This window comes from Ranitomeya variabilis, chromosome 5 (assembly GCF_051348905.1).
Source record: "Ranitomeya variabilis isolate aRanVar5 chromosome 5, aRanVar5.hap1, whole genome shotgun sequence".
Lineage (NCBI taxonomy): Eukaryota > Metazoa > Chordata > Amphibia > Anura > Dendrobatidae > Ranitomeya > Ranitomeya variabilis.
In genome coordinates, this window is record NC_135236.1 from 101,502,583 (window position 1) to 101,646,761 (window position 144,179).

Genomic DNA, 144,179 nt, shown 5'->3' on the forward strand with positions numbered 1-144,179 from the left:
TCAGGATTGAACTGTATTTCACTCCATCCGTCTTCCCATCAACTCTGACAAGCTTCCATGTCCCTGCTGAAGAAAAGGATCATCAAAGCATGATGTTTCCTCCACCATGCTTGACATTGGGAATGGTGTTTTCAGGGTGATGTGCAGTGTTAGTTCTCCGCCACAAATAGCTCTTTGCATTTACTTTGGTCGCATCTGGAAACCGAAAAAGCTGTAGCCCAAAGCCAAAATTAGTTCATCCCAATGCACATGTATAGCAATGATAAACCTAGAGAAAAAAAGTGCAGAAAACAGGGAAACTCAATACAACATACATTTTATTTAGGTCTCATTTATTTATTCATTATCTCTCATTTATTTAGGACCCTTGATTAAGCATTTATGAAGCACATCAGATGTATGGTGGGTGAACCAATGTACTGCTCTTCTACTCTTTCAAGCATTTGTGGAATCTGCTATTCATCAGGGTGATTTTACTTAGTCCACAGTGACCACTACAAGTTATTCTCTTTCCTTCCTCTGCGATTCACCTTTTTTTTTGTTGATAAAAAAAATGTATACATTCTATTTGTGGTTTCCCAGCTTTACATTGCATTATATAAACTTTAGTATTTGATATTTATATCTATACATCTATTTTTTGGCTCACTCACCATGTTCTTCATGTATCTGTGTATTCTGGCATTTTTTACTTCTTGTATGTTTTTTTTCATATATATATTCCTTTTAATGAGACTTACATAACATGTATATGTTTTATTGAGTTTCCCTGTATTCTGCACTTTTTTCTTTTGGTTTATCTTTGGTCTCATTTGACAAGAGCATTTTCTTCCACATGCCATGTAAGGGACACAGCCCGCCTGTGGAAGAAAGTTCTTTGCTCAGATGAGACTAAAGTAGAACTTTTTTTAGCTAAATGCAAAACACTATGTGGTGAAAAACAGTTCACATCATCATGAAAACACCATTCCCACTGTCAAACATGGTGGTAGATAGTATTAATAAAAGGACAGTTATATTTGGACACTTGTTCTCTTCTTCCTTGAATATGCCAGGACTATTTCCTGGATGAATTTCTATAGTACTAATCCTATCATTTATTCCTGTTAAGGCACTAGCATAGCCATCATCAATTGTGGTTCAAATACTATAGTAAAACACCTCCCTCTCCATCAATCAGTCAATAGGCCATACAGAATTCAACAGGAATAAAAATAGCAGCTTGCATCTGTATGAAATTGTAACTTTTTTTTAAAGGGCAGCCTTGCTTTTAGGTAATTATTCAGAATGATGTGTCCTGTTTGTGTACTTGAGGGATAGCACCATATCTGGCTATTGTGTGACTTGTATTCTGTGTTTTCACCTGTTTTTTCCTCTCCATGCTCTATCTGTAACTTGCAATTCCTATTTACTTGGGGAAGAAATGAGCTGCAGTGATCTCTCCCATAGAGAGCACAGCACCGAGAGGGGATTTCTGCTCTTCATTAATGTTTAGCTCACAGACAGACACTACAGCAACATGGAGGACATTATACAGCAGAGCTGAGCTGTGTTGATCTCTGATGAGAGGTAAAACACTTGTTACAAAGCTCTGCATGATGATTTTCTGTCTGTTCCACTCCCGGCTACTCACTCCTCCTCTCACAGTTACAGTATAGGGTACAGTTATGTGTGTTTTGCATGTGTTTTATACACGCTATCAGAAGTCTGCCTCATAAAGTAACTGCAGACTTTTATCAGATGACCAACAACCACTTTCAATTTCTTTTTGGTAAGGAAAGAGAAAGCAGAAGCTGTATATATTTGCATATACCTACGAGGCTAATGTACTTTATATAAAAGGTGATAAGTTATTCTGACTTCAGACCTCACAAAGAACAGATGATTATTGCATGTGAGCAGTACTACACCGAAAAGTTATGGAAAATGGTATTATTTTAGGATTTGGTAATAGCTGTACATTTCGATATTTTTAAAGTACTGCAGCATTTTTTATTTATTTCACTGCCGGAATGCATTTTCCCTGCCTCTAGTAATATACTTGCCACCCGCCATCTTTTTCTGTTCTTGGTGCTGCTCCGGTCACTCGTTTGTTACCTGCCAGAACGCGCCAGTGTTTGTTGGATGAGCCGGAAGTCAGAACTCAATGTAAGTCTATGAGAGGCAGAACGAGGCCAGAGCGAGGCTTTCATAGACTTACACTGAGGGCTTGTGACCATTAATGCAGACTTCCAAGCAGTCAGGAGCTGCTGCTACAAGATGGCAGATCGGGACAGAAGAGGTACTGGGAAGAGCAGAAGACTGAGGCTGGTGAGTATAATACAAGGGGCAGGGAGCGTACATTAGTGATGCCACTCCAGTGGTGAAATTAAAAAATACACACGTTGGAGTCGTGCTTTAAGAAAAGTTTAGACATCTTATTTGAAAAACGCAATATACTGAATTTCTGGTAGTTATGAAGCATAATAATTCATGGATCTGTATGAATATAACAGATCAGGAAGGAATCTTTTACTTACAGAGGTTGTCCTGTTCAAATCGATAAGTCTGCAGTTATTTTGTGTGACTGCAGATTCATGACTCCCCCCAGCGCACAGGGCCTGAGGGAATTCGCCAGTTTCTGACCAAAGACCAGAGGATTTGTATGAGTTATACAACATACTCCCGGGCAGTGGGCGTGGCCTCGCTTCCAAACACTTGTATTCAGCGAGGAAGCGCCACGTCTAAAGATGCTGCCACACAGGGGAGCGTGGCCAACTAGAGGGCGCAGCCTCGCTCCATACAAGTGTATTGGCCGGGAGTATTTATACCTCATACATACCCTCCAGTCCCAGTGTAACAGGCCAGATTAACACCCCTGCCCGTTCGCTGTCTCTGCCCCCCATGTGCTGCCTGGGGCCATGTGTGCTGCCTGGAGCCCCTGTGTTTTGCCTGGGGCCCTGTGCGCTGCCTGGGGCCCCATGTGCTGTCTGTGGCTCGGTTATTGAGTATATCACTCAATGATTCTCAAAAGCCTGAAAAATCTGATCTACAGCAGCTGGGGTATATTCTGACCCAGAGGAGTATAATCTGGCCTACGCCAATTTATACCCCGGGGTATAGTTTGGCCTAGGCCATAATATATCTGGGATGTATTCTGGCGCAGAGGGGTATAAACTGGCCTAGGCCAATTTATACCCTGGGGTATAGTTTGGCCTAGGCTAGAATATACCCGGGATATAGCCTAGGCAACTTTAACCCCGGGTATATTCTGGGCCGGTGAATCAGTGCATGCGCTGGGGCGATTCATAAGTCTGCAGTTTCACAGAGTAATTGCAGAAATATCAATATGGACGGGACATCCCCTTTAATAAACTTGTGAGACACCCGCCAGGGCAGTGGGGATACCGGGTCCGGTCGCAATTAAAGGGGTGGTCACGGTGGCAGTGACCCGGTCCGTGGCAAAGGGGTGGTCACGGTGGCAGTGACCCGGTCCGTGGCCCTGGGTGCCCAAGTAAAAGGGATAGTTCTTAAAGGGAGTTGTAAGATGGTAAGAGTTTGTGACGCCACCTGTGGTTCTCGGTCAGAGATGACCGACGCTGCTTAAAGGGGTCCTCTGGGGGCAATGGTGTTGCAGCACAGGTGAAGCGGGGTCCCCAGGGCTCCCAATGTGTATGGCAAAGGTGGTGAATGCTGGGAAATAAATGGAGGACACAGGGTTGCAGTCTTTACCTGGTTTACTGGTGTTAGATAGCCTAAGTCCAGGGTAACGGCAACAGGTGTTGATGGAGTCCAGGCAGTCTGAAGACAAGTGGAAATCCCTTTGCCAGGTCAGTTTGGGAGCCTTCCACTATGCGCTGGTCTCTAGTCCCTTGCTGCCTGTGGTTGTCTAACAAGGTCCTCGGTTACACTCTGTCCTGGGAGAGTCCCTGCATGGTAGGCAACTTGAGCCATCTCTTGGTGTCTCTGTACACGGTGACTCCGGACTCTAATTGTTGCTGTACCTCAGGTAATATGTGGGCAAGTCACTTTTAGCTTCCTGCCCTCCAGTTCTGCCGTGGGACCTGTAGTTCCTCACGACCTCGGGCTTCCGGTGCCCGGTTCCTGTCCTCTAGCTTAGAGGGGCCCAATCGCAGCTCTCTCAAGTTCCTCTGTGCTCCTTCACTGTCTGCTACCAACTGTCTAACTCCTCCTCCAGACCAGGATGTATATAGGGAAGTTCCCCTAAAAATGGGTTCAGAGCTCCCCCCTCTGGCCTGGAGTCAGAAAGTGTTGCATATAAGATTACCTGCCAAAGGGATTCCTCCTGTCTCCAGGCATGGCATTACCCTCCCAGAGAGGAAGGCAGCACCACTTTGGTACCCGAACCCCTGTGTTGCCACACTTGCAATATACATTTTAAGGCTGCAATCACACTCTCAGTATTTGGTCAGTATTTCACATCAGTATTTGTAAGCCAAAACCAGGAGTGGGTGAAAAATGCAAAAAGTGGTGAGATGTTTCTATTTTATCTTTTCTCTAATTGCTCCTCATCTGGTTTTGGCTTACAAATACTGATGTGAAATACTGACCAAATACTGAGAGTGTGATCGTAGCCTAAAGCTTGAATTTCACACACCTCAGCCTATTTTCAACTCAATTATATAATTGGGTACAGGAAAGTCACCTACAGGTGGTGCTTAAAGGGCAGGTTTTTTAACCCCTTCACGTCGGAGCCCATTTTCATTTTTGCATTTCTGTTTTATGTTCCCCTTCTTCCCAGAGCCATAACTTTTTTATTTTTCCATCAATATGGCCGTGTAAGGACTTGTTTTTTGCAGAATGAGTTGTACTTTCAAATTACACCATTGGTTTTACCATATACTGTAGTGTACAGGAAAACGGGAAAAAAAAATCCAAGTGTTGATTTGAATGAATTATTTTGGTTCAAGTGCTACATTGTCTCAATGTACAATGCCCAAGGGACACCATAAAGCTTCGAAGCTTATGTCATACGGTCAATATATCAGTCCAGTGAAGAAATTCAAGGGAAAATAAAGCGGTCACTGGGGAGCGCTGTGAGGGTCACAGTTAATATTGAAAGCAAACTTCCACCTGATGACGACGGTTTAACCGTTGAAATGCGTTGTGGTTCAACACTAAAATCCTTGTTTTGGTCTCATTTCCAGCACTCCTAGGACCGTTATTACTATTCTTTACTGCAGTCCAGTGAAGAAGGAACGGAGCTGCCTTCTAATGACAGCATAATCCCTACAGCCATGTCAGCCATTGTGACACCAATTGTTATGACCCCAGTGGACAGGGTCTCAGAGGAACGTGTAAGTCTGCAAGATACAAAAATCCAGCTCATAGGGCTGTGATAACTGGGTTGACCAAATAGCTACTCCTAACGCCAACACTAGAAGTAGCCGGGAATCATGCCTACGGTGATCGCTAGATGACTCGCGCCAGCCGGAGAATCTAACTACCCCTAGGAGAAGAAAACAAAGACCTCTCTTGCCTCCAGAGAAAGGGACCCCAAAGCAAGATACAAGCCCCCCACAAATAATAACGGTGAGGTAAGAGGAAATGACAAACACAGAAATGAACCAGGTTCAGCAAAGAGAGGCCAGCTTACTAATAGCAGAATATAGCAAGATAACTTATCTGGTCAACAAAAACCCTATAAAAATCCACGCTGGAGATTCAAGAACCCCCGAACCGTCTAACGGTCCGGGGGGAGAACACCAGCCCCCTAGAGCTTCCAGCAAAGGTCAGGATACAGATAGGAACAAGCTGGACAAAAATACCAAACAAAACAAAAGCAAAAAGCAAAGAAGCAGACTTAGCTTGAAATACAGGAACCAGGATCATAGGACAAGAGCACAACAGATTAGCTCTGATTTCAACGATGCCAGGCATTGAACTGAAGGTCCAGGGAGCTTATATAGCAACGCCCCTGAACTAACGGCCCAGGTGAGGATATAGGAAAAGACAGACGCTCCAGAGTCAAATCACTAATGACCACTAGAGGGAGCAAAAAGCAAAATCACAACAGTACCCCCCCCTTAGTGAGGGGTCACCGAACCCTCACCACGACCACCAGGGCGATCAGGATGAGCGGCGTGAAAGGCACAAACTAAATCGGCCGCATGAACATCAGAGGCGACCACCCAGGAATTATCTTCCTGACCATAGCCCTTCCACTTGACCAGGTACTGAAGCCTCCGCCTGGAGAGACGAGAATCCAAGATCTTCTCCACCACGTACTCCAACTCGCCCTCAACCAACACCGGAGCAGGAGGCTCAGCAGAAGGAACCACAGGCACAACGTACCGCCGCAACAAGGACCTATGAAACACGTTGTGGATAGCAAACGACACAGGAAGATCCAGGCGAAAGGATACAGGATTAAGAATTTCCAATATCTTGTAAGGACCAATAAAACGAGGTTTAAATTTGGGAGAGGAAACCTTCATAGGAACAAAGCGGGAAGAAAGCCACACCAAATCCCCAACACGTAGTCGGGGACCCACACCGCGGCGGCGGTTGGCAAAGCGCTGAGCCCTCTCCTGTGACAACTTCAAGTTGTCCACCACAAGATTCCAGATCCGCTGCAACCTATCCACCACAGAATCCACCCCAGGGCAGTCAGAAGGTTCCACATGACCCGAAGAAAAACGAGGGTGGAAACCAGAGTTGCAGAAAAACGGCGAAACCAAGGTGGCGGAACTAGCCCGATTATTAAGGGCAAACTCAGCTAACGGCAAGAAGGTCACCCAATCGTCCTGATCAGCAGAGACAAAACACCTCAAATAAGCCTCCAAAGTCTGATTAGTTCGCTCCGTCTGTCCATTAGTCTGAGGATGGAAAGCAGACGAAAACGACAAGTCAATGCCCATCCTACTACAAAAGGATCGCCAGAATCTGGAAAAGAACTGGGATCCTCTGTCTGACACAATATTCTCAGGGATGCCGTGCAAACGAACCACGTTCTGGAAAAACACAGGAACCAGATCGGAAGAGGAAGGCAGTTTAGGCAAAGGAACCAAATGGACCATCTTGGAGAAGCGATCACATATCACCCAGATAACAGACATGCCCTGAGACACCGGAAGATCAGAAATGAAATCCATGGAGATATGTGTCCAAGGTCTCTTAGGGACAGGCAAGGGCAAGAGCAACCCGCTGGCACGAGAACAGCAAGGCTTAGCTCGAGCATAAGTCCCACAGGACTGTACAAATGACCGCACATCCCTAGACAAGGAAGGCCACCAAAAGGATCTGGCCACCAGATCTCTGGTGCCAAAAATTCCTGGGTGACCTGCCAACACCGAGGAATGAACCTCGGAAATGACTCTGCTGGTCCACTTATCAGGCACAAACAGTCTGTCAGGTGGACAAGAATCAGGCCTATCAGCCTGAAATCTCTGCAACACACGTCGCAGATCAGGAGAAATAGCTGACAAGATAATACCATCCTTAAGAATACCAACAGGTTCAGCGACTCCAGGAGCATCAGGCACAAAGCTCCTGGAAAGAGCATCGGCCTTCACATTCTTTGAACCTGGTAAATACGAGACAACAAAGTCAAAACGGGAGAAAAACAATGACCAGCGGGCCTGTCTAGGATTCAGGCGTTTAGCAGACTCGAGATACATCAGATTTTTGTGATCAGTCAAGACCACCACACGATGCTTAGCACCCTCGAGCCAATGACGCCACTCCTCAAATGCCCATTTCATGGCCAACAACTCCCGATTGCCCACATCATAATTTCGCTCCGCAGGCGAAAACTTCCTAGAGAAAAAGGCGCAAGGTCTCATAACAGAGCAACCAGGGCCTCTCTGCGACAAAACGGCCCCTGCTCCAATCTCTGAAGCATCCACCTCAACTTGAAAGGGAAGCGAGACATCAGGCTGGCACAAAACAGGCGCCGAAGTAAACCGACGTTTCAACTCCTGGAAAGCCTCCACGGCAGCAGGAGCCCAATTAACCACATCGGAGCCCTTCTTGGTCATATCCGTCAAAGGTTTCACAATGCTAGAAAAGTTAGCGATAAAACGACGGTAGAAGTTAGCGAAACCCAAGAACTTCTGAAGACTCTTAACTGACGAGGGCTGAGTCCAATCAAGAATAGCTCAGACCTTGACTGGGTCCATCTCCACAGCAGAAGGGGAAAAAATGAACCCCAAAAAGGGAACCTTCTGTACACCAAAAAGACACTTTGAGCCCTTGACAAACAAAGAATTTTCACGCAAAATTTTAAAGACCATCCTGACCTGCTCCACATGCGAGTCCCAATTATCAGAAAAAACCAGAATATCATCCAGATAAACGATCAGAAATTTATCCAGATAGTTCCGGAAAATATCATGCATAAAGGACTGAAAAACTGAAGGGGCATTAGAGAGCCCAAAAGGCATCACCAAGTACTCAAAATGACCTTCGGGCGTATTGAATGCGGTTTTCCATTCATCCCCTTGCTTAATGCGCACAAGGTTGTACGCACCACGAAGGTCTATCTTGGTAAACCACCTGGCACCTTTAATCCGGGCAAACAAGTCAGACAACAGCGGCAAAGGATACTGAAATTTGACAGTGATCTTATTTAAAAGCCGATAGTCAATACAAGGCCTCAAAGATCCGTCCTTTTTAGCCACAAAAAAGAATCCCGCACCAAGAGGGGAAGAAGACGGACGAATGTGTCCTTTCTCCAGAGACTCCTTGATATATGAACGCATAGCGGTATGTTCAGGTATCGACAGATTAAACAGTCTTCCCTTAGGAAATTTACTGCCTGGAATCAAATCTATTGCACAGTCACATTCCCTATGAGGAGGCAATGCACTGGACCTGGACTCGCTAAAGACATCCTGATAATCAGACAAGTACTCCGGAACTTCCGAAGACGTAGAAGAAGCAATAGACACAGGCAGGGAATCCTCATGAATACCACGACAGCCCCAACTAGACACTGACATAGCCTTCCAGTCAAGGACTGGATTATGGGTCTGTAACCATGGCAGCCCCAAAACAACCAAATCATGCATTTTATGTAGAACGAGAAAACGTATCACCTCGCGGTGTTCAGGAGTCATGCACATGGTAACCTGTGTCCAATACTGCGGTTTATTTTCTGCTAATGGCGTAGCATCAATACTCCTAAGAGGGATAGGATTTTCTAATGGTTCAAGAATAAAACCACAGCGCTTAGCAAATGAGAGATCCATAAGACTCAGGGCAGCACCTGAATCTACAAACGCCATGACAGGATAAGATGACAGTGAGCAAATCAAAGTTACAGACAGAATAAACTTAGGATGCAAATTACCAACGGTGACAGGACTAACAACCTTAGATATACGTTTAGAGCATGCTGAGATAACATGTGTAGAATCACCACAGTAGTAGCACAAGCCATTCCGGCGTCTATGAATTTTCCTCTCATTTCTAGTCAGGATTCTATCACATTGCATCAAATCAGGTGTCCGTTCAGACAACACCATGAGGGAATTTGCGGTTTTTCTATCACATTGCATCACATCAGGTGTCTGTTCAGACAACAACATGAGGGAATTTGCGGTTTTGCGCTCCCGCAACCGCCGGTCAATTTGAATAGCTAGGGACATGGTATCATTCAGACCTGTGGGAATGGGAAAACCCACCATAACATTCTTAATGGCCTCAGAAAGGCCATTTCTAAAATTAGCGGCCAGTGCACACTCGTTCCAATGTGTCAGCACGGACCATTTCCGAAATTTTTGGCAATACACCTCAGCCTCGTCCTGGCCCTGAGACATAGCCAGCAAGGCTTTCTCTGCCTGAATCTCAAGATTGGGTTCCTCATAAAGTAAACCGAGCGCCAGAAAAAACGCATCAATATCAGCCAATGCCGGATCTCCTGGCGCCAACGAAAAAGCCCAATCCTGAGGGTCACCCCGTAAGAATGAAATAACAATTTTTACTTGTTGAGCAGAGTCTCCAGACGAACAAGGTTTCAGGGACAAAAATAATTTACAATTATTCCTGAAATTCCTAAACTTAAATCGGTCTCCTGAAAACAGTTCGGGAATCGGAATCTTGGGTTCAGACCTAGGATTTCTGGTAACATAATCTTGTATACCCTGCACACGAGCGGCAAGCTGGTCCACACTTGTAATCAAGGTCTGGACATTCATGTCTGCAGCAAGCTTAAGCCACTCTGAGGTAAAGGGGAAAAGGAAAAAAAAAATGAGAGAGGGAAAAAAAAAACTCAAAATTTTCTTTCTTATAATCCCACTTCTGCAATGCATTAAACATTTAATACTGGCCTGGCATACTGTTATGACCCCAGTGGACAGGGTCTCAGAGGAACGTGTAAGTCTGCAAGATACAAAAATCCAGCTCATAGGGCTGTGGTAACTGGGTTGACCAAATAGCTACTCCTAACGCCAACACTAGAAGTAGCCGGGAATCATGTCTACGGTGATCGCTAGATGACTCGCGCCAGCCGGAGAATCTAACTACCCCTAGGAGAAGAAAACAAAGACCTCTCTTGCCTCCAGAGAAAGGGACCCCAAAGCAAGATACAAGCCCCCCACAAATAATAACGGTGAGGTAAGAGGAAATGACAAACACAGAAATGAACCAGGTTCAGCAAAGAGAGGCCAGCTTACTAATAGCAGAATATAGCAAGATAACTTATCTGGTCAACAAAAACCCTATAAAAATCCACGCTGGAGATTCAAGAACCCCCGAACCGTCTAACGGTCCGGGGGGAGAACACCAGCCCCCTAGAGCTTCCAGCAAAGGTCAGGATACAGATAGGAACAAGCTGGACAAAAATACCAAACAAAACAAAAGCAAAAAGCAAAGAAGCAGACTTAGCTTGAAATACAGGAACCAGGATCATAGGACAAGAGCACAACAGATTAGCTCTGATTTCAACGATGCCAGGCATTGAACTGAAGGTCCAGGGAGCTTATATAGCAACGCCCCTGAACTAACGGCCCAGGTGAGGATATAGGAAAAGACAGACGCTCCAGAGTCAAATCACTAATGACCACTAGAGGGAGCAAAAAGCAAAATCACAACAACCAATGTCACAGCAATTCACAACAAGATTGTGGGCCACTAATGGCCCTTCAGCGCATATTTTGTGCACTATTGCCACACGACTGCAGTTTTGTACCTTAAGGCCACACAACCCCTTTAATGCCTATTGCCTTTTTCTGAATCTCAATCAAAGGATTAAGGGTCCTGGTTGGCTCCATTCACATATTGTTCAGCAAACGGTCCTATCTTAGTGATCCAGCTTATTTACATCTCTTTTACTCCAAAGTCTCTCCGCTGAAAAAAATTCTGCAGTGAATTCCACTTTCTCTTGTGCGGACCCCTATAAATGAGATGGTACCCATACTTTCGCCACTTTTCCTTCCTTGATAGATTTAGCGACAGCGTATGCAGAATCTCCTCAATCTTTCCAATATGCAATACGGTGACAGATGAGATATTAAGCTACAAAATGACATTGTTGCCTGAAGTTATCCTTCACCCGATTCCAACATCTGAAATTGATCCTTATTGCAGAACAAATAAACATGCTCTAAATACTGTACGATAATTAATGTGTAAGCGGAAGCAGATGTGGCCCATAACTGAACTCGGTGCAGAAGCGATAAGACTGGTATAACATAGGATGAAGACTAATGTGTAAGATTAGCGGTACAGCTATAGGTCCAGTGTCCCTGTGTAGGATCCATACCTTTGCTTATCACCAATGACATCACATATCCTATCACATACACTTCTTTAATTTAATTTAATTTTTTCATTTTTTTAAGCTCGTTTGACGTAAGTAACGTCATAGAAGAAGGTGTGCAATCTCCTCGGGTCACAGTCCATTCTTAGACCTTTGTGAGATTATACAGATGTGCCGCTCTACACACCCAATGTTAAATGTCACCTAGAAGCAGCTGCCTGTCAATAGGTCCTGCCTCAACGTCACTGCACATAGGAACCTGCAGGCGTCTGACATGATTTGCTGACAATTAACTGGAAATAATTTATTTTCAGCACAAGGTGAACAATCTGGTGTTTGCTGACTCACATGCGAAATCACATTTAATGGTTTAAAGGTTCAGTCAGTTTAATAAAAGTATACATATACATTGAAGGGGTTGTTCCATGACCAAAGTACGTTTTAATCAATAGAATAATAATACATTTTACAATTGGATGTGTTAAAATAATGTTCCTGTGCCAAGATAATCTTATAAATGTGCCCCTGCTATATACTTGTATTTGCTGTGTCTGACCGTGCAGAGCTGCTCCAGTTCATGGTCAGCATATGCAGCGCCCCAGAGTCCTGGTCTTTGCAGTATTGTCGCTCTTCCACCAGGGGGAGTGATGGTACGTCTGATGGTACTAAAGGAGTTCACCTGACCAGGTATCACAGTCACACACTACACTTCACACTCCAGCCACCAGGGGGAGCAAAAGGTTCTATCTATTAGGCCACTCCTCACACTCGGGTAAAACTGGGGGTTGGATAGGAAGTTAGTCAGAAAGCTACCTGGGTTCGACCCAGAGAAGACCTGTCAGGCAGACAGGGGGAGAAGGAGGAACATCTGAGCTGTAGACAGAGGTCCCTGTCAGGGGTGGGATCCTGACAGAGACATAGCAAGAGATAGAACGTTACGGCGCTGCACCTGCACCTCATTGCGGCAGCATCCTAAGAAAGGACAAGAAGCGAAGTATATTGTGGAGAAGTGAGAAACGAGATCAAAGCACAAGGAGATAATACCAGGAGGAGTCCTGCCTTAAGATCGGCAACATCCTTCTGAGGCGCGTAGCCGGTGGCCGGAACACCGAGGGAGTAATTGGCTCTAAGCATTACTTCAAACAATAGCAGGACAGTTAATTCCAAGTTGGCTGCCCAACCTTTAACCTAATGAAGACAACGGAGGCAAATTGTGGGAGAGGGGCGTCACTAGGGTCCCTGTAAAATAGCTCCAGGCCTACCCCGTCATATGGGTTGTCCTATCCATACCATCTGGGGGACGGAGAGAAAGAACATCAGAAATATACACGACAGTTGTGAGGACTATCCCACGGTGCTCAGCAGGGAGGTACTACAACACACAGGCGCTAGTAGGAAGGCTACTGATTTCCACCTGCAAAGGGAACTCTGGATGTGCCTTCGGACCGACCGGACTCAGCCAGCCCTGTGAACGGTACTCTGGACTGTGGACGCTGAAGTCTTCAGTAAAAGGTAAAGAGACTGCAACCTTTGTGTCCTCGTTATTCATCGCACCTTACAACACCCACCATTACCACCTACTCATCAAGGGAAGCCCTGGGGACAAACCTCACCTGTGGGAAGGTATACCATCTAGCTGCCATTCCATCACCCCAGCGGACCCCTAGCAGCGTCGGTCACCCTGACCGAATACCACAGGTGGCGTCACGAACACTTGACAAACTAACACCTTTAATTGGGCGCCCCTTAGCAGGGCCACGGACCGGGTTGGGCCACCATGACATCCCCAGAACCGAGACAGAGGGACCCGGTACCGAGTACCCCACTGCCCTGCGCCTGGGGGCGATCCAACTTTGGCGTCACGAACAGGATCTACTTAAGCCTGAAGAATCAGGTCATGTGTGCCTAAGAACTGTGTCAGAACTGTATTGGAACTGTGATTTATTGCAAAGACTGTGTATTGCTATTTGCCGCCAAAAATTCCTGCCAAAATCGCCGCCATTACAGCGCCACGAGGAGTGCAGGAGAAGAAGAAGGGCGTGCCATGGGAAGAGACTACCAAAGCGGCGCCAAAAGTAATGACCGCCCCCTCCGACTACTGCTGCAAGATGACGACGTGCCCCGAAGCAGAGGAGAACCGCCCCCTGATTTGCAACGGCGGGAACGAGGGGAAGAAGGAGCTCCACCCCGAGAAAATGGAGGAGCAGCGTGTATGTACGGTCGCCGACCTCTCGGTGGTGAGGGTGACCAGCGGGTACCTGAACGACGACGAAGTGACCCAGGACTGCCTCAGCCGACCGGGGGTGGACCCGAACCTGCCACAGCTGGAGAGTCCGGACTCCTTGGATCCCCCGCTGGAGGAGCCGAGCCGACCAATCCCAGACACGAAGCCGACAGCAGCGAGGAAATGGAAGTCGGAACTATGCCAGAAGACCGCATGGGGAGAACCGCGGTCCGAGCCGCAGCCGATTCCAGCGTCCTCATCAATGGAACAGATCGGCATCGGTGGAACCACATCAGACGCAGGTATGGAAAGCGCCCCTGCTCTACCGACCAATCCTGCTCCCGTGACCGCTCCCCGGCCCGACAGTAATCGATTCCCCACTGCTGAGCTCGTCGTGGTACCTCCTGATGCCCTGGAGAAGATAGTGCCTCCGTTACCAACAACCATAGGAGAACAAGTAGACGTGAGCCCCGAGGGGGTGATCTTCCAATGGGACGCACCAAAGATTAGACCAGACGGGTCCTGAGAAGAAGGAACCTATATTACTGCGCTCACCTGAGACCAGTACAAACAATGCCTAATTTCGCACTGGAAAAACAGAAAAGAGACAGAACAAAATTACCCACCAAGAGTGCAAAAGCCAAAGGCCGAATGTGGTAATAAGAACCCGGTGAAACAAGGAACCGTACTAGCCTTTCACCCGAAGAGGGGTTGGGGCTTAATACAGGAGCCGGGACTACCGTCTGAAGTCTTTGTTGCCAGCTATGACGTAGAAGTTCAATTCCGCAACGGATATTGGAACTGAATCTTGCGCAGAGGGGACCAGGTGACCTACACTCGCCAACGGAGTGCACAAGGTTGGTGCGCATGGAACGTTAAGCGATGTGAACCTACTGTAGCGCCACCTGCCGTCCTGACTGCGACTAAATCTGAACTGACAAATCCTAACACTACCACCACTGTGTGCATTATATCCGCCACTGAACTGGCTACCAAAACTGACATTCGAATCCAGACTCCTAGTGACCTGGCCGCACCTGAGAGACGAACCAATGACACTGACACCGCATCAGACGAGAGCACGGAACCGAAGCTTCCCCGGTCAGGAAGTGTTCCCTACCAACTGATGCCTTGCAACCTACTATGAGGATGAACCTCGGAAACCTGAGTATGTATATAGTTATTTTAAAACTTTTCCTGTTGTTTTGCTGCTACACCCGTTAAGGGTTACTTTTTAAAGGGATCCCTTTGTTGACCCGGGATTCCTATTGTTTTATGTTTTTGCACAAGTTTTCTACGTTTATCAAAGACTGCCAAATCATGGACGGTGAATGGTTCACAAACTGTTGCTGTACATAGTTCGCACCTTCTTAAAGGTGCTCCCTACTGGTTTTACAAAAAAAAAGAGCTTTTTGAAGAGACTGTTCCTGATTACAGCGTGAAAGTTTTTACTTTGAACTGACTTGCAAATTGATGGTTTGCACTACCTCAGAAGAGACTTGGATTCCTCTTAAAGGGAATGTTCATTTGTTGCACTTAGCCTAAAACGTGATAATGTTGCCTTAAGAAAGTTAAATGGTGATAATGTTTTACATAGTAGTAGTATGTAGTTAGCCTGCTAGTAATAAGAAATTTTCAATGACATACTTTAGAAATTGAGGACAAGAGAAAGTTGAAAGCCGAATTTCAATAAAGTGAACCCGTAGGGGTTAGTGAGTCCTCCAGAGAGCCATAGATAGATGGTTGATAGACTTTGCACTTAGAGAAATGAAGAAAATGTTGATTTATACTTTAGAGTTTTGTAGCAAACCTTTAGTGGGTACACGCCCTTAAAGGAAAAGTACTGTTTTGTATTTGCGCTTAGTAGATAGTATACCCGTATGGGTAATAACGGTTATTTATAGTTAGTTAATTAATAAGTGTTATTTAAAATCTTAAGCACAATGTAAATATGTTTTTGTTTGCAACGTTCAAGTGTTCTCACCTCCCATAAAGGGAAGCATTGTTATACTTACTTGTTTACAGCATTCTAAAAATGTTGTATGTCTTTTGCTAACATGTATTGTTGTTCTTCTTTTCCCAGTCCGGGAGTACTGGATTTAACGGGGGGGAGTGCAGCGCCCCAGAGTCCTGGTCGTTGCAGTATTGTCGCTCTTCCACCAGGGGGAGTGATGGTACGTCTTATGGTACTAAAGGAGTTCACCTGACCAGGTATCACAGTCACACACTACACTTCACACTCCGGCCACCAGGGGGAGCAAAAGGTTCTATCTATTAGGCCACTCCTCACACTCGGGTAAAACTGGGGGTTGGATAGGAAGTTAGTCAGAAAGCTACCTGGGTTTGACCCAGAGAAGACCTGTCAGGCAGACAGGGGGAGAAGGAGGAACATCTGAGCTGTAGACAGAGGTCCCTGTCAGGGGTGGGATCCTGACAGAGACATAGCAAGAGATAGAACGTTACGGCGCTGCGCCTGCACCTCATTGCGGCAGCATCCTAAGAAAGGACAAGAAGTGAAGTATATTGTGGAGAAGTGAGAAACGAGATCAAAGCACAAGGAAATAATACCAGGAGGAGTCCTGCCTTAAGATCGGCAACATCCTTCTGAGGCGCGTAGCCGGTGGACGGAACACCGAGGGAGTAATAGGCTCTACGCATTACTTCAAACAACGGCAGGACAGTTAATTCCAAGTTGGCTGCCCAACCTTTAACCTAATGAAGACAACGGAGGCAAATTGTGGGAGAGGGGCGTCACTAGGGTCCCTATAAAATAGCTCCAGGCCTACCCCGTCATACGGGTCGTCCTATCCATACCATCTGGGGGACGGAGAGAAAGAACATCAGAAATATACACGACAGTTGTGAGGACTATCCCACGGTGCTCAGCAGGGAGGTACTACAACACACAGGCGCTAGTAGGAAGGCTACTGATTTCCACCTGCAAAGGGAACTCTAGATGTGTCTTTGGACCGACCGGACTCAGCCAGCCCTGTGAACGGTACTCTGGACTGTGGACGCTGAAGTCTTCAGTAAAAGGTAGAGAGACTGCAACCTTTGTGTCCTCGTTATTCATCGCACCTTACAACACCCATTACCACCTACTCATCAAGGGAAGCCCTGGGGACATGCCTCACCTGTGGGAAGGTATACCATCTAGCTGCCATTCCATCACCCCAGCGGACCCCTAGCAGCGTCGGTCACCCTGACCGAATACCACAGGTGGCGTCACGAACACTTGACAAACTAACACCTTTAATTGGGCGCCCCTTAGCAGGGCCACGGACCGGGTCGGGCCACCGTGACATCCCCAGAACCGAGACAGAGGGATCCGGTACCGAGTACCCCACTGCCCTGCGCCTGGGGGCGATCCACATATATTACAGCTCTGTCACGATTAGGGTTGAGCGACTTTTGCTTTTTTAGGATCGAGTCGGGTTTCGTGAAACCCGACTGTCTCGAAAGTCGGATCGTGTGAAATCGGCCGATTATTGTGAAAAGTTGGGGGGCCGACCAAAACACGAAACCCAATGCAAGTCAATGGGGATTGTTTTTTGTTTTTTTAATCTCTCTCTCTCTCTCCGTCCCTGCAAAATTTGTGTTTCACTGTGGGAATCGCTATATCCCAAACGTTAAGATGGCGGTTTTACCCCTTGTGACGCCGCACAAAGCGAGCCGGAACCCATGACATCACGCTGCACACACTCCTTCATTGGCTGAAAAAAATGGCGGGGAAAGCGTCATACGAAACGCGACTTTGGCGCGAAAATCGCCGACCGTGTGGCCGATCCCACGCTGGGGTCGGGTCGGGTTTCACGAAACCCGACTTTGCCAAAAGTCGGCGACTTTTCAAAATGACCGATCCGTTTCGCTCAACCCTAGTCACGATCCATTTTTGGAATTGTTGCCAGCTGTGCTTCCACCGTTTTAAAAGTAGCTTTTTTCCTTTCAGGACCAGCGAGGATTAATGTCAGTTTTTCCCTGCTGGCAATCCGCTGTAACTGCAGAGTTGCTGGGTCAGCTGATGTGGGTGGTGACCACTCCCACCATCCTTTAAATGGTCACCTGATGCATCAGCTGACTGCTGGTGATAGAGTTTCTCTATGGAGACAAACCGTGTAGTTGCAGCTCTCTGGTGTCAGCTACTTCTGGTGTTTGTTTCTGTGTCATCTGCGTTGTGGAGCTTGGCAGCGGTGTCTGGATGCTAAGTGTTGTTTGTTCCTTGTCCCTTTTGTGTTTGTCACTGTCTCCTGTGTGATACTATCTGCAGTGGAGAGGCTAGCACCCCTTGCAGGCCAGTGCACTAGCCAGGGCAGTGCTAGGTAATAGCGAGGCAAAAAGTTCCTGAAGGCGGTGGGGGGAAGGACCAACTTAGGGTGTTGCGCCGTCCGCTGACCGACTCCCCTTTGGGTCGTGTCACATCATGACAAGTTCTTGACCAGGAGGAAAGCATAAGTAACTTATGATTGAGTATGCAGACAAAACAGCAGAGAGATTCTGGCTTGTGTCTCTCTCTTCAACTTCAACACACATCCAGTCTGCTCAGCCTCCTCAGCAGACTGGCTTAGATGAACATCCAGCCTGGTTATGAACAGAGCTTAGCAAGGTGTACCTAATCAGACTCTGTAGAGCTAGGATTTAACGTTAGTCTACCTGGCATTGCTATGTAGACCCCGCACCTCCCAGAACCTGGGGCTGGACACCACCTGCCAAAACACAGAGCCCACACATGCATGTGTCGTGCCTGTCACACAGCCGCGACACATGCAGCTGCGGAGCTGAACAGCCGATCAGCCAGAGCGATCCAGGAAGCCGGGTTCCCTTTGCAGCTTATTCGGTAAGCGCTATAGCTTGCCGAATAAGCCCTGACCTGATCAAATTCGTTCATCTCTAATGCCCAACAACTAAATTGCTGATTGTTAGAGCAGGTGCAGATGATCGTATTTTTAGTCCGAGTGTGATTTGACAAAACATTGTATCGCACCTAGACCAACATTAGTCCATGGGGCCGTGCATAAGTCAGATTTTGTCCTTGCTGCATGACAGAGTTTGATCTAATATTCGTATCGCACTGTGTCATGCAAGTCATTGAGTCCTTGGAAAGCATTGGACTGCACTCGGATGACATCTGAGTACAGTTAGATTTCCACGGACTGACACAATGGAGAAGATGGGGACTATTTTTTTTCCACCTTCTCATCAGAGAAAACTGGATCACACTATGATCCAACTCTGATCAGTTTTATTTGCATAATCAACCAGATTCTCTTGGATGAGTGAAAATACGGTTGTCTGCAATCACCTTACCCTAATTCTACTCATAGCCTCATGGGTTTAATCTTCTGCAATACATTTTATGACTACATCCAGAAATCCAGCACACTGGTCTTATATCCTGGCTCAATGGCACAAGTTATGTTACCGGACACACACATCATTCTTGTTAGCTATTGATTCCTTCATCCTGGGTAGAACAATGCTTGCTTTTACACCGAGAAGGTCCCCAGGGGCCATCTGATCATATGACTTGTAACCACGAGTATGTAGGTATCCAATGATGAGAAATCTGGACAGCTACCAGAACCAAGCACTTTTCCTCCAAGCCGAGGACTTACACATCTAATATTCTCATGGCACATAAATCAGACTGGTGCGCAGAATTTATGAGCAGGGTAGGGGTCTGCAGACCAGGCAAGGTCTTCCGTAGAGAAAGCCTGCCAAATCCTACAGCTTGGAAGGTAATATCAGGACATTAAGGTAGAAGCTATTTTATACAAGCAGGAAAAGGTATTTATTACAGACTGTCTGCTCCGAGATTCAGGTCAGATCTGGGGGGAGGGAAGAACTTGTACAGGCCCTGTCATCATCAAATAAAAGCCATCTGAGCGTTACCATTTATTACACAGCACCTCCTCTCCCCTCGAGTCAGAAACAGGACACGGAAAAAAGAACAAAAAAAATTCTGAGAATCGGCCTTTGTTACACGGGGCAAAATCTGGAGAGCCACAATTCCAAAAATTGGCAATTTTGGAATTTCAATGTCTTATTTTTCATTTGTTAGAAGGCTTATCGTACAGGTTAATTAATTTTGTATTTTGATACGTCGGATATCTATGCAGGTGGCAGTATCAAATATTTATTTTTGTATTTTGCATTTAGCAAGTATGGTGATTGAAACTGATTTTTACATAGGTTAGGGGTTCCTACTTTAGTAGATAAAGTTGCAGTCTTCATTTATTTTCAGCTAGATCAAAGTCTCAGATTTTACTTTTGTGGGAGTGTCCCCTCAGTAATATAGGCTGGATGTGTCGTCTGTGTGTATATCCTAGGATGCTGAGGTCTACACCAGCTAATATATCAGCACAGCTTTACAAATCACCGCTCTAGGACAGCTGTGTAAAATAATTTTAAACTAGGCAAACTGCAGTGGCTTACAAAAGTATTCACCCCCATTTTCGTATTTTGCTACCTCACAACCTGGAATTCCACTCTTTCGGTTTTTTTAAGGTTCACATAGGTTCATGTAAAGAACACGTCTAAACTGTGAACATTTGGTTTTCTTCTTATTGTGAAGCAAACAACAAATAAGACAAAATTACTGAAAACTTCAGTGTGCATAACTATTAACCCCCCTAAAGTCAGTACTTTGTAGAGCCTCCTTTTTTGGCAATTACAGCTGCAAGTCGCTTTGGATAAGTCTCTATGAGCTTACCACTGGAATTTGTGCCCATTCATTAAGGTAAAACTGCTCCAGCTCCTTCAAGTTAGATGTTTCCTCTGGTGAACAGCAATCTTCACGTCTGACCACAGATTCTCCATTGGATTATGGCAGGGGTGGGGAACCTCAGGGCCATTTACAGCCCTTGATGGCCTTTTATCAGCCCCTCGAGAAGATTCTCAGAGACCGCATTATTGGGCAGGGAGGTGTATTTTGATTGCCACCAGCTCAATAATTTCTTGTTGCTCTGTTAGCGCACACACACACACACACACACACACACACACACACACACACACACACACACACACACACACACACTACTGAACACTGAGGGGCATGCAATGAAAGATTACGTCCTGACACCAGTGCCAGAGTCAGGTTGCCCTTTGTGGGTGGAGTATGTACGGCCCCCGAAGGATGGTATAAATATCCAAATGGCCCTTGGCAGAAAAAAGGATTCCCCACCCCTGGATTAAGGTATGGGCTTTGACTAGGTTGATATTGACTTGTAGGAACGCTACTTCCAATAGGTGGCACAAGAGTTCAAGTTCTCTTCCTCTCTGAAGAGACACTTTGCATATTTAATTTCCGAGAGGAGCATGCAAGGTGTTAAAAGTCTTCTCATACTGGCATGCCCGACTTGGCATGTCATTCACCAAAAGACGAAAACTTACCCCTTAGGCCATGCTAAAACATTTACACGTTTGCCCTTAACCCCTTTCCGACCCATGACGCCACGTAGGCGTCATGAAAACCTGTGCCAATCCGACCCATGACGCCTAGGTGGCGTCATGGAATGATCGCGTCCCTGCAGATCGGGTGAAGGGGTTAACTCCCATTTTACCCGATCTGCAGAGACAGGGGGAGTGGTACTTCAGCCCAGGGGGGGTGGCTTCACCCCCCCGTGGCTACGATCGCTCTGATTGGCTGTTGAAAGTGAAACTGCCAATCAGAGCGATTTGTAATATTTCACCTAAAAAACTGGTGAAATATTACAATCCAGCCATGGCCGATGCTGCAATATCATCGGCCATGGCTGGAAATACTGAAGTGACCCCCCCCCACACCCACCGATCGCCCCCCCAGTCCTCCGTTATGGGGTCCGGTCCCCTCCGTCCGCCTGCCGGCTCCCCCGTCCTCCTGTCCGCTCCCTCCTTGTTTAGATTCACCCCCCCTGTGGTCCGATTACCCCCCCTGTGCTCCGATCCACCCCCCCACCACCCCTTCATACTTACCGACCCTCCCGGTGTCCGTACGTCTCCTCGCTGGGCGCCGCCATCTTCCAAAATGGCGGGCGCATGCTCAGTGCGCCCGCCGAATCTGCCAGCCGGCAGATTCCTTACAAGTACATTTTGATCGCTGTGGTAGGTTCTATCACAGCGATCAAAATAAAAAAAATAATAAATAAACCCCCCCCTTTATCACCCCCATAGGTAGGGACAATAATAAAATAAAGAAAATATTTTTTTTTTTTTTTTCGTTTTCCACTAGGGTTAGGGTTAGAACTAGGGGTAGGGTTAGGGGTAGGGTTAGGGTTAGGGTTATGGCATGTGCACACAGTGCGGATTTGGCTGCGGATCCGCAGCGGATTGGCCGCGGATCCGCAGCGGATTGGCCGCTGCGAATTCGTAGCAGTTTTCCATCAGGTTTACAGTACCATGTACACCTATGGAAAACCAAATCCACTGTGCCCATGGTGCGGAAAATTCCGTGCAGAAACGCTGCGTTGTATTTTCCGCAGCATGTCAATTCTTTGTGCGGATTCCGCAGCGTTTTACACCTGTTGCTCAATAGGAATCCGCAGGTGAAATCCGCACAAAAAAACACTGGAAATCTGCTGTAAATCTGCAGGTAAAACGCAGTGCCTTTTACCTGCAGATTTTTCAAAAATCGTGCGGAAAAATCTCACACGAATCCGCAACGTGGGCACATAGCCTTAGGGTTAGGGTTGGAATTAGAGTTAGGGTTGGAAATAGGGCTAGGGTTGGAAATAGGGTTAAGATTAGGCTTGTGGTTAGGGTTACGGATAGGGTTAGGGGTGTATTGGGGTTACAGTTGTGGTTAGGGTTGGGATTAGGGTTAGGGTTGGGATTAGGGTTAGGATTAGGGTTGGAATTAGGGTTATGGGTGTGTTGCGGTTAGGGTTGTGGTTAGGGGTGTGTTGGGGTTAGGGTTGTGATTAGGGTTATGGCTACAGTTGGGATTAGGATTAGGGGTGTGTTGGGGTTAGTGTTGAAGTTAGAATTGAGGGGTTTCCACTGTTTAGGCACATCAGGGGTCTCCAAACGCAACATGGCGCCACCATTGATTCCAGCCAATCTTGCGTTCAAAAAGTCAAATGGTGCTCCCTCCCTTCCAAGCCCCAACGTGCGCCCAAACAGTGGTTTACCCCCACATTTGGGGTACCAGCGTACTCAGGACAAACTGGGCAACAACTGTTGGGGTCCAATTTCTCCTGTTACCCTTGCAAAAATAAAAAATTAGTCTGCATTTCAAATGCCACTACTTCCCTTCCGAGCCCCGGCATATGCCCAAACAGTGGTCTACCCCCACATATGGGGTATCAGCGTACTCACAACAAACTGGGCAACAAATATTGGGGTCCAATTTCTCCTGCTACCCTTGTGAAAATAAAAAATTGCTTGCTAAAACATCTTTTATGAGGAAAGAAAAATGATTTATTTTCACGGCTCTGCGTTGTAAACTTCTGTGAAGCACTTGGGGGTTCAAAGTGCTCACCACACATCTAGATAAGTTCCCTTGGGGGTCTAGTTTCCAAAGTGGAGTCACTTGTGGGGAGTTCCTACTGTTTAGGCACATCAGGGGCTCTGCAAACGCAACCTGACGCCCGCAGAGCATTCCATCAAAGTCTGCATTTCAAAACGTCACTACTTCCCTTCCGAACCCCGACGTGTGCCAAAACAGTGGTTTACCCCCACATATGGAGTATCAGCATACTCAGGAGAAACTGGACAACAACTTTTGGGGTCCAATTTCTCCTGTTACCCTTGGGAAAATAAAAAATTGTGGGCTAAAAAATCATTTTTGAGAAAAGAAAAATTATTTTTTATTTTCATGGCTCTGCGTTATAAACTTCTGTGAAGCACTTGGGGGTTCAAAGTGCTCACCACACATCTAGATTAGTTCCTTGGGAGGTCTAGTTTCCAAAATGGGGTCACTTGTGCGGGAGCTCCAATGTTTAGGCACACAGGGGCTCTCCAAACGCAACATGGTGTCCGCTAATGATTGGAGCTAATTTTCCATTCAAAAAGCCAAATGGCGTGCCTTCCCTTCCGAGCCCTGCCGTGCGCCCAAACAGTGGTTTACCCCCACATATGGGGTATCATCGTACTCAGGACAAACTGGACAACAACATTTGGGGTCCAATTTCTCCTATTACCCTTGGGAAACTAAAAAATTCTGGGCTAAAAGTCATTTTTGAGGAAAGAAAAATTATTTTTTATTTTCATGGCTCTGCGTTATAAACTTCTGTGAAGCACCTGGGGGTTATAAGTGCTCACTATGCATCTAGATAAGTTCCTTGGGGGGTCTAGTTTCCAAAATGGGGTCACTTGTAGGGGAGCTCCAATGTTTAGGCACACAGGGACTCTCCAAACGCGACATGGTGTCCGCTAACGATTGGAGCTAATTTTCCATTCAAAAAGTCAAATGGCAAGCCTCCCCTTCTGAGCCTTGCCATGCACCCAAACAGTGGTTTACCCCCACATATGAGGTATCGGCGTACTCAGGAGAAATTGCCCAACAAATTTTAGGATCCATTTTATCCTGTTGCCCATGTGAAAATGAAAGAATTGAGGCTAAAAGAAATTTTGTGTGAAAAAAAAGTACTTTTTCATTTTTGCGGATCAATTTGTGAAGTACCTGGGGGTTTAAAGTGCTCACTATGCCTCTAGATAAGTTCCTTGGGGGGTCTAGTTTCCAAAATGGGGTCACTTGTGGAGGAGCTCCAATGTTTAGGCACACGGGGGCTCTCCAAACGCGACATGGTGTCCGCTAACGATGGAGATAATTTTTCATTCAAAAAGTCAAATGGCGCTCCTTCCCTTCCGAGTCTTACCATGTGCCCAAACAGTGGTTTACCCCCACATGTGAGGTATTGGTGTACTCAGGAGAAATTGTCCAACAAATTTTAGGATCCATTTTATCCTGTTGCCCATGTGAAAATGAAAAAAATTGAGGCTAAAATAATTTTTTTGTGAAAAAAAAAAGTACTTTTTCATTTTTACGGAACAATTTGTGAAGCACCTGGGGGTTTAAAGTGCTCACTATCCTTCTAGATAAGTTCCTTTGGGGGTCTAGTTTCCAAAATGGGGTCACTTGTGGGGAGCTCCAATGTTTAGGCACACGGGGGCTCTCCAAACGCGACATGGTGTCCGCTAAAGATTGGAGCCAATTTTTCATTGAAAAAGTCAAATGGCGCTCCTTCCCTTCCGAGCCCTGCCGTGCGCCCAAACAGTGGTTTACCCCCACATATGAGGTATCAGCGTGCTCAGGACAAATTGGACAACAACGTCCATGGTCCAGTTTCTCCTTTTACCCTTGGGAAAATAAAAAAATTGTTGAATGTGGTTTTGAGCACCTTGAGGGGTGCAGTTTTTAGAATGGTGTCACTTTTGGGTATTTTCAGCCATATAGAACCCTCAAACTGACTTCAAATGTGAGGTGGTCCCTAAAAAAAATGGTTTTGTAAATTTTGTTGCAAAAATGAGAAATCACTGGTCAAATTTTAACCCTTATAACTTCCTAGCAAAAAAAAAAATTTGTTTCCAAAATTGTGATGTAAAGTAGACATGTGGAAATGTTATTTATTAACTATTTTGTGTCACATAACTCTCTGGTTTAACAGAACAAAAATTCAAAATGTGAAAATTGCGAAATTTTCAAAATTTTCACCAAATTTCCGTTTTTTTCACAAATAAACTCAGAAATTATCGACCTAAATTTACCACTAACATGAAGCCCAATATGTCACGAAAAAAAAAATCTCAGAATCGCTAGGATCCGTTGAAGCGTTCCGGAGTTATTACCTCATAAAGGGACACTGGTCAGAATTGCAAAAAACGGCAAGGTCATTAAGGCCAAAATAGGCTGGGTCATGAAGGGGTTAAACCATTCGAGTGTTGCTTTAGCAGTATGCTTTGGATCATTGTCTTGTTGGAAAGTGAACCTGTCTCAGATCACTGACAGACCAAAACAGGTTTTGTTCAAGAATACCCCTCTCTTTCGCGCCATCCATTTTCCCTGCCCCTTCTGCCGAAAACATCCCCACAGCATGTTGCTGCCACGTTTCATGGTGGGGGATTGTTTGGCACCAGACATAGCGTTACCTTGGTGGCCAAAAAGTTCAATTTTGGTCTCATCCGCTCACAGCACCTTCCTCCACACATCTGGAGAGTCTCCCACGTTTTTTTAGCCAACTCAAAACAAGTCTTACAATTTTTGCAAGTAAAGGCTTTTTTTTTCTGCTCACTCTTCCATAAAGGCCACCTCTTTGGAGTGTACAACTTAGGGCTCATGCTCACATGCGAGAAACTCAGATGAGTCTCGCACATCAATACCTGGCACTCGGATCGGAGCGTGCTGCCGCACAGGAATACATGCAATTGCACGCTCCGCTCCTGAGTGCCAGGTATTGACGTGCGAGACTCATCTGTGTTTCTTGCATGTGAGCATGAGCCCTTATTGCGGTAGTAGACAGATTCTCCAGTTCCTCCTGGGAACTCTGCAGCTCCTTCAGGGTTGCCTTTGGTCTCGGTGCTGCCTCTCTGCTCCCGGAGGGCCTGAGAATTTGTGGTACCATGATCTTTTGATGGTGCTCCAGGGGATCATCAGAGATTGGGATATTTTTTTCCCTAACCTAACCCTGGCTTGTACTTCTCAACAACTTTGTCCCTGACTTGTTTGGAGATCTCCTTGATCTTCATGGTGTTTGGTTAGTGGGGCCTTTTGCTTAATGGTGTTGAAGCTAGTGATAAGGGAACGTGTTCGGATAACGTGTTATTCCGAGCATGCTCGGGTGCTAACAGAGCGATCTTGGCATGCTCCAAAAAGATCTTCAAGCCCCAGCGGCTGCATGTCTCGTGACTGTTCGACAGCTGCAACACATGCAGAGATTGCCTAACAGGCAGCTTCTGTAGCCTTTCAGAAAAGGTGTGTATATATGGACAGACCATGTGACGCTAAGGCTGCGGTCACACCTTCAGTATTTGGTCAGTATTTTACCTCAGTATTTGTAAGCTAAAACCAGGAGAGGAACAATCAGAGGAAAAGTACAATAGAAATACGTCACCACTTCTGTATTTATCACCTACTCCTGGTTTTGGCTTACAGATACTGAGGTAAAATACTGACCAGATACTGATATAGTGTGACGGCAGCCTTAGATTGCAAACAGGGAAGGCTCCCTTCACTATGGCCACGTTCACACGTTTAGTATTTCACATCAGTATTCGTAATCCAAAAATCAGTAGTGGAACATTATAATAGAAACATGTCACCACTTCTGCATTATTCCCCCACTCCAGTTTTTTACATTAGTATTTGTAAGCCAAAACTGGAACGCGTGAATGTAGGCCAAGCATGTGGCCTATGAAAATAATTAATTAATTGCAACAGAAATTTTTCAGGGCTTCATAGCAAAAGGCGTGAATACATATGCACATGACAATTTTTAGTTTTTTGATCCCATAAATTGAATGCCTATATTTTTCTCATTTCACCAACTTAGACTATTAGGGCTGATGCGTCACACACAAATATTTAAACACAGGTTGTAATGTAACAAAATAGGAAAAAAGCCAAGAGGGAAGAATACTTTTGCTAGCCACTGTGGGGCTTGTTCACATTTTGTGTTTTTCACATTTTTAAACAGAAAGTCTGCAGTGTTTTTTTAGTACAATCATTGTGGATGACATTTCATTAAATCTCCACATGCTGATAGGAAAATCCACAGTTAATTCACCAGTGGTGCAAATTTTGAGTTAAGGCCATGTTCCTGCTGGATTTTTTTTCATTGTACTTTTTGCCCCTTCAGAGAGTAAGAGGATTAGAACTCTAGCGCCACCTATTGGAAGTAGCAATCCTAACGAGCCTTGCCATATGACTTTTGATAAAAGTCAAATCAGAATCTCAATTTGCAGACTCGTGTTTCAGGGTTTTACCCCTCGTCAGTGCAAGACAAGAGATCTGATTTGGCTGTATGAAAGGCCTCTGACTGGGGTCAAAGGGCTCCTTCTCACTTGCGAGAAATACGTCTGAGTCTCGCAGGTTAAAACCCTGCTCTGCGCCGGCACTCCAGAGCGGAGTGTGCGGCCGCACAGCAATACATGGAGCCGCACGCTCCGCTCTGGAGTGCCGGCGCAGAGCAGGGTTTTAACCTGCGAGACTCAGACGTATTACTTGCAAGTGAGAAGGAGCCCTAAGGGGTAAAATCGCAAATGAAGATTTTGGTTTTGCTTTTATCCTAAGTCATATGGCAAGGCTCTTTAAAGCATTGCATGACCTACAAGTCTCCTTACACTGACATGTCACTCTACACAAGGTAAAATGTTACCCCTTTCTGCAAGTTCACGCACAGATATGCTGTGATTATTGCGTTTTTGAAGCAGAGTATTTTATTCTTGTGAGCAAGGCAAATTAAGGCCTTCTTTACGTGTACAGTGTGATGCAATGTGTAACCTGTTGCCAACTATGGGGGAGATTTACTACAGATAAATATGGCCAAACGCTTGATATAAACTGCAATAGCGACAGTGCCACCTACAGACCATCAGCTGGAATTGCAGTGCAACACTGCTGAGGACACAATAAACCAGCTAGTGTCACAAGTGCTTGTCCCGAAATCCCTTCATTAATAAAGCACACACAGACTAAAGGATAGGTAAATGCATGTACATGTCCAAATGTTTATTGTTTCACAGAATCCAAGTGTTTTTACAAGCACTGTACGCATCTTTGGTCCTTTGTAAACTTCTTTGACGAGAACAGCATTTTTCCATCTAATGGAAACTTTGACATTTCTTTCCAGTTAAAATAGAACATAAAGTAAGACAACACACATTCAACATTAAAGTACCAACGTCTCATCTCCAATACAAAACAGATAAAGATTTAAAAACAAAAAAAAGGGACGTGGAAAAAAAAAAAAAAAACATAGAAAAAAGTCACATTGTCTTTCCTATACATGTTCATCTCTAGTAGTGCACGTAGGTCTCCAAAAGCCTTCATTTCATATCTTGGGGAGTCTGCCTGTACGTGGTTGGGAAGGTGCATGGAACAAAGATACGGCTTTGGGGATGGGGAAAAAAAGGGTCGGTTTTGGTTTTTGAGCTGCGTCAAATATTGCAACTTTGCCTCATTCACTTGAATTGGGATGAGCCGCAATACCAGACCGAGCCAACATACAATAGTGGCGCTGTTTGCAAATTAAAGAAAGAAAATGGACCCCTGTTCCACACTTGTACAGCCCCTTTTAATGTGCCATAGAAAGGCATAACGACATCACATGTGAGAAATGTGTGCACTTTACAGAATTAAGCCTTCGTCAGATGCGCCAGACGCAGCATTGGCGCCCAATCGCACCTTACATACGGCTTCCGAACGAGAGACCTTAACAGGCTGTCAGAAAGGACAATTTCACAGTTACTTAATTCCGGATGTCCGTGGTGGTTCCAGGACAAGCCCTTAAAGGGGTCGTCTGGCCATGGAATATCGATGACCCAGCTAGAGAACAGGAGCAGGTCCGCAGGACATTACAGCGGTTCCATATTCGGACAATTTACATCCGGCCGTCTGCAGAGCTAACAGCTAATGGGTGGTGGTGCTGAGTGTCGGACCCCCACCGATCAGCTATTGATGACTAATCGTATGGATACATCAATCTTGGATGCCCAGACAACCCCTTTACTGCAACGTAAACTATCGGTGTAAAAAGGTAGTTTCTATAATATATGTATATAAATAGAAGGTGAAGATAAAAGGCCAATTAATCTGAGCGAAGCCGAGGATCAGATCCTTGCACATGTGGAAAACGGTCATTTCATTATTTGCTAAACCGTAAAGGAAGTCCAGTACCCACAAAAGGTATAGAAGAACCATCAAGGATCTAGATCCCATGCCCCCTGCTGGGTCACCGGACAGTGAAGCCGCAGGTGGGATTGCAGTCTGTCCAGCAAGACGAGAAAGCCACAAAGACGGACGAGAAACAAAAAAAAAAAAACAAAAAAAAAAAAAAAAATCATCAATAAGGCAGGAATATGAACCAGACTGATTGAACCAATGTGGAATGTGACGCCCTGGCCTCCTGGAATATCAGGAGGGGGAGATTTCTTCTATTGCGGTAAAATGGTGACTGGCTCCAGTATTCTCATGATTTACAGAAGACACGCGACTCCCGGTGCACAGGTTGCTCCTAGTCCTGCCATACAAGACCTGATGCTGGCTGTGTGATGTAACCACTTGTGCTTGTGTGACCGCGTCTTACAACGATTCATAAGGAGCCTGGCTGTGTGCAAGGACAGGACATGGCCTCGTAGCCAGTGATGAGAGAACGTGCTTGGGTGCTAACCGAGTGACTCTGGCATGCTCGAATAATACGTTCCAGTCCCCGCGGCTGCATGTGTTGCGGCTGTCAAACGGCGCAGGGACTCGAACATATTTTTCGAAGACGCCTTATCTGAGCGCATTCGCTAATCACAGGCCATGTCTACGTTGCGGTGACCATAGAGTAAACAGACAGAGTTATAAAGTGCAGGACTTGGCATGACAGGAGTCGCTCCAAATCACCAGACCTCTGTCCCGGTTACTGCAGCTGGAGGGAATGACTACTCTACAGGTCGTGATCACAATAAACTATGATTCTACAATATTCTGCCCTGCATCATTTACAAGGTGCAGCGAGAAAACTACTAATGGATCGAAAACGGAAAAAATTTAAAAAAGACAAAGAAACATAAATATAAAAGTAAAAATTATGATAAAAAAAAAACAAATTAAAATAAAACTTTTAGAAATATAGTGTCTTCTGTTGCGACTGCTGAGGATTATTCTACGGTCACCGACTTGGCCAAGTTTCTAGGACAATCCACCTACAGGAAAAGAGCGTAATAGATTAACAGCGGGGCCCACTTTATAACATGGATATCTCAGAACACATCTAAATATCTTCATGTCCCAACAATACAGAAATAAAAATATAACTCACGTCATATCCTCTGAGCACGGCAAGATGGAAGGCGAGGAGCTGCAAGGGGATCACGCTCAGGATTCCTTGGAGACAGTCTACTGTGTGCGGTACTTTTATTGTGCGCTTGATTGTGTTAATGGTTTCTGTATCCTCTTTGTCACAGATCACTACAGGACGACCCTGCATGGAAAGATGGTGCAATCATGTAAAAACGTACATTAATACGTAGGTCAGTCTTCCTGTTTTTTTGGCCTTGGACCTACCTGTCGTGCCACCACCTGCTGTAGAGCATTTTGGCACTTGGTGTAGGCGTGATCTCGCACGATGATCATTATAACCGGCATAAGTTTGTCAACCAGAGCCAGCGGGCCGTGCTTCAGCTCTCCGGCCAGGATCCCTTCTGAATGCATGTACGTGATTTCCTTAATTTTCTGCAGGGAATAAAAAACAAATGTATTATATCCCCTTGTATGAAAGGCTCCGGGTACAAGTGGGCAACTAAAGCAGGGGGACACGCACAGCACAACAGTGGGGTAACCTGCTAAAGGAGGTCTTATAGAATTATTGCAAAAGCACATTTACTTAGAGGGTCAAAAAGAAGACTGCAAAAGCTCTTGGATAATAAAGAATCGTAGAAACTGGTAAATATAGCAACACAGGACTATCCGAACAATGCCGGCTAATCGGCCCAATACAGCAGCCGTCTGCAAGAACCTGATTTCTGTATAGTGATCCAGTGTTGCAGGATCATTTCCCCTAAAGGGATCATCAACTTTTTTGTATTTTCTTTTTCTTAAATGCATGTATTTCAGAACTAAAAATTAATTTTGCACTTGGGCTTCATTAAAAATGTTGCACCATTTGCCTTCTCTAGCCTAAGTGAAGAAAAATGGTAACGGTGTCAGTGTTTTGGATCAGTTTGTCATTTATGCGTCCATTTTTTATCATAAGTGTTTATCCAGGCATGGATGAAAAAAAAAAATAAAATTAAAAGGTTCGCCTATGCTCGGCAATGTTAAACTTCAATGGCACATGGATGCCATCTGTGTCAAATGTGTTTTTCACGAATCCAGACTTGTGTTGGGCATGTGCAAAGCACCATAATACTGGGTACGGGTGATATGCGTGAAAAAAAACGGATACCATATGTACTGGAAACACGGACGTGTGAAGGAGGCCTTAGTGGCTGCAGAATGAATTACCATCTTCGTTCTGATGGTCTGACGGGAGAGTTTGTAATGTTTATCCTATTTTTTTTTCCTCCACTTCTGAGCATAGTCTCCAAAGCGAAACAAAAAAAAAAAATAGGCATTCTCCTTGAAAATTATGAACACTGAATGGTGCAAAATTTTCAATAAAATCCAATTGCAAAAAATTTTTTTATTGTCTCACATATTTAAAAAATAAGTAAAAATCCACCACCACCGATGTCTCAGATGATCCAGGGTGACAACTCTACCTACCAGGGCTCCTTCCAAGCATGTGGCATAGTGATATCCGCGCCCCATAATGAGGACAGACTTCTGCTGGTACAGCTCAGCCGCCAGCTTCTGGATCTCGTCATCGAGGCTCAGGACTTCTTTAATGTTATCTGAGCAATAGAAGGAGATTAGTCCGGGAACGCAGACAGAGCAGCTCAGTGTTATCACCCCAATCTCTGGCGTAGGTGAGGGTCTAACTTACCTGGTAACATCTTCAGGCCGTGCATAATCTGCTTACGTCTGTCCTGCATGGATATGCGGTCATCACAAACCATGAGTGCAAACATGACGAGTGCCACAAACTGGCTAGTATATGCCTGAAGAGAGAGAACTGGTTTAGTATACACATGAAACCTGATCCACAGGTTATAAGCCCCCTTCCACAGTATGGAGGACACCGCACTGTGCATACGGACAAGACTGTAGGGAGATTATTCACTGAGATGGGACCATAGCCCCCACAAAATGATCTGAGGGTCAGCGCTCACCTTTGTGCTGGCCACGCCGATCTCAGGTCCGGCATTAATGTGAACCCCACAATCGGTCTCCCGTGAGATGGAACTGCCAACAGTATTTGTGATGCCTACAGTCAGGGCACCACGCTCTTTGCAGTAACGCAGCGCAAGTAAGGTGTCTGCGGTCTCTCCTGTGGAAAAACGGTAGGTTGTAAAGCACAAAAGAAAAAAAAATATATATAATAGATTATCTATCTATATCTCAAGAGGTTATGGATGAACTAGGCACACCGACCACTCTGGTGGCCATTATGGGTGTCACCCATTTTCCCAAGTAGGACATCTGCCCATCAGTGCAAAGACATTTTCCAATGCACGACATTCAGATCAGCACATAATTCTCTATATAAACAGGAAAATATAAAAGAGTAACGACTTACCTGACTGACTTATGAAAAAGCACACATCATCTCTGAAGACTGGGGTGTTCCTGTCCAAAAAGTCACTGGCCAGCTCCACCATGACCGGCAGTTCCGTCAGCTCTTCTAAAATCTGCCGAGTCTGTGGGGAGAGATGATTGTCCGTCAGCAAGGACTATCCTCAATGGACCCTAGAAGTCTACCCCCGCCCCGTGCTGCACCCCTTTTATCATTTTGGCTCTGACGTTAGCACTATAAAAGGTTAAGTTCACACCCTGAGTGAGGCCAGATCATGGCCGACTTATGCACAGGATGTGGCCGAAAACTGCATGAACTGCAGACTGCTGTGGTTTACAAATGTCAGCAGCTAAAACCACAGAAGTGGCCCCAATTAGTCTATATATTATCTCAGTATTCTTGCAATTTTCATTCTGATCACTGGGTCTTTTTTTAGTCTCTTAGGCTACTTTCACACTAGCGTTAACTGCAATACGTCGCAAATGGGTCGTTTTGCCGAAAAAACGCATCCTGCAAAAGTGCTTGTAGGATGCGTTTTTTCTGCATTGACTAACATTAGCGACGCATTTGCGACGCATTGACACACGTCGCAACCATCGTACGACGGTTGCGCCGTGTTGTGGCGGACCGTCGGGAGCAAAAAACGTTACATGTAATGTTTTTTGCTCCCGACGGTCCGCTTTTTCCAACCGCGCATGTGCAGCTGGAACTCCGCCCCCACCTTCCCGCACCTCACAATGGGGCGGCGGATGCGCTGGAAAAATGCATCCGCTGCCCCCGTTGTGCGGCGGAGACAACGCTAGCGTTGGGGACCTCGGCCCGACGCACTGCGACGGACCGAGCCCGACGCTAGTGTGAAAGAAGCCTAACTGCTCATCTTTTCAGATAGAGTTTTCAGCAGTTTCCGTATCATCAGAGGCAGGATTGCAATGACAGGTAACACCTCTGTGCACAGCTGATGACACAGGATCCACCATTGACAATAGGCTTGGTCACAGCTGACCCCGCTCCCCTTCCATTCACAATTACCTTTGCACACCCTCATTAGATGCGTCAATACAAAAGCTAGAGTCAGGGTGATCATTGTGGTTAATGTTATTTCCTGAAAAAGGAAATTAAGGGTCTAAAAAGCCCAGTGTGAAAAGTGCAATATCTAGAATTTGTATTTTTACTAAAGACTAATACGGAAAACTAGATCAGTTTTTGTGTTAAATGTATTTTACAATTATTTATTGAAACATTAGGTCATTTTCTGATGACACATTCCAGTTAATGAATCGGGGGCCAAAGTTTTGCACACAGAAATATAAGGGGCAGGGTGCAATCTGTACATGCGGTATATAGACCCTAAATGCTGCACACAATATGAGACACATTACAGAGCGCTGAACTGAAAGTATTAACTTAGGGTGGAAACAGACCGCAAAATTCAACTGGTTGCCAATAAAAAATATTTTCAGCAAACCAAAATAAGATTAACCCCTTTCCTATGTATTAATCCATAGACCTGATGACAAGTCCTTGTCCTACCAGCACTTTAATATTTATTATTTAGTTGTACGTCCAACACTAGAGCTCAGCTTTTATATCCTAAAAGGGGGTCTCTACCAGAATGGATAGTTATCACCCATCCACAGGATGGCTAAGAAAATTATGTTCTCTGGGAGCCAACCATGGATCACTAGAAACAATGACTTGAGAGCCGAGTGCATGTAAAATCTCACGTCTCCTTTCAGTCCTGACTAAGATACCCCCCCCCGCCCATTAGTGATCGGTGGGAGTCCCAGCAGTGTGAATCCTCAGCAATCAGCCTTTTAGTCACCTATCTGCATGTCATTAATGATGCTAATTAAAAAGGATTTCCCATTAGCAGTTGGACACCACAGGGGTCCGTAATGGACCCTCTTCTTTTTAAACACATTTATTTAGAATTTCAATCTTTACAGATGACACTAAATGCTGCAGGGTAATCAACTCCGAGGATGATAATGTAATATTAGAGGGATTTATGCAAGCTGAAGGCTTGGGCTGGAAAATGACAATTAAAGTTTATTGTACATCATGTAAGGTCATGCACTTGGACAGAGGAAATCATTCTACATTTTATGTACTAAATTGTAAAACACTGGGTAAAACGGTCAGTGAGAGACTTGGGTGTATGGGTGGACACAGTGGCGGATTATAATGAGGTCAATCTGGGTGGTAGCCCAGGGCCCAGTGGTGTGGGGGGCCCTGGGCCACCGCTCAGATTGACCGCCGCCATCAGGGAATTACTGCCCTGACTGGTGTATGGGCCCGGTGGGCAGAGGGGGCCCGCATCGGGCCCCGTCTCATCTGCTCACCGGGTCCCTACCGGAACTGCGGCAGTTTAACACATAATGTCATTATCAGTCGCCGGCGAGTGCGCGCTGCTGGAGGGGGCTTCGCCGCTGGAGCGCGGACAGGTGAGGAGAACTATTTTTTTTATTGGGAACGGCAATCCGGGGGGCCCGGGGCAGAGATGCTGGACACGCTGGGGGCAGAGATGCTGGACACGCTGGGGGCAGAGATGCTGGACACGCTGGGGGCAGAGATGCTGGACACGCTGGGGGCAGAGATGCTGGACACGCTGGGGGCAGAGATGCTGGACACGCTGGGGGCAGAGATGCTGGACATTGGGAGCAGAATGTAGATACGGGGCAGAATGAAAGACATGGGGCAGGATTGGAGACAGATCGTGCAGGATGGGCAGGATGCATACGATGGAGACTGATGGGGCAGGATGGGGAGATCATATGGGGCAGAATGGATACTCATAAGGGCAGGATTGGAGAACATATGGCTGGAGCCAGGAATGAGATACACGGGGGCCAAGATGGGGAATATTATTACCATTGGGGCTAATTAAGGGATATTATAACTGCAGTGATGTATTTATTTTATTTTTTGAGAAGACTGTTTTAAATGGGGGGGCGGTCCTGTTACTGTGTAGAGTGACACTATGTCGCCTCTTTTTCTTCATGTGGTGTAATGTAGAAGTTGGGAAAAATTAAGTAATGTGTTCTGCAAGCGGAGCTCGAGATAACTGTGTTATTTCCTGCAGAGACGAGTCCTGGCTGGATAAAGTGATGGCGGTCTGTGCTGGATGAAAGATGAAGGACTTCACCTAGAGACGTCACTGGTGAGTAAGTGTTACCTATACACTGACACTATACACTGTATACTATATATAGAGCTCCTGTGTATAATGTCACCGGTGATCACTGTATTACCTGTACACAGACACTGCATACTAAGTACAGATCTCCTGTGAATACTGGCACTTATGGTGACAGAATTGTGTTTTGTTTTTTTTTTCCTTCCTAACTGAAGGGTAAATTGACTAGATCAATGGATGTTTCACAGGTTATAGTTTCACACAGCAACTATTTTTCTGGAATAATCTGGTTCAGGTATATGATGACTCCGTGGCATGACCCCGTCGCATGACCGGGGGGCCCACAGTGTCTGAACAGCCCGGGACCCTGGCTACCCTTAATCCACCACTGGCTGGACAGCAAACTCAACTTTAGTGACCAGTGCCAGGCAGCTGCTGCCAAGGCAAATAATATAATGGGATGAACGAAAAGAGGCATAAATGCTCATGAGGAGAGCATAGTTGTGCCTCTATAGAAGTCACTATTGAGGCCACACTTAGAATACGGTGTACAATTTTGGATACCAGTGTATAAGAAAGACATAGCTGAACTAGAGCGGGTGCAGAGAAGAGCGACCAAGGTTATTAGAGGACTGGGGGGTCTGCAATACCAAGATAGGTTATTACACTTGGGGCTATTTAGTTAGGAAAAGCGAAGTCTTAGGGGCGATCTAACTACAAATATATGAGGGGACAGTACAAAGACCTTTCTAATGATCTGTTTACACTTTAGCCTGCGAGGAGGACAAGGGGGCATCCTCTACGTCTGGAGGAAAGAAGGTTTCATCATAATCACAAGTGGTGGTGTTTTACTGTTAGGCTGAGTTCACACGTAGCAGAATTTGCATGCATATACCCGCAGAAAACTAGCGTTTTGCAAGCATAATTAGCTTGCAGAATGCTAGCGTTTTCCAAGCGATCTGTAGCATGTGGAAAACTGACTGACAGGTTGGTCACACTTGTCAAACATAGTGTTTGACAAGTGTGACCAACTTTTTACTATAGATGCAGCCTATGCAGCATCAATAGTTAAAGATCGAATGTTAAAAATAATAATAAAAAAAAAAGGTTATACTCACCTCAGCGGCTTCCGTTCCTAATGCTGTGTGTTCAGGACCTTCCATTGACGTAGCGGTCACGTGACCGCGGGTCATGTGACCGCGACGTCATCACAGGTCCTTCACACACACCTCGGAAGCCGCTGAGAAGGTCGGGCCGCCAGAAGGTGAGTATATCGCTATTTTTTATTTTAATTCTTTTTTTTTACCACTTATATGGTGCCCAGTCCGTGGAGGAGAGTCTCCTCTCCTCCACCCTGGGTACCAACTGCACTTGATCTGCTTACTTCCCGCATGGTGTGCACAGCCCCGTGCGGGAAGTAAGCAGATCAATGCACTCCTATGTGTGCAGAATCGCCGCGATTCCGCAATTTTAATGAACATGCTGCGTTTTTTTCTGCATTGCGATTCCGCTCAGGAAAAAAATGCAGCATGTGCACAAAAAATGCGGATTGCATTCTGTTACATAGGATGCTTAATGTTAGCGTTTTTTCGCGGTTTTATAGCGAAAAACCGCGAAAAAAACGCAAAAAATCTGCTACGTGTGCACACAGCCTAAGAGCAGTGAGACTATGGAACTCTCTGCCGTATGATGTTGTAATGGTTAATTCACTGCAAAATGTCAAGAACAATCTGGATGCCTTTCTTGATAAATATTATATTACTGGTTATTGGCACTAGATTCTGTGAAGGGGCGTTAATCCAAGGAACTAGTCTGATTGCAGTATGGAGTCGGGAAGGAATTTTTCCCCTAATATGTGGCAATTGGCATCTGCCTCAGGGGTTATTGCTGTATTCTGGATCAACATGTTGGGCTATTTGTTGAATTCATTTGACTTATATCTACCTTAAACTGGGAAAAATACAACTACTATGAAACAATTACGGTATGTCTATGGTGATGTTTAAACCCAAGTAAAAGTGCTGTAACATAGTGCAAGTAAGATCCAGGCGGCTTTTGTGCTGCAACCAGAATGGCAAGGCATAAGTTAAACTTCAATCTGTACCCTTGAACGGTGGTCATCTAACTATGCAGAGGTCATCTGAACACCCCCATAGGCACAAAAGGGGGTACAAGCCTCTGAGTGCATTCAGCAGATGTAAGGACGGTGCACACGGGTTGCAGCGTGTCACACGTTTTGCAGCAAATGCAATGATGCACAGGACAACCCACATACTTCACCTGTATGGAACCAAACAGTGTCTACTGCCTGGCACGTTTATTGGTATGGAACAGGCAGAGAGCAAAGGTTTGGTCTGCAGCCTGTGCCGTGGATTTGGCTGGAAACAGACTAGCGTATGACATCTCATGCGAGAGCAGCGAATGCAAGGTGCTAGTGACATTCGGCTCCAGCTCTGCTACGAGCGTGATCAGAGTCAGAAGGGCTGTGGAGTCGGTAAGCCAAACCTCCGACCCCTCAATTTCCATGACACCGACTCTGACGCCACCAAAATGGGCTCCGACTCCACAGCCCTGCGAGTCAGTGCTCTGTGCTTCAATCTTCGGGCATGAGAGCATCACAGCACAGGTACGGAGGAGACGAACAAAGTCATTTCTCCATCTCCTCCATCAGAATGCACTTGGATGACATCCAAGTGCAGTGCGATGTTTCACTCGCACCCACAGACTTGTATGGGTGCAAGTGAGCCGAGTCTCGCTGCCACTCACAGCATGCTGCGATTGCCTTCTCATCCGAATCGGCATGAGAAAATAATCGGAGATCTGAGCTGCCCCATAATATAACACTGGTCTGAGTGCTGTGCGAGGTTTTATCACATAGTCGTGTTATACGGTAGTGTGACTCCGGCCTTGCAATAAATGTGCAGAGTGCAGTAAATTATTAAGCCATTGTTGGCTCCAATGGCACATGCTGCACGTCTGCCAAATTAATTAATTAAAATTCAGCATTAAGACTTCTATAATAAATTGCATTTTAATATTTAAAATAATACAAAATGATTTACAACTAGACAAGACTTAGCCCATAAATCCTAATACTCACAGCCACTCCAGCATGGTAACTTGTCCCACAAGCGATGAGGATCAGTCGTCGGCATCTCTGGATTTCTTTAAGGTGATCCTTCAAACCTCCCAAATTCACTGCAAAAACAGAGTTATCATTGTACATGGGTTTCTATTAGGATAGTTGGTGTATACTAAAGATACAGATAGGCAATCCGTCAAAGTCAGGAGGTCACCACTTCTTGAGTGACCGTTCTGGTCAGTTTCCTTCTGTCATTGTTCTGCGGTTTACATTGTTACATACAGAGATAACAATGCATTTGAGCAAGCACAAGGCTGGGGAAAATGAGAGCCATAATAAGGAGAACTGTTCTGGAAACTGCTGGGGTGAAGGATTGCAATAATGCAGGACTGATAATAGCAGCTTGGTCAGAAGCCGAGAAGGAGTGAGTAGTTAACTGCTATACAGAAATCAATGAGCTGGAGAGAGCTGACTGGAATGCTAGAAGTTAACTCCTCTCCTGGAATGTAACTACACAAGCTGTACACTATGTAAGATAAAAGCTCTCATTGCAGGAGAATGACAACAGATAGAAAAGGTAAGTCAATTGCAAATTTGCTTATTTTCATGCTGTCTAACTAAAACAATTTCATATCATGAGAATAACTCTATATGAAGACAACAGTCAGCTGGATATACCAGTTAGGTCATCAAAGTTCACTCGTCCTCTCATGGTGTTGACCACCGACTCTGGCTGCTCAAAGATTTCTTTCTGCATGAAAGAGCTGAAGTTGCCTGTAAATCAAACAAGAAAATGTAATCCGTTAGTAGTCATTATCTTGTGAACATCACGCCTTCTAATTCCATCTTCAGTGCTGCAACTACAGTCATCCATCCTGCACTCACCTGGAAAGATATAAATCACTCCTTCAGACTTGTGGCCTGACACCTGCACATCTGCCACGATCACTGCTATTCTCTCATTTTATAGCCTTTGACATCACACCCTATTGTGCTGCACCTCATTCTTGCCTCTTACCACCACGCCCGTACAGACCATCTCAGCAGGTTACAATGGCTCCCTTAAAGGTACACCCCTTCTGATGGAGACTCGCCTCTATGCACAGTTCTAACCTTTTTGCCTTATGATTAGGTCATCGGACAAGTGTGATGGAGCATCTAATAGTTCATGTTTTGTTAACCTTTAAATAATCTGTCAGCTCTCCTGACATGTCTATTTTAGGGAGCATAGGAAACGGAGTCATTCAGCATCTGGTTTTTTTGCAACGGCGTATAAATTTATATGTAACATAGTGAAAGCTTCAAAAGCAGAAGTCCCCAGAAAAATGGTCAGGTCCCTTCTTTTAGCTACTTCAAGGCTTTCAAGTCCTGAAACCGTTAAAAGAAGCATTAAAGCGACGAGCTGTGCAGAGGTTCATTGTGTTTGGTGATTCTTCAGGCGGGTTCCAGACAGAATCTGCATAAAAAAACTGACCCATGTGCACATACCCCGAGTGTGACCAGATAGGTAGCGATCCTCCACAGTATAACGTCCAATCAGCGCAGCAAGCATCATGTATAGGGACGCACCCCATTGACAAGTGGAATTGTAACACCCAGTTGTCAATTTATTCATAAATTTATAGAAGGAATGACAGGAATGGTGCAATGCAGAGTGAGGGTGCATTCACATTGCTCTTATCTGCACGTTTATGGGTCCCATCAGGGCTTGCATCCAAACACCCCACAAAACGGGATTGGGACGTATGCGCTAACAGGACCATAGACTATAATGGTGCAGACAGAGTGAACGTGCACTCTGCCGTGCATCATTTTCAGGATTATACACCTACTGGAGATGGACACCCAGACACTGGTCTACTATATCTGAGTGCACGTCTCCTGTAGGTGTATATGCCCCAAAAACGCACACGTTCACTTGGCCAGCACCATTATCATCTGCGGCCCCTCCGTGCACACGTCTTAACCCCCATTTTGCAGGATGTTCGGACGAAAGCCCTGATGGAACCAACGAACAAGTTCCTGAACGCAATGTGAAAGCACACTCAGAAATGATGCTCCAGAATTTTATGCCGTATACAAGCATTTACTAAACATGTCAAGAGAGTCGGTAGATCCTCTTTAAAAGGGGTAGCCACAGTTTTCCACTCTGACTGCAGATTTGTGAATCCTCAAATCACGTGCAGGGCGCTTTGTTAATATTCACCAGTACCAGAGGCGAGACTGCAGTCATGTGGCCACCAGTATGGAATATACAGTACATACTCCCAGACACATTCCAACTAGAAGTGCACAGCCTCGCTCATTACAAGAGGCTGCGCACGTCTAGTTTGTATGTGGCTGGTCGTATGCATACTGCATATTTGCAGTCACATGACCTCTTGATCTTGCCGCCAGCATCAGTGAATCATCACAACGTGAGGATTTACAGGTCTGAAGTCAGAGTGACTACATACTTTAGGTTTTTCTCAAAACAAACCCTTTTAGTGTTTGAAAATCTGAGCAATATAATTGTCAGATGATCCCAAGGAAAATTGTAGATTTATGTCCCTTGTAAATGCCAAGTATAAGGTATGCACAAGACCCTTAGATCATCACACAAGCAGCACCAGCCTGACACTTACCCTTCATGATCTGCTGCAGCTCCATCTGCAGAGTCTGAATGGCGCGTGCTGGGTGATCTCCGGCACTTCTCTTAATGCGATGGATAGAGAGACGGCCGTCCACAACAGCAGCCACATCATCGTCTTCAAGGTAGATGACCCTGTTGGTGTGTTCAATCACAGCACTGCAATACAAAGCATCGTGTGGGTTTATCGGGCCTCACATTATGGGAGCATTCAGTAGAGCCCATTTTAAAACATCAAACTTTGCAAGCAGGGATCCCCGAAGAACATCACATGTACTTCTGAGGATGCACATGCTTCTGGCATGATAATGCGATTATGGTGGGCTTTTGAATCTCAAAATGGGCAGATATACTATATAAACAAGAAGCATTGGGACACACACAAATCATTGAATTCAGAGTCCTCATTCAGACCCATTGCCACAGGAGTATAAATCCAGGTCCTCATCATGCAGTCTGCCCTTACTAACATGGCTGACAGAATGAGGTCACTGATACCAGCATGGTCCTGCAACTGGATATCAACAACTCAGATCATGGAATGTCTTCGCTCCTAAATAATCCACCATTACCTGTGACTGGTATTATAGAAAAATGGAAGGAACCACAGCAACTCAGCCATGTAGCGCAGACCACGTAATGTTACAGAGCGGGGGTCACAGAGTGCTGAGGGACAGTGATAGAAGTCACCAATGCTCTGCTGACTCCATAAATAAAGATGCCGAGCCTCCTCATCAGCTCAAAAACTGTGTACATACCATGGATTTCCATGGCTGAGCAACTGCATGTAAGCCTTACATCACCAAGGACAATGCCAAATGTCAGAAAAAGTAGTGTAATGCCGCAACTAGACTCAAGAGTAGTAGAAAAGTGTTTTGAGGAGAGACAGGTCAAGCTGGTCTATCTGGCATCTGATGAGCCAATCTGGGTTTGGTGAATGCCAGAAGAACATAACCTGCCTAAAGCGGTAAAGTTTGGTGGAGGAGAGCTAATGATCTGGGACTGTGTTTCAGGGCCGGTCTAGGCTCCTTAGCTCCGGTGAAAGACAAAATTAAGACTTTAGAGTGGCCTAGTCAAAGTCCTAACCTGAATCCGATTGAGATTCTGTGGCATGACCTTCTGTGGCATGACCTTCATGCTCGGAAATCCTCCAATGTGGCCGAATTACAACAATTCTGCAAAGTTGAGGTGGGCAAACTTTCTCCAGAGCGTTGTAAAAGACTTATTGCCAGTTATCGCAAACGCTTGATTGCAGTTGTTGCGAAGGGTGGCCCAACCAGTTAGGTTTAGGAGGCAATCACTTTTCACACCAAGACCTGTACACCACTGAACAACAGTTTACATACCCCAGCAGAATTTTTGCTTTCTAGCTTTCCTTTTTTCAGAGAATATGAATGATAACACCAAAACTTTTTCTCCACTCATGGTTAGTGGTTGGGGGAAGCCATTTATTGTCAAAGTACTGTGTTTTCTCTTTTTAAATCATAATGACAACCCAAAACATCCAAATGACCCTGATCAAAAGTTCACATACCCCATTTCTTAATAACGTGTATTGCCCCCTCTAACATCAATGACAGCTTGAAGTCTTTTGTGTGTAGTTGTAGAGGAGTTTCTTAATTTTCTCAGATGGTAAGGCTGCTCACTCTTCTTGGCAAAAAGACTCCAGTTCCTGTAAATTCCTGGGCTGTCTAGGATGAACTGCGCGCTTGAGATCTCCGCAGAGTAGCTCAATAATATTGAGGTCAGGAGACAGAGATGGCCACTCCAGAACCTTCATTTTGTTCTGCTGTAGCCAATGACAGGCCAACTTGGCCTTGTGTTTTGGATCGTTGTCATGTTGGAACGTCCAAGTATGTATCATGCGCAGCTTCCGGGCTTATTAAATTTGCCTCCAGTATTTGCTAATAACATGCTGCATTCATCTTTCCTTCAATTTTGACCAAGTTTCCTGTGCCTTTGTAGATCACACATCCCCAAAACATCAGCGATCCACCTCCGTGCTCTACAGTAGGAATGGTGTTCCTTTCATCATAGGCCTTGTTGACCTCTCTCCAAACGTAACTTTTATGGTTGTGGCCAAAAAGTTAAATTTTGGTCTCATCACTCCAAATTACCTTGTACCTTGTCTCTGTGCTGTTTTGCGTATTGTAGGTGAGATACTTTGTGGCATTTGCACAGTAATGGCTTTCTTCTGGCGACTCGACCATGCAGCCCATTTTTCTTCAAGTGCCTCCTTATTGTGCATCTTGAAACAGACATAGCCACTAGTTTTCAGAGAGTCCTGTATTTCAGCTGATGTTATTTGTGGGTTTTTCTTTGCATCCCGAACAATTTTCCTGGCTGTTGTGGACGACATTTTTGTTGGTCTACCTGATCGTGGTTTTGTTTTTACAGAGCCCCTGATTTTCCATTTGTTAATCACAGTTTGAACACTGCTGACTGGCATTATCAATTCCTTGGATATCTTTTTGTATCTCTTTCCTGTTTTACACAGTTCAACTACCTTTTCCTGTAGATCCATTGACAATTCTTTCGCTTTCCCCATGACTCACAAACCAGAAACATCAGTGGCTGGATGAAAGACACAAGGGTCTGTCTGAATCCCAGAAACTCACGCAGCTTTTATGCACACACACTGATTACAAGCAAACAGGTCACAGGTGTGGATGTTACCTTTAGTAGCCATTCAAACCCATTTGTGTCAACTTCTGTGCATGTTATGAGGCCAAAATCACCAGGGTATGTGAACTGACTGCCAGCTTGGTGCATTAGCTCCAGGTCTAGCAAACAGGTATGAAGAGCACATCTGAAAATTGTGAATTTTGTGAGCAGCCCTGCACAGAAGAGCAGATCTGGATGCACATATACTGGTCTTCGGGGTTTTGAGATGATTTAAGTATGGTATGCTGGAGACAAGATGACACCATCTGTCAGAGGAGGCGTTTGAAGCTGGATGCGATAGTGTCTTGGGAGTGCTTTATAGGAGAATACTGAATGGGGTATTGTGGGAACACCTGGATCTTCGTATACTGCTTTGGGGTGATTTTTGTGGAAAAGCTTTAGTTACCATTATGCCTGTAATAGGGGTTTTGGTTGCCACTACTGTGAGGGGGCGGGAGTTGAATGTGGCTTGCGACCCTCTCTCTGAGCTGAATATGGTTCTCAAGGTCAGAAACGTTGGGTATTTCTGATTTAGAAAGAGAAAACACAGTAGTTTGACAATAAATGGCTTCACCCAACCACTAACCATGAGTGGAGAAAAGGTTTTGAGGTTAGCATTTATATTCTCTGAAAAAAGGCCAAAAAAGCAAAAATTCTGCCAGGGTATGTAAATTTTTGAACACAACTGTATGTTTGGATTTCTTTTTCCCTTAATAACGACCTTCTTTTAAAAACAGCAATTTATGTTTACTTGTTTTATCTTTGTCGAATATAAAAATGTGTTTGGTGATCTGAAACATTTAACATGCGAAAGAATAGGAAATCAGTAAGGGGGAAAACACTTTCTCACACAACTGTACATACGAAAGGAATATATGAAACTGCAGTATCCTGGTGGAGTGGGTATACAGACGGCCTCCAGAATTTGTACTGTGAGTGCAGCCGATGTTTCTCACCACTAACCTGGCATCTGAGGCAAAGTAATATTCCACAGCTTTCTCGTCCACAGGGAACAGGCAGGTCGTGCTGTCCACTCGGGTCAGGGAGCAGCTTCCTTTCTTTTCCAACCCTTCAAAATTGAAGATGACAAAGTTTTGTTTATTGTTAGTGTTTGTAGATGAAAATAGTAAGAGAAGGGCAAGAAGAGTCCTTAGTCTGAAAATTTCAGCCCAACTGGAGGAAATACAGCTTGAAGCAGGAAAAAAAAAATAAGCAGAGTTTGTTATGGAAAGCATTCGAGCATTGAAGTTATGTGGTGGCAAAGGCTTCTATCCCAGACTGGTACACCAGGGTCGCGGCATGTGGATCTGCAATGATCCCATACTCGTACATAAGTCTTCTAGGCACATGTTCAGGAGGGGCCATTTCTTTGCTAGCAGCTCTCAGATGAGAGGCCATTTCTTTGCCAGCAGGCTCTCAATTGAGAGGTAATTTCTTTGCTAGCAGGCTCTCAGATGAGAGGCCATTTCTTTGCTAGCAGCTCTCAGATGAGAGGCCATTTCTTTGCCAGCAGGCTCTCAGGTGAGAGGTCGTTTCTTTGCCAGCAGGCTCTCAGATAAGTTATCCATCTTATCATTTTGCCAATGTTAAAACATCATCTGACAGGTCATAATTCTGTAGATGAATTTGGGACTTTTTAATAAGGCCCATATAAGAAAGTGCAATACTACACCTACAATGTACCAGCTGGGCACCAAGCGGTCGAGTGTGACTGCCTAGCCAATTCCACAACATAAGAAATGGTGGAGGTTATAAAGCTTGTAGTTCGCAGAATTGTGATTAGTTCCCAATATATAGGTCTTCCGTTAATTTAGCGAATGCAAAAATTCCCTGAAACGTAAGCAGAAGAAAAATAACATGACCTGATTTGACATGCCCAGAGAGGGATAGAAAAGGTAAGAAACGTTTTTGTTTTTTTGTTTTTTATAGTTCTGGTACGGTTTCCACAAATGTGAGGGCAGAATCTATACTGTGTAATATGTCCTAACTGATCTATGTAGCCTCGCTGTGCCACCAAATCTCGGCCTAGTAATATGAATGCACTGAAAAGCTCATTTACTCCGATGCTTGCAAATTTCAGACATAATTCTCTTTAAGTAGTTTGGGAAAAATTAGAATCGGCACAGAATTGGGGGACATTTTGGTTTCACTAGTAACTAGCAAAAAATTTTGCCCAAATGAGTAATAACTCAATTTATAGATAAATGGCACCACCTAGTGTTCAAAAAAGGGAATTGCACAAAGCTTAAATAGCATTGTGCTCCGCTAAAGGCATTGGAAGTCATCATGGCAGATGTTTGTATCTGATTACAACTAGAAAGGCAGAATATAACCACACTGATCTCTCTCCGACTCTTTACTGGAGAGGCAGAGTCTGATCAATGAGGGCTATATTGTTCATGATGCTGTATTATGGGATGGCACACAGATTGATCTCCATGGAGAACAGTACCAGAAACCAGTAATATGAATATAGTCCCTTTCTAAGAGAAGGCATATAATGCAATACGAGGCTGGTAAGACGGGCACCTGCATTCATTACAATGGGCAGTCCCTCTAGAGGATAATCGTTGCTTTGGGACACTGAAAATGACAATGAAAAATGCGACAGCACCAATCAGACAACACATCAAAGACACGGGCAAACTATGCATTGCAGCGATCTGGAATGCATATGTCACATACGTCGGCCGCGGGCACCCGGGTATGCACAGCCATCTAATCACATGAAAGGAGCAGACTGACAGAGGCCGGTAATATTACACGTTACAACCACACAACGGTGATTGTAACTGGATTGCAGTTTATAGAAAATCAATGGTGAACATTAGCGATAATGCATATGGACAATATACCATTAACCCCCTCCCCACCCTCCGTACTATGCCCAGCACAATACTACGCGTCAATGGGAAGCGATATGGCACATGCTCAGCCGGAGGCAGGTCTTCTAGTTACATCAAAAAGCAAGATACTCCCAAATATCCATCCGGACAATGGCGACTATACACGAGCTTCCTGCCCCATGTGGTTAGTGCCAGGGCTGCGTAGTTTATCACTGAAGTGAGTAAAGCCAAGGCCGTGCACGGGTCCCCGACTAGCCTGGCACCGGTCCGGCGGTGTATAATTACCTGAGCGGTACAGGATCGGGATGTGATCGGTAGATAGCTTGTGCTCGCTCTGTACACCCATCAAAAGAGGGCTACCCCTCCTAGAAAGCAATCACAGCATTAACATGACACACGCCAGACATCTACAACCGAATAGTCAATGATCCTCTATGAAAAAGGTTACCTGGTCCCAACAGCCTGGCCGGGGTAGTGCACGCTCTTAAATACTAGAGCAAAGGCACCTTCCTGTGAGATAAAGCAAGAGGACATGGTTACAGATCCAAACATACTGCTCTGATCCCGGGTCTACATAGGTGCTGGCCGCAGTCCAACATGGCAAATGCCACCATTGGTTATACATAGGAGCTGGCCACAGTCCAACATGGCAAATGCCACCATTGGTTATACATAGGTGCTGGCCACAGTCCAACATGGCAAATGCCACCATTGGTTATACATAGGTGCTGGCCACAGTCCAACATGGCAAATGCCACCATCTGTTATACACAGGGCTTTGGAGTCTGTAAGCCAAACCTCCGACTCGGACTCCTCAATTTCCATGACACCGACTCCACCAAAATGGGCTCCGACTCCACGGCCCTGGTTATACATAGGTGCTGGCCACAGTCCAACATGGCAAATGCCACCATTGGTTATACATAGGTGCTGGCCACAGTCCAACGTGGCAAATGCTAACGAATAGTAGTATTTTCCATGTCGGACTGCGACCAGCACCTATGTAGACCCGGGGATCAAAGTGTCCAGATTCAGTCTTTAATGATACACACTAAATGCTGTGCAGAAGCTCTGGATATATTGCTGTAAGGAGAAAAAGGGAAGACTGGATGACCGCCACTGTAGTAGTTGTAATGGCAGCCGTAATGGCGGTCAAACAGCTCTTACATTTATCAAATGATGCTAATAAAACCAAGCACAGAGAAGATCGCCGGCAGCCACGGTGATTGGCAGTGTCAAATATTTGAGCTTATTAAAAGCCAACATGTCCAGATCAAAATTGACCAACTTAGTTGATTTTTATTGCCTTTGTTTGGCCTTAGCAAAAAAACAAAACAAAAAAAAATGCTTAAATCAAGTGTTAAGAAATCAGAAAGTGACTCGAAGATGCGGACTGTGCTCACCAGCTGCTGGATGACGCGCTCTACTAGGGTGGCAAAGCTGATGCCATCGTTCTCCCGGTTGTCGTACATATACTTGGCCAGTTTGGCAATGGTCTCTGTGTCAGTCTCGGATTCAAACTCATAGCCTTTGCTCTCCTGCAAAAAAGAATAATATTTCATGTATGGCCCTGGTGATACAGTGAACTCAACATGGACAAAACATGACAAGTGTGCACGAATACTTATTTTCCATGTGGGAGTGTTCATAAGATAGGAATAAATTCTACTAGTATGAACTAGTATTCCCTGGAAGCGGCCGGACCCCAAGTACTAATCTACAATGTCCTTCAGGGACTGACGATTTCTGCCATGCAACACATCCAGGAGACCTATTCTGTTTCCAGAACTCACGTGCAGATGTGACTGAGGTTCAAGTGAGGTTTAAAGTTTAACTAATCATTTTATATATTATAGGGCAGCCATGTGCTTCTGATCTGTGGGGTCTCACATGCCAAAATTCCCACCGATCACTCAAAACCCTGCTCTGGTGTAAACTCCTGAAAGTGCTGCACGGGACGGTGGATGGGTTCAATAGTCTATGGGTCTACAGCACTCTTACCACCCAGAGTATTGAGACTGTACACTGCCCTGCGTTTTTGCCAATCGATGGGGGCGGGGGTCTTAGGAACCAAAAGACGACTGATAAGCCTAATATTAAAAATTATATATTAGCTACCTTTTAAATGCACGGTGAAGGGGTAAGCCTTATCTTGACAAATGTGTAGAATTGCGGAGTTCTTGCAGTAACCACTTCACAGTGGTGGTCGGTTTCCTTGGCAAGGAGAGCAGCGCTTGCAGGCTCTTTGCTATAGAGCTTGTAAGTGCTGTTCTGAAGCTATCCAGATCGCTGGATCACTATCAAGGCCCCTGCGCTAGAGGTTAAGAGAACACAGTTTGGACAAGATAATGGAGCATGCCACTGGTCTGAACTGTCAATCTTCGGGACCAGCAAGCAATGAGGAAGAGGAGCGGTGGAAGACCACTGATGAGAATAACCCTTTAAGGTGGGCTCTCCTGCCACGTGAATATGAATGAGTCACATTGCATGGTTTTAGGGATGTTTGGACCCAGAAGGGCTTTGTACTCACCAAAAACTTCTTCAGGTCCTTATAGTTTGTGATGATTCCGTTGTGGATAACGATGAATTCTAGAAAGAAAGGGGGAGAAAAATCATGTCATTTCCTGCTGCTAGGAAAAAAAAACACCATGATGAATGATCTGAAGCAGCGGAATCTGGAGGCCACATGTAAGGCAGGCAAAAATCAGTATATTTATGTTATCCCAAACCATTGCGGCGCTCGTTTCATGTACGAGACCCCCAGACAGCGATGCCACAAACTTCGGCACATCTGTTAACCCCTACAGGGAGGCAGGTCACGTTATTAACGCCAGGAAACACGGGAGAGGGAAAGTAGCATGACTGGAAGCAATAAATCCCTGATCGTTATTAGCCCAGATCTGGAATAAATGACTTGTAGCTTGGACGTCTATAAATCATCCATCTCCTGTACTAGGAATGGAGCCGCTGCATGCAACGCAGACCTGCAGACTTCAGAGCTGAAATCACTCAGCATTTCTGGCCGGATGAAGGTCTGCGCAGACGGTAGTGACTTTACAGCACGCGGGACCACCACTCCATTTATTTCTAGTAGTCTAGAAAATCAATAGTGCACACGTGTTACCCCCACCATGAGCCCAGTGAGGAAAGTGACGCGTTTCGACTGCGACAACAGTCTTTATCCAAGCTACAAGTTTTGGATAAAGACTGCTGTTGCAGTCGAAACGCGTCGCTTTCCTCACGGGGCTCATGGTGATGTCCTAGGAGCATGTATGATTTTAACCATTTGGATTAAAGATTTACATTTTATTCAGAAGAAGCTGGAACATTCGCTTTATTTGATCATACATTTAGGTTGATAAAGAAGACCCGTTAATATACAACCCTTTAGGCTCCACAATCACAACCCAATTTATACTGAGTGGGGTAGCTTGCAGCGCATGGACCCCAATGCAAAATCTCCAACAGGGTCCACAACTATCATAAATCCTTATAAGTAATGGGATCTTTTGGGGCCCCCCTAGGTTACAGGGACCAGGTGCATTTGTAACCCCTGCAGTTGCGCCCCCTGCTGAGCACGCCACATACCATTGTTCTTATCAGAGCGTTGAGGGTGACTGTTCGTCGGGCTGGGCTCTCCATGGGTGGCCCAACGGGTGTGTGCAATTCCCAAGTGAACCTCAAATTCAAGCTCCAGATCAAGGTCCTCTTGCTCTATAAAAAAAAAAATATATAAATAAATAAAAATTTATAAAATAATAATAAATAATCATAATAATTAAAATAATTATAGAAAAAATTTGCAATAATGATCAGGACTATACAGCCCCCAGTTGCAGTACAGCTAATACCCAGATGAAGAAATTACCAATCAATGGTCCTATATTAATTATTTGCAAAAAAAATAAAAAATTATATATATATATATATATAATTATTGGAACACTAATGTGGATTGGCGGTTTTAGAACAAGACTTTGCGTTAATATATGCGATTGCTTTTTAAGCAATTCCCTTGTGGATACTTCTTTTCCCCGCTGAGGCCGTGGTTGAGAGATGTGAATGGTTTTCATTTAACAAGCCACAATGATCTATCACCATTGAGCCAGGGGGTTAGAAAGGAGAAGAGAAGATGGAAGGGTTAAGCACCAGTTCCCGTTACAGCGCAGGGGGTACGGCATGTGTTAACACTTTCTATTTTGGAGGAATTCCTCTACCCGCACGGGGGGTATGTTTGATTTTCTAGCTTTTAGTGATAATGTGAGGAAGGAAAAGACGTCCATCTAAAATAGCCACATCTAACGTTCATAATTGCTTCCAATCAGGAGCATTCATTTGCAGCTATAGGAAACGCGCCACGTCACGGTGCTGAGGAGGGGGCATTCTACCCGCTGGTTTTAAGGCTCAGTTCACATATGTGCCATGACTTCCATTTACATTTCTGCACTGGATGGATTAGATTGGCTCATTTTTCCCCAGAATTCTCCATGGACTTGGATTTGGATGCTCGATTCCATTATAAAGTCCTCTGGCAGGGCCTAAGCCTTAGTGGAGGGCTGGAGCAGGCAGAGCGGAGAATGAGGGGGAATGAAGAAGTGACTTATTCCTGAAGCTGTTTTGTTGGAAAACACAAGTATCTGGCATAAGTCTTGGGCGCAGCGAAACGCTGACAACGTGCAAGTTTTCACGTCATCAAAACACTCCACAGAAACCCTGGCATCATACACACACTGCAGATTTTGCCAAGATTTCCCACCTAGAAAAAGAGAGGAGGTGTCTAATTTTTATTGTAGGTACAATTTAACTGTGAGACACAGAAACCCACATTATATAATTTTCAAATAATTAAATTCCACTTTATTGTAGGAAATAAGTATTTTATCACCTATCAACCAGCTAGAATTCTGGCTCTGACAGGCCTGTTAGTTTTTCCTTAAGAAGCCTCCTACTCTGCACTCATTACCTGTATTAATTGCACCTCTTTTGAACCCGGTACCTGTATAAAAGACACCTGTCCACACACTCCATCAATCACACTCCAACCTCTCCACCATGGCCAAGACCAAAGAGCTGTCTAAGAACACCAGGGTCAAAAATGTAGACCTGCACAAGGTTGGGATGGGCTACAGGACAATAGGCAAGCGGCTTGGTAAGAAGGCAACAACTGATTGCATGATTATTAGAACATGGAACAAACACAAGATGACTATCAATCTTCCTCGGGCTGGGGCTCCATGCAAGATATGTGGGGTAAGGATGATTCTGAGAAAGGTCAGGAATCAGACCATAACTACATGGGAGGACCTGGTCAATGACCGGAGGAGAACTGGGACCACAGTGTCAAACATTACCGTTAGTAACACAGTACGCAGTCATGGATTAAAATCCTGCATGGCACGCAATGTCCCCCTACTCACACCAGCACATGTCCAGGCCCCTTTGGATCATCCAGATGGTCATTTGCGAACTTCAGAGGAGGCATGAGAGAAGGTCATGTGGTCAGATGAGACCAAAATATAACTTTTTGGTATCAACTCCACTTGCCGTGTTTGGAGTAAGAAGAAGGAAGAGTACAATCTCAAGAATACCATCCCAACTGTGAAGCATGGTGGGGGAAACATCATACCTTTTCTGCAAAGGGGACAGGATTTATGCACCATATTGAAGGGAGGATGGATGGGGTCATGTATAGATTTTGACCAACAACCTCCTTTCCTCAGTAAGAGCAATGAAGATGGGTCATGGCTGGGTCTCCAAGCTTGACAATCACCTGAAACACACATCCAGGACATTGAAGGAGTGGCTTCGTAAGAAGCATTTCAAGGTCCTGCAGTGGCCTAGCCAGTCTCCAGACCTGAACCCAATAGAAAATCTTTGGAGAGAGGTGAAACTCCGTCCAGCGATAGCCCTGAAACCTAAAAGATCTGGAGAAGATCTGTATGGAGGAGTGGGCCAAAATCCCTGCTGCAGTGTGTGCAAACTTGGTCAAGAACTACAGGAAAAGTCTGACCTCTGTAATTGCAAACAAAAGATTTTGGTTTTAAATTTTAAGTTCTGTTTTTCTATTGTATCAAATTAATTACCGTATTTTCCGGTGTATAAGACGACTTTTTAACCCCTCAAAAATCTTCTTAAAAGTCGGGGGTCGTCTTATACGCCGGGTACAGACAAATGTGCATATGGTGGGTGGGAGGGAGTGGTCCCGATGACGAAGAGAGGGGGCGTCTCACAGGAAAGTGTTAGTGGAGTAGCCCCCTATTACCTCATTGCGGCAGCGTGGGGGTCTCTGTGCTGGGGAGCGGCGGCTCCTCTTCGTGCTGTGGGGGCTGTGCATCTTCTTGCAGCATCGGGGCTCCTCCGGCATCTCCTCAAGGCCCGGAGGCACCGGCAGCTCCATTGCTGCGATGCGGTGGCCTCTGGGAAAATGGCCGCTGGGGGCGGCGCATGCTCAGATTCAGATCTCGTGAGACGAGATCTGAATCTGTAATAATCCAACCGTACACTCCCTTTCCGCAATAATCCAATTAATAACGAATGTCCCAAGACGATCTCCCCTATAGAACAGTGCCATCAGGTGTTGTCACCGCTCTATAGGGCCTCCCAGTGATGAACTGACAGGAGACAATGGCTCCTGCAGTGCATCGCTGAAGAGGTTACCTGAGTTCAGGCTCTCACTTTATGGCAAACCTGCGTGGGAATTTTCCCACACAGCAGTGCCGCAAGTGAGAGTATGAACTAACTGTACTCACAGTGCAGGGATACAGTGCGGAAGGATACCTTCCGTCATTGTATTATCGAAGCCCCTGGAGAGCGGTCGCATCATCTGATGCGGCAGCTGTCCATGGGAGATCGTCGTGGGATACTCGTATTAATTGGATTTCTGCGGATCAGCGAGTATATTGTTTGCTTATTATTTAATTTTTAAATTTTTTTTTTATACAGGTGAGCAATGGCTTTGGGATAAAGGTGATTGGTGAGTATGTACTCTATGTTGTATGTATTGTATGTACTGTATGTTGTATGTGCTGTGTATATGTAGCATGTACTGCATGTTATATGTTTAAGTTGTATGTACTGTATGTCTATATGTATGCACTGTATATGTGTATGTCGTTTTTTTTGTTTGTTTTTTTTACATTCAACACATAAGCTGAATGATGGGACTACTACTGTCCCATAAATGGGTAATGTGTCAATCACTATAGCAGGCATAGCTGGATGGGACTTGTAGTCCCATCGGACGATGCCTGCACACACATACACACACACCTCCGGCAGACACCCACAGACCCACGGGATTTGAATCCCCCCGCCAAACTTCAGCAGCACGGCTTTGGCGGAGGATTTGAATCCAGGGCCGCTCACTGGCTCAGCCGGCAGCAGCTCCGCTGAAGAGCGGTGCCGCGCGGCTTTAAGCGGCGCAGGATTGAAATCCCCCGCCAAAGCCGAGCGGAGGTGCTCATTGGCTGAGCGCACCTGGCACTCTGCCAATGAGCGGAGCGGGATTCAAATCCCCCGCCCCGCCGGCTGAGCCAATGAGCGGTGCCGTGCGGGATTTGAATCCCTCGCAGAGCACTAGCCAATGAGCGGTGCCGCACGGCTTGGCGGAGGATATGTATCCCGCCTGCCATATCGGAATACCCATAACCTTGGTGCTCCAATATGGCGGTCGGCGTAGTTCCGATGCGAGCAGCCGGGAGATGATCTCCCGACGGAATAGCTGTGCGGTTTTTGTCACAGCTTCCGGCCGCGGTGGATTGTGGTAGCGACACAATCGCCGGAAGCTGTGACAGAGCCGATTGGTAATTATATATTAGATTGATGCCAAACATTTGCAGAGGAGCATTACCACCCCAAAATTACATGTACATTCACAACTGGATTCAGGAAACCAGGACTGCCACTCTGACTTGCTTTACGGAGTGCGGTAATTTCTGATGGCCACCCTGCCTGCACCTTAGTATATTTTTGGAGCCAGTGTAGTATTCACCATGCTGACCTAGACCACTAGATCCCAATACTTTGTTACTGCGACCAGATTACAGGTCAAGGCGATCCAAACCCAGACTAGGACTTATGGGACCTCCGTCCCTGTATGGCGGGCGTGCATCCAGGAACTACATACTGTTAATCTCTTCATCCAAGGCCTTGACTTTCCCTTTCTTCTTGATGAGCTGGATCTGGCTTGCGTTGTTCTCCCAATTCTTTTCATTGCCGCCATCAATTCCAACACCTACGACAGACAAAACGATGAATTACCCCAAAATCAATCTCACAGTCCTCCTGCATAGAGGAAATGAGCAAGAAAATCCTCAATGTTATACAGTTATGTGACCGGAAATATAAAGTCAGTCAGTGTCCGTCCATGGAATGGAAATGCGCTCTCCATGTGAAGAGTTCCTGACGAGCTTGTACTTATAAAAACCATTGCATGTGCAAAAAAAAGTTAAGACACAAGTCTCTATATCAGTATAAGGCAATTCACTAGGACTTTAAATAGGGAAGTAAAGACGTCAGGAAGTTCTACCGAGCCATAATCATCCACGTGGCATGGTGCCCGCCCTTACTGGGCACCGTATAATGCCCGCATAAGTTATGACAGTACCACCCTTTATAAGGGGCTGCCCGGCCTTTAGAATTAGAGCCACTTACTCCACAGAGAGAGTAAAAAGCCATTATATTAAATATAACAGGACAGGATACACAAGGTACCCAGCAGTCCATGCAACGTACCTGCAGAGTCATAGCCCCTGTACTCCAGTCTCTGAAGACCTTTGATAAGTCTCTCAAGGATTTCACGCCTGGTGCGAGGCACGTGGTAGTTCAGGTATGCAAATATTCCTATAAAGAAAAATGGCATTACTACGTGACAACATAGAAGAAAACTGACAGAAGGCTCAACTGAAAACTAATACTGAAAGGAGCTTTCTCAAAAGGTTTAAAAAAAAAAAAAAATACATAGACTATGTTAGGAAAAAAAATAAAAAAAGTGTATTTATTTTATTTTACAAGCACATTTATGTAATTTTTTTCTACCTTTTGAAAAAAGTCCCTTTCAGTATTAGTTTTTTTTGTTTGTTTTTTTTTTTCTTCCATTTATAGCTAAGGTGTCCAGGACAGAAGCACATAACAGGGGATTGGGAGAGGCTCAGAAAGAAGGTGGGAGAGAAAAAGTGAGAGGAGAGAGCGCAAGAGCAGAAACAAAGTCGCCAGGTCAAATGAGTCCAGTTTTGGGTCATATTTTATTCCAGCGGCTCTCATTACATTTTTAATTTATTTATCCACCATATGGCTCCTGAGACGGCGGCCTTTATATTTAGTGATCAGTTTCTATGTTCTCTTTTCCAAGGGGGGCAGTTCTGACACGATTCTCAGGAGGGGGTCTGTAGGCTGCTCTGCATTACTACTCTGTAAGCAATGCTCCCTTGTAAAAGTCAAAAGTTAAATGGAAAAAAAAAAATAAAAAAAAAAATCACAGGAGTTGTAAAATTTGAAAAAAAAAATAATAATAATTTTTTAAGTTATAGCACAACACTCTAAAATAAGGACAAAAAAGTCACTTCTCACCTGATGACGGGTCGTGCTTAAAAAGGAATCAGTCATCAGAAAACGACCTATTGCTTAAAACTCAGGCTTTTGTGTTACCACAGGATTTTCTCTTTGATTTTATATTGGTAAAGTTTTAGGTCTCTTTATGCAGTGATCTCGCGCACTGGCCACAAAGGGTTTTTTAATCTTCTACCTTCTGCCCCTTTCAGCAAGGTTCCTTATCATCAGAGGCTGCAATGCGATGACCACTAACAAGGGGCCCCCTGATGTGATGTCACAGCTGACAACCCCGCCACCAATGATCTCCATAGAGACAGCAATACAAGGGACTGAGTCTGATCACTGCGGCTACATGTGGGTATGTGCACATGGCCAGGATTAGCAAAGGGAAAAAAAAAAAAAAAAATTGCTCTGCAGATCCTGATGCTTTGGCAGGAGAAAAAAAAAAAAGCGCTTTTTTCCCCCACTCATTAGTATGACTGAAATCTACTGCAAAAAATGCAAAAATGCCGATAGAAATATGCTGGAGATTTAAATCTGCAAGGAAAAAAAAACACACCATGTACATCCATCTACTTCATTTTGCTGGTACTATGACATCTTTCACAAAATAAAAATTATGAATAATAATAATAATAATAAAAATATATATATTTTCTCATCACCTTAATAGATTTAAAACACAAAACCCGACTTAAACAGCAAGTAATTTTCTGATGGTAGCCGCCCTTTAAGAACAGATTACACACGTCTTCCCCAGCACTTTCACGTTCTGTCACTCAGTGACAGTATGTAATTAACAGCTTCCATCACGTCACCATCCTGCAGCTATATCTACCAGTTATAAATAGCAATTCCAGTCTCTAAATAGGCTGAAGCCCAATATCAGCGAGCCCGCCAGTAACACCCACAACTGCTTTCCAGATCCGGACATACCCAAAATTATAGAAAAAAGTAAAGAAAAAATAACATACATGTACAAAAATACATACTTTTTTCCTAATTAGTCCAACCCACAAGATCACTGCAAGGGCATTGCTCCGCACCCGATGAACAGGGTGTTACAGGTGAGTGATCAGCTCCATTAATAACCAACATTTTTCTCATTTACATGGAGCAATTATTTCATCACAGTTGTCTGACCGGTTGTGGATGTGACTTCAGAAGTTGCTGAGCAGCATTTTACACCCAATTCAATATATATCACAGATTTGTTCATGTTCCCTATGGCCGCCACGTGATTGTAATCGGTCAGGCAGAATTATTGGGTGCAGATATTACCGAACTGTCAGCCAGTTTAAAAGGCTTTTCCAGTCTCAACCAAAACAGGTTATTCTTTGTAGGAGGAAACGTTCTATAACATGGAGCTGATTTTTTAGGGTTTTCAAGATCTCTGCTTGCTGTTATATGAAAGGGAACGTCTGAGGTCTCACTACAAGACAGATCTAATCTGTGCACCTTTGTGACCATCATGTTGGCGAATCAGATTTATATCCTATGGAAGGAAGCAATAAAAGGTTCACACGTTAACCGACAGCAAGCAGAGATCTTGAGAACCATGAGGAACAGATACTTAGAGTACATACATGTAATACAATGAATAAAGCCTTATTTGCTGAATTTCACGCCCATGTGCAAAGAGGAGGCTGCCATCACCCCAATTTTATTTTCCCCATTTTTTAAAATTCTTACATGTCTGATGAAACATCACCATTTGTTTTTCTAGGACTGAAAAAGGACCGGTCACTTGCCATGAAAATATAGATTTCTTTTTTTTACCTGGTGTAAATGCCGTTGTTCTCCTGAACCTGCGACGTTTTTCTTTTCTCCCTGCGCCTCTCCGTTCCCGAGATACGGCCCCCTCTTCTCTGTACATAAATCTAGTCTTATTTGCCAAATGGGCGTGCACCTCAAGAAGACTTCTATACAAAAGAGATTAGGCCTATGCCCATTTAGATAAGAAGGCTAGATTTATACACAGGAAATAGGGGGCCGTATCTCAGGAACAGAGAGGTGCAGGAACAAAAGAAAAATATCCCCAGATTCAGGAGAACAGCGGCATTTACACTAGATAAAAAAATATTTATGGCAGATCCTCTATAAAACGGGAGTAACTATTTAGAGGTGCAGATAGCAATTGTATCTAGGGTCTTGATGCTTAAAAAGAGACTCAAGACCCCGTGTCCATTAGCATAGAGCACTGGCGGACACAGACAGAAAAGGGCCCCTGTGCAAGAACAAAACAGGGGCCCTTCCAATTCAATATCTCATCAGAATGCACAATTCAGCCTGCTTTGGGTGCCCCCCTTAGCTCTTGGCCCCTGTGAGACTGCACCAATGCTTTATCCGCCCCCGGCATAGAGGAGCTACAGATATGGCACAATGCCAGGCGGGTGGGCTGTAGGAGCATTGCCTAGGTAGCAGGTGAGACAATACACAATGCCACAGGCTACGCACAATGCAACAGGCAGCAGACTGAGTGCGGGAGCACCTAGTAATTTACTGGCCTATTAAAATGAAAAATATTTCAAAAATGAGGCCGGGTCAGGGATTAGATGAAAATTCACCCCTGTAATTGCTAAGCAGCTGTCCAATATATCCTGCAAATTGGCTGCAAGCGAAGTCCGACCTTCACTGTAACATCGTGTCTTCCATCAAGAAAAGTCTGAATGTGATGCGTGCAAAACGTCAACTATAGATGCTGTGGGCTCCGCGGCGTAAGCCAGGTAGTCATCCTGCCAGACGCGAGGATGCTCTATGGGGCCGTTGTCTGGGTGGGAGTTGTGGGTTTTAAGAACTGAAAAGTAATCTTCATAGCGAGCGTGGATCGCTGCCAGGCCGAGGCCATTCACTTCACACGCCGAACTAAAACGCTATTCACAAGAGGCTCCGAACACAGGCCGCCTTATACAGGGGGAGAGTCCTCGGCTTCTCCGACACCCACAAATCTGACTAGAAGAAATTACCACAGATCGAGCACTAAATGTCCTGCTCCTCCTAACAACTATACCTGCAAGGCTTCAATCAGACTTTTGTTTTTCAGGAATAAAACCTTTCGGATCGGATAATGCATCAGTCGCCATTCAGATGTATAAAAGATGTAGCCGCAAACTCCTTTGGAAGCCATTGTGGCGGCCAAATTAGATCATAGCCACCTCTTCCGACAAGCCTACAACCTGCAGTAACCACCGATCAACCAAACCGCTGCATGACCAGCTCTACCCTCACCTACTGTATTCTCACCCATCCCTTGTAGATTGTGAGCCCTCGCGGGCAGGGTCCTCTCTCCTCCTGTACCAGTTATGACTTGTATTCTTTAAGAATATTGTACTTGTTTTTATTATGTATACCCCTCCTCACATGTAAAGCGCCATGGAATAAATGGCGCTATAACAAATAATAATAATAATAATTTCTCCAAAGTGGATGTGTAACAAACAAGAAGATTACTCTAAGACCATGCGTGAGATTTTCCATTTTAAGTTCAGGTCCTAGATCGGTAACAGTCAATGAAGTGTGCACTTCTTCCCCCTCCAGCCTCAGAAGTGGGCCACAGCTGACCCTCAGATGCCTGCGCCATAGATGGTCACCAGTAGTGATGAGCAGTTGTGCTCGGATAAGGTGTTATCAGAGCATGATTGGGTGCTAACCGTGGGTCTTCGGTGTGCTGAAATAATATGTTGCAGCTATTCAACAGCTGCAACACGTGCAGGAATTGTCTAACAGGCCTACCATGCATGTGTTGCAGCTGTCAAACAGCCGCGAGACACGCAGGCACGAGGACTTGTGGAGGACATGCACCGATCCTGGAGGACACAGCTATGAAGCTCATGATACCAAACATTCCATTATCTGGTATCTTCTGAAGCAAAGGGTCTGGTGGTACAAGAGCAGGAGAACCCGGCGCAATCTTGAGATCAACAGGTCAGAGACGAACTGCAAGTGAATGTTGTCGGCTGATGACCTGGTGTATGATCAATGTAATCCATGAAGACAGAGAAATAGTACAGACATGGCAGTACAGACATCAGGGCAGCCATGACAGGATGAGATCACCCAACATTGACCCAGCTGTGGCCCCTCGGGGCTAGATTTAGATTCCAAAGAGCATGAAACCAGAGTCAGGTGTCATGTATGGAGCCTCTACAGAGGTACACAGTCCATGTGACTGCATATGAATGTTGGGGAGTAGTAGTTACACAATGGCTGGAGGACCAAGGATGGCTGTCTCTGGAGTAGGGCTATATGGGTCGCCTTTACCACCGAGCTCCAGTATGTTAATGTGCTTCAGCCCACGTACATGGCAGCACATGATGGATGAAACATACAAAAATCAGAAATAGATAAAGGTTTCTTAGGGCTTCAAACAATTTTTTGTGACAGAGTAGTCATGATATTGTAAGGAGTAAGAGGAGAACCAGGCTGCAAGTACCTGTATTAAGCCGGGTCCGGAACTGTTGAAGCTGCATCCTCTGTTCCCGGGGGAAGGAATAGCAAGCTGGACCTTCCTCCTGCCCAAGGGGGGTGGGGACATAAAAGGGGAAAGCGCGCGCAGCTGGTCAGTTTTGCGCCAATCCAGGACAGCGCACATAGAGGTGAGCAGCGCGCTCTACTTCCCCTTCCCTCACCGACAACCGGCGCTGCGGGAGCACCCATCGACTGCAAAGGGGAGCACCAGAGAAAGAGAAGCCGGAGTGCTGTGCTCAGGGATGCCGTGTGTTCAGCAGCAGCCAGGGAGAGGAGTGCTCCGTCATGGGAGCACCAGCCAAGCAGGAACCAGCGAGTGCTGTGGTCCCGGAGCATCTGTATAGCGCATGCCCGTGCCCAAACACCGCCACCGCTGACAGACTGTGAGGAGACATGTGCAGGGTGCTCGTTGATCACCACAGAGCAAGGTGCTGAACGTTCCGGGCTAGTGAGTACTGAGAGCATGCTGCCAGAGAGAGATCGGGTGCAGCACCCCGCCAGAGAAGCAGCGCGCCAGTGGTTGTCGGCACTTCAGTCTTGGCTGGAGCAGGCAGCGCGTAGCATAGAAGAGTGCAGCGCGCCTATTAGCCGACAGATCGAGGTGCCATGGGCTTCATGACCGGAAGTTCAGCGCAGGTGCTGCAAAGAGAGAACAGAGCGCTGACTTGTGTAACCCACCTTAGACGCTCATTCTTTCCCGCTCACGGGACACCCCGACTACAGCAGTGTATATTTGCTGAGCCACGTTGGGCTCGCATAGGACTGTGGCCCACACTCTTGTCAGCCACTGCAGTATATGGACTAGGCCCAGTGGAAGGTATCGGAGACCGACCGCTGCCGCCAAAAGACGGGGCATTGTTGCCCACAGGACCTTCCTGGAAAAGACATCTCGCCAGCTGTTGCCGGCGCCATTGACTTCCCAGCAGGAGTCACAGTTTGAGGAACTTCTGATATAAGTGCTTCACAAGAACTGCTGGTAACTGATCTTTTATTTCTGAACTCTGCATATCCTTTGCAAACTTAACCGTTCATTCCCCTGTTTAACCCATTGCCTCCCTGCGTGGAGTATTCCCCTGTCTTAAACTTGTTAACCCTTGCTCTGCCTCCGATCCGTTACTGCATCCCGCAACCTGCTTACAATATGCTGAGGTACTAATGACGGATTGGTTGCAAAATTTCTGCTCTTTACATGTAAATGAGGTTTTTTTCCCTCCTCTACAGTTCATGCATAGATTTCTGAAAGACTCATTTAAGATAAATGAAGCAACTACACAAATGTATTCAGCAAATTTGCCGAATATGAAAAGTCGATTTATAGGCTTCAGATCCATTTCGGAATCCACATCATCATACCAAAAGTGTACGAAAAATCAAAGTACTATTTCTACAGGAATTCACTCCTGAAAATGATTTTTTTGAGGTTTCTACATTTCCCTGAAAAGTTTTGCTGTCTTGAGTTGAGAGTAAAAAGTTGGGAGTGGATTTTTCTTTGGTGATGTCTTCAAAGACTCATAGTGGGGGGGAGGAAATTAAAAAAAATATATACTATGAACAGCAAAGAGGATTTTCCCATTGAATAGAAAGAGTGCGCAAAAAATATCTGAAGTGGTTTTTGATGAGGATTTCAGAGCACATCTGCTTAAAAATCCTTTGACACTATGTGCACACAGACGGTGTCCTTCTCGAAATGTAAAAGATGCAGCAAAAATGTAAAAAAAAACGCCAGCAAAGTCGCTTCAAGAAGACGACCGTTAGCGGTTTTCTAATGTGGCTGCACCTGGGGGAAGAAAAAAAAAAAAAAGTGGTGGCTGCACCGGAATATAAAAGAGTGTGCACATGGCCTGACAGTCTAACTTTCTGCATGGGAAAAAAAATATATACACACCGTAGTTCTTTTTTTTTTGTTTTTACTTGTAACAAGCATTGTAATGGCGCTTTTTATACAGGGTCCTATAGAGAAATCTGTGGGTAAAAGCATCGGGTACAAGTTATGGGAAAGTTTCCAGCGTGACAAGCACAAATAATCACTAAACTCTCCCCCGAGAAAGGCCCCAGTCCCAAATCACTCACACTGTGGCCTCTTATCAAAATAATGAGTTCACTTTCTCCCTGAGGACCTGCTCTAATCTGTGCATTACAGACATGAGGCCACAATGCCAAGGAGAACAGGAGATGTAATGGCCAACCACATAGGAGCACCACAATCAATAAGGACAGCAGTGCTCTACACATTTTTAATCAGGAAATTACACTGTAATGTTAATTATATACAGCTCTGGCAATTATTTAAGAGACCACTGCCAAATTTTCAGTTTGTCTGATTTTTCTCTTTATAGGTATATTATTGAGTAAAATGTAAATTGTTCTTTTATTCTATAAACTACTGACAACATGTCTCCGAAGTTCCAAGCAATAAATTTTGTATTTATTTTCTGAAAATGAGAAATGGTCAAAATAACAAAAAATGCAGTGCTTGCAGACCTCAAATAATGCAAAAAAAACAAAAAAAAAAAAACAAGTTCAGAATCATTTAGAAACAACAATACTACAGGTCCTTCTCAAAAAATTAGCATATAGTGTTAAATTTCATTATTTACCATAATGTAATGATTACAATTAAACTTTCATATATTATAGATTCATTATCCACCAACTGAAATTTGTCAGGTCTTTTATTGTTTTAATACTGATGATTTTGGCATACAACTCCTGATAACCCAAAAAACCTGTCTCAATAAATTAGCATATCAAGAAAAGGTTCTCTAAATGACCTATTACCCTAATCTTCTGAATCAACTAATTAACTCTAAACACATGCAAAAGATACCTGAGGCTTTTAAAAACTCCCTGCCTGGTTCATTACTCAAAACCCCCATCATGGGTAAGACTAGCGACCTGACAGATGTCAAGAAGGCCATCATTGACACCCTCAAGCAAGAGGGTAAGACCCAGAAAGAAATTTCTCAACAAATAGGCTGTTCCCAGAGTGCTGTATCAAGGCACCTCAATGGTAAGTCTGTTGGAAGGAAACAATGTGGCAGAAAACGCTGTACAACGAGAAGAGGTGACCAGACCCTGAGGAAGATTGTGGAGAAGGACCGATTCCAGACCTTGGGGAACCTGAGGAAGCAGTGGACTGAGTCTGGTGTGGAAACATCCAGAGCCACCGTGCACAGGCGTGTGCAGGAAATGGGCTACAGGTGCCGCATTCCCCAGGTAAAGCCACTTTTGAACCATAAACAGCGGCAGAAGCGCCTGACCTGGGCTACAGAGAAGCAGCACTGGACTGTTGCTAAGTGGTCCCAAGTACTTTTTTCTGATGAAAGCAAATTTTGCATGTCATTCGGAAATCAAGGTGCCAGAGTCTGGAGGAAGACTGGGGAGAAGGAAATGCCAAAATGCCTGAAGTCCAGTGTCAAGTACCCACAGTCAGTGATGGTGTGGGGTGCCATGTCAGCTGCTGGTGTTGGTCCACTGTGTTTCATCAAGGGCAGGGTCAATGCAGCTAGCTATCAGGAGATTTTGGAGCACTTCATGCTTCCATCGGCTGAAATGCTTTATGGAGATGAAGATTTCATTTTTCAGCACGACCTGGCACCTGCTCACAGTGCCAAAACCACTGGGAAATGGTTTACTGACCATGGTATTACTGTGCTCAATTGGCCTGCCAACTCTCCTGACCTGAACCCCATAGAGCATCTGTGGGATATTGTGAAGAGAAAGTTGAGAGACGCAAGACCCAACACTCTGGATGAGCTTAAGGCCGCTATTGAAGCATCCTGGGCCTCCATAACATCTCAGCAGTGTCACAGGCTGATTGCTTCAATGCGGCGTGGCATGGAGGCAGTCATTTCTGCCAAAGGATTCCCGACCAAGTATTGAGTGCATAACTGAACATTATTATTTGATGGTTTTTTTGTTTGGTATTAAAAAACACTTTTATTTGATTGGTCGGGTGAAATATGCTAATTTATTGAGACAGGTTTTTTGGGTTATCAGGAGTTGTATGCCAAAATCATCAGTATTAAAACAATAAAAGACCTGACAAATTTCAGTTGGTGGATAAGGAATCTATAGTATATGAAAGTTTAATTGTAATCATTACATTATGGTAAATAATGAAATTTAACACTATATGCTAATTTTTTGAGAAGGACCTGTAATGTTTTAACTCAGGAAGAGTTCATAAATCAATATTTTGTGGAATAACCATGATTTTAATCACAGCTTTCATGCGTCTTTGCATGCTTTCCACCAGTCTTTCACACCGATTTTGGGTGACCTTATGCCACTCCTGGTACAAAAATGTAAGCAGTTCTTCCTTGTTTGATGACTTGTGACTATCCATCTTCCTCTTGATTACATTCCAGAGGATTTCTGAGGACTGTTTTTTCCAGCAGGACAATGCGCCATTGCAACACAGCTAGGTAAATCAAGGTGTGGATGAAGGACCACCACATCAAATCCCTGTCATGGGCAGCCCAATCTCCTGACCTGAACCCCATTGAAAACATCTGGAATGTAATCAAGAGGATGATGGATAGTCACAAGCCATCAAACAAAGAAGAACTGCTTACATTTTTGTACCAGGAGGGGCTTACATGTGGAAAGCATGCCAAGATGCATGAAAGCTGTGATTAAAAATCATGGTTATTCCACAAAATATTGATTTCTGAACTCTTCCCAAGTTAAAACATTAGTATTGTTGTATCTAAATGATTATGAACTTGTTTTTTTTTTTTTTTTTTGCATTATTTAAGGTCTGCAAGCAATGCATTTTTTTGTTATTTTGACCATTTCTCATTTTCAGAAAATAAATACAAAATGGATTGCTTGGAACTTCGGAGACATGTTGTCTCAAAATTTTGCAGTGGTCTCTTAATTTTTGCCAGAGCTGTACATCATAGAAGTCATCAATAGCAGGAAGTGTTGGCCTTGAAATTGCAGTGGTCATCTTCCCGTTCTTATGGGATATGTGGCTTCATTCTTTACCTAAAGAGGCGGTCTGGTTTACAAAAAGACGATTTCCATGTAGCCTGTGACAATGTCATGTGTGCACGATTCAGTGACAATAATTTCTGTGTAGGACCTTTAGAAGAAAATCAGTTGAGGACCTTCTCCCAAGAACCTGAGAACCACATGCAACACGTGACTGTAAGAGGCCAGTGAAGGCCAAGTACAGCACAGGGACCAATTACATATCATTTTTTTTTTGTCTTCAAAAAGTGCAGTCATGTGTCCTAACCTATACAGTTTAAAAGGGTATTCAAGTTTGGACATTATTTCCTATCCATGGGTTAGAGGACAACTTTCTGATCAATGGAGGTCCGACCTCTAAGGTATCCACTGCTCCGGAGAACCAGGACTCGGTGTGAATGGAGCGGTGGGCGACCAGGTGCACGGCCGCTCCATTCATTCTTATGGGTGTGCCGAAGGTTAGCTTAGTGACATACTCCGTTATCACCTGCGATCCTCTAATGAATGGAGCAGAAGTCCACATGATCCACCACCACTCCATTCAGACCAGGCTCTTCAGAGTCCCGGTTCTCATAATCAGTGGGGGTCCTAGCAGTCAGACCCCCTCAACGAATGGGAACTTATGCCCTGTCCATAGGATGAGGGATAACTGTCGAACTTGAGAATACCCCTATAAATAAAGATTATGCAGATGCTTACAGGTCAGACACTTATTGGATGGTGGACCGGTTCCCGCTATATACATTGGCCACATGCACAAATGTAATACGCACTTTTCCCAAAACATTAAGTAGCAATCATCATTAAATTAATAAAACTACAATGAGCACTTGTGACAATAATGACACCATCTGCTCCGCCTGCAGTACAGTAGATCTACAGGGGTATATAATGTGGGGAAATAACTCCGACATAAAGGTGCTGCACATCTGCCACTCACCAAGACGGAAAAAGTTCAGTCGGAAGATGTGAAGTGAAGCAAGGCTTCCAGAGGACAAATATAGGTGTGTCCCGGCAGACAGAGGCCTTCCAACACTCCACACTCCCCTCCTATAGTTACAGAATCACTACCTGTATGATAATGGTGGCAATCACTACACTAACCTTCACTGGAATTTACTTACAGTAATTGCCCTATAAAAGACTTGTAGCCTTGCCCTTTCCACAACAGCGCCACACCTGCCCACAGGTTGTTCATGGCATTGCAGCTAAGCCTTAATTCACACCAGATGGCAAACTGTAATTCCAGACACAACCACTAGACATGTGTGGCACTGTTTCTCATATTTTTCTAACACTTAGTGCAAAGTATTTATAGACTTTAGCTCATTTAAGTCTTTGATAAAATTTGTGTATATTAACTTATCCAGATATTACCTGCAAAAGAGAAAATCCATTTACCTTAAAAAGCTGGAGCAACTTTGTCCATGTCAGGTCCCGTGGCCATAGACCAAGTGAATGTGGTCCCATTGCCACCCATAGGTGCCGTTGTGAAGTTGCAAACAGTATTAGTTTTTTGTGACTTGCTGGTTGCGGTACCCAACAGGTCACAAGGCGATCCCATTCATGTGCATTTTGCTACAATGCAGCAGTGCCACATGGCAATCTCCTGTCCCTGACCTAGTCAATCTTGTTGTGTAGCCCCTGTATACAGGGACACAACACTGATAAATCACAAAAAGTGGTAGGACAAAGGGGAGACTCCATGCACGACCATGAGATGTGATGTCAACTTATTCTCTTTACTATTGGTCACATCGCCTTTTTACTCTCAATACACAAAGACATGAAAGAAAAAGATTCCACAAACTTGTAATACAGAATTCTCGAGCAATGACCTTAAGGGAGAAAACAGCTGGAGGGACTTCTATAGGGAACACAGGATGGGATGTGCACAAGAACACACGGCAGGCGACCAACATGAGGCTTGTGGCAAAAATATAGCAATCCGCCATCTCCTTGAACATAGAATTTTCCCATCATGCCAGTAAAACACTGCACCAACATTCCCATCCCACCCCAACCCCAAAAAAAAATATTACGCAGGATTTTATGGACCACACTTTTATGCTAAGGCCAAGTCCAGATGTGACGGAGATCAGGTCTGCTAATGTAAATTCCCTGCCCCTAGTATTATACTTACCTTACCAGCCGTCGGCTTCTACTCTTCCAGGCGCCACTCCATTCCTGATCCTCCATCTTGTGACCACAACTTCTTCTGACTGACCGGAAGTCAGAGGTAACGATGACAAGCTCTCACTGTAAGTCTACGAGAACCTCGTCCTGCTGCCTCTCAATGTGTTATGACTTCCGGCTCATACAGCAAACACTGGAGCGTGGATCACAGCCTGCTGGAGACTAATGGAGGGGCGCCGATAACAGAAGAAGACGGCAGCTGGTAAGTAAGAGACTAGGGGCAGGGAACTAGGGATTGGTGACACCTTTCCAGGTGTGACATAACAAAAAAGAAAAAAAAAAAAAACACACTCTGGGGTGGTGCTTTAACACAAATCAGAATCAAATTCCTTGCTAAATCTGTACTGTCATAGACCAAGAAAATCACGGGAAGTGTTCAACTGCATCCACTGGTCGGATCAAAATCGGCAAAGCAAGTCTATGGGTCTCTGGAAAAAATATACATATATATTTGGGTTGTACTCGAATATCATCCAAGTGCAGTCTCATTTCACCCACTCTTGACCACCACTCTTGACCACCACTCTTGACCACCACTCTTGACCACCACTCTTGACCACCACTCTTGACCACCACTCTTCTCATATATGAGAAAAACGGAATCTGAATGAGGCCCGAGTCTGGCGCGCCACGTGCTCGCAGCAATATCTGTTTGTGGGGGAAACAAATACAATTGATTTTATGCCATTTTTTGAAAATTACAACAGAATTGGATTTTTTGTTGTGGTCCCAGTATCATGCAATGCGCCACTATGAGAGTTACCGGTGTGTACAGCCTTTGACCTAATAGATAGAATAAATCACATATTAAAGTCTGATTTCTCAAAATAGTAAGATCTTGCTCACATGAGCTTCACTATCGGTCACATCATGAGGATAGAGAATTTTCTTTTCCCCTTTGCATCGTACAATGAGGTCCCTGTATCAATACAAAGCTTAATGGTCGGTAGAAAAAGAACCTACGTGCCTCTAATGAAAGGCAGAAAGCTGAATAGAGCTGATTGATGTGGCCGGCCCGAGAAGCGTCAGATTACATAGGGAACGAGCCTCGACGGAGAGGTGGCCATGGTATTCTCTCCATAGTATGATGGAAATAAGTGTCAAAAAAATCTCCATACCGGCCCATCCTGCTTTCAGAGGTGTGAGGACAGGGTAACGGAACACACCAAACTTATCAGCCCCACTCAGGACCAAAGTTCACAAGAAACCCAGAAAGAAGAGCCAAGGAAGAGGAGACTTATTGCAGATGTGCAAATACTCCGGTCCATTCAACCAGCGCCAAGTATTAATAACAGGCGTCTGCATCTATGGTTGGTCACTGGTCAGTTATAAAATTTTGAGCATTTAAAAGGGCCCTCCAGGACTTAATGAGCCAATTAAGTACCTGCTATAATAATACAAAGGGAAATGTATTGAAGCTACATTAAATGGAAGCCATCATTAGGAAATTATCCATTATAGGAATTACATATGTGTTATATGCATAACATTTTGGACAATGGTTTCATTTTTTCATATCAATAAAAAAATATTTATTATAATTGTAATCCTGCAACTTTCACGCAGGTCACTGGGAAGTATTCAGACTCCTACTTCCCGTCCTTTCAGGAAGAGTTTTCAGCAGGCTGCTTATCAGCAGAGGCAGGGTTACAATGACAGGAAGCGCCTCTATGCACAAGATCCACCAATCACAATAGCCAGTGGAAATGCTGGAGCCATCACATGAATGCTTGGGGTCCATTGGATAAGTTTCCTGATGTTAAGACCACCATGTGCCCTTTTGTACAAGAATATTCAGTAGTTGAGAACCCCTTTAAAAACGGAAACTGTCAGTAGGATTGACCCTCCTAAGGCATCTATATGGACAGTGAGGTCACCACTCACTGTAACTGGAATAAAGTGACACCTTGATATGTACGACCAGATGTCTTATAGCAGACAAAGCCACATTTTTCTTAATATGTACATCATCTGTTAAGATCTATGGGTCAGAGATAGATCTCCCAAAGAATCTGCCTCCAGGGCTTATTTTAAATACAAGGGGCATTACCAGAGTGAGACATGTAGATTCGGAACAGACTGTCAGTCATTACATGTCTCACACTGGTAACTGCCACTTTCATTTATAATAAGCTCTGGAGGCATATTCTCAGGGAGATCTTTGTCTGTCCCATAGATCTTAACATCTCATTTACATATTAAGAAAAACATGGATTTTTCTGTAACATAACATCAGATATCATGGGTATGGATCATACTGATAAATTCCCGTTAAAGTGCAGGATTTCTTGAGTGTATCCGTTATTCTCTGGGATGAAGACATTCAGGAACTACTGCATATGTGGCCTTACTTCATAAATCATGTTCACAATCCCCATGGTCATCAGCGTAGAATATCCCATTTAGGGCAATATAAATATTAGATAAGAGAGACTTTAATTTTCATGATCAGGATATCATTAAAATCATAAGCAAACACCTTTCTAGTGTCAGACCTCCATAATTTGCACTTTCTACAGCGATGAAAGTTTGTTTGTGACCAAATCTTTTGGTCTATGGCTTCCTTAACAAATGCAAAATGATCCATTACCCAAGACATGTTCTAGCTTAGCAATTCTGGGAAACCTGCCCATGAGAAGAAGAAATCCGGGCACTTAAATGCAAATCTTTCTCAAGTCCTCCACCCAAATGATAAAGCATCCAAGTATCTCTCAACTCTACGCTTACAAAATTGGACATAACTAGACACAAAGAAAACAGTCTTGAAATGCTATGGTGGCACGATTTATATTCCTGGTAAACAAGTAGCCACTTTAGACAGGAAGAGGACAGGAACTCTAGTGCCCAATATTGGAGATAACAATCCTAAAGTCAATATTGACCCTATAAAAGGTAGAGGAAGGATAAGAAACAAACTGAATTTGCAGACATGTTTCCAGACTTTGCCTCTCATCAGTGTAAAGCAGGATATCTGGTTTGGTTGGGTGAGTTTCTGACAAGTGTAAACTTTCTCCTGCAGTTGGAAGGCATTTCAGGTTGTCGTCTGTACGCAGACCATAAGCCCTTCAAAAATGTTCTTTATGTAGGCCGATCTGCCCAGCCACCTAACAAACATATTCCAAGACCAAAGATGTTACATTTTAGAGGTTATAGGGTAACTATTTAAATGATAATGATCAGTCACAAACAAACAGCAAAAACACAATAGTAAACCAAGCAGAACCATGGCCACCACCTATGGGGCCTGTGCCACCAAACACAGAGGACTCCAGCCCCTTAGGACAGAGATAGGATTCTCATTTGCATCATTATCAGCAAAGTTGGACTAAACACCAGACAGCCCTTTGAAATGTAAAAAAAGCCTAAATAAACACAAAGTGGCATAAAAAAACAGCCCAAAAATCCAATTAAACTTGTCACCTTCAGATAATTCCTTGGTAAAACAGATGGATGTCTGTGCCTAGTTAAACACAGCTAACCCCACATCCTGGGGAGCAGGATCCAGATAGAACCACCGCCTGCACAAGACTTGGACTCTGTGCAAGAATGGATCATTTTGCTTGCTGTGACCAATATCAGGTATTTTAGTTGAGTGCCACATGAGTAGTGATGATGACGACATGGGTGATGTAAAACATGAATAAAATAGTCTATGGGGGCCCTTCACATGACTATGATTTGTCATGGACTGACATGTTTAATTTTGATCCAGTAGTAAAATGAAAATTTGTAATGCAAGTAAATAGACCCATAAACAGGAAAAAAAAAAAAAAAAAAAAATGGGATTGCCCGTGGATGACATCAGAGTGCTGCCCAATTTGCACAGACTGTCAGAAAGGAGAAGCTGGAAAAATTTAGGACACTTGGACCACACTATGATCAAGGTCTGATCAACATAATCGTCCGTTTTTCTAATTTGTGCAAAAGTCAGAGGTGTGAATGAGCCCTTAGTCTGCAATCAACGCCATTCCCGAATTTGTTAGCTCCCTGACCTATGGAAATCCCCAGGCAGCAGTGTTCGGAGGCGATCAGGCCACACACCTGATGTAATGATGCCACCTTTTTATTGATGAGTGCCCAATGTGGAACATGACCCAAAGCAACAAATGTGACTCAAACATCCAGACCCTGCATTTTTCTCCAAAGGTCAGAAGCTGCATGTGACCTTGTCACCATGGACCACAAAGTAAAGAACCGGCGACCGGACGTTAAACTTTTTTTGGTGTTGCCATCAAGGGGCACAAATTGCTCAAACGTCATCGTCCAGCAATAACCCAACATTTTTACAGATCATTGCATCCACTGATGACACCGCTATTATACTAATAGGGAAAATGACAGGAATTTATGCCAAAGCGACAACAAAACTCACATTGTGTTTAGCAATAAAGCGGCCCCATCTATCAAAGGGAAGGACCCCGCAGATCAGCCCCCGACACTCAGGAATACAGGACTCTGGATTATTCTAAGATCACAGCAATTACAGGGCAATGCAAGAACACGGGGTTTTCACAATCCGCTCATCCTTGGAGGAAGAAGAACGAAGCTGCACAAAACTGAGCGCACGGCGCGGATTCCCAGGGTGTAGCGAGCGCCTTCTTCAGTGCTTGTAACACAAGGAGGTGGGATCAGACCTGCGTGGCGGATTCTGTCTGATTAGTGGGAAGATTGTAAGCAAATCAGCGGCAGAGATTTTCTGCAACGTGCAAACATGGGCTAAGAAAAAAAAAAAAAGCGCAAAACACAGAATATCCCTGGAAGAGTGAATGATACAAAGTAGCAATAATACTCATATACAGATATCATGGGCCACGGGAAGTAACAGGGCGGCCATACAGACCCACTGGGGCCGGCCATACAGAGACCCAACGGGGCCAGCGATACAGAGACCCACTGGGGCAAGCCATACAGAGACCCCCTGGGGCCAGCCATACAGAGACCCCCTGGGGCCAGCCATACAGAGACCCCCTGGGGCCAGCCATACAAAAAACCCACCGGGGCCAGCCATACAGAGACCCACCAGGGCCGGCCATATAAAAACCCACTGGGGCTGGCCATACAGAGACCCACCGGGGCCAGTCATACAAAAAACCCACTGAGGCCGGCCATACACAGACACACCGGGGCCGGCCATATAAAGACCCCCTGGGGCCAGCCATACAGAGACCCACCTGGGCCGGCCATACAGAGACTCACTGGGACCAGTCATACAAAAAACCCACCGGGGCCAGCCATACAGAGACCCACCGGGGCCAGTCACACAAAACACCCACCGGGGCCAGTCATACAGAGACCCACCAGGGCCGGCCATAGGCAGGTCATACAGAGACCCACCGGGGCCAGCCACGCACAGACCCATCGGGGCCGGCCATACAGAGACCCACCGGGGCCGGCCATACACAGACCCACCGGGGCCGGCCATACACAGACCCACCGGGGCCGGCCATACACAGACCCACCGGGGCCGGCCATATAAAACCCCACTGGGGCCGGCCATACAGAGACCCACCTGGGCCCGTCATACAAGACCCATCAAGCAAGTCATACAAGAGCCACCGTGGTGTAAGTGGAAGGGGATAAGTGTCCCCCAGAGATGATGCTGAAGATGGAACGCATAGTGGGAATGTTACCAATAGCAACAATGTGAAGAGAAGCTCCAATAATCAGTAAGAAGTGACCCCGGGGACTGAGGAATGACACACAATGGGGCACCCCGAATATCTGCCGCAGCTCTGCCCATCACCACACATAAGAGGGAGGCAGCGAAGAGAGAACATCAGAGCCCAGAACGGGCCATTACTGGTCACCTGGCCATCACCGCAGCACAAGGTGAGCAGCACCGAGCACGTCAGCCCGAGGATGCTGAGGAGAGGGGAAGTGCAGAAGCTGCCAGTGTGCCGTGCAGGGAGCAGGGAAGCCCCGTAGCCGGGCAGCAGTGTGCGCATACTCACCACACATGCTGCTCTTCCTCTGTGCCGCGCTCTGAGAGATGTCACTATCACACACTGTCTGCAGCCAGCTCAGCCTCGCCGACCCTACATAAGGACCACGAACCGTGCTGCTGACGTCACCAGAACAACCTGATTCTTCCTATTGGTCGCCTCCTTGCCCGTCAATCCCGGAGCGCGTCTCTATTGGGCACTCCCCTCATATTTGTCCCGCCCAGTCTTCCGCTGATTGGTCAAAGTGAGAGGAAGGCGTGTCTTTCTGCTGGCAGGAGTGACGTGGCCGGATCCAACTCTTGAGAAGCCACCGAACGAGCGGTGACTCCGCAGAGTGGGCGGGGCCGAGTGACAGGACGGGCGGGGCTTATACGTCATGGACGAGGAGTGGCGGCAGTTAACCCTTTGTACGTGGACACCGTCCTTTGGCTATAGCGCTGCGGTGCGCGGTGTATGGCGGTGTGTAATGCAGGGGCCCTGTGTATAAGGGGCGCATGGCCCAGAGGTCACCCCTGCTGCCCGCTCCTGCAGTGAGGACCTGACTCTCCTGCTCCAATGTAAAAATCTCCCAGGACCCATCCCCCCAACTGTCAGTGATCTTTAACCCTTTCCCGAAGTGGTCATTTTTAATTTTTGGCAGAATTAGTTGCACTTTTGGATGACACCACTTATTCTACCACATAGTGTACTGGAAAATGAGAAAAGCATTCCCAGTAAGGTAAAATTGCAAAAAAAAAGTACAATTCTACAATATTTGGATTTGTTTCTATACCATAGTCAATATATAGTAAAACTGGCCCGCTAATATGATTCCTCAGGTCAGTGCGAGTTCGCAGATACCAAACATGTATAGTTTTTTGGTATTTTTTTATTCAAGCGGTAAAAAAAATTGGAAATTTGTAAGAAGAAAAATTTTGCTTTTGTCACTATTTTCTGAAACCCGTAACTCTTTCATTTTTCTGGATACGGAGCTGTGTGAATTCTTATTTTTTGAGCCCTGAGTTGACGTTTTTATTGATACCATTTTGGGGTAGATACCATCTTTGGATCGCCTCTAATTGCATTTTATTGCAATGTTGCAGTGACCCCAAAAACATAATTCTGGGGTTTCGATTTTTTTTATCTCATCTCTGCGTGTGCCATCCGATTTTTACGCACCCATCTAGAAGACCCGATATTTCCTCAGCAGAGTACAGTAAATTCACTGTGTGAGCCATCAGAATAGGTATCTACAGAGAATAGATATAAATACGTGGAATAGATAGATGTCAGAGACATATATAATTAGTGCGGGGTGTCTGTAGTTTAATGCTCATGGATTTAGCTAATAAGAGTTATTTATTTAAGAATAAAAGGGTGTGGGGTCCCCCGAAATATTAATAACCAGCAAAGGGAAACAGACGGCTGAGGGCAGATATTTATAGCCTGGGAAGGGGATAATCAACATGGATCTTCCCAGGCTATTGATATCAGCTTAGAGTTGTAGAGTCTTTATTGGTTATTAAAATTCCCCCCCCCCAAAAAAAAAAAAATGACATCCCCCCCTGTATTTATTAACCAGCACAGGCTAGGCAGACAGCTGTACCTCTGTTCACCTCACTGACGTCACCACTAGTGTGAGAGCAGTGACGTCAGTGAGGTGAATGGAGTTCATCGGCTATGAACTCCGCTCACCTTTTTCACGCAAGGCTGCTGACTCTATAGTAATTATTGGTATAGGTTTTTTGACAACTTATGAGGAAAAAGTCCATGGGCCCAGACAAACCAGGTGTCAACCAGATTAAACCCCGCCCCACTATCCAAAAAGGCAGAAATAAACACCTTTCTTCCACCTAATAAGATCACGGTGGGTAGAAAAAATTGCAACCTTCTAAAGGAGGAATTATTTAGACCCAGGTTGATAAACTCCACGCAATCTGTGCTCTTTAGTTTTCCGGTTGCGTATGGATTGACAGGTACCAACAAAATGACCCCTCTTGCCACAAAAACACACTCCTTTTTTACGCTGAACCGCTGGAGGACCGGTGCTAGGAGTTGTTCCCCCAAATGCATGGCTTCCTCAGTGGACTTAGACCTAGGTTCATTAGACACATGACCAATCCACTGGCCGGTCTCCTGGCTGAACTTGATCTAATTGTGATTCAGCAAGAGAGAAGTGGTCGGGATCATCATAAATGAGCCCCAGAGCACTAAAGAGTCCTTGACTGTCTGGAGCGACTGGAAACCAGATAGAAGGGAAAATGCTCAGGTTTGGGGGACTCCCTGAAGAAAGAAGATGACTATCCCCACTTGCTGGTCCTCGGTAATCAAAAAATGTGGAAGTAGCCTAAAGTATAGTTTGCATACCTCCCTAAATGTCACAACTTGTCCCAGCCCCCAGAGGACCTATCCGGCAAGGCTTGTTTAGGTTCCGACAGGAGTTGCCTGGGAGCAGCGGACGCTACACCTGAGGTCAATGCTGGGTGCTGCATGGCAAATGAACCCAGATCTGCTACATCAAGACATAGTTTTTGTAACTGCTCTGCCAGAACAGTCACATGATCCGTAGTTGATCCAGATAAGGTGGGCAATGATAAAGTCACACTTCTGTCTGAAGCAAGATGGCTCATGGCAAGACAGAAAGAGGAGGAAGCTCTGTCACTAGTGTAGGATACAAGAGGGCACCCCTGATACTTGTATTGCACCACCCTGAGCTTCCTACCATCCTTAGGTTCTTTCACCCCAATGCGGCAATCATGATCCTATCCCTGTCTTACCCTAGGTTCCACCCCGATTAGTGAGCAGGATAACAGGAACGCTAGTCCTGCTCTAATGTAAAGACACAGAGGAGAAACAGACAGGGATAAAAGAAAACTGCGATCATACAAAACACTCTTAAGCAATCGTGCTGAAAATAGAGAAGGAGAGGGTGTGAAGCAAACCAAATGGGAATAGAGACTGGGAGACACACACATAAACCAACTACTTGCAAATATCTCCTGAAACAACTCCACATGCTCGTTCCTGTGTGAGCTCACTCCTCCAGCTCCAAGCCAGGTAAGTGCAAGCTATCACTGGCAACAACGAAAGCTGAGAAGAGAGCCTTATAAAAGCCTTAACCACTAATAGGAAGCAGTTCTAACCTGCGCAGATGTATCCGCAAGGACAGGGTCCTCTCTCCCTCTGTACCAGTCTGTCACTGTAAACGCGTTTACTGTAAACGATATTTATAACCCTGTATGTAACCCCTTTCTCATGTACAGCACAATGGAATTAATGGTGCTATATAAATAAATAATAATAATAACCAGACGCCTCAATCTCCTGGCCCCACTTTGTTGCGGCATCCCCGTAACATATATATATATATATATATATATATATATATATATATATATATATATATTCATGGCCAAAAGTATTGACACCCCTGCAATTCTGTCAGATAATACTCAGTTTCTTCCTGAAAATGATTGCAAACACAAATTCTTTGGTATTATTATCTTCATTTAATTTGTCTTAAATTAAAAAATACAAAAGAGAATGAAGAAAGAAGCAAAACATTGATCATTTCACACAAAACTGGACCAGACAAAAGTATTGGCACCCTCAGCCTAATACTTGGTTGCACAACGTTTTGCCAAAATAACTGCGACCAACCGCTTCCGGTAACCATCAATGAGTTTCTTACAATGCTCTGCTGGATTTTTAGACCATTCTTCTTTGGCAAACTGCTCCAGGTCTCTGATATTTGAAGGGTGCCTTCTACAAACTGCCCTTTTTAGATCTCTCCACAGGTGTTCTATGGGATTCAGGTCTGGACTCATTGCTGGCCACCTTAGAAGTCTCCAGTGCTTTCTCTCAAACCATTTTCTAGTGCTTTTTGAAGTGTGTTTTGGGTTATTGTCCTGCTGGAAGACCCTTGACCTCTGAGGGAGACCCAGCTTTCTCACACTGGGCCCTACATTATGCTGCAAAACTTGTTGGTAGTCTTCAGACTTCATAATGCCATGCACACGGTCAAGCAGTCCAGTGCCAGAGGCAGCAAAGCAACCCCAAAACATCAGGGAACCTCCGCCATGTTTGACTGTAGGGGCCGTGTTCTTTTCTTTAAATGCCTCTTTTTCTCTCCTGTAAACTCTATGTTGATGCCTTTGCCCAAAAAGCTCTACTTTTGTCTCATCTGACCAGAGAACATTCTTCCAAAACGTTTTAGGCTTTTTCAGGTAAGTTTTGGCAAACTCTAGCCTGGCTTTTTTATGTCTCGGGGTAAGAAGTGGGGTCTTCCTGGGTCTCCTACCATACAGTCCCTTTTCATTCAGACGCCGATGGATAGTACGGGTTGACACTGTTGTACCCTCGGACTGCAGGGCAGCTTGAACTTGTTTGGATGTTAGTCGAGGTTCTTTATCCAACATCCGCACAATCTTGCGTTGAAATCTCTTGTCAATTTTTCTTTTCCATCCACATCTAGGGAGGTTAGGCACAGTGCCATGGGCTTTAAACTTCTTGATGACACTGCGCACGGTAGACACAGGAACATTCAGGTCTTTGGAGATGGACTTGTAGCCCTGAGATTGCTCATGCTTCCTCACAATTTGGTTTCTCAAGTCCTCAGACAGTTCTTTGGTCTTCTTTCTTTTCTCCATGCTCAATGTGGTACACACAAGGACACAGGACAGAGGTTGAGTCAACTTTAATCCATGTTAACTGGCTGCAAGTGTGGTTTAGTTATTGCCAACACCTGTTAGGTGCCACAGGTAAGTTACAGGTGCTGTTAATTACACAAATTAGAGAAGCATCACATGATTTTTCGAACAGTGCCAATACTTCTGTCCACCCCCTTTTTTATGTTTGGTGTGGAATTATATCCAATTTGGCTTTAGGACAATTCTTCTTGTGTGTTTTCATTTAAGACAAATTAAATGAAGATAATAATACCAAAGAATTAGTGTTCGCAATCATGTTCAGGAAGAAACTGAGTATTATCTGACAGAATTGCAGGGGTGTCAATACTTTTGGCCATGACTGTACCAAATAGAAAAAAGAAGGCAGCACTCCAAGTCCTTTTAACCCCTTAATCCCGTATGACGTACTATACCGTCGAGGTGGGGTGGGCCTTAATTCCCGGTGACGGTATAGTACGTCATACGCGATCGGCCGCGCTCACGGGGGGAGCGCGGCCGATCGCGGCCGGGTGTCGGCTGCATATCGCAGCTGACATCCGGCACTATGTGCCAGGAGCGGTCACGGACCGCCCCCGGCACATTAACCCCCGGCACACCGCGATCAAACATGATCGCGGTGTACCGGCGGTACAGGGATGCATCGCGCAGGGAGGGGGCTCCCTGCGTGTTTCCCTGAGACGATCGGTACAAGGTGATGTACTCACCTCGTACCGAACGTCTTCTCCCTGCAGGCCCCGGATCCAAAATGGCCGAGGGGCTGTATCCGGGTCCTGCAGGGAGCACTTCCGGGTCGGAGCAGGCTGCAGATGAAAGCTGCAGCCTGCACGGCTGTAAGTGAGATCGGAGATCTCACAGAGTGCTGTGCACACTGTGAGATCAGCGATCTGTAATGTCCCCCCCTGGGACAAAGTAAAAAAGTAAAAAAAAAAATTTCCACATGTGTAAAAAAAAAAAAAAAAAAATTCCTAAATAAATAATAATAAAAAAAAAAAATATTATTCCTATAAATACATTTCTTTATCTAAAAAAAACAAACAAAAACAATAAAAGTACACATATTTAGTATCGCCGCGTCCGTAACGACCCAACCTATAAAACTGGCCCACTAGTTAACCCCTTCAGTAAACGCCGTAAGAAAAAAAAAAAAAAAACGAGGCAAAAAACAACGCTTTATTACCATACCGCCGAACAAAAAGTGGAATAACACGCGATCAAAAAGACGGATATAAATAACCATGTTACCGCTGAAAACGTCATCTTGTCCCGCAAAAAACGAGCCGCCATACAGCATCATCAGCAAAAAAATAAAAAAGTTATAGTCCTGAGAATAAAGCGATACCAAAATAATTATTTTTTCTATAAAATAGTTTTTATCGTATAAAAGCGTCAAAACATAAAAAAATGATATAAATGAGGTATCGCTGTAATCGTACTGACCCGACGAATAAAACTGCTTTATCAATTTTACCAAGCGCAGAACGGTATAAACGCCTCTCCCAAAAGAAATTCATGAATAGCTGGTTTTTGGTTATTCTGCCTCACAAAAATCGGAATAAAAAGTGATAAAAAATGGTCACGTGTCCGAAAATGTTACCAATAAAAACGTCAACTCGTCCCGCAAAAAACAAGACCTCACATGACTCTGTGGACCAAAATGTGGAAAAATTATAGGTCTCAAAATGTGGAGACGCAAAAACTTTTTTGCTATAAAAAGCGTCTTTTAGTCTGGTTTCACACTTGCGTTTTTATCTGCATAAAAAAAACGCATGTGTGAAAAAATGCATGTAAACGCGGTAAAACGCATGCGTTTTTATAGAAAAACACAAGAAAACAAGAAAAAAACAAAAAACCCTAACCCTACCCCTAACCTGAAATACGTGGCACTGAAATACGTGGCACTGAAATATACGTTTATATACGTATATACGTATATAAGTGCCACGATATTTCAGTGGCCACGTATATAAGTGCCACGTATTTAAGTGCCACGTATTTAAGTGCCACGTATTTAAGTGCCACGTATTTAAGTGCCACGTATTTAAGTGCCACGTATTTAAGTGCCACGTATTTAAGTGCCACGTATTTACGTGCCACGTATTTACGTGCCACGTATTTACGTGCCACGTATTTTTCAGTGCCTGAAATACGTGGCACTGAAATACGTGGCACTGAAATACGTGGCACTGAAATATCGTGGCACTGAAATATCGTGGCACTTAAATACGTGGCACTTAAATACGTGGCACTTAAATACGTGGCACTTAAATACGTGGCACTTAAATACGTGGCACTTAAATACGTGGCACTTAAATACGTGGCACTTAAATACGTGGCACTTACATACGTGGCACTTACATACGTGGCACTTACATACGTGGCACTTACATACGTGGCACTTATATACGTGGCACTTATATACGTGGCACTTATGACTGTCAGAAAATGTTCAGTAAACGGTTAGGGGTGAGGTTAGGGGTAGGGTTTCAGGTAGAATTGGGGAGTTTCCACTGTTCAGGCACATCAGGGGCTCTCCAAACGCGACATGGCGTCCAATCTCAATTCCAGCCAATTCTGCGTTGAAAAAGTAAAACAGTGCTCCTTCCCTTCCGAGCTCTCCCGTGCGTCCAAAAAGGGGTTTACCCCAACATATGGGGTATCAGCGTACTAGGGACAAATTGAACAACAACTTCTGGGGTCCAAGTTCTCTTGTTATCCTTGGGAAAATAAAAATTTGGGGGGCTAAAAATCATTTTTGTGGGAAAAAAAATATGTTTTATTTTCACGGCTCTGCGTTGTAAACTGTAGTGAAACACTTGGGGGTTCAAAGTTCTCACAACACATCTAGATAAGTTCCTTGGGAGGTCTAGTTTCCAATATGGGGTCACTTGTGGGGGGTTTGTACTATTTGGGTACATCAGGGGCTCTGCAAATGCAACGTGACGCCTGCAGACCAATCCATTTAAGTCTGCATGCCAAATGGCGCTCCTTCCCTTCCGAGCTCTGTCATGCGCCCAAACAGTGGTCCCCCCCCACATAGGGGGTATCAGCGTACTCAGGACAAATTGGACAACAACTTTTAGGGTCCAATTTATCCTGATACCCTTGTGAAAATACAAAACTGGGGGCTAAAAAATCATTTTTGTGAAAAAAAAAATAATTTTTATTTTCACGGCTCTGCGTTATAAACTGTAATGAAACACTTGGGGGTTCAAAGTTCTCACAACACATCTAGATAAGTTCCTTGGGGGGTCTAGTTTCCAATATGGGGTCACTTGTGGGGGGTTTGTACTGTTTGGGTACATCAGGGGCTCTGCAAATGCAACGTGACGCCTGCAGACCAATCCATTTAAGTCTGCATTCCAAATGGCGCTCCTTCCCTTCTGAGCTCTGTCATGCGCCCAAACAGTGGTTCCCCCCCACATAGGGGGTATCAGCGTACTCAGGACAAATTGGACAACAACTTTTAGGGTCCAATTTATCCTGATACCCTTGTGAAAATACAAAACTGGGGGCTAAATTTCATTTTTGTGAAAAAAAAAAAAAAAAATTATTTTCACGGCTCTGCGTTATAAACTGTAGTGAAACACTTGGGGGTTCAAAGCTCTCAAAACACATCTAGATAAGTTCCTTAGGGGGTCTACTTTCCAAAATGGTGTCACTTGTGGGGGGGTTTAATGTTTAGGCACATCAGGGGCTCTCCAAACGCAACATGGCATCCCATCTTAATTCCAGTCAATTTTGCATTGAAAAGTAAAATAGCGCTTCTTCCCTTCTGAGCTCTGCTATGCGCCCAAACAATGGTTTACACCCACATATGGGGTATCGTCGTACTCAGGACAAATTGCACAACAACTTTTGTGGTCTAATTTCTTCTCTTACCCTTGGGGAAATAAAAAAATGGGGGTGAAAAGATCATTTTTGTGAAAAAATATGATTTTTTATTTTTACGGCTCTGCATTATAAACTTCTGTGAAGCACTTGTTGGGTCAAAGTGCTCACCACACATCTAGATAAGTTCCTTAGGGGGTCTACTTTCCAAAATGATGTCACTTGTGGGGGGTTTCAATGTTTAGGCACATCAAGGGCTCTCTAAATGCAACATGGCGTCCCATCTCAATTCCAGTCAATTTTGCATTGAAAAGTCAAATGGCGCTCCTTCCCTTCCGAGCTCTGCCCTGCGCCCAAACAATGGTTTACACCCACATATGGGGTATCAGCGTACTCAGGACAAATTGCACAACAATTTTTGGGGTCCAATTTCTTCTCTCACCCTTGGGAAAATAAAAAATTGGGGGTGAAAAGATCATTTTTGTGAAAAAATATGATTTTTTATTTTTACGGCTCTGCATTATAAACTTCTGTAAAGCACTTGTTGGGTCAAAGTGCTCACCACACATCTAGATAAGTTCCTTAGGGGGTCTACTTTCCAAAATGGTGTCACTTGTTAGGGGTTTCAATGTTTAGGCACATCAGGGGCTCTCCAAATGCAACATGGCGTCCCATCTCAATTCCAGTCAATTTTGCATTGAAAAGTCAAATGGCGCTCCTTTGCTTCCAAGCTCTGCCATGCGCCCAAACTGTGGTTTACCCCCACATATGGGGTATCAGCGAACTCAGGACAAATTGTACAACAACTTTTGGGGTCTATTTTCTCCTGTTACCCTTGGTAAAATAAAACAAATTGGAGCTGAAATAAATTTTGTGTGAAAAAAAGTTAAATGTTCATTTTTATTTAAACATTCCAAAAATTCCTGTGAAACACCTGAAGGGTTAATAAACTTCTTGAAAGTGGTTTTGAGTACCTTGAGGGGTGCAGTTTTTAGAATGGTGTCACACTTGGGTATTTTCTATCATATAGACCCGTCAAAATGACTTCAAATGAGATGTGGTCCCTAAAAAAAAATGGTGTTGTAAAAATGAGAAATTGCTGGTCAACTTTTAACCCTTATAACTCCGTCACAAAAAAAAATTTTGGTTCCAAAATTGTGCTGATGTAAAGTAGACATGTGGGAAATGTTATTTATTAAGTATTTTGTGTGACATATGTCTGTGATTTAAGGGCATAAAAATTCAAAGTTGGAAAATTGCGAAATTTTCAAAATTTTCGCCAAATATTCGTTTTTTTCACAAATAAACGCAAGTTATATCGAAGAAATTTTACCACTAACATGAAGTACAATATGTCACGAGAAAACAATGTCAGAATCGCCAAGATCCGTTGAAGCGTTCCAGAGTTATAACCTCATAAAGGGACAGTGGTCAGAATTGTAAAAATTGGCCTGGTCATTAACGTGCAAACCACCCTCGGGGCTTAAGGGGTTAAAGGTGAAAAAAGTGTGCAGTTTAATAAACCCGCATCTCTGTGCGACGTTTCGGCTCACACTGAGCCTTTCTCAAGCCTATATATATATATATATATATATATATATATATATATATATATATAAAATATATACATACTGCACATATACACACATGTACGTATATACAGGTGCGTCTCACAAAATTAGAATATCAAAAAGTTAATTTATTTCAGTTCTTCAATACAAAAAGTGAATCTCATATATAAAGTCATCACAAACAGAGTGATGTACCCCTGACGAAGCCACCGCTGTGTGGCGACACGCGTTGGGCATCCGCTTTCTCAGTGCCTGATCTTGCTAACCTGGGGTATCATGCATTATATTTTGGGGCTCTGGTAGTGGCTGGTGCATTAGCTGTTTCATTGCTTGCATAGGTCTAGTATAGAGATATGAATGCCTGCTTACCACCGCGACTCTGTCCAGTATCTTTGGTCTCAAAACTGGGGGGGGACCATTTGCTTCCTAGCTGTGTGTACATCCCATGGTCAGTGATTATATGTATACAGTTTACCATTGTGTTCGTGTATGATTCAGCACTACACACTTATGATCTATTAGGGGAATTTCCATGTGTACATCATTGCATTGTTCTCATAGAGACCTTTATTTTGCTTTTTTGCTCTATTGATTATTGCTAGGTTTTTGGTTCACAGAGTCCATTAGACCTATTTGGTGCACGCCAGTCACTTTATATCCTTTTGCTTATGCACTTACTCGTGGCTTAATAACTAAATCTTCATTGGTATATTCTGTTACTGCTGCTGCTACATATTTCTGTATAAATGCGAGTATGCTGTCCATATAGAAGTTCAAAATATGTTTAAATATTTTCCCCATTGGTTTAGCACAGGTGCTTGCCTTATTATAGGCTCAGTGTATGTAAATGTTTTAATTGATTTTAAATGTTCATGTCCTGTGTGATATTGTAAAAAAGTTGTGTTGTTTTGGTTTAATCCTTGCTTTCTGGTGATCCCCATTTTTGTATGGCCTATTCTGTGTCTTGTTTCTTAAAACAGAGTAATCTATTGCAAGTGTTTATTTCTGTTAATGTTGATGATTATGGCTTAGGCTGGGTTCACATTACGTTATAGGCAGTCCGTTAGATGGACTGCGTTACACCGCGGCATAACGCGGTGTAACGCAGTCCGTTAACGCTGCCATTAAGCCCTATTTCAGACACATCACTAGTGCACGCGCAAATTGGGCGTGCGCTAGCGATGTGCCGTCATTGAGTGACGGACTCTGGGACACGGGCTGCAGCGTTTCCGGGTCCGTCACCGCTAGCGCAGATAGAGCATCTGCTAGCTCTATCTGTGCTAGCGCGATCACATTTCGGTACTTGCGTTAACGCAGCCCGTTTAACGCATGTGTTGAATGGGCTGCTTTAACGCAATGTGAACTTAGTCTTACAGACATTGAAAACCCAAAAGTCATTATCTCAGTAAATTAGAATACTTTATAACATCAGCTTGAAAAATTATTTTAGAATCCGAAATGTTGGACTGCTTAAATGTATGTTCAGTAAATGCACTCAATACTTGGTCGGGGCTCCATTTGCATCAATTACTGCAGGTAAAACACTGATTTTATCAACACTGCAGCAAGCAGTCCAGTAAAGGCCCCGTCTCACTAAGCGATTTACCAACGATCACGACCAGCGATATGACCTGGCCGTGATCGTTGGTAAGTCGTTGTGTGGTCGCTGGGGAGCTGTCACACAGACAGCTCTCTCCAGCGACCAACGATCAGGGGAACGACTTCGGCATCGTTGAAACTGTCTTCAACTATGCCGAAGTCCCCCTGCAGCACCCTGGTAACCAGGGTAAACATCGGGTTACTAAGCGCAGGGCCGCGCTTAGTAACCCGATGTTTACCCTGGTTACCAAAAAAAACAAACACTACATACTCACCATCTGATGTCCGTCAGGTCCCTTGCCGTCTGCTTCCTGCTCTGACTGAGCCGCCGTACAGTGAGAGCAGAGCGCAGCGGTGACGTACCTGCTGTGCTCTCACTGTACGGCCGGCAGTCAGTGAGAGCAGGAAGCGGACAGCGAGGGACCTGACGGACATCAGATGCTGAGTATGTACTGTTTTTTTTTTTTTACATTTACGCTGGTAACCAGGGTAAACATCGGGTTACTAAGCGCGGCCCTGCGCTTAGTAACCCGATGTTTACCCTGGTTACCAGTGAAGACATCGCTGGATCGGTGTCACACACACCGATTCAGCGATGTCAGCGGGACCTCAACGACCGAAAAAAGGTCCAGGCCATTCCGACACGACCAGCGATCTCACAGCAGGGGCCTGATCGCTGGTACGTGTCACACATAGCGAGATCGCTATGGAGGTCGCTGTTGCGTCACAAAACTTGTGACTCAGCAGCGATCTCGCTAGCGATCTCGCTGTGAGACGGGGCCTTTAGTTACATATTGCTTGAATCGGGATCTCTGCCCCATATTACACTGCTCTCAGATGGGGTATTAAACACTCGGTGACAGATTCCCTTTAAATTTGAGAGTACAATTGGAATCTCTCCCTATACATAGGGGCAATATCTGACACCTTGGCTAGTTTTAGCAGGAATTAAAAGGGTGTGCCCCTTTACCTTTATTATTGTATTGAAGAACTGAAATAAATTAACTTTTTGATCATATTATAATTTTGTGAGATGCACCTGTATATGCACGCACACACAGTGCACATGTGGTATATACCAGCCTATTTCCTATTTAGTTTCTCTAGACTCTTGCAGTTAAAGAACCTTTTGTGACATCATGGTCACATGACTGTAATGTCACGAAAGGTCCTTAAGCAGTCTTAACCTCGGAATAGAAATGCTGGGGACCCCTAAGAGAGTCGGGCCCTGGGCAATTACCAAGTTCTCTCCCCCTAACCTTATTTTTTGAGTAAGGCTTATATTTTAAGCATACTTCAAATATCCTATAAAATCCTGCTAAGACTTATTTTTGTGGGGAAAACAGTAGATAGATAGATAATAGATATATAGATATGATATAGATAATAGATAGATCTATAATAGATAGATATATAGATAATAGATAATATACAGTATATATAGATATATAGATAATAGATAGATAGTGCACATCAAAGATGTCTCCAAAGCGTTGATAGAAACTGTTAGTAATACCAGAATACTCTCACATTTGTGACTCGCACGTGTTGTGCAATAATCAGGGATAGAAGATAATGGATTGTGTTGCTATTTACTTCTATGGAAGAAAGAATCTCCAAAGTCTTCAGCAAATAAACTGTTTCTATAACATTGAAAACCGTAACCTATTCTGACAAACCAGATTTCCTTCTATATCATATGGCTGGGTGCGCGTGCGCTGTGTACCTGCGGAATCGCTGTTTTGACACATTCTCATGCAGCATTCTTAGGTTTATTGCACCTTAAGGCAACATATTGCTGACACGTTTCTGTGTGCAAATATCTGTCCGTTGGGGAGGGCGGTAATGTTTGAGAACATAACCAAACTGTGCAATGAGCTACATAAGTAAGTTTTCTATCACCTTATACATATATAGATACTGGATCGTTTGTTGGGTTTTTGTTTGTTTTTTCAACATTGAAGTCTATAGTAACCAGATCATAATGGACGGTCATAGTGTAGATCTGTTAAGCATTGCGTAAGCCCAGAACACTTTGCCGCCTCTAGTGATAATGAATCCATTATAAAATGATGAAGAGCAGAAACCAAAGTGGGAGACCTGTCACTATAGGGGTGCAGGTGAGGAGAAGCCATAGGGACTCGCCGGCCTGATTAGTCTCCTATGGGGCTCGGTCTCCGGTGGCTTGTAAAGTATGTTTATCTCTAAAATGCCGCATCATTGCATAGTCGACCATACCTAGCCGAAGTCATGTAGCTGGTGCCTGTGCATCGGGCAGCATGTATCAGCTGTCAGGTTCCTTTTAATGTCGGCCTAACCAGACAACTGTGGGATCAGACGACATTCTTATGTTTTCGGGGCCTCCATCCCGACTTTTCCCCATGGAATAGGAGAGACGGGTCACGTAGGTCCAATTTGAGACTGACAATCTTTTTGTTCTCAGATAAGCTGCTACCGGATGAAAGAACAAGCGGTCCTGTATACGGAGAAGCCAACTGTGTACGGAGGAGCCAACTGACAGCGTCTATTGTGTAAGCAGCTTATCTATCGTGTATCTGCACCTCCAGACGTGGACAATAAGGTAGGGCATAAAATGATTAATACAAACCTGTTTGTACATTAGTAATGAAATCACTTTTGGACTCTTGGATAAACTTCTATCTACAGATCAGACAACTTTGTAGTCAAAATAGTTAAACTTTGTGCAAATGAAGAATTCCTCCTTGGCTTTCCTTTATGTGCTAATTGCATTTTGCAGGCTTTCACAATCATTTTACAAATACAATTACTATCTTTAGGCTGATTAACAAATTAAGCATTTTATCTCTACAGAGATTCAGTGAGACACAAAACAAACAAGGAGACTTTGTTTTTTTATATATAAAAATAGTAAACCTTTATTATAGCAATAAACATATAAAAAACGACTAAAAACTATCAGCATATGACAATGTAATGTAAATGCACAACACACAAAAGTGCAATAAAGACACCAGAAAAAAGTGAAATGAGACACCCCATATGGATTAACCGTATCCCATATCCGCATAATGCCATTATCCACATGGTTGAGACATGTTGCTCATATAGGTGTATTCAAAGAGTATGGAAGGCACCTGCTCTATGATGTAAGTAAATCTCACAACAGCGAAACGCGCGTCAGGGGTGCGTGCTGAGACTTACCCGGTGTCAGGTGAGACATGCTCTCCTCATAAGTCCACTGGAGGGGTTTCTGCTCATTATAAGTACGGCATAAATTATTTGGGGCACCATGCTTATGCTAAAGCTATAACTATACCACGAGATTTACTTACATCATAGAGCAGGTGCCTTCCATACTCTTTGAATACACCTATATGAGCAACATGTCTCAACCATGTGGATAATGGCATTATGCGGATATGGGATACGGTTAATCCATATGGGGTGTCTCATTTCACTTTTTTCTGGTGTCTTTATTGCACTTTTGTGTGTTGTGCATTTACATTACATTGTCATATGCTGATAGTTTTTAGTCGGTTTTTATATGTTTATTGCTATAATAAAGGTTTACTATTTGTATATATATAAAAAAACAAAGTCTCCTTTGGTTCTCTTTGATTAGATACAGCAGTTGTAAGGAGGTAAACATGATGTATGTGTGACAAATGGCGGTCACAATAATGAATCTGGAAATTGTGTTACATAAAACAAACAAGACACAAAGACCAAGTGGGGCTCATTTAGCTTAGAAGAAAGACACCTCAGAGGAGATGTGATTTATATGTATAAATATGTGTGTGGTCAGTGCAGAGTAATGGTACATGACTTATTCCTTTCAAGGGCCATACGGGCACTCATTATGGGTGGAAGAAAGGCGATTCCGGTAGCTATATAGGAAAGGGTTCTTTACAGGTAGAGCAGTCAGACAGTGGAATGCCCGACCACAAGAGGTAGTAATAGCCGACACTATATCAGCTTTCAAAAAAGGACCAGATGATTTCCTCAATAACATTGGGGGTTTTATATAAATTAGTGACAAAATGGAGAAAGGTTGAACTTGTTGAACCTAGGTCTTTTTCAACCTACAGTATGTATCTTTGTAACTATTTAACCACGCTAACAATGTAAGAACATGGAGTTCTAAAGAATGACAGAAGCCAACTTTTGTTATGTTGTCATAGACCCAATGATATTAAGTTATTAAATTATTTTCTCTTTATACCACTATTATTTATTATTTTGTCTGTGTGTCAGTTTTTTGCATCAGGTTTCAATGTAAATCTATGAAATACGTGATTCAGACAGAAGATTCCCTATAATGAGGCAAATGGATGCACTGTGGACACTGTCTGATATGCCGATGTAAGTGCTCAGCGTAGAGCGCAGGATAAATGAGATCTAAAACATTATGTAAAATGCTCCTAACAAAAGCTTCAAATCAATCCACAAAAAAAGCAAGTCTCCGCTCAGGTCTGTCATCTGTCAATGGAAATATAGGGAGCTTCCATGATACTGGTAGTACAAAGGCTCTAGAAAAGCAAAATGGCTCCTTGCCGTCCCAAAGAAATCCAGTGAATTCTGCTCTCCAAAATCCAAATGCCCCTCTCCTTTCCCCACAGTGTGCCTAAACCACATTTAGCATCTGCAAGTTTGGCATTTCCATAGCAATGAGAGCCTGACTAATTTACAGGTGCATGACTCCAGAAGCATAAGCTGGTCACTACCACGTACTCGTCTCTACAGTGTACTGGTAACCACCACGTTCTGTTCACTGAAACATACTGGTCACGATGGCAGTTTGCAATTTTCACTCGGCAACATTCACTTCTGCTTGTTTCTGGAAAACGCCCATGGAGTGAAAATCATCACTACACTTGTAAATAAATTCCCAAAGAGGTATAATTGTATATAGGGAGTCTACAAACTATAATAGAAAAATATGAGCTCCATGAGGCAAACAGTGCTCCGTCCCTCCAGAGTCTCGCCGTATGGCTAAGCAGTACTGTACGGTCACATATGGGGTATTTCTACATTCAGAAGAAATTGTGGGACAAATTATGGTGCCATTTTTACCCATTTCCCAGTGTGAAAATGTAAAATCTGGGGCTAAAACAACATTTTGGTGGTAAAAATGTAATTCTTTTTTTCATCACAGCCCAATGGTATAAAATTCTGGGACCCTACTGAGGTGTCAATATGATCACTGCACCTCTATATTAATTCTTTGAGAGGTGAATTCAGGTACCTCAGGGGCTCTGCCAATGTGACATGGCATCCTCAAACTAGTCCAGCAAAATCTGTAGTCTTCAACCACACATGGGGTATCATTGTACTGAGGAGAAATTGCACAACGAATTTTCAGGTGCATTTTCTCCTGATATCCTTGTGAAAATGAAAATATTTGGGGTTAAAACAACATTTTGGGTGAAAAAATATATTCCTGTGAGGCACCTCAAGAGTTAATAAACTTCTTGAATGTGGTATTGAGTACCTTGAGGGGTGCAGTTTTTAGAATGGGGTAACTTTTGGTTATTTTCTTTGATATAGGCCCCTCAAAGTGACTTCAAATGTAATGTGGTCCCTAAAAAAATCGTTTTATAAATTTTGTTGAAAAAATGAGAAATCGCTGGTGAAAGTTTAACCCTTATAACTTCCTAACAAAAAAAAATATGTTTCAAAAATTGTGCTGATGTAAAATAGACATGTGGGTAATGTTATTGATTAACTATTTTGTGTGAGATAACTCTTATTTAAGGGCTTACAAATTAAAAGTTTGAAAATTGCAATTTAAAAAAAAATTCTTAAAATTTCCGTTTTTTTTTCACAAACGCACGTCATATCAAAGAAATTTTACCACTATCATGAAGTACAATATGTCATGAAAAAACATTCTTAGAATCATCAGGATCCGTTGAAGCGTTCCAGAGTTATAACCTCATAAAGGGACAGTGGTCAGAATTGTAAAATTTGGCTTTGTCACGAAGGTGAAAACAGACTTGCTGTGTGATGGGGTTAGAATAACTGCAAAACAAGGGGATAAGTGATTGGAATCTATGAAAATCAGTGACATAAAACTATAGAAAAAAATACTATATCTCACACTACAAAATATCCAGGAAAAGAGAAATATTGGTGGAAAATGAAAGATAAAAAGGATTGAGGGATGCCATTAGGGTAACACAACAAAGTGGAGTAAGAAAAGAAAAACATGTAACAATAATGGACAAGCAAGTGATATAATCACATGGCCAACAAAATTAATGTGTTCATGTCCAAAATTATGGACTGTAGACATGCATCATATTAATAATTTATTATAGTTTTCCAATATGTCTGTTAAAAATGTTGGCTACCTGTGATTTTTTTTAAATGCTGTCCAGCAAAAAATAAAAGCAAGCTGTGTCAAATCCATAATAGGAGGTTTCTGTATCCATATTTGCACATTGTATGCATATACAGTGTGGAAAATAAGTATTTGATATACTGCCAATTTTGCTAATTTTCCCACCTACAAAGAATGGAGAGGTCTTTAATTTTTATCGTAGATACACTTCAACTGTAAGGCCGGGGTCACACTTGCGAGTGCAATGCGATACATACATGCATCAATACCCGGCACTGCTGCTGGCACTCAGGACCGGAGCGTGTGGCTACATAGAAATACATGCAACCGCACGCTCTGGTCTTAAGTGCCGACGGCAGTGTCATGTATTGATGCGAGAGACTCACCCGAGTTTCTTGCATTGCACTCGCAAGTGTGACCCCGTCCTAAGAGACAGAATCTAAAACTAAATACCAGAAAATCACATTGTATGATTTTGAAATACCGATAATTAAATTGAATTTTATTGCATGAGATAAGTATTTGATCACTTACCAACCAGCAAGAATTCATTCTCTCACAGACCTGTTAGTTCTTCTTTAAGAAGCCCTCCTACTCTGCACATTACCTCTATTAATTGCACTGGTTTGAACTCGTTACCTGTCTAAAAGACACCTGTCCACACACTCAATCACACTCCAACCTCTCCACCATGGCCAATACCAAGTAGCTGTCTAAGGATACCAGAGACAAAAATTGCAGACCTGCACAAGGCTGTGATGGGCTACAGGACAATAGGCAAGCACTTGGTGAGAAGGCAAAAACTGTTGGCACAATTATTAGAAAATGGAAAAAACAAAAGATGACTGTCAATCTTCCTCCGTCTTGGGCTCCATGCAGGTGTCATGACTCTGTAGTCAGGATTTCGGGACCAGGGGCTCCTTCCCTGTCCCTAACGCTAGGGGTGACTAAGCTCGCACTGTTCCCCACATTACTTTGGACGGTGAAGACATCGGGGCCACGTACCTTGTCTTAGTCCTGAATCCGCCCTCAATCTGTACCCTTCTCCCACCCAGGGAAGAAGGGAGTAGTAGTGTACCATAATATACTAAACAGACTAACAAGGTAAAACGAACAGGGATAAAGGAAAATACCAATCATACAAATATACACACATAAATAACTAAGGTAAACACCGAGGAGTGGAGGATGGGGTTAAACCAAAGTAGGAGTAGAAAGGGAATTATCACAAAGTCAAAACCTAGCAACAGTCACGGATAAATCCACCAAACGCCTTCTCAAACAACAACCATCAACAGCGTCCAGCCATGCAGCAAAAGCTAGCTCTGATAATAATGAGTGGTAGCCAGGACCCAGTATATATAAGAGATGGAATTGGCTAACAGTGCACAGCTGAGAGCCTTAATGCAAGAAAGTTGCAAGAAGCTCTCAACTGAGCACATTAACCCCTGCACTGCTAAAAGAAAGATACACCATTGCTGCGGTCTTCTGGCTCCTCTCTGTCGCAGTAAACCTGTGACAGCAGGATCTCCCCTCATGTGGTAAGGATGATAATGAGAAATGTCAGGAATCAGCCCAGAACTACAGGACCTGGTCAGTGACCTGAATGAAGAGAGCTGGGACCACAGTCAAACATTACCATTAGTAACACACTATGCCGTCTTGGACTAAAATCCTACATGGCACGCAAAGTTACCCTTCTCACGCCAGCACATGTCAAGACCTGTTTGAAGTTCACCAATGACCCTCTAGATGATTCCGGATAGGCATGAGAGAAGGTCATGTGGTCAGATGAGACCAAAATAGAACTTTCTGGAACCAACTTCACTCACCGTGTTTGGAGGAAGAAGAAAGAAAGAGTACAACTAAAAAGAATACTGTCCCAACCATGAAGCTTGGTCTGAGAAACTAAATACTTTGAGGGTGCTTTTCTGCAAAGGGGACAGGATGACTTCACCGTATTTAAGGAAAGATCGATGGGTTCATGTATTGCGAGATTTTGGCCAACAACCTCCTTCCCTCAATAAGAGCATTGAAGATGGGTCATGACTGGGTCTTCCAGCAATGACCGAACACACAGCCAGGGCAACTAAGGAGTGGCTCAGTAAGAAGCATCTCCAGTTCTGGAGTGGCCCAGCCAGTTTCCAGACCTGAAACCGAAAGAAAATATATGAAGGAACCTTAAACTCAATATTGTCCAGCAACAGCCCCGAAACCTGAAAGATCTGAAGAAAATCTGTATAGCGGAGTGGGCCAAAATCCCTGCTGCAGTGTGTGCAAACTGTACCAAACATTAAGTTCTGTGTTTTTATTGTATCAAATACTTAATTCATACAATAAACTGCAAATTAATTATGTAAAAATCATGCAATGTCATTTTCTGGATTTTTTAAGGTTCTATCTCTCACAGTTGAAGTGTACCTATGATAAAAAAATAACAGACCTTTCCATTCTTTATAGGTGAGAAAACTTGCAGAAACGGCAGCGCATCAAATACTTATGTTACTCACTGTACATACAGTACAGACCAAAAGTTTGGACACACCTTCTCATTTAAAGATTTTTCTGTATTTTCATGACTATGAAAATTGTACATTCACACTGAAGGCATCAACACTATAAATTAACACATGTGGAATTATACACTTAACAAAAAAGTGTGAAACAACTGAAATTATGTCTTATATTCTAGGTTCTTCAAAGTAGCCACCTTTTGCTTTAACCCCTTAGTGACGTAGCCAAATTTTTGAAATCTGACCAGTGTCACTTTATGTGGTAATAACTCTGGAACGCTTCAACAAATCCCAGTGATTTTGAGACTGTTTTTTCCTGACACATTATACTTTATGATAATGGTAAATTTAGGTTGATATGTTTTGTGTTTATTCATAAAAAATATCAGAAATTTGAGAAAAATGTAAAAAAATTAGCAATTTTTAAACTTTGAATGATTATCCCTTTAATCCAGATAGTCATACCACAGCAAAACATTAATAAATAACATTTCCCTCATGTCGGCTTTACATCAGCACCATTTGTAAAATGTTATTTTATTTTGTTAGCATTTTAGGAGGTTTAAAAATGTAGCAGTAATTTTTCATTTTTTCAAGGAAATTTACAAAATTTATTTTTTACGGACTTATCCATGTTTGAAGTGACTTTAGGGGTCCCATATATTGGAAAAACCCCAAAAGTTATACCATTTTAGAAACAGCACCCCCTGACATATTGAAAACTGCTGTCAGGTAGTTTATTAACCCTCCAGGTGCTTTTTAGGAATTAATGCAAAGTGGCATGACAGAAATGAAAATGTGTATTTTTACCACCTAAATGCCACTAACGTCTGATCAGATTACTACAGCCGGCAGACTCTAAGGCCGTTATTTGGTCATGAATTGCCATGGCAAACATCAGAACCACAAAATCATGATCTGAGGGCACCAATTGGGATAAAGAGGAAGCCCCCACACTCTGTTAACCATTTATAATGATGTAGTCACTATTGACAGCAGCATCTAAGGGGTTAAACAGATTTGGACAGTGCAAACGCTGATCATGGCTTAAGGTACCGTTACACTAAACGACTTACCAACGATCACGAGCAGCGATGCGATCGTTGGTAAGTCGTTGTGTGGTCGCTGGGGAGCTGTCACACAGACAGCTCTCTCCAGCGACCAACGATCAGGGGAACGACTTCGGCATTGTTGAAACTGTCTTCAACGATGCCGAAGTCCCCCTGCAGCACCCGGGTAACCAGGGTAAACATCGGGTTACTAAGCGCAGGGCCGTCACCGCTGTGCTCTGCTTTACGGCCGGCCGGCGCTGACACATTCAGTGCAGGTTAGCCGCCGGCGGGGGACGTGACAGACATCAGAAGGTGAGTATGTAGTGGGTTTTTTTTACTTTTACAATGGTAACCAGGGTAAATATCGGGTTACTAAGCGCGGCCCTGCGCTTAGTAACCCGATATTTACCCTGGTTACAAGTGAACACATCCAACAATCTTGAAGGAGATGCTTAGCACTTGTTTGCCCTTTTGCTTTCACTCTGCGGTCCAGCTCACCCCAAACCATCTCGATTGGGTTCAGGTCTGGTGACTGTGGAGGCCAGGTCATCTGGCGTAGCACCCCATCACTCTCCTTCTTGGTCAAATAGCCCTGGAGGTGTGTTTGGGGTCATTGTCCTGTTGAAAAATAAATGATGGTCCAACTAAACGCAAACCGGATGGAATAGCATGCCACTGCAAGATGCTGTGGGAGCCATGATGGTTCAGTATGCCTTCAATTTTGAATAAATCCCCAACAGTATCACCAGCAACGCACCCCCACATCATCACACCTCCTCCTCCATGCTTCACGGTGGGAACCAGGCATGTAGAGTCCATCCGTTCACCTTTTCTGCGTCACACAAAGACACGGTGGTTGGAACCAAAGATCTCAAATTTGGACTCATCAGACCAAAGCACAGATTTCCACTGGTCTAATGTTCATTCCTTGTGTTCTTTAGCCCAAACAAGTATCTACTGCTTGTTGCCTGTAATTAGCAGTGGTTTCCTAGCAGCTATTTTACCTTGAAGGCCTGCTGCACAAAGTCTTCTCTTAACAGTTGTTGTAGAGATGTGTCTGCTGCTAGAACTGTGTGTGGCATTGACCTGATCTCTAATCTGAGCTGCTGTTAACCTGCGATTTCTGAGGCTGGTGACTCAGATAAACTTATCCTCAGAAGCAGAGGTGACTCTTGGTCTTCCTTTCCTGGGGTGGTCCTCATGTGAGCCTGTTTCTTTGTAGCGCTTGATGGTTTTTGCCACTGCACTAGGGGACACTTTCAAAGTTTTCCCAATTTTTCATACTGACTGACCTTCATCTCTGAAAGTAATGATGGACACTCGTTTTTCTTTACTTAGCTGTTTTTTTTAAGGCAAGAAATCCCACTTATTAAACCTGACAGGGCACACCTGTAAAGTTAAAACGATTCCCAGTGACTACCTCTTGAAGCTCATCAAGAGAATGCCAAGAGTGTGCAAAGCAGTCATCAAAGCAAAAGGTGGCTACTTTGAAGAACCTAGAATATAGGACATAATTTCAGTTGTTTCACACTTTTTTGTTAAGTATATAATTCCACATGTGTTAATTCATAGTTTTGATGCCTTCAGTGTGAATGTACAATTTTCATAGTCCTGAAAATACAGAAAAATCTTTAAATGAGAAGGTGTGTCCAAACTTTTGGGCTGTACTGCATATATATAAAAATCAGAAAAGATTGAGGCAGGACACCACATTAAAGTTGAAAAAAGTGCTCTTTAATGACCCATATGGCGGCGACGTTTCAGTCCTAGGTGTGGACCTTTCTCAAGCTTACGGTCCACACCTAGGACCGAAATGTTGCCACCATATTGGCCATCAAAGAGCACTTTTTTCTACTTTAATGTGGTGTGCTGCCTCAATCTTTAATGATTTTTGTTCATAAGGACTGGTATGTACCTGTGAGGCTTTGCACCCTATTCTAACTGTGCTGTTCTACCTTTTTGTTATATATATATATATATATATATATATATATATATATATATATATATATAGTAACATAGTAACATAGTAAGGCCGAAAAAAGACATTTGTCCATCCAGTTCAGCCTATATTCCATCATAATAAATCCCCAGATCTACGTCCTTCTACAGAACCTAATAATTGTATGATACAATATTGTTCTGCTCCAGGAAGACATCCAGGCCTATATACATACATATATTTTTTTTTGTTTTTTTATTATTTATACATATATATACAGATATACAGTCATGGCCAAAAGTGTTGGCACTAGTGTTGAGCGAGTATGCTCGTCACACGGGTTTCTCCAAGCATGCTCGGGTGGTCTCTGAGTATTTCAGCATGCTAGGAGATTTCGTTTATGTCGATGCAGATGCATGATTTGTGACTGCTAGACCGCTTGAATACATGTGGGGGTTGCCTGTTTGTTAGAGAATCCTCACATGTATTCAAGCTGTCTATCAGCCGTAAATCATTAATCTCCATCGACATAAACTAAATCTCTTAGCACGCTGAAATTCTCGGACACCACCCGAGCATGCTCGGGAAATCTCGAGTAACGAGTTTACTCGCTCATCACTAGTTGGAACCCTAGAAATTGTTACAGGAAATGAATTGTTTCTCCCAGAAAATGATTGCAATTACACGTGCTTTGTTATATACATATTTCCTTTGTGTGTATTGGAACAACATAAAAACACAGAGGTAGAAAGACAAATGGTCATCGTTTCACACAAAACTCCAAAAAGGGCTGGACAATTTTGTTAAATTAAGCTGAAAAAATGAACTGGAGTATAAGTTGGTATGCATGCAAAATAGGAGCATGTTCATATTGGCTATTAAACATACAAAAACTAAGACAGAAACAAAATAAACACATACCCTGCTGAAAGTAACTAAGCAAACGCAATAGTGCATATTAGTGACATTTATAAATAACATCCCACCAGCGTCAAGGTGTACCCAAATTGTGGGTGGTCCTAACCTCTAGTATTAAAACCTTACCATGCACCATAGTGATGTCTGTGTGAATAAGGGCTGAGAAAGACATATGTCCCGAACATGGACACACTGCAAACTGTAACGCTCGTGCGTTTATCTTGGACTTACTATGCCACAGTCTGGTGAGAGACTCGAGGGGCGTAACTGAGCGCCCACCTGGTTCTTCACTAAAGCCCGTGATCGTGTGGTTAGACTTGAACTCAGGGGGATGCCAGGTGCTACTCCAGGGCAGACTCCGGAGCCGTGACAAACTCAGACAGGATGGACAGGAACAGATTCAGGAAGAACAAGGTCACTGGCAGGAGAGGTACAGGACTGTAGGTGCGAACAAGTGATACATATCATCCAAACAAAAGACATTATGTGATAGTATATTAATGTATCATGATGACTAATTGCCTATAAGTAGCCAACAAAGGGATAGCAGTGGACGCTCCTTTTAGATATATAACCTATAAGAGACTAGGAGTCCAAGTCCAAAGAAGTTTTTACAAATGTTATTACAAAAATGACAAAAAACACTGACAAAGAAGTACAATAAAAAAGTCAATGGTGATGACACAAGGTATTAGCATGCTACAGATCCACAATATTGAGCTGGTACAGACAAAAATGGACCAATAAATGTACATTCAGCACGACATATAATTTCTACACATAGGAGATATATACGTTATATATATTTTTTCCGCCCTTTCAGTTTCAGAATTCTCTATGCGATATCATACAAGCAAATGCTTCCATAAATGTGGGGCATTGATTGCAAACAAGGTTTGTTATTTTTCACCCCCAAAAAAAGTAATTTTCCTAACAAATTAATAGACAACCATGTTGCAATAATGAGTACACCCCAATGAAAGTCTTAGGAGGAAAGCTAAAGTTTAGGCTACAAAATTCTAATTAACAGGAATTCAGCCACAGGTTGGTCTAAGCTTTACTTATCAGTCAGAATGTTGTAGCAAAAGTGATACGAAAATGTAACAAAGACAAAACTGCAACCAGCTCACAGAGACCTCCAGGTCGACCATAGAAGTTAACACCTAAACAGCAGCATCTTCTGGTGAAAAGGGATAAAGAAAATCTATATGGAAGTTCATGGTATTTAGCTAAAGAAGTAGAAAGACAAACTGGGATGTGTCACAATACAGCATACACTGAAGAGGAATGGTATTGTGGCGCCCCAGGGTCCTGGTCATCACAGTATCATTGCTTTCCTCACGGGGAGAGTGATGTTACGTTTGGAGGCAAGAAGGGATAACTGTCACTAGGTAAACACAAGCATGCAACACATTCACACTCCAGGCCACCAGGGGGAGCTTTTGAACCTATTTACTAGGTGACTCCCCATATATATGGTAGTTTGTAAGGAAAGTTAGTCAGTTCTTGCCAGGAAACAGACCCGAGCAGTCTGAGGCAGAAGAGGGTGTATGGAGCTGTGTAGCTGCAGTGCTGCAGTTCCTAGAAAGAGATTATACGAAAGCCAAATATATTGCAGTGAGCATGTAGGAGGGTGAAGCACAGGAGAGGAACACCAGTGGGAGACCAGCCACGAGCAGGCTGCCTCCTTCTGAGGCGCAGAGACCGGTAGCTGGAACACCGAGGTTGTAAGGGCCTCTACGACTGACATCAGAGACCGGCAGGACAGCTGAACTCCAAGTTACCTGTCCACCATAATATCCAGGAGGCACGGTGACACCCATAGAGCCCGGGGCGTGCTAGAATCCCTATAAACAGGCTCAAGTCACCAGTCATACAGGTATTGTCCTATCCTATATGGGGGACAGAGAGAGAACATCTGTGAGGACCTTATGTGAAGCCATAGGCAGTAAGGGACTACAACACCACAGTACTAGAGGAAGGCTTTGATCTTCACCTGGATAAGGGGACTCCTAACTTGCCTCCAAGCCAGCCGGACCCTGCCTGCCCTGTGATCTGATGCCCTGGACTGTGGCTGCCTGAAGTCTTCAGTAAACAAGGTAAAGAGACTGCAAACCTGTGTCCTCGTTCCTTACTGCGCCATTCACCATCTTCCATCTATACTCTGGGAGTCCTGGGGATACTCTTCTCCTGTGGGAAGGTATACCATCTAGCTGCCATAACATCACCCCAGAGGACCCCTTAAAGTAGCGTCGGTCCCCACTGACCAAATACCACAGGTGGCGTCACGAACATAAACTTTATTCCCTTTAAAGACCTTTCCCTTTTACATAGGCGCCCAGGGTCATGGACTGGGTCACCACCTTGACATCCCCCTGTGAACACTGGACCCGGTACCGAGTACTCCACGGCCAAGGCAGGGCGACTCATCTTTGCGTCACGAACAGGATGGACTGATCCAGCAAATCGGGTCATGTGTGCCTAAAAGACTGCCTGAACTGTGCTTTATTGAGAGACTGTGTAATGTAATTTGCCGCCAAAAATGCCGCCATTAGAGCACCATGTGGCGTGCAGGAGGAGTGGGGCGTGTTGTCATGGGCGGAGCTTGGAAAAACAGCACGAAAGTAGTAGCCACCCCTCACAGATACTATTATATCAGAAAGATATGCCCTTCAACGAAAGAGGTCCGCCTCCTAGTCTGAGATGGGGGAAGAAGAAGAGACTGCCCACAACAGGAAGACGCTGAGGAGAACCTGGTTGGCAAGATGGCGAACGGAAGTCACCCGGAGGATGGGGAGGAAGCCCGCAACTGTCCCAGCCAATTAGACAAGGAGGAGACCCCGTCGTCACCGATGGACCCTGAGGTTCTCGGCGCAGAGCTGGAGGAGCTATGTCATCAGCTTCAGCGATCCTAGTACCGCGGAGCCGCAAACGTCCGGGAGCAGCAGCGCAGCCAACCCCTGGAGCCCAAGCCTGCAGCAGAGGAAACCGGCACCAGAGACGCCACGGCGGCAGGTAAGAACACCAACCCTGCCCCGGTCGCCGAGGACACCCTGCTAGTGCCCATAGACGCCCCGCCACCATTACCACCTGGCCGGGTGTATAGTCTTCTCGAGTGGGAACGGCCCTGGGAGACCTTACAGACCACTGATGCCCCGCTGCAGCCGATGAGGAAAGCCCTAGACTGCAAGGAGAGTGGGTGACCTTTCGGTGGAAACACACCAGCACTGACCTGATTGGGTTTCCGGGGAGGCCCAGGCTGAAGGGGAGCAGTTGGAAACAATTAGCCAGGAGGAGTACCGTCGGCAGCAGGTGCTCCAGCGAGGAGGGGAGGTCAGAGAGCGGGATCTCTGACGCCAGGCCGCAAAACAAAAGGACTTGCAGGCCAAGGCCTGGGCCAGGAAAGTGAGTCAGGAGGATAGAGGCCCGCGGAGATATGGGACTGTGGTGGCGTTTCACATCAACTCCAGCTGAGGCTTTATCAAGCAGCCCGACCTCTACCCAGAGGAGTTTGTCACCAGGCGTGATGTGGAGGCCCACCTGTGGGAGGGACACCCAGATAGGGACTTCTACCCGGTGACCGCATCTCCTACACCAGGCACTGGAGAGATAAAGGATGGTATGCCCTGCATGTACATAAATGTGTGCCGAAGGTCACCAAACCACCAGCTCGTGACATTGAACCACCACAAACAGCCCTGCTTTACTCACCAGCGCTCCAATCTGGCAAAGTGACACCTGAACCCACTTCTGGCAGAGCACCCGTCACCATGTGCTCAAAATCCACACAGGTTACAATTGATCAAAGGTCAATAAGCACCCAGACTCCTATCCAGAGAATTGATGCACTTTATGTGGTACCTGGTAACCTCCCAAATCCACAGGTACTACCCTGGAAGAAAAACTTCTAAATGTTCATAGACAATAGACGGCTACTAGAGTTAAGTTGACCCTGTTGGGTTACATTTTGTTATCCAAGTTAAAAATTTCCCCTTTGATCAGGCCAGATCACAGTTAACACCTTATTGCTGAAAGTTTAAAAGTGACTGCTACCATTTAAAAGTTTGTTTAACCTGATCAGGTTCTGTTTAAAGGGGTCTCTCGTTAAAAGGGATCCTTTGTTTACCGAGTTCATTCATTGAAAGAACATTTGAATCATGGACGGTGAATGGTTCACAAACTTTCTTGTAAATAGTTTGCACCTTCTTAAAGGTGCTTCCTACTGGTTTTACAAAGAAGCTTTTAAGAGACTGTTTCTAATATTGCTGTGAAAGTTGCTTTGTTTTACAGAGACCTGAAGAAAAACCCGTTTGGCGCAGCAGGATTCCGGGTCGGGATACACGCCTTGTAGCCCGCCCAAGGACAACATTGGGGGCTAACGACTGGTCCCTTGCTTCATTGCTGTTATAAAGTTATTGATTGAGTTGAGTATTAAATTGCACCTTTAATTGCACTACCTCCATATTAAAAGACATGAATATTGTTTGTGCCCTTAAAGGGAATGTTGACTTGTTGCATTCTGCAGAAATAATATCCAAAGTTAGTTAGAATTGTACTTTATATGCTAGAAAGTTAATATATTAGTGGGTTAATATACTGAATAAAATTGAATCTTGAACCTAGATAGTGTTGTGTGCAGAAAGTAGTGAAAATGTCTAATGTCACACCTTTGAATTAAATGGACCTGATGTAGTAAACCCGTAGGGGTAGTCTCCATTGCTAGGAAAGTTCTGCACTTTAAAGAAAGTACTATAATGATTGTTTTGCACTTGAAGCCTTAAGAGATAGTATACCCGTAAGGGTCATTGCATTTCATAGTTATCATAATAATAATAATAATTTTTATTTATATAGCGCCAACATATTCTGCAGCACTTTACAATTAAGCGGGGACATGTACAGACAATAAATTCAGTACAAGTTACGACAATTTAAAAATTTAAACAGTGACAGTAGGAGTGAGGTCCCTGCTCACAAGCTTACAATCTACAAGGAAGTGGGGGGGACACAATAGGTGAAAAGTGCTCGTTATTTCTGGTCTGGAAATTATAATAAATAGGGATTTTCATATAAAAGCTGCATGATCCGGTCATCAGCCCGTGTGTTTAAGTGCAATAGTCAAGTATCAAGTGCAGTTATCATGTGCATGGAGGGTGTGGAGACAGATGAATAGTAGGGTGCAGATTCAGAGTAATATTTGGAAGGAGGGAACAGGGCAAAGTTAGTTTACTGAGTAGTTGATGTGGTAGGCTTGTTTGAAGAGATGGGTTTTTAAAGCACGCTTGAATAGGTCGGGGCTAGGTATCAGTCTGATCGTCTGGGGAAGTGCATTCCAGAGAGCTGGCGCAGCACGAGAGAAGTCTTGGAGATGGAGGTGCGAGGTTCGGATTACGGGGGATGTTAACCTTAGGTCATTTGTAGAACAGAGGGCACATGTAGGGCGATAGACAGAGATGAGAGAGGAGATATAAGGCGGTGCAGAACTGTGGAGGGCTTTGTGGGTGAGAGAGATGAGTTTGTACTGGACCCTGTAGCGAATGGGTAGCCAGTGTAATGACTGGCACAAGATGGAGGCATTGGTGAAGCGGCTGGACAGAAATATGACCCTGGCTTCCGCATTCAAGATGGATTGGAGAGGAGAAAGTTTGGAAAGAGGGAGACCGATCAGAAGAGAGTTGCAGTAGTCCAGACGAGAATGAATAAGAGCGACAGTAAGAGTCTTAGCAGTTTCAAATGTGAGAAAAGGTCGGATTCTGGAGATGTTTTTAAGATGCAGGTGACAGGAGCGAGTGACTGATCGGATATAGGGAGTAAAGGAAAGTTCGGTGTCGAATATGACCCCAAGACAGCAGGCTTGCTGCTTGGGAGTTATGGTTGAACCTTCCAGGGTAATTTCGATGTTGGGTAGAGTCAGGTTCGTAGAAGGGAGAAACACAAGTAGTTCAGTTTTGGAGAGATTTAGTTTCAGATAGAGGGAGGACATGATGTTAGAGACAGCAGACAGACAATCCTTGGTATTTTGAATTAGAGTGGGGGTGATGTCAGGGGAAGAAGTGTATAATTGGGTGTCGTCAGCATAGAGATGGTACTGGAACCCAAATCTGTTGATTGTTTGTCCAATAGGGGCAGTGTATAGAGAGAAAAGGAGGGGGCCCAGGACTGAGCCTTGCGGAACCCCGATAGTAAGGGGACGAGGAGAGGAAGAGGAGCCAGCAAAAGATACAGTGAAGGAGCGGTCAGAGAGGTAGGAGGAGAACCAGGAGAGGGCTGTGTCCTTGAGGCCTATGGAGCGGAGCATAGTGAGAAGGAGCTGGTGATCCACAGTATCAAATGCGGCAGATAGATCCAGGAGAATCAGCAGAGAGCAATGACCTTTGGATTTAGCTGTTATTAGATCATTAGAGACTTTAGTGAGGGCAGTTTCAGTGGAGTGTAAAGAGCGGAAACCAGATTGTAAAAGATCAAGAAGAGAGTTATCCGAGAGATAGCGGATTAGACGGGAGTGGACCAAGCGTTCCAGGAGTTTAGAGATGAAGGAAAGGTTAGAGACAGGTCTGTAGTTAGCCGTGCAGTTCTGGTCCAGGGATGGCTTTTTAAGTAAAGGGGTTATGATGGCATGTTTAAATGAGGAGGGAAAGATACCTGAAGAAAGAGAGAGGTTAAATATTTTAGTCAGGTGAGTGGTGACCACTCGTGAGAGAGACTGCAGGAGAGGTGAAGGAATGGGGTCACTATTGCAGGTTGTAGGCCGAGCAGAAGTGAGGAGCTTGGAAACTTCTTCTTCTGAAACAGGCTCAAAGATGTCTAATGAGCTTGAGGTGCGGCAGGGAAGGGGATCCAGGCACTGAGGAGATTGGGCTGAGATATCCTGATGGATGTGGTTGATTTTTTCTAGGAAGTAAGTGGCCAGATCCTCACCACTGAGGTTCATGATGGGGGCCTGTACTTTATGTTTCAGGAGGGAGTTTAAGGTTTCAAAAAGTCCTTTTGGGTTGTTGGATAGTGAGGTGATGAGGGTGGTGAAGTAGGATTGTTTGGCCAGATGAAGGGCAGAGTTATAGGTTTTGAGCATGAACTTATAGTGGATGAAGTCTTCTGCTAAGAGAGATTTTCTCCACTGCCGCTCTGCACACCTTGAGCAACGCTGAAGAAAGCATGTTTGCATAGTGTGCCAGGGCTGCCGTTGTTTGTGTCGGGTCTTTCTGCGTGTAGAAGGTGCTGCTTCATCCAGGGCATTCTTCAGTGTAATATTGAAGTGTGACAATGCTAGGTCTGGACAGGAGAGGGAGGAGATGGGGGCTAAATATGTGTGGAGGTTGTCCATAAGCTGCTGGGTATTAATGGAACGTGTATTCCGATAAGTGTGGTAAGTGGGGGTGTCCTGGGTGAGGACAGAATTCTTGATAGAGAAGGAAAGAAGGTTGTGATCCGAGAGCGGGAGAGTGGAGTTAGTAAAGTCGTGCAGCGATCCGGGACGGGAGAAAACCAGGTCCAGAATATTCCCGTCCTCATGCGTAGGAGAATTAGTAAACTGTGAGAGGTTGAATGAAGAAGTTAGAGAGAGAAGATGAGAGGCAGATTGGGAGAGGGGATCATTGATGGGGATGTTAAAGTCTCCCATGATGAGGGTGGGGATGTCACAGGATAGAAAGCGAGTAAGCCAGGTGGCAAAGTGGTCTAGAAACAGGCGGGAGGAGCCGGGAGGGCGATAAATAACCGCCACTCGCAAGGAGAAGGGCTTAAAGAGTCTGACGGCGTGGACTTCAAATGAAGGAAATGTAAGTGAGGGAACCGGGGGGATGACCTGGAAAGCACATTGTGATGAAAGGAGCAAATCAACACCCCCACCCTGTCTGTTCTCAGGTCTGGTGGTATGTGAAAATTTCAGCCGACCAAACGAGAGAGCAGCAGCGGTGGTGGTGTCTGAATGCTGGATCCAGGTTTCTGTAATAGCCAGGAGGTTAAGGGAATTGGAGAGGAAAAGATCGTGAATGTAAGTTAGTTTGTTACACACAGACCGTGCATTCCAGAGAGCACAGTGGAAAGCAATAGGAGAAGGCATGCACTGAATGTTAATAAGATTAGCATGGTTTCTTTATGTAGCTGGAGGAGAGTAATGTATGCTGGTGGAGGGGGGGCCAGGGTTTGGGGAAATGTCACCTGCAACTAGTAGAAGGAGAAAAAACAGAAAGAGCAGGTGGTGGGATGATTTGTATGAACGTTTTGAGTGCCGCATGGCGGTAGTGGCTGGTTTGGAGTGGGTAAGAAATGTCAGTAGAGCCTCAGAGTTATACATGGGAGAGGGGAGAAGGGAGGGGTGGATATAGAGAGAGTGCACAGAATGTGTTAAAGGGCGGGCGAGTTGTGAGAAAGCAGAAGTAAAAACAAATAAGAAGCAGATTGATATGATCAATGCATAATGTATTATGACTGACCATTGTTAAAAGTACGTGTACCATTTAAATATGTTCTTGAAACATTCAAGCGTCCACACCTCCCATGAAGGGAAGCTCCAGTTACAATTTATTACCTTGTTTTACATGTTTTATAGCATTTCAAAAATTGTATGTCGTTTTGCTAAAATATTGTTGTTCTTCTTTTCCCAGTCCGGGAGTACTGGATTTAGCGGGGGGAGGGAGTGTGGCGCCCCAGGGTCCTGGTCATCACAGCAGCATTGCTTTCCTCACGGGGAGAGTGATGTTACGTTTGGAGGCAAGAAAGGATAACTGTCACCAGGAAAACACAAGCATGCAACACATTCACACTACGGGCCACCAGGGGGAGCTTTTGATCCTATTTAGTAGGTGACTCCCCATATATATTGTAGTTTGTAGGGAAAGTTAGTCAGTTCTTGCCTGGAAACAGACTGGAGCAGTCTGAGGCAGAAGAGGGTGTACGGAGCTGTGTAACTGCAGTGCTGCAGTTCCTAGAAAGAGATTATACAAAAGCTGAATATATTGCAGTGAGCATGTAGGAGAGCGAAGCACAGGAGAGGAACACCAGTGGGAGACCAGCCACGAGCAGGCTGCCTCCTTCTGAGGCGCAGAGACCGGTAGCCGGAACACCGAGGTTGTAAGGGCCTCTACGACTTACATCAGAGACCGGCAGGACAGCTGAACTCCAAGTTACCTGTCCACCATAATACCCAGGAGGCACGATGACACCCATAGAGCCCGGGGCGTGCTAGAGTCCCTATAAACAGGCTCAAGTCACCAGTCATACGGGTTATGTCCTATCCTATACGGGGGACAGAGAGAGAACATCTGTGAGGACCTTATGTGAAGCCATAGGCAGTAAGGGACTACAACACCACTGCGCTCGAGGAAGGCTTTGATCTTCACCTGGATAAGGGGACTCCTAACTTGCCTCCAAGCCGGCCGGACCCTGCCTGCCCTGTGATCTGGTGCCCTGGACTGTGGCTGCCTGAAGTCTTCAGTAAACAAGGTAAATAGACTATTCTTCACCTGTGGGAAGGTATACCATCTAGCTGCCATAACATCACCCCAGAGGACCCCTTAATGCAGCGTCGGTCCCCACTGACCAAATACCACAGGTGGCGTCACGAACATAAAGTTTATTCCCTTTAAAGACCTTTCCCTTTTACATGGGTGCCCAGGGCCACGGACCGGGGCGCCACCATGACATCCCCCTGTGAACACTGGACCCGGTACCGAGTACCCCACGGACCAGGCGGGGCGACTCATCATGCAAGGGTGTCCTAAAGCCCATGCACAAAAAAGGCCACGTACAATTAGCCAGGGCCCAGGCTAGAAAATTGAAGACTACTGGGACACTATACTCATAAGTGATGAAATCATGATAAATGTTTTTGGAACTGATGGCTTTAAAGCTTTATGGCGTTGCAAAGGTGAGGAGCACAAAGAAAAAATGCCTGGTGTCAACAGTGAAACATGATGGTGGCACCAGGGTTATTAGGGATGATATTAGATATTTTTTATGGACACTTTGGAGAACCATAATAAATCATCAAGATTTTAAGTGATACCTGTCTACAGGCCCATAATTCTGATATGAAGACATCAGCTGCATTCACTGCAAATTGTAAAATGATGATAATTACAGTCATAATAATCTGTGTAAGTTTTTTCAGCTTAAAAAAAAAATCGCAAACACCTTACCTTTTTTTTTAAAGAACAGTGCAAAAAGTGGTCAATTTTAAAGGACTCCCCTGGAATTTCTGGACTGTTGACAACCCTGATCTGACACTTCTCTCTTGGCAGCTCCTCATTTCACTCCCTTCCCCCATCCTAAGAAATCAGTAAAGGGGGTCAGGTCAGGAGCACAGTGCTGTTGATAATCAGCTGTAGACACACGGACTGCATCCTCCTCCTCCTCCTGCCATGCTGTTTATCCATGAAAACTGCTGCAGGGCTGTGTTGGCTATTTGTTGACCCCTCTCTCTTCTGACTGATGCTGATAGGACACTGTGGCTGATGTTCTAGGACTTTTTTTCCATTGTGTTAAAAGATTGTGCCAGTCCAACCCTGTGTACGATTTATATGTATATTTACATTTCCTGATCTGGCGAGGCACACCTCTTGAATTGCAGTTTTTTTTCCAGCTTAATATACATCTTACTTATAAATGTGATTTTTTTCGGATTGATTTTCTAGATGTCCTGGTGGAGAGGGGTATGGATGGCATGTTGCTTGCCAATGCCTTCCCTAAGGATACGGCGGTTAATTCTGTGTTACAGTTGCAGCGCCCCCACTGCCGCAGGGCCGAGGGGTACCCGGTACCGGGCCTCTGAGTCTCTGTTCTGGGGTTGTCACGGTGGCTAGACCCGGTCCGTGACCCTGCTGAGGGGAGCACAATGAAAGGTGGTGGTATGGTGGTGGTGTTATGGTGCGGTGAAGTGCCGGTCGCAGTAAATAACGAGGACACCGGGTTGCAGTCTCTTTACCTCTTTACTAAAGGCTTCAGGGTCCTCAATCCGGAATACGGTTAACTGGGCTGCGCAAGCCGGGTCGGTCCGATGGCACCTCCAAAGTTCCCTTTGCAGGTGGAAATCTGTGCCTACCCGCTAGCGCTTGTGTGTTGTAGTCCTTCCCTGCTGAGCACCACGGGATAGTCCTCACAACTGTTGTGTCTGTTTCTCGTGTTCCCTCACAACTCAATTCTGATGTTCTTCCACGTCCCCCAGATCTTATGGTTAGGACGCACCCGTATGACGGGAGGCTCGGAGCTCTTCCGGGACTCTAGCGTCGCCCCACTCCTGTTGTTACCCCCCTGTGTCTTCCTAGGTCAATTGGGTGAGACAGCCCGCCTATAACTGACTGTCCTGCCGTAGGTTTGAAGTTTGGCCTGGAGCTCTATACTTCCTCGGCGTTCCGGCCACCAGTATTGCGCGTCAATAGGATGTTGCCTCGTCTTACAGCACGACTCCTACTGGTATTCTCCTTGTTGCGTTGATCTCGTTTCTCACTCAGCACAATATACCTCGCTTCTTATCCTTTCTTGGGGTACCGCCGCTATATCATGCAGGCGCGGTCCCGTAACGTTCTCTCTGGTTGCTAGGCCTCTGTCAGGATCCTACCCCTGACAGGGACCCCTCTGAATCTTCCCCTACAACACTCTCTGCCACAAGGTGTTGCCTGGTTCCAACCCAGTCAGCTTTCTCTTCTAACTTCCTGCCTAACCCCCAGTTTTACCAGATTGTGAGGAGTGGCCTAATAAATAGAACCCTTAGCTCCCCCTGGAGGCCAGACTGTGAAATGTATTGGTGTCTGTGATACCTGGTCAGATGAACTCCTTCAGTGCCATCAGACGTACCATAGCCCCCCTTAGCGGCGGAGCCACAGTACTGCAACGACCAGGACTCTGGGGCGCTGCACTCCCCCCCGGTTAATTCCAGTACTCCTGGACTGGGAAGAAAACAACAATACATGTTAGCAAAAAGACATACAATTTTGAAAATGCAAGTACAAGTAAACTTTTTAACAGAGCTTCCCTTTATGGGAGGTGAGGACACTTGAACGTTACAAACATAGTTAAATACTTAGATAACATACTATAAATACTTTTCTTACCCAACCGGGTATTCTACTAAGTGCAAAATCTTTGAACAATAATTTAACTTTGCCTTTAAGGACGTACTCGCTGAATCCACTAAAGACCTTCTTATAAGACATTATAAGGCTACTTAACATTTTTGCATTCTCCTACTTTACGTCTGCAGGACCGCATGTCCTAACTGCTCCAGACCTACTGCCTCTCCTTTCTGTACAGGACCGCCCCTTTCCGCCCGGGCCTACTGTCCTTCCACTACTATACACAGTATAGAACATATCATTTTTCTTTCAGTTCAAGATCACTGAGCCATCTCTGTATGGCTCCTAGGAGGACTCACTAACTAACCCCGTACGGGTTCACTTCCTGTCCTCGTTCTTCTATCAACATCATTAAACATTTCTTACAATCAACTAGTTAGCTACATTTAACTTTCACATATCAGCATTATTACTTTTCCTTTTAGAGCATCATCATTCTCTAAGTACTATCAATGAACATCCCCTTTAGGAGGGGACCAAGTCTCTATGAGGTAGTGCAACTTCTCAAGCTTCAAGTCTGTTCGCAATAAGGACTCCAGTGATGTTTTCAAAAACAGTATCTTCGCAAAGTGTCCTTTCTTCATGTAAAACCAGTAGAGAGCACCTTTAAGAAGGTGCAAACTATTTACAAAATCAGTTTTTGAATCATTCACCGTCCATGATTCGGCAGTCTCTTGATAACTGAGCAAAAGTAGAAAACAAACAAAAAACAATAGGGATCCCGGGTCAACAAAGGGATCCCTTTAAGAATAACCCTAGACGGGTTTTAGCAGCAAAACAGTGGAAACAATTAACTATGTACAATCATTAAAGCATTTTTTGCTTACTCAACTTGTGGCTGTGCAGGGGGTGGTCTTCTTCCAGGCCTCACCCGGCCAACGGGTCGCGTTGGTGCAGCAAGGGCCGGTCCTGGCTCCAGCAGCGACAGGATCCCTCGTCGGGATGCCCTCCTTGCTTGTGGGCGAGCGCGACCCAGAGGCACGCGGTGGACCCAGACCTCCTGAGGTTCCGCGGGGATGGGCTCCGGCACCTTCCCTGCAGAAGGCTCATCCTCCGGAGTTCCGGCAGCAGCCTGGAGGGCGACGCACCGCTGGACGCCTCGAGCTATCCAGCCAGTTTCGCCAGCCTCCCTCCACCGGGTATAGGTCACTGCGTCACCAGGCTCCAGGTCGCAAGCGAACCTTCCTCCACAGGGCTCCACTTCCTCCCGGTCGACACGGACCTGTAGTGGCTCCCCGATCTCCTGGATAACTCCCCTTCCTTTCCGGGAGTTAAAGGATATCACTACACCCCAGTGCGACGGTGGAACCTCCTCAACGCTCCTCAGATCGACCTGGGCTGCCGGTTGGGGTCTGTTCCGCCACGCTGTCATCAGGCGCTGCAGGTGCTCCGCCTCCGGCAGGATCCTCAGGCCCTGTTGTTGTGAACTCTGTTTTCAGGCTCCCTCTTGTGGTCACAGATGGTAGTGTGTGACTTTGGTTTTTTGGCTCCCCCTGGTGGTTTGGTTTATTATCCTGTGGGTCTGGCTGGATCAGCTGCCTCGTTATTCACCAGGGAGGCTCCTATTTAGCTCTGCTTCACTTCCACTTGTTGCCGGCTGTCAATGTATTTAGTGCTATTCTGATTACTCCTGATTATCTCGTTTTCTGCCTCTTCAGGATAAGCTAAGTTCTGTTTGAATATTTTTTGCTCATCTGCCTGCAATATGATTTCTGTGTATGATGAGTCTAGTCCAGCTTGCTAATATGTGATTTCTTTTTGCTGGTAAGCTCTGGGGTACGGAGTTGCTTCCCCCGCACCGTTAGTTGGTGCGGGGGCTCGAGCAATCTCTGCGTGGATATTTTGAATAGGGTTTTTTTATTGACCGCACAGTTCCCTTCCTATTTTCTGCTATCTAGTATTAGCGGGCCTCATTTGCTAAATCTGATTTCATCTCTGCGTTTGTGCTTTCCCCTTAACTCACCGTTAATATTTGTGGGGGGCTATTCTATATCTTTGGGGTCATTCCACTGAGGCAAGAGAGGACTTTCTTTCCCTCCAGGAATAGTCAGTTTCTCAGGCCGTGAAGAGACGTCTAGGATTTTAGGTAACGTTCCACGGCTGCCTATAGTTGTTTGCGGATAGGATCAGGTTGCGGTCAATCTAGTTACCACTTCCCCAGAGCTAGTAGTCTGTTCCGTTACTTAGCTAGTCCGACCTGCGATCCTTGCCACTAGGATCATAACAGTACAGCCGGCCCGGTGAAGTGTTAATTGCATGGCAGAAGCAGGAGAAAAGAAGCTTGGAGATATTTCTTTTTTTTTTGCTGCCGTGTGTCTAGCTGCTGTGTGTCTGGCTTCTCTCCTCCTCTTAATCTTGGTGTGGCTCTGAGTTCAGCTGCTGATATGGATATCCAGAGTTTAGCCTCCAGTGTAGATCATCTTGCTGCAAGGGTACAAAGTATTCAGGATTTTGTTGTGCACAGTCCTATGTCAGAGCCTAGAATACCTATTCCGGAGTTGTATTCTGGAGATAGATCTAGGTTCCTGAAGTTTAAGAACAATTGCAAGTTGTTTCTTTCTTTGAAACCTCGTTCCTCTGGGGATTCTGTTCAGCAAGTTAAGATTATTATTTCTTTCTTGCGTGGCGATCCTCAAGATTGGGCTTTCGCATTGGCTCCAGGGAATCCTGCATTGCTCAGTGTGGATGTGTTTTTTCTGGCCCTTGGATTGCTCTATGAGGAACCTAATCTTGAGAACCAGGCTGAAAAAGCGTTGTTGGCCCTCTCTCAGGGGCAAGATGATGCAGAGGTGTACTGCCAGAAATTTCGGAAATGGTTGGTGCTTACTCAATGGAATGAGTGTGCCCTGGCTGCAAATTTCAGAAAAGGTCTTTCTGAAGCCATTAAGAATGTCATGGTGGGGTTCCCTACGCCTGCAGGTCTGAATGAGTCAATGACTCTGGCCATTCAGATTGATCGGCGTTGGCGGGAGCGCAAACCTGCGCACCATTTGGCGGTGTCTTCTGAACAGACACCTGAGTCTATGCAATGTGATAGAATTCTGACCAGAAGTGAACGGCAAAATTATAGACGGCAAAATGGGTTGTGTTTTTACTGTGGTGACTCAGCTCATGTTATCTCAGCATGCTCTAAGCGCACAAAAAAGATTGATAAATCTGTCACCATCGGTACTTTACAGCCTAAGTTTATTTTGTCTGTTACCCTGATTTGTTCCCTGTCATCTTACCCGGTTATGGCTTTTGTGGATTCAGGTGCTGCCCTGAGTCTGATGGATTTGTCATTTGCCAGGCGCTGTGGTTTTGTTTTGGAGCCTTTAAAATTCCCTATTCCACTAAGGGGAATTGATGCTACACCATTGGCTACGAATAAACCTCGGTACTGGACACAAGTGACCATGTGCATGACTCCTGTTCATCAGGAGGTGATTCGCTTTCTTGTATTGCATAATTTGCATGATGTTGTCGTGTTGGGCCTGCCATGGTTGCAGACTCATAATCCAGTCCTGGATTGGAAAGCAATGTCTGTGTCAAGTTGGGGTTGTCAGGGAATTCATGGCGACGCTCCTGTGGTGTCAATTGCTTCATCCACTCCTTCTGAGGTCCCTGCGTTTTGTCAGATTACCAGGATGTATTTGATGAGCCCAAACTCAGTTCTCTACCTCCTCATAGGGATTGTGATTGTGCTATAAATTTGATTCCTGGTAGTAAGTTTCCTAAGGGACGACTTTTCAATTTGTCAGTGCCGGAGCATGCTGCTATGCGGAGTTATATAAAGGAGTCTTTGGAGAAAGGACTTATTCGCCCCTCCTCCTCCCCTCTTGGTGCGGGGTTCTTTTTTGTGGCTAAGAAGGATGGTTCCTTGAGACCTTGTATTGATTATCGCCTTCTAAACAAAATCACGGTCAAATTTCAGTATCCTTTGCCATTGTTATCTGATCTGTTTGCTCGCATTAGGGGGTCTAGTTGGTTCACCAAGATAGATCTTCGTGGTGCGTATAACCTTGTGCGTATTAAGCAGGGTGATGAATGGAAAACTGCATTTAATACGCCCGAAGGCCATTTTGAGTACTTGGTGATGCCTTTTGGACTTTCTAACGCTCCTTCTGTCTTTCAGTCCTTTATGCACGACATCTTCCGCGAATATCTGGATAAATTTATGATTGTGTATCTGGATGATATTCTGTTTTTTTCGGATGATTGGGAGTCCCATGTTAAGCAGGTCAGGATGGTGTTTCAGGTCCTGCGTGCCAATGCTTTATTTGTGAAGGGCTCAAAATGTCTTTTTGGAGTCCAGAAGGTCTCTTTTTTGTGTTTCATTTTTTCTCCTTCTGCTATTGAGATGGACCCAGTCAAGGTTCAGGCTATTCATGACTGGACTCAGCCTACATCTGTTAAGAGTCTTCAGAAGTTCTTGGGTTTTGCTAATTTTTACCGTCGCTTCATCGCTAATTTTTCTGGTGTTGTTAAGCCATTGACGGATTTGACCAAGAAGGGTTCTGATGTTACTAATTGGTCTCCTGCGGCAGTGGAGGCCTTTCGGGAGCTGAAGCGCCGGTTTTCTTCGGCTCCGGTCTTATGTCAGCCAGACGTCTCCCTTCCTTTCCAGGTCGAGGTTGATGCTTCTGAGATTGGAGCGGGGGCTGTTTTGTCGCAGAGAAGCTCTGATGGCTCTGTGATGAAGCCATGTGCTTTCTTTTCAAGAAAGTTTTCGCCTGCCGAGCGGAATTATGATGTTGGTAATCGGGAGTTGTTGGCTATGAAGTGGGCATTTGAGGAGTGGCGACATTGGCTCGAGGGAGCTAAGCATCGTGTGGTGGTCTTGACTGATCACAAGAATTTGTTTTATCTCGAGTCGGCCAAGCGGCTGAATCCTAGACAGGCTCGTTGGTCGTTGTTTTTCTCTCGTTTTGATTTCGTGGTCTCATACCTGCCTAGTTCGAAGAATGTGAAGGCTGATGCTCTTTCTAGGAGTTTTGTGCCTGACTCTCCTGGTGATTCAGAGCCAGCTGGTATCCTCAGAGAAGGGGTGATTTTGTCTGCCATCTCCCCAGATTTGCGACGAGTGCTGCAGGAGTTTCAGGCGGATAGACCTGACCGTTGTCCACCAGAGAGACTGTTTGTCCTGGATAGATGGACCAGCAGAGTTATTTCCGAGGTTCATTCTTCGGTGTTGGCAGGCCATCCTGGGATTTTTGGTACCAGAGATTTGGTGGCTAGGTCCTTCTGGTGGCCTTCCTTGTCGCGGGATGTGCGTTCCTTTGTGCAGTCTTGTGGAATTTGTGCTCGGGCTAAGCCTTGCTGTTCTCGTGCCAGTGGCTTGTTGTTGCCTTTGCCTGTCCCGAAGAGGCCTTGGACGCACATTTCCATGGATTTTATTTCAGATCTCCCTGTCTCTCAGAGAATGTCGGTCATTTGGGTGGTGTGTGATCGTTTTTCTAAAATGGTCCATTTGGTGCCCTTGCCTAAGTTGCCTTCCTCCTCCGAGTTGGTTCCTCTGTTTTTTCAAAATGTGGTTCGTTTGCACGGGATCCCTGAAAATATTGTTTCCGACAGAGGATCCCAGTTTGTGTCTAGATTTTGGCGGACCTTTTGTGCTAAGATGGGCATTAATTTGTCTTTTTCGTCGGCCTTCCATCCTCAGACGAATGGCCAAACCGAGCGCACTAATCAGACTTTGGAAACCTATTTAAGATGTTTTGTTTCTGCTGATCAGGACGACTGGGTGACTTTTTTGCCATTGGCAGAGTTTGCCCTTAATAATCGGGCTAGTTCTGCTACTTGGTTTCGCCTTTTTTTTGTAATTCAGGGTTTAATCCTCGTTTTTCCTCGGGTCAGGTGGAGCCTTCTGACTGTCCTGGAGTGGATGTTGTGGTGGATAGGTTGCATCAGATTTGGAATCGTGGTGGACAATTTGAAGCTGTCACAAGAGAAGGCTCAGCGCTTTGCCAACCGCCGTCGCTGTGTGGGTCCCCGACTTCGCGTTGGGGATTTAGTGTGGTTGTCTTCTCGCTTTGTTCCTATGAAGGTCTCCTCTCCTAAGTTTAAGCCTCGGTTTATCGGTCCTTATAAGATTTTGGAAGTTCTTAACCCTGTGTCATTTCGTTTGGACCGCCCGGCATCGTTTGCTATTCATAATGTGTTCCATCGGTCGTTGTTGCGGAGGTATGTGGTGCCTGTGGTTCCTTCGGTTGAGCCTCCTGCCCCTGTGCTGGTTGAGGGAGAATTGGAATACGTGGTGGAGAAGATCTTGGATTCTCGTATTTCTAGACGGAGGCTTCAGTATTTGGTTAAATGGAAAGGCTATGGTCAGGAGGATAATTCCTGGGTTGTCGCCTCTGATGTTCATGCGGCCGATTTGGTTCGTGCCTTCCATGTGGCTCACCCTGATCGCCCTGGGGGTTTTGATGAGGGTTCGGTGACCCCTCCTCAAGGGGGGGGTACTGTTGTGAACTCTGTTTTCAGGCTCCCTCTTGTGGTCACAGATGGTATTGTGTGACTTTGGTTTTTTGGCTCCCCCTGGTGGTTTGGTTTATTATCCTGTGGGTCTGGCTGGATCAGCTGCCTCGTTATTCACCAGGGAGGCTCCTATTTAGCTCTGCTTCACTTCCACTTGTTGCCGGCTGTCAATGTATTCAGTGCTATTCTGATTACTCCTGATTATCTCGTTTTCTGCCTCTTCAGGATAAGCTAAGTTCTGTTTGAATATTTTTTGCTCATCTGCCTGCAATATGATTTCTGTGTATGATGAGTCTAGTCCAGCTTGCTAATATGTGATTTCTTTTTGCTGGTAAGCTCTGGGGTACGGAGTTGCTTCCCCCGCACCGTTAGTTGGTGCGGGGGCTCGAGCAATCTCTGCGTGGATATTTTGAATAGGGTTTTTTTACTGACCGCACAGTTCCCTTCCTATTTTCTGCTATCTAGTATTAGCGGGCCTCATTTGCTAAATCTGATTTAATCTCTGCGTTTGTGCTTTCCCCTTAACTCACCGTTAATATTTGTGGGGGGCTATTCTATATCTTTGGGGTCATTCCACTGAGGCAAGAGAGGACTTTCTTTCCCTCCAGGAATAGTCAGTTTCTCAGGCCGTGAAGAGACGTCTAGGATTTTAGGTAACGTTCCACGGCTGCCTATAGTTGTTTGAGGATAGGATCAGGTTGCGGTCAATCTAGTTACCACTTCCCCAGAGCTAGTAGTCTGTTCCGTTACTTAGCTAGTCCGACCTGCGATCCTTGCCACTAGGATCATAACACCCTGTGCCTGCAGCTCACACTCCGCCGCGGTCGGGATGAAAGAAGCGGGGGACACCGGAGACAGGCGGACCTCCGTAGGTTGGCCCAGCCGGGCGATCACACGGGCATCGGCTTCCAGGCGGTAGGCTATCTGCCGGGCCTCGGCTGCAGCCACACACTCCTCGGACTGCGGCCAGGGGGGTCGGCCCATCGGTAGCTCCGCAAGGGTCAGTTCCCGCAATGATGGCGTGTCCGGGGCTGTATCGGGTTGTGCAGCCTCTCGCTGAGTCGGGTCATTCCCACGCGGTGCTCCCGGCGTCACCATCTTCGCTTCCTCTCCAGTGTCCTCTTCCCGCGGTCTCTTTCGTGGGCGGCCCCGTCTCCATGGTCTCCACCCTCCAACGAGGATGAGAAGGCGGACCTCGGCTGTTGACGGACACGTCCTCACGGTGCAGAAATATTTAGACTGGGCGGCCATTGTCTTTCGCGCTCTTCAGCTTGTCTACGCCCACTCCACGCCCCTCTTCTTCTCCTGCGCTCTCCTGAGCGCTGTAATGGCGACGGATTTTGGCGGCAAGTGGCACAGCACAGTCTTTGCAATAAGTCACAGTCCAAGTATAATAAATCACAGTTCCAAGGCACACATGACCTGATTCTTCAGGCTTAAGTAGATCCTGTTCGTGACGCCAAGTTGCAGCGCCCCCACTGCCGCAGGGCCGAGGGGTACCCGGTAACGGGCCTCTGAGTCTCTGTTCTGGGGTTGTCACGGTGGCTAGACCTGGTCCGTGACCCTGCTGAGGGGCGCACAATGAAAGGTGGTGGTATGGTGGTGGTGTTATGGTGCGGTGAAGTGCCGGTCGCAGTAAATAACGAGGACACCGGGTTGCAGTCTCTTTACCTCTTTACTGAAGGCTTCAGGGTCCTCAATCCGGAATACGGTTAACTGGGCTGAGCAAGCCTGGTCGGTCCGATGGCACCTCCAGAGTTCCCTTTGCAGGTGGAAATCTGTGCCTACCTGCTAGCGCTTGTGTGTTGTAGTCCTTCCCTGCTGAGCACCACGGGATAGTCCTCACAACTGTTGTGTCTGTTTCTCGTGTTCCCTCACAACTCAATTCTGATGTTCTTCCACGTACCCCAGATCTTATGGTTAGGATGCACCCATATGACGGGGAGGCTCGGAGCTCTTCCGGGACTCTAGCGTCGCCCCACTCCTGTTGTTACCCCCCTGTGTCTTCCTAGGTCAATTGGGTGAGACAGCCCGCCTATAACTGACTGTCCTGCCGTAGGTTTGAAGTTTGGCCTGGAGCTCTATACTTCCTCGGCGTTCCGGCCACCGGTATTGCGCCTCAATAGGATGTTGCCTCGTCTTACAGCACGACTCCTACTGGTATTCTCCTTGTTGCGTTGATCTCGTTTCTCACTCAGCACAATATACCTCGCTTCTTATCCTTTCTTGGGGTACCGCCGCTATATCGTGCAGGCGCGGTCCCGTAACGTTCTCTCTGGTTGCTAGGCCTCTGTCAGGATCCCACCCCTGACAGGGACCCCTCTGAATCTTCCCCTACAACACCCTCTGCCACAAGGTGTTGCCTGGTTCCAACCCAGTCAGCTTTCTCTTCTAACTTCCTGCCTAACCCCCAGTTTTACCAGATTGTGAGGAGTGGCCTAATAAATAGAACCCTTAGCTCCCCCTGGAGGCCAGACTGTGAAATGTATTGGTGTCTGTGATACCTGGTCAGATGAACTCCTTCAGTGCCATCAGACGTACCATAGCCCCCCTTAGCGGCGGAGCCACAGTACTGCAACGACCAGGACTCTGGGGCGCTGCACATTCATCATCATCCCACCCGCTTCATGTGATTAATGCCGTTCCTACTGGCCAGTTTCTCCGTATCAGGAGAATTTGTTCATCTAATGAAGCTTTTGAGGCCCATGCTGAGGATATGAAAACTCATTTTTTGAATTGCGGCTATAGCAAGAGGAGTATCAAAAAGGCCAACAATAGGGCCAAGAACACTGACAGACATCAACTCCTGTATTCGACTACTAAAACTAGGACCACTAACCAGGTAAGGCTTGGTAACACAGTATCACTCACGTTGGAGAGAGATGCAGGACTCAGTGGCTAAATACTGGCCCATACTCCTTGCCGACCCTATTTTGAGGCAATACTTACCTTCCTGACCTTCAATTACAGCTCGTAGGTCACAAAACTTGGGTGACCATTTGGTTAGGAGTTATTTTAAACCTGCTAAGCCGTCCCCCATTTTCTCTACAGAGTCTGTTCCCCGTGGTTCTCCATGGGGTTGCAGAACCTGTGGAAATTGTGTTGCCTGCCCTAATATTGTCAGCGCCAATCATTTTCTATCCTCTGAGGGCAAAGAGTTTTTGATTACTCAAACAATTACTTGTTCAACCACTATGGTTGTTTATCATGGGACATTCCCCTGCAATAAAATTTATGTGGGCCTCACGACAAGGGCCTTTAAGGTCCATGTACGAGAACACGTCCGTGATATACTGGCGGCTGCCAAGTAGGACAATGTTGAGTCCCATAAAACAATCCCTCGACATTTTAAGTCATACCATTCTTGTGACCCCTCCAGTTTTAAAATTAAAGGGATAGATCAGATAGTCTCGAACCTTGAGGTGGTAATTTGAGTCAACTTTTGGCACAGAGTGAATCTCGGTGGATATGGAGGCTCAAAACAACACAACCGTATGTCCTTAATGAAATGTTGAGTTTCGCTCCTTTTCTTTGATCACTTGTGCCATGTTTTTTAATTGGCATCTTTTATTTATTCATTTTTATTTATGTTGATTTTTCCTTTTTTATGTGTATATAATTGTTTTTTTTAATTAAAAAACTTTTTTCATTCTAGTTAGTTATATATGGATTCTGGTCTTCGTATTTTTACTCCGGGCACTTTCTCCACTATGGTAAAGGTTTCTTTTCTTGAAGAAAGATGACACTCCCTCTAATATGTACTCTATATGTATATAAAATAGCTTTTCTTATTTGTAATGATTCTATCACGTATATACTGCCATATCTTTTGGTAGTGTTGATCTTATGTATTATGGATATACACTTTTTCTATTATTGCTGTTTGTCATAATTAATTACACTGTATTTGCATATGTTATTGATTTTACCACGCTTACCGTATATACTCGAGTATAAGCCGAGATTTTCAGCCCATTTTTTTGGCTGAAAGTCCCCCTCTCGGCTTATACTCAAGTCATACCCAGGGGTCGGCAGGGGAGGGGGAGCGAGGGCTGTCTAATTATACTCACCTACTCCTGGCGCGGTCCCTGCAGTTCCCTGGCTCCCCGGTGCCCCAGCTTCTTCCAGTACTGAGCGGTCACATGGTACCGCTCATTACAGTAATGAATATGCGGCTCCACACCTATGGGTAACAGTGACCGCTCAGTACAGGAAGAAGCTGCAGCGCCGGGGAAGCAGGGACTGCACAGCGCCGGGAGCAGGCGAGTATAACGGGGAGGGGAGCGCTGCGCTGCGCGATATTCACCTGCTCCCCGTTCCGGGCACCGCTCCATTTTCAGCGTCTTTTGCAGTGACGCTGAGGTCAGAGGGCGAGATGATGTGTTAGTGCGCGCCCCCTGCCTGAACATCAGTGCAGAAGATGCTGAAGATGGAGCGGCACCGGAACGAATTCAGGTGAATATTGAAAGTGCCGGGGGCCTGAGCGACGGAGAGGTGAGTATGTGATTTTTTTTTTTTTATCGCAGCAACAGCAAATGGGGCAAGTGTCTGTATGGAGCATCTTATGGGGCCATAACGTTTGTGCAGCACTATATGGGGCAAGTGTCTGTATGGGGCCATAATCAACGTTTGTGCAGCACTATATGGGGCAAGTGTCTGTATGGAGCATCTTATGGGGCCATAATTAACGTTTGTGCAGCACTATATGGGGCAAATATCTGTATGGAGCATCTTATGGGGCCATAATTAACGTTTGTGGAGCATTATATGGGGCAAGTGTCTGTATGGAGCATCTTATGGGGCCATAATCAAGGTTTGTGCAGCACTATATTGGGCAAATGTGTCTATGGAGCATCTTATGGGGCCATTATTAACCTTTATGCAGGATTATATGGGGCATATTTTAATATGGAGCATCTTATGGGGCCATCATAAACTTTATGGAGCATTATATGTGGCTCCTGATTCAATATGGATATTCAAAAACTCTTAACCTACTGATGTCTCAATTAATTTTACTTTTATTGATATCTATTTTTACTTTTGACATTTACCGGTAGCTGCTGCATTTCCCACCCTAGGCTTATACTCAAGTCATTAAGTTTACAGCTATATATATAGCTATAGAGCTACGTCACATCCCATACACCCATTCACTCAGATTGGTTTGTCACATGTATTTAAAGCCCACTTTCCTTTCTGATGCCATACCCCCGGAAGAAGGCACTATTGCCGAAACGCGCATTGGGGTGGGTGGCCGCATGGCTTTACAGGTAACTCCTTTGGCTGTTTATGTATTTTACATCAATGACTTCAGGTCTTGCACTTTTTTTCTTTTGTTGGCTGCCAGCCTCTATGTATTTTGTGCTCAATGAGTGTCTCACCACTTATAGTATCTATATTGTTATTGCACAATGATACACATTACTGCCCAATGCATTTTACTTTATGACCTGTTTGTCACGCTAACTTGGCCTGGGGATTTTTGCAACTTGCTAGCCTGTTTTACCGCCGTGGTTTCATCTTTCAGCTTACCATTGTCTTTTCCCTGTAAAATTTTAAATACGTATGATCATAATTTGTTGTGTAATAATTAAGTTTAATATTTTTAGTAATTTTGGTTCTCTTGGTGATTTCTCTCCGGTCTGTTCATTGCTGCTAATGTGTGTGTGAATTTCTATAAGCATGTTGTATTCTTAAATAGCATGAAAATTGCAAGATTTCTAATTTTTAAGAAAAATTGTGATATGGAAATTACAAACTTTGGGAAAAGTGTTAAATATATATTTAACACAGAAACCCACTTTATACAAGATGTTATTTTTCTGATAGCACATTCCCTTTAATACTGAATGAAGATAGCAGGACAACATGGTAACACACATTATTTTGGAAGAGCTCAGACTTGTTTTAAAATAACAAAGGAAGAGCTAATTATGATGCAGCCTCGAGCAGGTTCAATGGGAAACAAGCCTCAGACAGTGAAGTAAGCCGATGATAATATAAAGAATTACCATCATTGCTCATACAAAAACGAGCATTAGCATTCCGATCCACAAGTTTAACCTGTAGCATCTAGAGAAGTCGGTTACTGAGATATGTGCAAACTGAAAAAGAAGCCAAAGAGATGTAGCAACGCTACAAATCCCTGGGCAAATTACCAAAATACTGTGTATCACAGAAAGTCTTAGAGGAAATTTTTATGCTAAGTTTCCAAAATGTGTGGCAATGCCCACTGATAGCATTCAGCATATTGTAACAGTGGTTGACTTGTAGTGTTTTCATTACCGGTTTGTCCCAGGGAAGCTTCTTGACTCTTTTTCTCTTTCAAAATGTGTGCTTGACGATTACAGGTTATGAAATGGAAAGAGGCTTTGTTTGATCTGGCTTTTACCATTCAAGAATTAGTGGAAATCCCAAGATCACTGGCGTAGAAGAATAAGGAAGGGTACGAGATGTCAAGGCAAAAGATTGCGGAGATGCTGATGTACCTTGAAGATCACAGACAGATATCTATCTGAGTAGACCATACAAGTCATGCTTAATAGGGTGGCCTGGGTAAAGGTAGTTGATGGTCTGGGCATAGGTATTTGATTGCGGAGATGCTGATGTACCGCAAAGACCACACTTACATATCTATCTCAGTAGACCATACAAATATGCATGTCATGATAATAGAGTAGTCTGGGCACAGGTATTTGATGACCTATTTACGGGTTGGGTAATTAGTAGATCGGAGGAGGGGAGGTCCAACACCCTGCCCCGCCACCAATAAAAAAAAACTGATTGTGATGGGTGTTGGATCACAACTAGTGTTGAGCATTCCGATACTGCAAGTATCGGGTATCGGCCGATACTTGCTGTATCGGAATTCCGATACCGAGATCCGATATTTTTGTGATATCGGGTATCGGTATCGAAACAACATTAATGTAAAAATGTGTAAAAGAGAGAATTAAAATGAAAAATATCGCTATACTCACCTGTCCGACGCAGCCTGGACCTCAGCGAGGGAACCGGCAGCGTTGTTTGTTTAAAATTCGCGCTTTTACTTGGTTACGTGAAGTCCCGGCTTGTGATTGGTCAGGGCGGCCATGTTGCCGGGACGCGGACCAATCACAGCAAGCCGTGACGAAATTACGTCACGGCTTGCTGTGATTGGTCCGCGTCCCGGCAACATGGCCACCATTAACCAATCACAAGCCGGGACGTCACGGGAGGCTGGACACGCGCCCATTTTAAAAAGCGCGCGTGTCCAGCCTCCAGTGACGTCCCAGCTTATGATTGGTCACGGCGCCATGTTGCCGGGACGCGGACCAATCACAGCAAGCCGTGACGAAATTACGTCACGGCTTGCTGTGATTGGTCCGCGTCCCGGCAACATGGCCGCCATTAACCAATCACAAGCCGTGACGTCACGGGAGGCTGGACACGCGCGCTTTTTAAAATGGGCGCGTGTCCAGCCTCCCGTGACGTCCCGGCTTGTGATTGGTTGCGCCGCGATCAACCAATCACAAGCCGGGAGGCTGGACACGCGCGCATATTAAAATTTTAAAATGCGCGCGTGTCCAGCCTCCCGGCTTGTGATTGGTTGACCGCGGCGCAACCAATCACAAGCCGGGACGTCACGGGAGGCTGGACACGCGCCCATTTTAAAAAGCGCGCGTGTCCAGCCTCCCGTGACGTCACGGCTTGTGATTGGTTAATGGCGGCCATGTTGCCGGGACGCGGACCAATCACAGCAAGCCGTGACGTAATTTCGTCACGGCTTGCTGTGATTGGTCCGCGTCCCGGCAACATGGCCGCCCTGACCAATCACAAGCCGGGACTTCACGTAACCAAGTAAAAGCGCGAATTTTAAACAAACAACGCTGCCGGTTCCCTCGCTGAGGTCCAGGCTGCGTCGGAGGGTGAGTATAGCGATATTTTTTATTTTAATTCTTTCTTTTACACATTTATATGGATCCCAGGGCCTGAAGGAGAGTTTCCTCTCCTTCAGACACTGGGAACCATCAGGGATACCGTCCGATACTTGAGTCCCATTGACTTGTATTGGTATCGGGTATCGGTATCGGATTGGATCCGATACTTTGCCGGTATCGGCCGATACTTTCCGATACCGATACTTTCAAGTATCGGACGGTATCGCTCAACACTAATCACAACCCCTGTTCTGTTATTGATGACTCATGTGTTAGATATGTGATTAAATACCTATGCCCAAACAGCTCCTGTAACTACCTAGTACATAAAATCATAAAATGGGTTGTCACATATAAAAAAACACTGTCTTGTTGGAGCGCCTACTAGGACAGTGGGGTATTCAGTACCAGGCCGGTATCTTAAAAGGATGTGTCACAGCAGCAATGACCCGGTCCATGGTCCTAGGTGTCCAATAAAATATGAAAAAGGGGAATAGAGTTTATGGGATAAGTGTTCGTGATGCCACCTGTAGTACTCAGCCAGGGATGGCCGGCGCTGCTTAAAGGGGTCCACTGGGGCTGATGGTATTACAGCAGAGTTGGTATAGCTCCCCACAGGTAGAGCTTAGTCCCCAGGGATCCCGCTGCAGTTGGTAAGGGATGATAGATGGTGAAGTGCAGGAAATAATTGGAGGACACAGGATTTTCAGTCTCTTTACCTTTTACTGATGAAATTGCAGTCCAGGGCACAGATTACAGGTGATCTTGGAAATCCAGGCAGCCTGGAAGCGATTCGGAATCCCCTAGAAAGGTGGGGTTGGAAGCCTTCCTTTCTGCACTGAATTCTGGGTTCTTGATACATTAGCTTTCCTCAAGTCCCTCTCTCGATCTGTCCCTTAGGTGGAACACTACCCGCATGGCAGGCAGCTCAAGCCTTTTTACAGGTGCCTTTTACAGGTCCTTTCTTGTGGTGACTGCGGGCTCTAATCTGCTGCTGTGCCTTCTTATGTCAGTTGTGGCTAGAAGACCTGCAATCTCCTGCCCTCCGGTTTCTGCTGTGGGGCATGCAGTTCCCACACAACCTTGGACCCCGGTGTCCGGTTTCTTGCACTCTATTCTAGGAGTGAGCTCAATTGCAGCTCCACTCAAAGTTTCTCTCTCCTTTGCTTCCTCTCCCTTCACTGTCTCACACAGACTGAACTCTAACTCCTCCTCCGAGCCAGAACTTATAGGGAAGCTACCCTGAAACTGGGTCTAGAGCTCCCCCTTCTGGCCTGGAGTCAGGAAAGTGTTGTATGCTACTGTTACCTGCCAAGGAGATTCCTTCTCGCTTCCAGGCATGGCATCACCCTCCCCGTGAGGAAGGCAATACCACTGTGACAAGCGGATACCTGGGGTGGCACACTATTACAGGTTGTTTCTGGTATTCCAGCTCTGAACCATTCACTTTAGTGGAGCTGAGATGCTATGTCAAACACATCCAGTAGACAGGGGTGGAACTGTTTTGGGAGGAAAGCAACAAGACTTTTCCCTAATCCTGGACAGACACTTTGAGTACAAGGTGGACTATGAGCTATTGCTGATAATAAATTATTTTCATAGCTGTAAGACGCAGTCAATCTGAAACCCAACATCTCTATTTTTATCTTGAGATTCAACCCTTTGACCTGATTTTATTATTTTTATTAGGAGTCACTGATTTCTAAGATCTAGCAAGTATAGGAAGCTCCCGTGTGCTGGGGCCTCTTATGAACGTGTTCACACACTCACATGAGTAACGGTAGATGGAAAAGACTTACAAAGAGAGATCCTGCACCCAACTGGTCCCGTTAAAGTCTAGGAAAGTCCCTAACTACACAACTAAAAGAAAAACCCACCTCCCTGGACCTGGCTTCCTAAAAGGCTATCAAGGAGTTTCTTGCAATTCCTGAGGCATAGCTCCCAACAGTCCCAGATTCTAAATACTTATCTGTCTCCAACGTCTTCATTGCTCCATAGCTCCTCCTCCTCGGGGCGAGGCTGCATCTCCTCAGTGCATAAATTAAATCATATTATTCACTTTTCCTCCATCCTTAGATCAAGTCTCCCCAGGACTTGAACTCACAGCTCCAATTTCACAAGCTGTAGCTCTATCTAGAGCCCACAATGATGTAGGTAGGAGAATTTGATAATCTTGACATGTACTGCAGGCAGTGAACCCAGAAGCAGATTATACATGTCCATAGAGATGCATTGTGTAAAACAATGTATTTCTATGGTCCCTGTGTACTGAGGTGAAGAAACAGATATTTTGTGTTCTTATAAACATAGCAAAAATGATACAAATCTGTCATTTTTTCTTTTTTGTGAGAGTCTCCCCAGGTCTTGAATCCACAACCTTAACATTACAGGTAGCAGCTAAAGCTACTGAGCCACAGACTAATGAGTAGAATTTAGTGTACTTGATCTGTATTGCAGACTCTGATTCCACAGGCAAATTGTACTGATAAATTGTGCACAGTAGTGAATTTCTATGTCTTTGTATTCCAGATGGAGAATAAGAGATTTTTTCATCCTATAAAATTATTAAAAAATGAAAACACGTGATAACGAAAAAAATAACGTAATTTTTAATGCGTTTCTTTTTTAATAATAATAAACATCATAAATCAGCAAATAATACAGACATATTTGGTGTCCCTGTAATCATAACGAGCCGCACAATACGGCAATCAGATTATTTATGAGAATCAGTAAATGGCGTAAAAATGGCATGATTGATCTATTAAACCCATAAAAAAATGTCATAAAACTTAAATGCTGAGGCTGTGTTCACACGTAGTGTAAACGCTGTGTTCTTTCTGCTGATTTCTTTCTGCAAGTATCCTCACCACAAAACACAATAACAATCTTATTGCGTATTTACTGTGGGGGTTTTTTATGCATTTTCCACCTTATTTGATGCGATTTTGATGCACATATGAAGCAGAGTTTATAACGCTTTTTAATACTACAGAAAAGCGTTGATTCTGCGCTTAACCTCTTTACCCCCAAAGGTGGTTTGCACCTTATTGACAGGCCAATTTTTACAATTCTGACCACTGTCACTTTATGAGGTAATAGCTCTGGAATGCTTCATTCTGAGACTGTTTTCTCGTGACATATTGAACTTCGTGATAGTGGTAAAATTTCGTGATAGTGGTAAAATTTCTTCGGTATGACTTGCAATTATTAGTGAAAAAAAATGGAAATTTGGTAAAAATTTAGAAAATTTTGCAATTTTCCAACTTTGAATTTTTATGCCCTTAAGTCACAGAGATATGTAACACAAATTAGTTAATAGCTAACATTTCCCACATGTCTACTTTACATCAGCACAATTTTGGAATGAACTTTTTTTTTGTGAGGAAGTTAGATGGGTTAAAAATTGACCAGCAATTTTTCATTTTATCACCAAAATTTACAAAATTATTTTTTAGGGACCACATCACATTTGAAGTCACTTTGAGGGGTCTATATGATAGAAGATATCCAAAAGTGACATCATTCTAAAAACTGCACCCCTCAAGGTGCTCAAAACCACATTCAAGAGGTTTATTAACCCTTCAGGTGTTTCACAGGAATTTTTGGAATATGAAAAAAATGAACATTTAACTTTTTTTCACAAAAATTTATTTCAGATCCATTTTTTTTTTTTTTTACAAGGTAACAGGAAAAAATGGACCCCATAATTTGTTGTGTAATTTCTCCTGAGCATGCTAAAACCCCATATGAAGGAGAAAACCACTGTTTGAGCGCACAGCAAATCTCGGAAGAGAAGGAGCGCCATTTGATTTTTTGAATGCAAAATTTGCTAGAACAATTGGCGGATGCCATGTTGCTTTTGAAGAGCCTCTGATGTGCCTAAACTGTGAAAGCCCCCATAAATGACACCATTTTGGAAACTAGACCCATCAGGGAACTGATCTAGATGTGTGGTGATCACCTTGAACCCCAAGCTATGAGGGAGAAAACTACTATTTGGGCGTACAGCAGGGCTTAGAAGGGAAAGAGTGTCATTTGACTTTTTGAATATAACATTTCCTGGAATCATTAGCGGACTTCATGTCCCATTTGGAGAGCCCTTGATGTGCCTATACAGTGGAAACCCCTCACAAGAGACCCCATTTTGGAAACTAGACCCCTCAAGGAATGTATTTAGATGTGTGGTGAGCACCTTGAACCCCCAGGTTCTTCACAGAAGTTTATAACGTTGAGCCGTGAAAATAATAAAATCACATCGTCCCCACAAAAATGTTATTTTAGCCCCAAGTTTTGCATTTTCATAAGGGTAACAGGAGAAATTGCACCATACAATTTGATGTGCAATTTGTCCTGAGTATGCCGATACCCCATATGTAGATAAGCCCCCGATCTGACCGGTAAGAGAAGAAAAATAACTTTTATTATGCTCACCTGGGGGGTGGTCCGGTCCAAGGAGTGTCACTCTTCTTGGTCCGGTGCCTCCCATCTTCTTACTATCGCCAGTCTCCTTCTTGCTTCATGTGGATGACGTGTCCTTGCATCATCCACACAGTCTGCTCGGCATCGTGCTCCTGCGCAGGCGTACTTATCTGCCCTGTTGAGAGCAGAGCAAAGTACTGCAGTGTGCAGGCGCTGGGAAAGGTCAAAGAGACCCAGTACCTGCACACTGCAGGACTTTGCTCTGCCCTCAACAGGGCAGATAAGTACGCCTGCGCTGGAGCACAATGCTGAGCAGACTGTGTGGATGATCCCGGGACGCGTCATCTACATGACGTAAGAAGCAGGACTGCGATCATAAGATGGGAGGCGCCGGACCAAGAAGAGTGACACTCCTCGGACCGGACCGCCCCATGGGTGAGTATAATAAAAGTTATTTTTCTTCTTCTACAGGTCAGGTTGGGGGCTGATATACAGCATTATAGAATGTGTGAGGCAGAGACCCCTGGTACAGCTAGGGGGCGCTGTATGTGCTCTGCAGAATGTGCATGGAAGCGTAGTGAGGCCATGAGGGCATACTACAGACACAGGTGTGGCTGTAATTAGAATAGCGAAGCAGTGACTGATTAAAAAGCCCTGGGGTAGTGGGGCCCAAAAAACGTTATAGCTCTCAGAATAAAGTGATGCAAAAATAATTCTTTTTTCAAAAAAATAGATTTTTATTGTGTAAAAGCACCAAAACATAAAAAAAACTATATAAATGTGGCATCACTGTAATCGAACTGACCTGAAGAATAAAACTGCCTTATCAATTTTATCACACACGGAATGGCATAAACCCCCCTCCAAAAAAAAAATTCCTGAATTGCTGGTTTTTGTTCATTCTGCCTCACAAAAATCGGAGCTGATGGAGCGTTTTATTCTACTTTTGTTCAGCAGTATGATGATAAAGCATTGTTTTTTGCCTTGTTTTTTATTTATTTTTGTATAGTATTCACTAAAGGGGTTAACTAGTGGGACAGTTTTATATATGTTTACTTTTATTTATATTTTTTTTCATACAAATATTTATTTATCGATACAATATCTTTTGATTATTTTATTATTTTTTTTAATATTTTTACAATTATTTAAAAAACATTTTTTTACTTTTCTTAACTTTGTCCCACTATGTGACTATCATTTTTTGCAGGCTGATCACCAGTACAGAATGGGGATGCAGCACCATACCCATGCTATTCAACCTGTCATCTCTGCGCTGACAGAGATAGTTTTTGATCATGCACTGCGCATGATCAGCAACTTTTCTAGCTCTGGTGACCCGGATGTCGTCATATTGAAATCGGGTCACCATGGCAACAATCGAGACCCCGCATCACGCTGCGCGGTCTCCATCCAAAGGCAGAGGGGCTGTCATCCCTCTGCCGGCTCCCGGAATGCTGTGGTCACAGCATTTAGGGAGTTAAAGTGCTGGGAGCGGTGCAGAACCATTCATGACACTTAGTGCCAGGTGTCAGCTGTCAGAATCAGCTGACACCCGACGGCAATCGCCCGTGCACAGCACTAATAAGATGTGATGATCTGGCAAGAGATCGCACTGTCAGGTGAGAACAAGGCTAGCAGAGACCAGTTCCACCCTCAAAATGGACGTCGGTTTTAGGGGCAGAACGAGTGTCTGCTTTTCCTGCTCACCTTATTCTCTTCTTACAGTATGCACTGACAGTGTGGTTTCTGACAGGCCATGTCACTTCTCAACTGAGCCAGCAAGAGAGCGCACTGTCACTATGTATTGAAAGTAATATTGCATATTGACAAGCCTCTACCCCCTGATGTTGTCCCGTTTGAGTAACACAGCATGCACTTGAAATTATCAAACTAAATGTCATCAAACTGGAGGTAGGTAAAAAAAGCAGACGAACAGAGTACAGAGGGAACAATAGGGACTTTTTATAGTAGAAAAGCGATTAGATTATTACATTAAATAGACAGGAGTTTAGGATTAAAATCAACGTTAATTTCAACCATCCCTTTAAGTAACATCCCTGGCCTGAATTATTGTTCCTGACCCTTGAGTCTGACCCTGTTTTTCACCTTGGTCTTATTCTTGGATTACACTTTTGTCTCATTCTTTGGATTTGCTGCCTGATTCCACTAGTGTCTCTCCTTGTATCAATTCCATGCCTGCCTCCTGACAAAGGATTTGCCTCCTGACTGTTAAATCCATTGATGACTCCAGGCTATTTTCATAACTTTACTACAAGTTTTTTTCACAACAGTATATCTGGTGACTATTCTGGGCTCGCTCCGCAACCTGAAGATCCTCTGTGCAGTGGTTAAGGGTCAGGAAATGGAAAATTCTTCAGAATGTTTAGAGCACAAAACCAATTATGGCCTAAAACAGTGCTTTTCAAACTGTGAGATGGGCCCCACCACTGAGGCACCCCCTAGTAGGTGAGGCCCAGATAAGGAGGCAACTTTTCCAGTAGTGATAAATTCCAGCCCTTTATGTGGCTGCAGCAATATCTGGTTCAGCAGCATAATACACTAGATGTTTGTTATTTTTAGGTTATACAGGAAACAAATAAAATGTAAATGTAGTGACATTTTTAATTATGTTATGACCCTTGATTTATGGCTAAGGCATCATCTTGGTTGGTCTGGTGAGGCCCAAGTAGAAAATGTTTGAGAAGCCCTGGCCTAGAAGATCCACTTCTTCAGTGAGAAAAAGGGCCATCAGAACAAGGCCTTTTGTTTAAAACAGGGTTTGTGTTTAATGTATTTCTAAACTATTATTTTTCCAGTTTTTTATATATTAATCATTATTAAAAATATAACATTTTGACATTTTCACAATGGACACTGGAGCTTTTTTAGACTATAAAGACCCAATACACATTAAACAGACTTCTAATAACCTGCCAATATTGACAGGTTCTGATGACAATCTCATGTGTCCGGGGGGGGTTTGGGGGGCTAGACAGATGACTGTCAGGGGAGTCAAGGTACCTTCACACTAAGCGACGCTGCAACGATATCGACAACGATGCCGATCGCTGCAGCGTCGCTGTGTGGTCGCTGGAGAGCTGTCACACAGACAGCTCTCCAGCGACCAACGATGCCGAAGTCCCCGGGTAACCAGGGTAAACATCGGGTTGCTAAGCGCAGGGCCGCGCTTAGTAACCCGATGTTTACCCTGGTTACCAGTGTAAATGTAAAAAAACAAACACTACATACTTACATTGACTTCCCCCGGTGTCCGCTTCCCTGCACTGTGTAAGCGCCGGCAGTAGCAGGGCACAGCGGTGACGTCACCGCTGTGCTTTGCTTTCCGGCCGGCACTGACACATTCAGTGCAGGAAGCTCTGAGCAGCAGCGCGGACGCCGGGGGACGTGACAGACATCAGAGGGTGAGTATGTACTGGTTTTTTTTTAACTTTTACAATGGTAACCAGGGTAAATATCGGGTTACTAAGCGCGGCCCTGCGCTTAGTAACCCGATATTTACCCTGGTTACCATTGTAAAACATTGCTGGCATCGTTGCTTTTGCTGTCAAACATGACGATACACGCCGATCTGACGACCAAATAAAGTTCTGAACTTTCAGCAACGACCAGCGATATCACAGCAGGATCCTGATCGCTGCTGCATGTCAAACACAACGATATCGCTATCCAGGACGCTGCAACGTCACGGATCGCTATCGTTATCGTTGCAAAGTCGTTTAGTGTGAAGGTACCTTCAAGGATCTGGCTTGTCCAATTTTTTTTTTGTTCGCCCTACCACCTCCAGAGATTGTTGAGATAGCATTCACTTTTCCCATCTTTTCCTTCTGGCCCAAACAGACATGACAAATTCTTCCAGCCAGGACTCGGCTGCAGAGAATACAACAAAGACACATTTCACTTCTCATATTCCATCCATCACCATCTATTCCCAACCTGCACAAACTCCTCATCCTGCTGATACCCCAATACTGAGCCGCTGCTGCCGTATGTGACCCTATTACTGCACCTGCTGTGTGGTTCTCTGTGCCTTCTAAATCCTAAAGCACCCATCTGTAATATAGTAATGCTGGGTGAAAGTGCCCTAGAAAACAGTGCCCACATTTTGCCCCCTAGAAAGTAATATTGCCCTGTGTGCCCCTTTGACAGTCACAGTAACCTGAGTTCCCCTATAACAATAAGTGCCCACTTTACATTTAATGATGTATTTAGTCTCACCCCTGTACAGCTCCCTCATACACAGTATGATGCTCTCTTATACACAGTATAATGCCCCTCACTGTATAGTACCACCCATGCAGTATACTGACCCCTTAGTAGCCCCCAAACTGCTTGATGGCTCCAACACTGTATGATGGCCCCTTCACTGTAATCCCCACATTGTACAATGGCCCCCTCACTGTAATCTCCACACTGTAGGATGGCCCCCTAGATAGCCTCCATATAGCATAATGCATCAGATTGTCCTAAATATACTGTAGTATAATGCATTCACCATAGGCCTACTCTATATTGTATAATGCACCCCCATAGGCAGACTCTATAGCACAAGGCAGCACCCATAGGCAGACTCTATAGCACAAGGCAGCACCCATAGGCTGTAGTATAAGGCAGCTCCCCATAGGCAGACCCTGTAGTTTAAGGCAGCACCTCCATAGGCAGACCCTGCAGTGTAAGGCAGCACCACCATAAGCAGACTCTGTAGTATAAGGCAGCACCACATAGGCAGACCCTGTAGGATAAGGCAGCACCCCCATAGGCAGACTGTGTAGTATAAGGCAGCACCACCATAGGCAGACTCTGTAGTATTAGGCAGCACCCCATAGGCAGACTCTGTAGTATAAGGCAGCACCCCCATAGGCAGACTCTATAGTATAAGGCAGCACCCCTATAGGCAGACCCTGTTGTATAAGGCAGCATTCCATAGGCAGACTCTGTAGTATAAGGCAGCACCACCATAGGCAGACTCTGTAGTATAAGGCAGCACCTCATAGGCAGACTCTGTAGTGTAAGGCAGCACCACCATAGGCAGACTCTGTAGTATAAGGCAGCACCCCATAGGTAGGCCCTGTAGTATAAGGAAGCCACCATAGGCAGACTCTGTAGTATAAGGCAGCACCCCCATAAGCAGACTGTAGTATAAGGCAGCACCCCATAAGCAGACCCTGTGGTATAAGGCAGCACCCCATAGGCAGACTCTGTAGTATAAGGCAGCACCACCATAGGCAGACCCTGTAGTATAAGGTAGCACCCCATAGGCAGACTCTGTAGTGTAAGGCAGTACCACCATAGGCAGACTCTGTAGTATAAGGCAGCATCCCATAGGCAGGCTCTGTAGAATAAGGCAGCACCCCATAGGCAGACCCTGTAGTATAAGGCATCACCCCATAGGCAGACCCTGTAGTATAGCGCAGCACTACCATAGGCAGACTCTAGTATAAGGCAGCACCCCATAGGCAGACTCTATAGTATAAGGCAGCACCACCATAGGCAGACTCTGTAGTATAAGGCAGCACCCCATAGGCAGACTATAGAATAAGGCAGCACCACTATAGGCAGACTCTGTAGTATAAGGGAGCACCACCATAGGCAGACTCTGTATTATAAGGCAGCACCCCATATGCAGGCTCTGTAGTATAAGGCAGCACCCCCATAGGCAGACTCTATAGTATAAGGCAGCACCCCTATAGGCAGACCCTGTAGTCTAAGGCAGCATCCCATAGGCAGACTCTGTAGTGTAAGGCAGCACCACCATAGGCAGACTCTGTAGTATAAGGCAGCACCCCATAGGCAGACTCTGTAGTATAAGGCAGCACCACCATAGGCAGACTCTGTAGTATAAGGCAGCACCTCATAGGCAGACTCTGTAGTATAAGGCAGCACCACCATAGGCAGACTCTGTAGTATAAGGCAGCACCCCATAGCTAGGCCCTGTAGTATAAGGAAGCCACCATAGGCAGACTCTGTAGTATAAGGCAGCACCCCCATAAGCAGACTCTAGTTTAAGGCAGCACCCCATAAGCAGACCCTGTGGTATAAGGCAGCACCCCATGGGCAGACGCTGTAGTATAAGGCAGCATCACCATAGGCAGACCCTGTAGTATAAGGCAGCACCCCATAGGCAGACTCTAGTGTAAGACAGCACCACCATAGGCAGACTCTGTAGTATAAGACAGCATCCCGTAGGAAGACTCTGTAGAATAAGGCAGCACCCCATAGGCAGACTCTGTAGTATAAGGCAGCATCCCATAGGCAGACTCTTTAGTATAAGGCAGTACCACCATAAGCAGGCCCTGCAGTATAATGCAGCACCCCATAGGCAGAATCTGTAGTATGAGGCAGCACCACCATAGGCAGACTCTAGTGTAAGGCAGTATCCCATAGGCAGACTCTGTAGTATAAGGCAGCACCCCTATAGGCAGACCCTGTAGTATAAGGCAGCACCCCATATGCAGACTCTGTAGTATAAGGCAGCACCCCAAAGGCAGACCCTGTAGTATAAGAAAGCCCCCCATAGGCAGACTCTGTAGTATAAGGCAGCACCCCCATAAGCAGACCCTGTAGTATAAGGCAGCACCCCATAAGCAGACCTTGTAGCATAAGGCAGCACCCCATAGGCAGACCCTGTAGTATAAGGCAGCACCCCAAAAAAAATATATAAATACCTCTCTTCCTCCTTGTTCCCACGGTGCTCCGAGCTCCCGCTCATCTCCTGACAGCGGGCGCCGGGTAGTGACGTCATCGCGCCTGCTTTCAGTGTTGGCGTCGGCGACGTCAGACGCTAACAGAGGGATGATGGGAGAAGGAGCGTAACGCAGTGCTCCTTACCTCATCAATGCAGTCAGCTGTATCGGCTAAATGCCGAAACAGCTGACCTTGCAATGATGGGCGGGGGGCCCACTGCTGGAACCGGGACCCCCCGCCTGCTCAGGGGCCCCTTAGCAGCAGTGCAGACAGATCGATTCTCCCTGCTGTGCTGCAGAATGTAACTGTATCGGCACGCTGCGAGCCAATACAGTTACAGTAGTGTGGCTCCGGGTGGGCCCCCTCTGCCCCCCGGTGGCTACGCTACTGACTCCCTCTATAAGTTTTCTATGGGATTAAGGTCTTTAGTCTGGCTAGACCACTCCATGACCTTAATGTGCTTCTTTTTGAGCCACTCCTTTGTTGCCTTGGCTGTATGTTTTGGGTCATTGTCTTGCTGGAAGACCCAGCCACAACCCATTTTTAATGTCCTGGCAGAGGGAAGGAGGTTATCACTCAGGATGCTGCTCTACTTCTGTTCCTGAGGGTCCGTGTATGTGTTTGAAATAAAGGACATTCTAGATTATAGGAAGGTTTGGGGGAAGACCTTATATTTGGTCGATTGGAAGGGCTTTGATCATGAAAAAGATTGTGAGATCTCTAAGAACATCTGCTGCTAAAAAAATATGCTCCCCTACCATTCTTGAAAGGTTTCCCCATTGGTCTGGCCAAAAAAGCAGAAGGTGTAAGGGAGCACTGTCATGCCGGTGCCTTGCACGGTTTGTAACCACAATCCTACTAACTGTGTGCACAGCTCTGCTCCTCCCAGTGTCAGACCATCTCATTGAGCTCAGCTGCCTCATCACTGCTACATCCTCCTGTTGCTGAAGAGTCCCAACCCAGCTATAGGGAGGCATGGCCAGAATCTGCTAGAATTTATAACCATTGTGTACTAAAACTTTTGCTTCCCTGGCACATACCGTGCCAGCAGTGAATATATGAGATGGCTCCTCCCTCCACACTTTGCCTGAGCTTAGGTCCTAGTTTCAGTTTGCTTCTAGTTCCCTGTCAAGGTGCTTTATTATTTAGTCTCTCCTGTTACCGACCCCGGCTTATTTACTCGTTTTGTCTGACCACTCAGTTGTCACATATTGATGTTGTGTTTTGTTTTTTGTTTGTTTGTTTTTTTAAAGATTGTGTTATAATAAAAAAATTGTGAAATTAAAAAAAGTTGTAACAAAAAAAACATGATTTAAAAAAATAGGTCATTTTTTGATTGTAGCTTTTTTTATGTATGCTCAAGTACACATAATGAATAGACATTTCTAAAATAAACATCCCGTTACATTTCATGCACCCCTGCCTGTGCAAAATGAAAACTGCTTTCTTACTATGGCAGTTGCCTTACTTTTTTGAACTTTTTTAGGTCAATGGGGGGCTATAATATCTAAATTAATGGTCATCTATGACCATATACTAGAGCGGAATGATGTGGATGGGCTTCCTGCCAAAGTCAAGGTTACAAATTAATTAGATGAAACTCCAGTCCTTCCGGGAGTTTAGAAATTGTGTAACAGATAAGATAATCCTTAGTGGAATTGTAGACGAGTGACCTGCCGCATGGTGAGATAATGTGTATGTATAAGATGAGGGCATCACTTGTCACATCCTGCCTCATGGGTGTGCTCCCTAGTGTATTTATATGGTCCATTTGGAAATCATTTAGGCAGATTTAAATGTTTGTTTTTTTTTAAATGGAAACCATTCTCAAACCTCTTTTTAGCTTTTGGGAACACAACAATGGTGTTACAGAAAAATATCAGCTGTGTTACATAAATCCTGTAAATATCTTGAGTCCTACATTTATAAAAAACTATCAATATATCATAACCTGTTATAATCTTACGGAAAAATTGTTTCAACTAGCCCTATTGAGGACCCATACAAATATTGCATTATTAACACAGCAGACTTTTTCTGTCACTGGGTTACCGCGACAGAGAGAAGCCAGAAGACTGCAGCATCTGATAGCTCCTACTCAAAAGGTATCAACCACTGAGGACTCTCACGTCTAAATCATTTTCTATCTACTGGCTAACATGGTACAAAGATATATATCTTTCCTGTATGCTCCTACTCAAGCTCTTCAACTTCTTTTTAAACAATGTAAATTTCTTTTGTCTGTACAGGGGTTAATCGGCCATGTCGAGAGCTCTGGGAGCTAGGGCTCTCAGCTTAGCATGGTTAGCCACTCCTATCCTCTATATAATCTGGGCCCTGACTTACACACATTGTCGGAGGTAGCTTTTGTGCATGGCTGGGAGGATAGTAGTTGGTGTTTATATGGGAAGGTGTTTGGTGGGTTTATCTGTGACTGTTGCTTGGTTTAGTAAGTGTGATAATTCCCTTTTTTCTCCTACTTAGCTTTTACCCCATCTACCACTCCCTGGTGCATACCTCTGTTATATGTGAGTGTATATTTGTATGCCTGATAGTTTCTGTTTCCCCGGTTCATGTTACCTTGTTGGTCTGGTTGGTGTACTACGGTGCACAACTACTTCCCTCTTCCCTTGGTGGGGGAAGGGTACAGACCGAGGGCAGATTCAGGAGATAAGGGAAGGTACGTGATCCCGGCATCTTTACCGTCAGAAGTAACCCAGGGAACAGGGCGAGCTAGGGCGCCCCCCTAATGTTAGGAGAAGGGAAGGAGCCCCTGGTCCCGGGTCACTCGACAATAGAATCATGATATTTTACTTTTGCCTTACTATTGTTAAGTCCTTCTCAGTCCCTGGCTTACTGGAGGTAAGCTTCCAGGTAAATGACACGCAAACAAAGTATTGTGTGATCATATACAGGGGAAGCTCAGGAGCGCGTCTGACTCTCTGGGCTTTACCCCTCCTTTATAAAGAAAAAGAGTTATGCATTTGCAGACATGCGCACAAGCGCTCATTATTTCACATTCTCTTACAAAGCTTATCTATACTGTGAAATTTACAACCTCTAGTATGTAGGTAAAAGGCTATAATAACAGAAGGAATGCGTGCATAAAAAGGAAATGTCAACTTGCTCAAGTTTCTTGATATGAGCCAGATGTTTCAGGAGAAAGTTACAATGGATTCTTTCAGTCTAATCTCTACAATTCCCCCCTTTGACATATTCCTTTTATTTATTACCATAGGGCCAAAGACAAAGCCTTTATTTTTGGTATTACACATGCACACACTTATATTATTAATAAGAGAATCAAATCTAGTATTAATTCTTCTATCGCAAATTATTTTCTTCTTTAGCAGTATACTAAAATATAAAAACAAAAATTAGTACAGTAATATTAATCAGAATCACTAGAGGATAACATAAGAATAAAGGAGAAAGAAAAAAAAACTTTATACTCTTGCATCTATTACACAAAGTTTATCTGTGCATACTGAGATACCCTTGAGCACAATCTGGAATAGTACGTATATGACTACAATAATCATAACTATATGTATTATGCTCTGCATAATCCCAGCAACCCACCCACCGATTCCTCTGAACCAGTTGGCTGGGTTAAGAAAAGAAAAGGTATCTGACCACCAGTTATCCTTATTCTGGTCATTATCTTTGTCATACTGATCTCTGAGTCGTTGTACGTCCTTTAATTTAAATGTCATACTCATAGTACTATTCGGGTCTATATAATGACAGCAGGTGGATCCGATGATTTGACACATACCTCCTTGTGAGGCAGTTAGGTAATCCAATACCAGAGTATGTTGGTTGATGACTATTATAAGCTGATTCTGTACTGCTATACTAGTGTTTAGTATATCCAATATATCCCAAATCTGATCATCTAGATAATCCGTGGCTCTAACTAATTTATCCCACATCTGTGTTAACATTATTAACATCAATATCATGAGTTTTGTACTGCTTTTTTGCAGTGGCTTGCATGTATCCATGATGCCTTTCCTTCAAGCTTGACTGATGTAGGTGTTGTCAACAGGACTTGGAAGGGTCCGTCAAATCTTGGTTCAAGAGCCTTTCTGGTGTGTCTTTTTACATAGACTTGATCACCTGGTTCCAACTTGTGACTTCCTTCAATGTTGTCAGGATCTGGAAGGGAAGCAAAAACTTGTGCATGCACCTTAGTTAATTGTTTCTGGAGGTTTTGCACATAAGAAGTCAATGACTCAATATTTAACACAAGTTGTTGTGGAAAATAACATCCTAAATTGGCAGTCCTGCCAAACAAAATTTCATATGGAGACAGTTTAGTCTTACCCCTTGGGGTATTGCGTATTGAGTAAAGGGCCAGTGGAAGGCATTCTGTCCAAGGCTTTCCTGTTTCAGCCATGGCTTTCTGTATTTTTAATTTTAAAGTTCCATTCATGCGTTCCACCTTACCAGAACTTTGAGGATGGTACGGAGTGTGTAACTGACTTTCAACACCCAACATTTTCAGTACATTTTGAAATATTTCTCCAGTGAAATGAGTACCCCTATCTGACTCGATCACTTCAGGGAGACCGTAACGGGGTATCAGTTCGGCAACTAGCTTTACAGCAGTGTTTTTAGCTGAAGCCTTCCGAACTGGATAGGCCTCTGGCCACCCCGAGAACATGTCCACACACACCAACACATACTCATACCCATTACTTTTTGGCAGCTGGATAAAGTCTATTTGTAATCGCTGAAACGGATAGAGAGGTCGGACGTGGTGCTTCATAGGGGTCTTTGTTGTCTGTCCGGGATTATGTGCCAGGCATATAGCGCATGCAGCACAATAGTCTCTTGCATAGTTGCCAAAACCTGGAGCCAACCAGACTTGCTTTGCCAGTAGTGTCATTGCATTTGCAGACACATGAGTAGGGTGGTGCAGTCCACCAACTACAATCGGGTACCAGGCTCTAGGTAGACATATTAGTCCATCTTTCTTCCAAATTCCTGCTTGTTCTTCTGCCCCTTCCTTTTTCCATCTATCCCTCTCCTCTTCTCCTGCATCTTCCTGTGCTTGTCTCAGTCTATCTTCAGTATTTTCTGTGAGGTTTACAGTATGAACCTGTCGTAAGGGTTTGACTGCCGCTGCTTTGGCTGCTTTATCAGCCCTATCATTTCCCCTAGATTCCCTAGTGTCGAGTCTCACATGTGCAGCTACCTTAATTACTGCTACTTCTTTTGTTTCTTGTGCAGCCTCTAAGATCTGTTTGATCAAAGAAGCATGTTTTACAGGTTGTCCTGATGCTGTCATGTAACCTCTAGCTCTCCAGATTACTCCAAAATCAAACACAATACCATGTGCATACCTAGAATCAGTGTATATATTAGCTGTCTGATTCTCAGCTATTTTTAGCGCTTCAATCAATGCTGTTAGTTCTGCTTCTTGTGCAGACTGTTTCGGTGGAAGTGGTTCTGCTTTGAGAGTTTCAGATTCTGACACAACTGCATACCCTGTATGGAAGTTACCTGTGTCATCTGCAAACCTACTACCATCTATAAACAGCTCTAAATCTGGATTTTGAAGTGGTGTTTCGGATACATTGGGTAAGCCTGCTGTTTCTTGTAAAATGAGCTCTGTACAATCATGTGTGTCTGTAGGGAAAAAATTTGCGTGTGGATCAGTGTCCTTATTCCCCCCTTCAGACTCGAGAGGTAGCAGTGTAGCTAAATTGAGAGTCTGAAGCCTAGCAAATGTGATAGTAGAGGGAAGCAGCAAAGAACACTGTAGCCGCAAATGTCTGGCCATGGAAATGTGTTTTGGTTGGACCTGGTTTAATATCCCATAAACATCATGTGTAGTTTGAACTGTGAGTGGATGCTCTAGGACAATTTCTGATGCTTTGTCCAACAATAGCGAGACAGCAACAACCACACGTACACAGGTTGGCGCTGCCCTGGCTACTGGATCTAACCTTGCTGAAAGATATGCAATTGGTCTTTGTTTCCCTGCATGCTTCTGGGTAAGAACTCCTGTAGCATGAGAATCAACTTCTGCAGCCATAAGCTGAAATGATTTTGTGTAGTCTGGTAGCCCTAACGCTGGAGCTGAAACAAGGGCATCTTTTAATTGTTGGAACGAAATCTGACCTTCTTTTGTCAACAAATAAGGTTCACTTTTTACACAGTCATACAGTGGTTGCATTAGTTGACTGGCATGTATAATCCATTGTCTACAATGAGACACTATTCCTAAAAATGCTCGTAGCTGTTTATGATTTCTAGGCTCATTCATCTGTCTTATTGCTTCAGTTCTTTGAGGTGTAAGATGCTTTTTACCTTGAGAAATGCAATGACCTAGAAAGACCACTTTGATCTGACAAACTTGTAGCTTTTGTCTATTCACTTTACACCCTTCTTTTTCTAGAAAACATAGTAAACTCACAGTGGACCTTTCTGCAGTTTCTAGATCTGGGCAGCAAAGTAGTAGGTCATCCACATACTGCAAAATTACTACCTGTGATTCAGGTTCAAACCTTTGAAGAACTGTTTGTAGGGCATTTGAATAAAGAGTAGGGGAGTGTATCATTCCCTGTGGAAGGCGTGTCCACGCCAACTGTTTGCCCTTAAATGTAAATGCAAACAAATGCCAACTATCTTGGTGTAAAGGAACCGAGAAAAATGCATTTGAAAGATCTATTACAGTAAACACTTGAGAACTGGCTGGTATCTGTGATAGTAACGTATGAGGATTGGGTACAACTGGGGTGATTGGATCTAGAACTTTGTTTATTTCTCTTAGATCATGTACCATACGATATTTGGGCATAGAACCCTTATCAAGAGTTCTCTTCTTGACTGGATACAGAGGAGTGTTAGCAGGTGATTGTATCTCTACCAGAACTCCTTTCTCTCTATATCCCTCTATCTGTTTTGTAATCGCTAATTCCTGCTGGGCACTCACAGGGTATTGTCTGAGCTGTGGGAGAACAGTTCCTGGTTGCACAGATAATTTTACAGGAGAGATATGTAATAATCTCACATCAGTGTCACCCTGTGCCCACAGTGTTTCTGGGACCGTTGAGAGGTCTAGATCTGTGTTGTACTCTTTTTCTTCAGTATAATCCTCAAAAGCCTGAATTCTGACATATTGTTCTAATGATTCTGCATCATCAGGGATAGTCAGCATAACTGTGCCATCATCCCTAAATTTGATGTTAGCTTCTAATTTCTTTAGTACATCAGTTCCTAACAGACATGTTGGGGCACCTCTGGCATACAAAAATCTGGATGCAAAACATTTAGGTCCTAATGAGACCTCTAGGGGCACAGTATATGGCAGTGTTCGAATTACCCCATCATAACCCTCAGCAAAAGTTGTTTGTTCTGAAATATCTTCCGGATTCGGAAGAAAATCTTGATTCAAAATTGAGGAAGTTGCACCTGTATCTATCAAAAATGGAATCTCTCTCCCCCCCACATTCACCTGTATCATAGG

At 44.6% G+C, this 144,179-nt stretch overlaps 1 protein-coding gene across 2 annotated transcripts; it reads right to left on the bottom strand.

Annotated features, from left to right (window-relative positions):
* Positions 1–28,554: 28,554 nt before the first annotated feature.
* LOC143775201 (glutamine--fructose-6-phosphate aminotransferase [isomerizing] 1) lies at positions 28,555–74,843 on the bottom strand. Of its 2 annotated transcripts, XM_077263050.1 has the most exons (20): positions 74,718–74,802; positions 56,311–56,418; positions 55,703–55,810; positions 51,166–51,291; positions 50,108–50,166; positions 48,981–49,115; positions 48,026–48,087; positions 47,863–47,942; positions 47,261–47,314; positions 45,695–45,800; positions 42,063–42,226; positions 40,117–40,212; positions 39,457–39,554; positions 33,224–33,344; positions 32,817–32,974; positions 32,531–32,645; positions 32,311–32,438; positions 31,111–31,278; positions 30,866–31,027; positions 28,555–30,749 (listed from the first exon to the last, which is right to left on the bottom strand). In XM_077263050.1, exons 1-20 carry the CDS (start codon positions 74,722–74,724, stop codon positions 30,705–30,707), a joined length of 2,100 nt encoding a protein of 699 aa, XP_077119165.1. In that variant the 5' UTR covers positions 74,725–74,802; the 3' UTR covers positions 28,555–30,704. The 2 variants fall into 2 exon arrangements, with proteins under 2 accessions (XP_077119165.1, XP_077119163.1); XM_077263048.1 differs by lacking the exon at positions 47,261–47,314 and having other exon boundaries at positions 74,718–74,843.
* Between the last annotated feature and the right edge of the window lie 69,336 nt (positions 74,844–144,179).

Bases quoted from the DNA above. Each gene is read 5' to 3' on its own strand.
- LOC143775201 (XM_077263050.1), bottom strand. The intron at 51,292-55,702 runs GTATGTAGTTCC...TTTTTTTTATAG, and splicing joins CTTGGATGAAGAGATTAACA to AGCAAGAGGACCTTGATCTG. The intron at 31,279-32,310 runs GTAGGTAGAGTT...TATTCCCTGCAG, and splicing joins CATGCTTGGAAGGAGCCCTG to AAAATTAAGGAAATCACGTA.